The 144179-nt window shown below is 42.4% G+C and overlaps 1 protein-coding gene and 1 long non-coding RNA gene across 3 annotated transcripts; one reads left to right on the forward strand and one right to left on the reverse strand.

Annotated features, from left to right (window-relative positions):
- The first annotated feature begins 22007 nt into the window (after positions 1 to 22007).
- On the forward strand, positions 22008 to 72077 carry LOC137282475 (uncharacterized). 2 transcript variants are annotated; one of them, XM_067814230.1, is made up of 6 exons: positions 48260 to 48289; positions 67553 to 68097; positions 68356 to 68414; positions 68599 to 68647; positions 69132 to 69191; positions 71378 to 72077. In XM_067814230.1, exons 2-6 carry the CDS (start codon positions 67854 to 67856, stop codon positions 71611 to 71613), a joined length of 648 nt encoding a protein of 215 aa, XP_067670331.1. In that variant the 5' UTR covers positions 48260 to 48289; positions 67553 to 67853; the 3' UTR covers positions 71614 to 72077. The 2 variants fall into 2 exon arrangements, 1 of the variants encoding a protein (XP_067670331.1); XR_010956818.1 differs by lacking the exons at positions 48260 to 48289; positions 67553 to 68097; positions 68356 to 68414; ... (1 more) ...; positions 69132 to 69191; positions 71378 to 72077 and adding exons at positions 22008 to 22068; positions 70503 to 70573.
- A 34057-nt stretch (positions 72078 to 106134) lies between these two features.
- LOC137282001 (uncharacterized) lies at positions 106135 to 107005 on the reverse strand. The gene is made up of 3 exons (XR_010956780.1): positions 106959 to 107005; positions 106726 to 106774; positions 106135 to 106240 (listed from the first exon to the last, which is right to left on the reverse strand). It is a non-coding gene; the product is annotated as an uncharacterized lncRNA (long non-coding RNA).
- Positions 107006 to 144179: the final 37174 nt, after the last annotated feature.

Genomic DNA, 144179 nt, shown 5'->3' on the forward strand with positions numbered 1-144179 from the left:
AAGTGTAAAGATAATAAAGAGTTTAGTGTTTCAAAGAGTTGATGTTAATAGGTATATACTTGCCTTTATGGGCTTCTGTCGGTATGGTGGCAGTCGTCCATCGTCCCTCCCGTCCATGCAGCGTCTTCGTGGCAGTCGTCACTGCCTCTGGGGGACTTCACGGTCCATTTCTGCCCCCAGGATGATGGTGTCTAGGGTCCTAAGTGTAAAGATAATAAAGAGTTTAGTGTTTGAAAGAGTTGATGTTAATAGATATATACTTGCCTTTATGGGCTTCTGTCGGTATGGTGGCAGTCGTCCATCGTCCCTCCCGTCCATGCAGCGTCTTCGTGGCAGTCGTCACTGCCTCTGGGGGACTTCACGCTCCATTTCTGCCCCCAGGATGATGATGTCCAGGGTCCTAAGTGTAAAGATAATAAAGAGTTTAGTGTTTGAAAGAGTTGATGTTAATAGATATATACTTGCCTTTATGGGCTTCTGTCGGCATTGTGGCAGTCGTCCATCGTCCCTCCCGTCCATGCAGCGTCTTCGTGGCAGTCGTCACTGCCTCTGGGGGACTTCACGGTCCATTTCTTCCCCTCAGGATGATGATGTCCAGGGTCCTGAGAGTAAAGATAATAAAGAGTTTAGTGTTTGAAAGAGTTGATGTTAAAAGATATATACTTGCCTTTATGGGCTTCTGTCGGTATGGTGGCAGTCGTTCATCGTCCCTCCCGTCCATGCAGCGTCTTCGTGGCAGTCGTCACTGCCTCTGGGGGACTTCACGCTCCATTTCTGCCCCCAGGATGATGATGTCAAGGGTCCTGAGAGTAAAGATAATAAAGAGTTTAGTGTTTGAAAGAGTTGATGTTAATAGATATATACTTGCCTTTATGGGCTTCTGTCGGTATGGTGGCAGTCGTCCATCGTCCCTCCCGTCCATGCAGCGTCTTCGTGGCAGTCGTCACTTCCTCTGGGGGACTTCACGGTCCATTTCTGCCCCCAGGATGATGATGTCAAGGGTCCTGAGAGTAAAGATAATAAAGAGTTTAGTGTTTGAAAGAGTTGATGTTAATAGATATATACTTGCCTTTATGGGCTTCTGTCGGTATGGTGGCAGTCGTCCATCGTCCCTCCCGTCCATGCAGCGTCTTCGTGGCAGTCGTCACTGCCTCTGGGGGACTTCACGGTCCATTTCTGCCCCCAGGAGGATGATGTCCAGGGTCCTGAGAGTAAAGATAATAAAGAGTTTAGTGTTTGAAAGAGTTGATGTTAAAAGATATATACTTGCCTTTATGGGCTTCTGTCGGTATGGTGGCAGTCGTCCATCGTCCCTCCCGTCCATGCAGCGTCTTCGTGGCAGTCGTCACTGCCTCTGGGGGACTTCACGCTCCATTTCTGCCCCCAGGATGATGATGTCTAGGGTCCTAAGTGTAAAGATAATAAAGAGTTTAGTGTTTCAAAGAGTTGATGTTAATAGGTATATACTTGCCTTTATGGGCTTCTGTCGGTATGGTGGCAGTCGTCCATCGTCCCTCCCGTCCATGCAGCGTCTTCGTGGCAGTCGTCACTGCCTCTGGGGGACTTCACGGTCCATTTCTGCCCCCAGGATGATGGTGTCCAGGGTCCTAAGTGTAAAGATAATAAAGAGTTTAGTGTTTGAAAGAGTTGATGTTAATAGATATATACTTGCCTTTATGGGCTTCTGTCGGTATGGTGGCAGTCGTCCATCGTCCCTCCCGTCGATGCAGCGTCTTCGTGGCAGTCGTCCCTGCCTCTGGGGGACTTCACGCTCCATTTCTGCCCCCAGGATGATGATGTCCAGGGTCCTAAGTGTAAAGATAATAAAGAGTTTAGTGTTTGAAAGAGTTGATGTTAATAGATATATACTTGCCTTTATGGGCTTCTGTCGGTATGGTGGCAGTCGTCCATCGTCCCTCCCGTCCATGCAGCGTTTTCGTGGCAGTCGTCACTGCCTCTGGGGGACTTCACGGTCCATTTCTGCCCCCAGGATGATGATGTCCAGGGTCCTAAGTGTAAAGATAATAAAGAGTTTAGTGTTTGAAAGAGTTGATGTTAATAAGTATATACTTGCCTTTATGGGCTTCTGTCGGTATGGTGGCAGTCGTCCATCGTCCCTCCCGTCCATGCAGCGTCTTCGTGGCAGTCGTCACTGCCTCTGGGGGACTTCACGGTCCATTTCTGCCCCCAGGATGATGATGTCCAGGGTAGTAAGTGTAAAGATAATAAAGAGTTTAGTGTTTGAAAGAGTTGATGTTAATAGATATATACTTGCCTTTATGGGCCTCTGTCGGTATGGTGGCAGTCGTCCATCGTCTCTCCCGTCTATGCAGCGTCTTCGTGGCAGTCGTCACTGCCTCTGGGGGACTTCACGGTCCATTTCTGCCCCCAGGATGATGATGTCCAGGGTCCTGAGAGTAAAGATAATAACGAGTTTAGTGTTTGAAAGAGTTGATGTTAATAGATATATACTTGCCTTTATGGGCTTCTGTCGGTATGGTGGCAGTCGTCCATCGTCCCTCCCGTCCATGCAGCGTCTTCGTGGCAGTCGTCCCTGCCTCTGGGGGACTTCACGGTCCATTTCTGCCCCCAAGATGATGATGTCCAGGGTCCTAAGTGTAAAGATAATAAAGAGTTTAGTGTTTGAAAGAGTTGATGTTAATAGATATATACTTGCCTTTATGGGCTTCTGTCGGTATGGTGGCAGTCGTCCATCGTCCCTCCCGTCCATGCAGCGTCTTCGTGGCAGTTGTCACTGCCTCTGGGGGACTTCACGGTCCATTTCTGGCCCCAGGACGATGATGTCCAGGGTCCTAAGTGTAAAGATAATAAAGAGTTTAGTGTTTGAAAGAGTTGATGTTAATAGATATATACTTGCCTTTATTGGCTTCTGTCGGTATGGTGGCAGTCGTCCATCGTCCCTCCCGTCCATGCAGCGTCTTCGTGGCTGCCGTCACTGCCTCTTTGGGACTTCACGCTCCATTTCTGCCCCCAGGATGATGATGTCCAGGGTCCTGAGAGTAAAGATAATGAAGAGTTTAGTGTTTGAAAGAGTTGATGTTAATAGATATATACTTGCCTTTATGGGCTTCTGTCGGTATGGTGGCAGTCGTCCATCGTCCCTCCCGTCCATGCAGCGTCTTCGTGGCAGTCGTCACTGCCTCTGGGGGACTTCACGGTCCATTTCTGCCCCCAGGAGGATGATGTCCAGGGTCCTGAGAGTAAAGATAATAAAGAGTTTAGTGTTTGAAAGAGTTGATGTCAATAGATATATACTTGCCTTTATGGGCTTCTGTCGGTATGGTGGCAGTCGTCCATCGTCCCTCCCGTCCATGCAGCGTCTTCGTGGCAGTCGTCACTGCCTCTGGGGGACTTCACGGTCCATTTCTGCCCCCAGGATGATGATGTCCAGGGTCCTGAGAGTAAAGATAATAAAGAGTTTAGTGTTTGAAAGAGTTGATGTTAAAAGATATATACTTGCCTTTATGGGCTTCTGTCGGTATGGTGGCCGTCGTCCATCGTCCCTCCCGTCCATGCAGCGTCTTCGTGGCAGTCGTCACTGCCTCTGGGGGACTTCACGGTCCATTTCTGCCCCCAGGATGATGATGTCTAGGGTCCTAAGTGTAAAGATAATAAAGAGTTTAGTGTTTCAAAGCGTTGATGTTAACAGGTATATACTTGCCTTTATGGGCTTCTGTCGGTATGGTGGCAGTCGTCCATCGTCCCTCCCGTCCATGCAGCGTCTTCGTGGCAGTCGTCACTGCCTCTGGGGGACTTCACGCTCCATTTCTGCCCCCAGGATGATGGTGTCCAGGGTCCTAAGTGTAAAGATAATAAAGAGTTTAGTGTTTGAAAGAGTTGATGTTAATAGATATATACTTGCCTTTATGGGCTTCTGTCGGTATGGTGGCAGTCGTCCATCGTCCCTCCCGTCCATGCAGCGTCTTCGTGGCAGTCGTCCCCGCCTCTGGGGGACTTCACGGTCCATTTCTGCCCCCAGGATGATGATGTCCAGGGTCCTAAGTGTAAAGATAATAAAGAGTTTAGTGTTTGAAAGAGTTGATGTTAATAGATATATACTTGCCTTTATGGGCTTCTGTCGGTATGGTGGCAGTCGTCCATCGTCCCTCCCGTCCATGCAGCGTCTTCGTGGCAGCCGTCACTGCCTCTGGGGGACTTCACGCTCCATTTCTGCCCCCAGGATGATGATGTCCAGGGTCCTGAGAGTAAAGATAATGAAGAGTTTAGTGTTTGAGAGAGTTGATGTTAATAGATATATACTTGCCTTTATGGGCTTCTGTCGGTATGGTGGCAGTCGTCCATCGTCCCTCCCGTCCATGCAGCGTCTTCGTGGCAGTCGTCACTGCCTCTGGGGGACTTCACGGTCCATTTCTGCCCCCAGGAGGATGATGTCCAGGGTCCTGAGAGTAAAGATAATAACGAGTTTAGTGTTTGAAAGAGTTGATGTTAATAGATATATACTTGCCTTTATGGGCTTCTGTCGGTATGGTGGCAGTCGTCCATCGTCCCTCCCGTCCATGCAGCGTCTTCGTGGCAGTCGTCACTGCCTCTGGGGGACTTCACGGTCCATTTCTGCCCCCAGGATGATGATGTCCAGGGTCCTGAGAGTAAAGATAATAAAGAGTTTAGTGTTTGAAAGAGTTGATGTTAAAAGATATATACTTGCCTTTATGGGCTTCTGTCGGTATGGTGGCCGTCGTCCATCGTCCCTCCCGTCCATGCAGCGTCTTCGTGGCAGTCGTCACTGCCTGTGGGGGACTTCACGCTCCATTTCTGCCCCCAGGATGATGATGTCTAGAGTCCTAAGTGTAAAGATAATAAAGAGTTTAGTGTTTCAAAGAGTTGATGTTAATAGGTATATACTTGCCTTTATGGGCTTCTGTCGGTATGGTGGCAGTCGTCCATCGTCCCTCCCGTCCATGCAGCGTCTTCGTGGCAGTCGTCACTGCCTCTGGGGGACTTCACGGTCCATTTCTGCCTCCAGGATGATGGTGTCTAGGGTCCTAAGTGTAAAGATAATAAAGAGTTTAGTGTTTGAAAGAGTTGATGTTAATAGATATATACTTGCCTCTATGGGCTTCTGTCGGTATGGTGGCAGTCGTCCATCGTCCCTCCCGTCCATGCAGCGTCTTCGTGGCAGTCGTCACTGCCTGTGGGGGACTTCACGCTCCATTTCTGCCCCCAGGATGATGATGTCTAGAGTCCTAAGTGTAAAGATAATAAAGAGTTTAGTGTTTCAAAGAGTTGATGTTAATAGGTATATACTTGCCTTTATGGGCTTCTGTCGGTATGGTGGCAGTCGTCCATCGTCCCTCCCGTCCATGCAGCGTCTTCGTGGCAGTCGTCACTGCCTCTGGGGGACTTCACGGTCCATTTCTGCCTCCAGGATGATGGTGTCTAGGGTCCTAAGTGTAAAGATAATAAAGAGTTTAGTGTTTGAAAGAGTTGATGTTAATAGATATATACTTGCCTCTATGGGCTTCTGTCGGTATGGTGGCAGTCGTCCATCGTCCCTCCCGTCCATGCAGCGTCTTCGTGGCAGTCGTCACTGCCTCTGGGGGACTTCACGCTCCATTTCTGCCCCCAGGATGATGGTGTCCAGGGTCCTAAGTGTAAAGATAATAAAGAGTTTAGTGTTTGAAAGAGTTGATGTTAATAGATATATACTTGCCTTTATGGGCTTCTGTCGGTATGGTGGCAGTCGTCCATCGTCCCTCCCGTCCATGCAGCGTCTTCGTGGCAGTCGTCCCCGCCTCTGGGGGACTTCACGGTCCATTTCTGCCCCCAGGATGATGATGTCCAGGGTCCTAAGTGTAAAGATAATAAAGAGTTTAGTGTTTGAAAGAGTTGATGTTAATAGATATATACTTGCCTTTATGGGCTTCTGTCGGTATGGTGGCAGTCGTCCATCGTCCCTCCCGTCCATGCAGCGTCTTCGTGGCAGCCGTCACTGCCTCTGGGGGACTTCACGCTCCATTTCTGCCCCCAGGATGATGATGTCCAGGGTCCTGAGAGTAAAGATAATGAAGAGTTTAGTGTTTGAGAGAGTTGATGTTAATAGATATATACTTGCCTTTATGGGCTTCTGTCGGTATGGTGGCAGTCGTCCATCGTCCCTCCCGTCCATGCAGCGTCTTCGTGGCAGTCGTCACTGCCTCTGGGGGACTTCACGGTCCATTTCTGCCCCCAGGAGGATGATGTCCAGGGTCCTGAGAGTAAAGATAATAACGAGTTTAGTGTTTGAAAGAGTTGATGTTAATAGATATATACTTGCCTTTATGGGCTTCTGTCGGTATGGTGGCAGTCGTCCATCGTCCCTCCCGTCCATGCAGCGTCTTCGTGGCAGTCGTCACTGCCTCTGGGGGACTTCACGGTCCATTTCTGCCCCCAGGATGATGATGTCCAGGGTCCTGAGAGTAAAGATAATAAAGAGTTTAGTGTTTGAAAGAGTTGATGTTAAAAGATATATACTTGCCTTTATGGGCTTCTGTCGGTATGGTGGCCGTCGTCCATCGTCCCTCCCGTCCATGCAGCGTCTTCGTGGCAGTCGTCACTGCCTGTGGGGGACTTCACGCTCCATTTCTGCCCCCAGGATGATGATGTCTAGAGTCCTAAGTGTAAAGATAATAAAGAGTTTAGTGTTTCAAAGAGTTGATGTTAATAGGTATATACTTGCCTTTATGGGCTTCTGTCGGTATGGTGGCAGTCGTCCATCGTCCCTCCCGTCCATGCAGCGTCTTCGTGGCAGTCGTCACTGCCTCTGGGGGACTTCACGGTCCATTTCTGCCTCCAGGATGATGGTGTCTAGGGTCCTAAGTGTAAAGATAATAAAGAGTTTAGTGTTTGAAAGAGTTGATGTTAATAGATATATACTTGCCTCTATGGGCTTCTGTCGGTATGGTGGCAGTCGTCCATCGTCCCTCCCGTCCATGCAGCGTCTTCGTGGCAGTCGTCACTGCCTCTGGGGGACTTCACGCTCCATTTCTGCCCCCAGGATGATGATGTCCAGGGTCCTAAGTGTAAAGATAATAAAGAGTTTAGTGTTTGAAAGAGTTGATGTTAATAGATATATACTTGCCTTTATGGGCTTCTGTCGGCATTGTGGCAGTCGTCCATCGTCCTTCCCGTCCATGCAGCGTCTTCGTGGCAGTCGTCACTGCCTCTGGGGGACTTCACGGTCCATTTCTGCCCCCAGGATGATGATGTCCAGGGTCCTAAGTGTAAAGATAATAAAGAGTTTAGTGTTTGAAAGAGTTGATGTTAAAAGATATATACTTGCCTTTATGGGCTTCTGTCGGTATGGTGGCAGTCGTTCATCGTCCCTCCCGTCCATGCAGCGTCTTCGTGGCAGTCGTCACTGCCTCTGGGGGACTTCACGCTCCATTTCTGCCCCCAGGATGATGATGTCAAGGGTCCTGAGAGTAAAGATAATAAAGAGTTTAGTGTTTGAAAGAGTTGATGTTAATAGATATATACTTGCCTTTATGGGCTTCTGTCGGTATGGTGGCAGTCGTCCATCGTCCCTCCCGTCCATGCAGCGTCTTCGTGGCAGTCGTCACTTCCTCTGGGGGACTTCACGGTCCATTTCTGCCCCCAGGATGATGATGTCAAGGGTCCTGAGAGTAAAGATAATAAAGAGTTTAGTGTTTGAAAGAGTTGATGTTAATAGATATATACTTGCCTTTATGGGCTTCTGTCGGTATGGTGGCAGTCGTCCATCGTCCCTCCCGTCCATGCAGCGTCTTCGTGGCAGTCGTCACTGCCTCTGGGGGACTTCACGGTCCATTTCTGCCCCCAGGAGGATGATGTCCAGGGTCCTGAGAGTAAAGATAATAAAGAGTTTAGTGTTTGAAAGAGTTGATGTTAAAAGATATATACTTGCCTTTATGGGCTTCTGTCGGTATGGTGGCAGTCGTCCATCGTCCCTCCCGTCCATGCAGCGTCTTCGTGGCAGTCGTCACTGCCTCTGGGGGACTTCACGCTCCATTTCTGCCCCCAGGATGATGATGTCTAGGGTCCTAAGTGTAAAGATAATAAAGAGTTTAGTGTTTCAAAGAGTTGATGTTAATAGGTATATACTTGCCTTTATGGGCTTCTGTCGGTATGGTGGCAGTCGTCCATCGTCCCTCCCGTCCATGCAGCGTCTTCGTGGCAGTCGTCACTGCCTCTGGGGGACTTCACGGTCCATTTCTGCCCCCAGGATGATGGTGTCCAGGGTCCTAAGTGTAAAGATAATAAAGAGTTTAGTGTTTGAAAGAGTTGATGTTAATAGATATATACTTGCCTTTATGGGCTTCTGTCGGTATGGTGGCAGTCGTCCATCGTCCCTCCCGTCGATGCAGCGTCTTCGTGGCAGTCGTAACTGCCTCTGGGGGACTTCACGCTCCATTTCTGCCCCCAGGATGATGATGTCCAGGGTCCTAAGTGTAAAGATAATAAAGAGTTTAGTGTTTGAAAGAGTTGATGTTAATAGATATATACTTGCCTTTATGGGCTTCTGTCGGCATTGTGGCAGTCGTCCATCGTCCCTCCCGTCCATGCAGCGTCTTCGTGGCAGTCGTCACTGCCTCTGGGGGACTTCACGGTCCATTTCTGCCCCCAGGATGATGATGTCCAGGGTCCTGAGAATAAAGATAATAAAGAGTTTAGTGTTTGAAAGAGTTAATGTTAATAGATATATACTTGCCTTTATGGGCTTCTGTCGGTATGGTGGCAGTCGTTCATCGTCCCTCCCGTCCATGCAGCGTCTTCGTGGCAGTCGTCACTGCCTCTGGGGGACTTCACGCTCCATTTCTGCCCCCAGGATGATGATGTCTAGGGTCCTAAGTGTAAAGATAATAAAGAGTTTAGTGTTTCAAAGAGTTGATGTTAATAGGTATATACTTGCCTTTATGGGCTTCTGTCGGTATGGTGGCAGTCGTCCATCGTCCCTCCCGTCCATGCAGCGTCTTCGTGGCAGTCGTCACTGCCTCTGGGGGACTTCACGGTCCATTTCTGCCCCCAGGATGATGGTGTCCAGGGTCCTAAGTGTAAAGATAATAAAGAGTTTAGTGTTTGAAAGAGTTGATGTTAATAGATATATACTTGCCTTTATGGGCTTCTGTCGGTATGGTGGCAGTCGTCCATCGTCCCTCCCGTCGATGCAGCGTCTTCGTGGCAGTCGTCCCTGCCTCTGGGGGACTTCACGCTCCATTTCTGCCCCCAGGATGATGATGTCCAGGGTCCTAAGTGTAAAGATAATAAAGAGTTTAGTGTTTGAAAGAGTTGATGTTAATAGATATATACTTGCCTTTATGGGCTTCTGTCGGCATTGTGGCAGTCGTCCATCGTCCCTCCCGTCCATGCAGCGTCTTCGTGGCAGTCGTCACTGCCTCTGGGGGACTTCACGGTCCATTTCTGCCCCCAGGATGATGATGTCCAGGGTCCTGAGAATAAAGATAATAAAGAGTTTAGTGTTTGAAAGAGTTAATGTTAATAGATATATACTTGCCTTTATGGGCTTCTGTCGGTATGGTGGCAGTCGTTCATCGTCCCTCCCGTCCATGCAGCGTCTTCGTGGCAGTCGTCACTGCCTCTGGGGGACTTCACGCTCCATTTCTGCCCGCAGGATGATGATGTCAAGGGTCCTGAGAGTAAAGATAATAAAGAGTTTAGTGTTTGAAAGAGTTGATGTTAATAGATATATACTTGCCTTTATGGGCTTCTGTCGGTATGGTGGCAGTCGTCCATCGTCCCTCCCGTCCATGCAGCGTCTTCGTGGCAGTCGTCACTTCCTCTGGGGGACTTCACGGTCCATTTCTGCCCCCAGGATGATGATGTCAAGGGTCCTGAGAGTAAAGATAATAAAGAGTTTAGTGTTTGAAAGAGTTGATGTTAATAGATATATACTTGCCTTTATGGGCTTCTGTCGGTATGGTGGCAGTCGTCCATCGTCCCTCCCGTCCATGCAGCGTCTTCGTGGCAGTCGTCACTGCCTCTGGGGGACTTCACGCTCCATTTCTGCCCGCAGGATGATGATGTCCAGGGTCCTAAGTGTAAAGATAATAAAGAGTTTAGTGTTTGAAAGAGTTGATGTTAATAGATATATACTTGCCTTTATGGGCTTCTGTCGGTATGGTGGCAGTCGTCCATCGTCCCTCCCGTCCATGCAGCGTCTTCGTGGCAGTCGTCACTGCCTCTGGGGGACTTCACGCTTCATTTCTACCCCCAGGATGATGATGTCCAGGGTCCTAAGTGTAAAGATAATGAAAAGTTTAGTGTTTGAAAGAGTTGATGTTAATAGATATATACTTGCCTTTATGGGCCTCTGTCGGTATGGTGGCTGTCACACATCGTCCCTCCCGTCCATACAGTGTCCTCGTTTCAGTTGTCACTGCCTTTGGGGGACTTCACGATCCATTTCTGCCCCCAGGATGATGATGTCCAGGGTCCTGAGAATAAAGATAATGAAAAGTTTAGTGTTTGAAAGAGTTGATGTTAATAGATATATACTTGCCTTTATGAACTTTTGTCGGTATGGTGGCAGTCGCCTATTGTCCCTCCCGTATCTCGGAGAAGCAGTGTACTGAAGTTCGAGGAGAAATGGGTGTGGACTGATCAAAACCAAATCCAAAATGTGTCAGAGTTCCTGCGTCTGAAAGAAACGGGTAATGGAATCACATTTTGAACGTATGTAGATTTGTTTAATAACAGTGTGTAAGTGTGGTTTCTGCCGTTTTAAGCAATTTTTTCAACGGGTCGTCATTGACACTCTTTAGGAATGTAAACAAAGTACTCATGTTCCCTCAATCACAAGCGAGTACTTGCGCGGGTTCGAGGAATATATTTGTGTAAATGGTACACATACATAATTCAATCATAAATACCATGGCACTGCACAGACACAATGTAACCATGTTATTTATAACACTTTCAGGATTTACAACTCATTTGTATATGATTTACAAATCCCTTTAGATAAATCATATTACCCTTTATAAAAAGATCATGCACATAGATGCATTACCTCCTCAAAGGGACGCAGGCTGGATTAACATACTATATAAATTTATGATATAACTTATGGAACACTAGCATGTACAGATTATGTTATACACTTCCAGAAATAATATGCATACATGATATATAAGATGCTTCTAACCCCTGTTTACACATACAAAATGTACATTTATATCCTGTGCAATACACTTTGTCTATACCTCTATGAAGCACACAGGTAAGTTGAATAAACACTACCATACAACATAATGCATTACTTACTAAAATACTACATTTATAACAAGGCTTAAAATGAAGGTAAGAGTTCCGCCCGTACCCCAGCCCACCCCCACACCCCTTCCAAAACATGTAAATTATACACCTCTAGTGTCCTCCAGAGTAAATGGAGCCAGTGCCCTCTAGGATTTGAATAAAAATGTCTCTCTCGGCAATACAGTGATACATATATTCGGCTAGATGTAGAGCAAAGTATTGTCGCCGAGTGTGTGATGTCGGTAGTTGCCTTTTGATGCACCACCGCCGGTTTTCGATCAGGTTTGTACAGGCACCGGTGGTGGGGTTTGGTACTAAATACAAACAAGTATTACTGGAAATGGCGGATCATTTGCAAATTATTCGCACGCATATACTCTACTGCATACACTAACCTTAAAATATTGAATATTACCCCCAAACTTCTAAATTCCCATTAAACGCTTTAACCCCCCAAACATTTATACCATCGCCCCTTTTTAGAATATTAGATCGGGGAATAAATCCCCGGGACCGCAGTTCTTACTAAAAACAGAGGAGGGTACGGGTGGAACTCTTTCCAAAATGCATAATGTTCAATCTTAGATTCCAGATAAAGTAATACATGAACTTACCCTATGTTCCCTGGCGCAGAACATGTGCTCACTGACAGAAGGGAGAAATAGTCTGCTGATGAGCCAAACGTTTGAAGTTTGACCTCACATGACTGAAACGATCACGTGACCCCCGAGAACAATAAAACCCCAATCACAGGCCAAGCCCATGACTGCCCAAGTAACAATACCCAGGAACCTATATACAATAAAGAGGCTAAACTAACCAAGTGCTGGAGTTAACACAGGTATTTAAGGAAATTAAATGTTACATGCTTAGGTTTAAGTCATGAAATATTTAGGTTTAGGTTATTAATTTACTTCATACAAGTTTAATATGATGATGATTTAAAATCTAACAATATACTACTTACAAACATACTGCTACACGAATGCGAAAAGCCTACGCTGGATTGTAAAAATAAACCTGTAACAGGATGTCTTGGTCGTCCGTTGCCCTCGGAATTCGTCACGTAGCCCTTGAAACCTGGTTGAGAAAGTAAGTGCATGATTTGGAAAGCTATGGGTAGTTTTATGCTGTTTGTGTTTCTCTGTGATCTCTAATGCCTTGCTAATCAGTATCCATGCTCTGATAGTAAGACAAGAGCGCGAGGGGAGTGGAACAATGGTGACCAATCAGTCCCCCGTGTACTCCTGAGACATGCTATTGTCAATCAGACAATCAGTGCACCAACTTCATTGTCCGCCAGTCAATATGAACACACTATATGTGAAGAGGAAAATAAGAAAAGGACGTTGTAGATTTGGACGGAAAGTGAACAGTCTATGTACCGTCCATGCGACTAACCACGAACGCTTACAAAACAAAACCAGTAATAGTTCCAACTGTTTACTCAATGCTGTCTTCTGGAATGTTTTCAAAACAAAAATCAACAGATATAGCTGACTTGCTTATGGAATATGACATTGATGTTTTATTCTTAACTGAAACTTAGGTCCAAGAGGCAGGGAATGAAGCAATATATAGCTGAAATGACACCACCAGGATTCCCTCATGTGCATGTCCCTGGAGAAGGAAGAGGAGATTGAGTCACAAGGACTGTCTTGTTGAGCGAATCGAACCAAAGGCATCCTTTTCCTCATTTGAAAACTTGGAAGCAACGTTTCATCCTTTGATTATAAGACTTAAGGTTGTCTATATACAGGCCGATACCTTCATCTAAAAATACACTTTGTGTTTTGATGCTGCATCCCACACAAGAACTGTAGATGTTTTACTTGTTTATGTTGCCATATCGTTGATTGATGTTTATGTTTGTGATAACAAAGCAAACGAACCGGACAGGTAACTCTATAAACTTTACGAATCATTTGTCTTGTGGGCTGTGTGGCCCATTCTACAAATAATCACCTTATAATACATACCTAGATATCAGAACTGCTCTTGTTATGTTGAAGTGATTCTTTAACGTTCGGTTAAAAATAATAAGGAATCAGCACAGATATGGGATCGTTTTCCGGAAATTCAATATAAAAGGAAATCGCCTTAACTGATTTATACCATGTTTACACATCGGAGAGTAACGCAGTTTATGTCACGTGACTACTGACTAACCCTCCAAACTCTGTTTCTACATTTTGGGAGATAGCCTAGTGGTTGGTATAGCGTGTAAAGCCCATTTCTGATGATATTTCTGAATTTGCTTAAAACCCCTGTAAATCCATACTCACCTACTTCCATCTGTTCAATCATACTGTACGTTTTAAATAACTGGTGATGTTTTTCTAGTCAATACCTTAGTCAGTATTCCTTAGTCAAGTTTAAAGTTTGAAGGCCGAAAGTTGAGGTTAACACTATTTCTGGTGTGTTTCGGCATTTGAATCCCGAATCTGAGCATTCTGTTCAGAATCCCGACTCTGAAATTTATTTTTAGATTCGAAATTCGAATCTGAAGTCAAAGTTGAGGATGAAACATGGAAAAATGTATGTTTCGGTGTTCACGTTCTTACGGTACCCAGGTTTACTAGTGTCATAGAAATAAATATACATACATGCATGCATACATACATACATACATACATACATACATACATACATACATACATACATACATACATACATACATACATACATACATACATACATACATACATACATACATACATACATACATACATACATACATACATACATACATACATACATACATACATACATACATACATACATACATACATACATACATACATACATACATACATACATACATACATACATACATACATACATACATACATACATACATACATACATACATACATACATACATACCAATATGCTGGTGTGTCTGTTGTTGACCATATTGTATCCTATTTCTAATGCCATTGTATCATTTGAGTGTGTATCAAATACATTTAGTGTTTGTAATGTTCTACCAATTTACAAGGAAAATTGTAAGAGCAAACATGAACCGCGCAGCTACAAGGGTGTCACTTTTACCCCTGTTCTCTCAAAACCTTTTGTAAGACTACTGCTTAAAAGAATGGAAACATGGACGAAAGCTGAAACGGCAGCGCTTACGCTAACTGAGAGTATTGCCAACTATGTCACCACTTTATTGTGCCTTCCTTGATAATGAGACAGCGTTTGACAAAGTCTGGGTAAATGGACTTCTCTATAAGCTTTACAATTTCGGAATTTGAGGAAAACTCCTACTCCTGTCACTCCTGTCACTCCTACCTGTATCCACCGTAACTCTCACTACAAACCTCTCATTCCTACCTCTGTCCACCTTTCCTCCCACTACACACCTGTCACTCATACCTGTATCCAGCGTACCTCCCACTACACACCTGTCACTCCTACCTATATCCACCTCTCCTTCTACAACACACTCTGTAACTTCTACCTGTGTCTCCCTCTCCTCCTACCACACAGTCACTCCAACCTGTATCTACCTCCCCTCCCGCCACACACCTATCACTTCTACCTGTATCCACCTCTCCTCGTACTACACAATCTCTTAGTCCTACCTGTGTTGACCTCTCCTCCCGCCACACACCGTCGACATTACCTGTATCCTCCTCTTCTCCAACTACACACCGGTGACTCCCACCTGTATCCACCTCTCCTCCTACTACACACTTGTAAATTGCAAATGTATCCTCCTCTCCTCCTACTACACTCTGTGTCACTGCTACCTGTGTCTACCTCTCCTCCTGCTACACACCTGCCTTTCACACCTGTATATACCTCTTCTTCCCGCCACACGACTCTCACTTCTACCTGTATCCACTACTCCTCCCTCTACACAGTTGTCACTCCAACCTGTATCCACCTCTCCTCCCACTACACATCGGTGACTACTACCTGTATCCACCTCTCTTCCTACTCCACACTTGTCACTTGCACCTGTATCCACCTCTCCTCCTACTACACTCTCTGTCCCTCCTACCAGTGTCTACCTCTCATCCTGCCACACACCTGTCTCTCCTACCTGCATCTACCTCTTATCCCGCCACACGATTGTCACTTCCATCTTTACATACCTCTCCTCTCTCTACACAGTTATCATCCCTAGCTGTATCCACCTCTCCTCCTAATATACACTTTGTCACTCCTACCTGTGTCTAAATTCTAATCCTACCACACAGTGACTCCATCCTGTAACTACCTCCCCTCCCGCCACACACCTATCACTTCTACCTGTATCCTCCTCTCCTAACCCTACACAGCGGTGACTCCCACCTGTATCCACCTCTCTCCTACTACACACTTGTCACATGCACCTGTATCCACCTCTCCTCCTACTACACACTCTGTCACTGCTACCTGTGTCTACCTTTCCTCCTGCTACACACCTGCCTTTCACACCTGTATATACCTCTTCTTCCTGCCACACGACTCTCACTTCTACCTGTATCAACAACACCTCCCTCTCCACAGTTGTCACTCCAAACTGTATCCACCTCTCCTCCCAGTACACACCGGTGATTCCTACCGGTATACACCTCTCCTCCTACTACACACTTGTCACTTCCACCTGTATTCACCTCTCCTCCTAATAAACAATCTGTCACTCCTGCCTGTGTCTACCTCTCCTTCCGCCACACGATTGTCACTTCCACCTGTACCCACCTCTGATCCCTCTACACAGTTGTCAGTCCAACCTGACTCCTATCTGTATCCACCTATCCTCCACCTACACACCAGCCAATCCTACCTGTATCTACCTCTCCTCCCAGCACACTACTGTCACTTCTACCTGTATCCACCTCTCCCCGCTCTACATACCTGTCACTACTTTTCCTCACACTACGCACCTGTCACTCATATCTGTATATAGCGTACCTCCCACTACACACCTTTCACTCCTACCTATACCCACCTCTCCTCTTACTACACACTCTGTCACTCCTACCTGTATCCAACACTTCTCACACTACACACTTGTCACTCCTATCTGTATTCACCTCTGCTCCCACTACACACTCTGTCACTCCTATCTTTATCAACCTCTCCTCCCACTTCATACCTGTCACTCATACCTGTATCTACGTCTAGTCCTTCTACAAACTCTCACTCCTACCTGTATCCAAGTCTCCTCCCACTACACAGCTGTCTGTATACACCTCTCCTCCCACTACACAGTTGTCATTCCTACAATTATCCATCTCTCCTCCTGCCACACGATTGTCACTTCCATCTGTATCCACCTCTCCTCGCTTTACACAGTTGTCACTGCAACCTGTATCCACCTCTCCTCATGCTACACCCTGGTGACTTTTACCTGTAATAACCTCTCCTCCCACTACACACCTCTCCTTCCTACCTGTATCCACCTCCCCTCCTACTACATACTTGTCATTTGCACCTGTATCCACCTCTCCTTCTACTACACATTTTCTTACTCCTACCTGTGTCTACCTCTCCCCTCACCACACACCTATCACTTCTACCTGTCTCCACCTCTCCTGACACTACACATCTTTCACTTCTAAGTGTATCCGCCTCTCTTCCCACTACAAACTTGTCATTTCTACCTGTACCCACCTCTTCTCCTACTACACAATCTGCCACTCCTACCTGTGTCTACCTCTTCTTCCGCCACACACGTGTCATTTCTACTAGTATCCATCTCTAATCCCACTACACACCGGTGACTCCTACCTGTATCCTCCTCTCCTCCCACTACACACCGGTGATTCCTACCTGTATTAACCTCTCCTCCCACTACACACCGGTGACTTCAACCTGTATCCACCTCTCCTCCTACTACACACTCTGTCACTCCTACCTGCATTTACCTCTGCACACAACACAAAGTCACTCCAACCTGAATCTACCTCTCCTCCTGCCACACACCTATCACTTCTACCTGTATCCACCTTTCCTCCCAGTACATACCTGTCACTTCTAAACGTATCCACCTCTCCTCCCACTACACACCTGTCACTCCTACTTGTATCTACCTCTCCTCCCGCCACACGTTTGTCACTTCTACCTGTATCCACCTCTCCTTTCTCTACACAGTTGTCACTCCTACTTGTATCCACCTCTAATCCTACTATACACTTGTCACTTGCACCTGTATCCACCTCTCCTCCTTCTACACAATCTGTCACTCCTACCTGCGTCTACCTCTCCTCCCACCACACACCTATCACTTCTACCTGTCTCCACCTCTCCTGACACTACACATCTTTCACTTCTAAGTGTATCCGCCTCTCTTCCCACTACAAACTTGTCATTTCTACCTGTACTCACCTCTTATCCTACTACACATTCTGTCACTCCTACCTGTGTCTACCTCTCCTCCTGCCACACACCTGTCATTTCTACCAGTATCCACCTCTCCTCCCACTACACACTGGAGACTCCTACCTGTATCCTCCTCTCCTTCCACTACACACCGGTGACTCCTACCTGTATCCACCTCTCCTCCTAATACACACTCTGTCACTTCTACCTGTGTCTCCCTCTCCTCCTACCACACAGTCACTCCAACCTGTATCTACCTCCAGTCCCGCCACACACCTATCACTTCTACCTGTATCCACCTCTCCTCGTACTACACAATCTGTTAATCCTACCTGTGTCGACCTCTCCTCCCGCCACACACCGGTGACATTACCTGTATCCTCCTCTTCTCCCACTGCACACCGGTGACTCCCACCTGTAACCACCTCTCCTCCTACTACACACTTGTCAATTGCAAATGTATCCACCTCTCCTCCTACTACACTCTCTGTCCCTCCTACCAGTGTCTACCTCTCATCCTGCCACACACCTGCCTTTCACACCTGTATATACCTCTTCTTCCCACCACACGACTCTCACTTCTACCTGTATCCACTACTCCTCCCTCTACACAGTTGTCACTCCTACATCTATCCACTTCTCCTCCCACTACACAGTTGTCATTCCTACAATTATCCATCTATCCTCCTGCCACACCATTGTCACTTCCATCTGTATCCACCTCTCCTCGCTCTACACAGTTGTCACTTCAACCTGGATCCACCTCTCCTCATGCTACACCCTGGTGACTCCTACCTGTAATAACCTCTCCTCCCACTACACACCTGTCACTCCTACCTGTATCCACCTCCCCTCCAGCCACACACCTATCACTTCAATCTGTATCCACCTTTCTTTCTACTACACACCGTTGACTCCTACCTGTATCCTCCTCTCCTCCCACTACACAACGTTGACTCCTACCTGTGTCAACCTCCACTCCCATTACACACAGGTAACTCCTACCTGTATCCACCTCTAATTCTACTACACACTTGTCACTTGCACCTGTATCCCCCCCTCCTTCTACTACACAATTTGTTTCTGCTACCTGTATCTACCTCTCCTCCCGCCACACACGTCTCATTTGTACTAGTATCCATCTCTAATCCCACTACACACCGGTCACTCCTACCTGTATCCTCCTCTCCTCCCACTACACACCGGAGACTCCTACCTGTATCCACGTCTCCTCCCACTACACACCGGTGATTCCTACATGTATCCACCTCTCCTCCTACTATACACTCTGTCACTCCTTCCTGCATCTACCTCTCCTCCCAACACACAGTCACTCCAACCTGTATCTACCTCTCCTCCCGCCACACACCTATCACTTCTTCCTGTATCTACCCCTCCTCCTAATACACACCTGTCACTTCTAAATGTATCCACCTCTCCTCCCACTACACACCTGTCACTCCTACCTGTATCTACCTCTCCTCCCACCACACGTTTGTCACTCCTACCTGTATCCACCTCTCCTCCTACTACACACTTGTCACTTGCTCCTGTATCCACCTCTCCTCCTTCTACACAATCTGTCACCCCTACCTGCGTCTACCTCTCCTCCCACCACACACATATCACTTCTACCTGTCTCTACCTCTACTCCCACTACACACCTTTCACTTCTAAGTGTATCCGCCTCTCCTCCCACTACAAACTTGTCACTTCTACCTGTATCCAACTCTCCTCCTACTACACAATCTGTCACTCCTACCTGTGTCTACCTCTCCTCCCGCCACACACCTGTCATTTCTACCAGTATCCACCTCTCCTCCCACTACACACCGGAGACTCCTACCTGTATCCTCCTCTCCTCCCACTACACATCGGTGACTCCTACTTGTATCCACCTCTCCTCCTACTACACACTCTGTCACTCCTTCCTGCATCTACCTCTCCTCCCAACACACAGTCACTTCAACCTGCATCTACCTCTGCTCCCACCACACACCTATCACTTCTACCTGTATCCACCTCTCCTCCTAGTACACACCTGTCACTTCTAAATGTATCCACCTCTCCCCCAACTACACACCTGTCACTCCTACCTGTATCTACCTCTTCTCCCACTACACACCTGTCACTCCTACCTGTATCCACCTCTCATTCCACTACACACGTGACTTCCACCTGTATCTACCTCTCCACCCGCAACACATCTGTCATTCCTACCTGTGTCTACCTCTCTTTCTACTGCATACCGAACCTCCTACCTTTATCTACGTGTCGTCCTTCTTAAAACCTGTCACTCCTACCTTTATCCATCTCTCAACCCACTACACACTTGTCTTTCCTACCTGTACCTACCTCTCCTCCACCTACACACCTGTCACTCCTACCTCTACATACCTCTCCTGCAACTACGCACCTGTAACGTCTACCTGTGTGCACCTTACCTCCCACTAGACACATATCATTCCTATCTGTGTACACCGTACCGTACACCGTACGGTGTCAGATCATGCTCCACATGTCAGAGACAGGTCAACCTCATAGACACAAACCTCCAGAAGAATGTAGTGAGACAGAGGGAAATACTTCACCTGACAGCCAAACATTGCCCTACAGAGCTTCTCTGTACACATGAAGATGACGGCAACCAGGCTGTGTGTTGGTGTCAGGGGTGTGAGGAGTTACTCTGTGAATACTGCCAGAACATGCGTAATAGTTTTAAAGCTACCAGACGACATGTGGAAACCATCGTGGACGCAGCACCGGGAATACTAAACCCATCTGCAAACTTCACAATCCTTATCCTCTCGATTATTTTAACAAAACTTGCAACATTTTAATCTGTTACAAATGAAGACTTGCCGACCATGCTGAGCACAACGTTGGTGATGTAGGTGTGGCTGATAGAGGACGGATAGAACAGCATGAGAAGAGTATGTGTGCATATCATACTTCTCACAAGGCACTTGTGAAGAATATCAGCAAGGTCATAAATGACACCAAGAAGACCAGCAGTGATCTGAAAGAGGCCATCCACCACGCTTTCCATTCTCTGAGGACACAAAGAGAAGGAACTGATCATAGAGCTTGAGAATCAGACGAAGCAGGCACTGTCAAATCTGCACACCGAGCAGGATACCTCTGAAGGCGAGAGTGAACGATGCAAGTGGATCTCAGACTATATCAAGACCGTTCTCAGATATGCTTCAAACTTGGACTTTCTCACACTGGAGAGTTCAATACAAGGCACAACGAAGATGCAACTCGGATCACTTCCGCCAGAGAGGCACAGGACACCTGCAGCCAAATTCAACACGAGGGGACTGGATAAATTGAAATCCGACATCTCTATCTTCAGGTCTGTCAGTGGACATGGCTCAGCATCTGATAAACCGACACTTACAGGTGGTTACTTCTTACTTTAACAATGGGTGTTAATATTTACTGTAATAGCAATATAGCTTTGTCAAAAATGAACAAAGTTTGAAACATTGTTTTACATTTTCCTATTACATAATGCCACCTTAAGATGGCATATGGACGCTGTATTTCGACATTTCCAACAATAATTCGGTGAAACATTAAATCAGTTGAGGAAACATTTGCTAGTTGTCATGACATAGAAAGCTTGAATAATGAACAGCTGTGGGTTATCTTACAGACAATTGTACACAGACCCCAGAGGTCCATATAATTGACACGAAGAAAGCACACAAGCAGGTAAGTACTTGTTAGTCTGTAGGCATGCGTATATACGTCGCGTTGTTGATTAGGTAAGTACCATCAACACTTTACGATGTACGTATAATGTTCGCATGTTCGCAATGTCTGTAAACTGTGCTTGTATATTAGAGCTGAAACATACCAACTGTAAATCTAAGATCGCGACATTGAATTCTCTCGTTTCAAGGTGAAGCCCCCGGAGGCTGCCAACGATTCAACACCACTACCACAGTTTGGTATGGTTATTTTTCATTACCTTGAAAACAATTATGAAATTGAAAAGAACAAGACTGTTTACATCTCTCTCTTCTCATGCTATGTTATCACAATAGATACATAGCTATTCTGATATATATCAGAAACACATTCCCAAACATCCTTATGAATCCAAATATTAACGAATGGTCACAGGTTAACAACATTAGCAAATACATATCCAGGAAATCAGCATTTGGATTTTGTACAACATGTTATCCTGGTATTGTGATATGTGTACACATAATGGACAAGGATTATTAATACCCGACAGCAGTTACATTTTGTGTTTAATCTTCACTATGAAATAGACCCTGATGTGTCGTGTAAATGGTGTGCTAAGATGGAGTACCTCCCAAGTCCTGAACATCGAAGATGCTCTTTATTTCTTCATGTCTGTAAGCAGTGTTGGTTTTGTTCTTTAATCCTGGAAATAGTTTACAGATGCGGAGAGCAAAACCTACAGTCTGGAAACAGGACCAGGGACCACGTTGACATTGCTATGTGAGTAAAGTCAGTTTCGCCATTGGTGACGTTACACTACTGAAACAGGGTAGGTTACTGGCTCTGCCCTAGCGTGCAACCACGGGGATGTTATACAGGACGCGGATGAAATATTTTCACACTGAGTGCTTTCAGTGTCACTGAAATCCATTATGGGTCCTGTTTTAGTGCCGGACATTTTCTTATCAAAGACATGGGACTGCTTATAATGTATGTATGTCTACCATCTTCTGACCGCACGATAAGGAATTAAATTTAGACTCATCAAAGCATGGGCTCCTGTGGGATGGGGGGGAGGGGGGGGGGAGTGGGGGCAGCGAGGAGAGTCATGTCCAAGGCTAAAGATCCAGCGTGCTTGTGGTGTCAGGAAGGTGTCCACCTGTGATCGGCTGTATACACCTTGTGCGCAGACTCTTCCAGTTTTCTCACAACCCCTAGTGTACAATACACAACAATGTGCACTTAAAAGGACCCACCAATACGTTGGTATATGACCAGATGGTGGACACATGAAAACGTGCAGGTAGAGCAACGTGCAGTAAATTTATACAAAGTACTGTTACTATGTGTCCCAATCCACCCAGCTGTAAATGGGTACCTCATATGGATGGGAAAGCCACAATAACTTGGTGTGGTTAATAGCCGCAAGAATGGTAGGGTCCCCAGGGAGCTGAGACTGATGATCAATTCATGGTCGAAGTTAACTTTTCTTAATAAGGGAGGAACTATCAAACTTAAAGGAATTTCATGTCAGTACTTGGATGCATAAAAATAAATCGGGGGTGGGGTGGGGGGTGCAACTGAAAAACGCATGTACCAGTTGCATGAATATGTGAGTTATATTACTAATAAATAATACTTTGTTTCATTATTTCTGTTAACAGTATTAACGGATTGTTATCTTATTATGTGTATTTATATTGTGTGATTTTGTGAGTTTTTCCATATATCAAGCAGAGAGACATGATGTTTAGTGAGACATGATCTTCAATTACTTGAATGTCTAATATGTTAAAATGGCTGGCGACATTGAGAGTCCTCCCGGCAAAATTGTATATTTTTGAGAAACTTTGTAATAAACTTTGTAAATATATACGAATATGATCAATTTGAAAACTGTCAACTGTTAAAATATTTAGTGTTGGAATTATCAATAGTGTTGGAATGAGAAATAACCATATTCACTAGTCAATACACATAACGCGACAACCTGTCCCGCCCAGTGAGTGTGTTCAGACTGTGGTCAGTGATTGAAGCGGACGTAGAAGTTACCTGTTGATACAGTGTCTGTTGAACACTCAGATGTAAAAATATCCTCAAACAACTACCTTGTCGGTCTTATTGTTCACTAAATTGTATAAGATGAGTTTAGAATACAAACAAAGATAGTTTTATCATGATATGAAGTTTATACAAATGTGTTTTCAGTCGGCAAGCGTCTATTTCTGACTACAGACAGCGAACCAGCTCAACCAACAATTTCTGACAAAATGTTTTATACAGTGTTTATTTCATAGCCAGTCAGTGTAAAATTGCATGAAAAACATTTAGAATACCCACACAAATATTTTCACAACATTGTAATATCTATTTATATTGCAGTTATGACACAGTTCTCACTCAGGTGAAAATTGCAGCCGATATTCAGTGCACTGTTTTGTAAACATTGAAACGAGGTTGACAATAAAATGTCTAATTTGTTGTCTGAAGTCGGGAAATTTGTTAAACTGTAAACAAAATGTATATTTCCAGGTACTCAACTACAAATGGAAGCTGCTCGAGCCAACAGAGACTGGTGCCACGTAACTACAGACGGTCAACTGGTCAACTCGCCGCCCGCCACACAACACAGACACAGCGGCAGGTTACGGAAATATCTGGGTACATGTGCCTCCACCTCCATCCCCCTTCCTCCATTCCCCTCTACTGCCACCCCTGCCCCGCACACAGTACTGCGAGACACACTCTAGGGTTGGTGTGGTGGATAGAGGATTGTGGCCTCTTGTCCTGGAGGTGGGTGTGGTGGGGGAGAGTCAGGTGGACAGTGAGAGGTATGTTTGTCTACAGCACCGCTCCTGGTGTGTCGGTGTATGGAGATGTGACACACACCGTGGGAGTCTCTGTACCAGGGTGTGGCAGCTGGGGGAGGAGGGGAAGTGTTACAGTAACACAATGTCTGACACACTCGGCACACAGGCCACTCTCCACTATGGCGTTGTGCTGGATGATGGGAGGGGGAGACTCTCCTTCATCGACATGGACAGAGAGGTTGTTTTAGCCAAAGTGGATGTTGAGTGGAGGGAGTCTCTTCTTCCCGTGTTTCTTGCTGGGCTGCCAGATGACTACACAGTCAACATGAAGGTGATAAGTGGGGCAGATATCACCATGACTGACACCAAGAAGTCACTTATCTATGACGCCTTGAATTAGACAATAAAATAAATATGACATTGTGTAAACATGTTAGTGTGATTTATTTATTTAAACTGTCAAATGTAATTGTAGTGATTAAGGCTGACGTATAAGTTGTCTGTGTATGTGTTGTTGTAACGAGGTCAGCTAAATCTGTTGTTTTTCTACTTGACTGGATTCTGTGGGATGTTACAAACATTTTGCATCCACACATGACTATTGTTATGATTATTATTCTGCAGTAGTTGACCAGTTTATCATACATTTCATACATGTCTGGGAAATGGCACAACAAATAACTGATTCCACAAGTTCATCAAAAGCTTTTCAAATCATGAATTTATTACCATATTTAGTTTCTACTCTGTAATGTAAATGTTTTAAATCCCCACATGAACTGTTGTGGTGAAATTATTGTAGTTGTGAATCCACACACGTCACATTTGATGTCAGTGAAGAGATGTGGTGAAAGTGATTGAAGCGGACACAGAATGTCCTCGTGTACGTGGCGAGACGCATATTCAGAAACACAATCCAGTTCACAGAATCTTTTGTTTCTCTAATTAGCTGGGTTTTGTTGTTAGTAAGAAGTGTTTTAAATCCACACGTGACTAGTTTACAGATTAAATAAGTTAGAAATCTCAGACTTCAAGGGGCACAAATCACTGTTTTCTGACCAGATATCTCGCCGTTTGCGGACAAGGGAACAGAAGGAGACAAGAGATTGTGCTACCATCTGCGAAAACAGCAGAATAAGCTTGTAGCATTATTTTTCAGCATTTCTGAACACTTGATAGTTCTGAACTAGTGGTAAAATCAAAATTATGTTTTATCTGGGGTACATTGTATCAGTACTATAATTATTCCTTTCTGGGATTCGAACACACACTCTCAGAGATAGAGTCATCCATAAAGAGCGCATGTTAACTCATTTCTTTTACTTACACAGATGTGAAGGTCAATGGTGAGTGAGTGAGTATGGTTTTACGGCGCTTTTATCTAAATTCCAGCACTATCATCTCGGGGGACACAAGAATTGGCTTTCGCATGTTGCATCCATATGGGGAATCTAACCAAGGTCTTCGGCGTGACGAACGAATGCCTTAACCAATAGGCTACCCAAAAGATCACTGGGGGCTCATGAATTACGTGTGTTCTGAAATAATAAGGTTGTAGCTGGACACAGCTGAAAACAACAGAAACTGACTTTAAGTGTTTTACCGTGTAATAATGATCGATGTGTAACAGTAATATACAGCAAATATCCACATTTGGAACTGCATAGCGTTATTGTATACTGTTTCTATTAACTGTAACTGAAGAAGATGCAGTCTTCAATGTTCCCTGCCCTGTTACATTTGTGTAGAAATTTTCAGTGCATATATCCATTTATAACTATGCAGGGTTGGTGCGTAATCCGACATTATATCAGACGATAAAAAACTAGAGTGAGTTAGTGAGTCAGTGAGTTTAGTTTTGCTCCCTTTTCGCAATATACCAACAATTTCACGGTGGGGCACACCAGATGCTGGTCTCCCACATTGTACCCATATAGGGAATCCAGCCTAGTTCTAGATAAGTGACCTAGTTCGCGTGACGAGCGAACACAATAGTCAGTAAACTACCCCACCTTCCCTAAAACTAGAAACATATAAAACATATTTCAACTTGTTAAAGCACAACCTAAAACAACCTACCTCAATAACAACATCTCGCCTACTCACCCTAATTCACACCTAAACACGTAAATGAAATGTTGAAGTTATAACTGCTCACGAAGTTATACACTGCTGTCAGAAATAATACCTAGTTCTATGTAAATGGTCACACCCATCAAACTGTGTTATATGGAAGACCTCCAGCTACCAACATTTTCAATAACAACATAGTAGAATCCATGCATGTCTGAGGCTAAACGAGCTGATAATTCTTTCTACACCCACACATGTATACAATTAAGAAAATGCATCTGTAAGCTCACAGATCGTGTTCATAGCCACGCCGCCCAACAAACATAAAAAGAAACCCATAGGCGATTTGTATTGTTATAAATGTATGAATTAACTATTGTGTTCAGACAATTGTCAAAATATGTAACACAAGTGGTGATGACATGATTTTACACAACTGCACAAGTAAAAAGTCGATTTTACATGAAAATGTTGATTTTGAAGTAATTTCTTTCAAGGATCAGAAAGGCATCATAAATCACCTTCCAGATGAAACTGTGCATCAAGGAATATTTACTGTCTGACAATAAAAATCCTGATCATTTACAGAAATTGGCATTCGTATTGAAGGAGTTTCAAGAGATTAAATCACTACGTCACGTCTTGACGCCATTGTTAAAATGCATGATTAAGATTACCAGTCTTTTGTTGCCAGGCGTCTGAATGTTAGTCTAAACAAGATATCATGGCTTGCAGCCCGTTGCAACCAAGCAGGTATAACAAATGACCGTCCCCATACAGGCAGACCTCGAGTTACCACTGCAGCCCAAGATCGGCACATCCGGGCACTACAGTTGCGCGGTCGTACTGCCACGGGTGACAGTACAGCAGCCAGGGTATGTGGACTTCAGTGGATATCAGGTCAAACTGTATGGAACACGTTGAAAGAGATTGATCTGAGAGCCAGGAACCCCGACGTAGGGGTCGTGCTACGTCGTCACCATCGCGCTCAGTGTCTCCTTTCTCTGACAGTATTCACTTGGCTGTATAAACATTACCTGTCTTTAAGTAGATGTTATATTCGATACACTAAAGTCTTTTTGTGGACGAGTTATACATCTTTGAAAGTACAACGTTTCAGCAACAGATTTAGGGTTATGAGTTTCGGTTTTTTCCTGGATTGTGTATGTACTGGTGAGGTATTAATAAGAGCAAAGTGTTACTTGTTTACCAAATTCTTTGGAAAGCAAATACCCCCTAAAACCCTGACCCATCAACAACTCAACTTCATACAGTACAGCTATTATGATGTCAGCCATGTTCTAGGATATAACCCTACTCTAGTGTATACGGCTTGCATTTGATGCTCAATTAACTCATTACAGGTGCAGGTAGTTGTAGCATCATGACATTTCTCGTGACAAGGTTAAGTATTTAATCCAAGATTGGTTTACAATTCTAGAGCGTATGTTGTGAATTCGTGTCATGTTTCATAATGGCCACACGGTGGCCAATTGAAAGCAAGTATGGTCTGTTCATCTGTCAACAAACCAGACAGAGATAAAAGGATCTGCCAATAATATATTGAGCCAAACTAGAAACTTCTCAATCATATATCAAATAATATACTATCCATCAAAACTTCAGACTCACTTACAGAACTGACTATATGTCGTGTATATACATTTGGTTACATCCAAGACGAATTTCTCCCAAAAATTGGGGGAACCAACTGCAAACCATATAGATGTAAAATGCATTAGGATCATGCATCAAATTGCTGAAAGGCATGTGCAAAATATCTTGGATGTGAACAGCTGTCTTTTGATGTAAAGGTTTGGCTACTGGACAGTCAGCATTAAAGCAAATTATCACTGCTATAGGATATCAGTCTTGAAAAGTGTGTATCACAACAGAACTGATTTCATTACAGTGAGAAGCAACCAAATCATCCTCTAAATTATAATACATATTTTAATATTATAATTGTCACTGTAATGACACTGTGTTTGGGTATATACAACAAGATCTAATGTACATGTATGCTTACACTAGTCATCATGAGCTTTAAAACTGTATCAGAAATAATTCTGTTACATATAAATACGTTAGGCTACTATATTTTCTTATGCTACTATTTTCGCTCATTCTCAGTAAACAGTTCTTGAGAACATGATTGTAATATATCAAAATCACAAGATTATTAGAACTATGACACACCGATTCATTGCAATCAAATAGGTCACATAAGTAGGTCGTTGATTACATAGTATTGTGATCGTTGCATTATGTCTGTTGTCATAGTAACAGGCTGTCACCAATACAATTTTTACACAGTTGACATTTCTACTCAGTTTCATGATTTATTTAACTCATGACAATAATCGTTTCAACGGTACGAATTTGTTTAACAGTACATCAGCTCATGTGCAAACATTGCTTTAAACAGTGTGGACTATTTTACAAAATCTAATTTAGAACAGTTGACTGAGTTAAGTGGTTACATTAACACTTGTGGGTCTGAACCTTTGATGGGTTGTACATCAAACTGAGAATAATCACAATACCAACAATCGGTTCCATGTGATTACACAATTCATCAAAGAAGAGGCGGAATTAAAATGTCAAGTTACAGGAACTTAAATCTGATGTGATGTTCAGTAAATGGCCACCCCGTGCGTTCACAACTGCCAAGTACCGCCTCCTGATGCGTGTGAAAAACATTGCTTGGGAGTCAGCAAAGCAGCACCAACATCCATCAAATTCCCGGGATGGTTCGGGAGAGTACACGGACATGTACTATGAGTATCCCAGTTGTGCCCGATTGTATTGAGATCAGGTGACCTTGACGGCCAGTCAAGAACGTTGATTCCTGCTTTCTCCAGGTAACTGCAGCATTATGATTCCCATACATAACCAAAAGCTGGGAATAGGCAATCCCACAGAAAGCACCCTTAACCATGGCACTCCACCCCCAAATCTGTCACCTTCCTGTATAACGTTCATGGCGTCGAAACAGCACTCTCAACCTACCATCAGCGAATCTGAGGGTATATCTTGATTTAGCACTAATGACAACTCGATTCCTGTCTGTCTGAGACCATCGGATGTGTCGACGGACCCACTGCAAAAGCTGACGTCGACATAATAGCGTCAAAATGGTCATCGAACACGAGGGTGAGCTGTCGGTTTCAGATGTTTTGTGCCGACAATCGACCACTAAGCAGCCCATTTCTGTAGCTAAGTTTGGGTATTGCCGCAATTTGCACATTCCTATATATTGTCATATGTGTTGGCCTGTGGAAGTGTAACAGATGGTTTAAGGTAATTAAATTACTGTTTCCTTTCTTTCGAAACAATGCCATGCAATGACCACTGCAAGGAGTCAGATGTGATTGTACATGAGATCAACTGAAAATGCTCCCAAACTCTCTCTCTGAAGATTTGAACGCGAGAATATATACACAGAGAAAAACGTTAAGCACCCCCATAATTAAATAGTTATGACCATGCATTGAATAGCCCAAATGAATATGACATTTGTTGACACCAATCAACATTATGTTTGCAACATATGGTCAGTGTTTTAGTGAAACCAGAGCGCCAGAACACAACAAACATTGCACGTGCAACAAACTACCCATGATTTTTCCGAAATGCAGTATGTTCGTGCATGCGAAATTCACTATTTAATGGGCTTTTTCCAGACGGTTTGTCATTACCATAAACAATGGCACGTAGGAGGTTGTTTGAACGCCAAAGATGGCAGATTATTGGTCTTCATGCTGCAGGAATGTCCTTTAAGGCGATTGGAAGACAAACAGGGTACCATTACACTGTGATCAGCAGACTCATTAGAAAGCATGCCCAGACTAATCAAGTTAAGGATCGTCAACGTTCTTGACGTCCCCCTGTGACGTCACATCGTGAAAACAGAGCACTGATATGGCTGGCGAGACGTTTGCCCTTTGCGACCAGTACAGTCCTGAAACGTCTTTGGCTTCCAAATCGCCAATTGAGCTCTAAGACTGTTAAGAACCGTTTGAGGACTGTTGGATTGGCTTCGAGGAGGGTAATTGACCAATGACCACAAACGCGGCGACTGATGTGGTGTCGAGCGAGGGAGAACTGGACCTTGAGGTCTTGGAGAAGTATCCATTGGTCTGATGAAAGTCGTTTCATGCTGCATCCCAAAGACGGTCGAATGCGGGTCTGGAGGCGTGGAAATACAGCCTATGCTCCTAGGGACATCCTACCAAATGTTCCTTTTAGGGGAGGCTCTGTGATGGTTTGGGGATGCTTGTCACATGATTGCAAGTTGGACCTGCTGACTATACGGGGCAATTTGACAGGTGCGCAATACATCCAGGAACTGCTGCAGCCACATGTCGCTCCTCATTTTGACAATCATACTCTTGCTTCTCGACCTGTATTTATGGACGACCACGCCAGACCCCATCGTTCCATCGCAGTGAACCTTTTTATCCAACAGAATGCTGTGGATAGGTGTGACTGGCCCGCCATGAGTCCTGATCTCAACCTTATAGAGCACATCTGGGATATCATTGGTCGTCGTGTGCAAGCAAGAGAACTTCCGCCACAGAACTTGAATGAATTGGAGGCAGCACTTCATGAGGAATGGCAGAGAATACCCATGAATCACTTTCAGCGTCTTGTTAGGGGTATGCGACGGAGGGTTGGCGCTGTGATCCAGGCAATTGGAGGAAGTACCCGTTACTGACTGTAAATTGTTTTGGCCCCATCTTGTGAGCTCATGGACAAATGCCATCAGCACATGTTCACCCCATAGCTTTACCAGCTCAATAGTGTCACAGTATTTCATATGTATGCAAACCTACCCCCTTTAATGGTCAGCTTGTAACACAATACATGGAACTGTAAATCAGACACTTGTGGAGTTCTTGTGTTCCCAAGAATGTGTTCATTGATAACTTATCTTAATTACTCATGTTTATTTCACCATGGTCTGTAAATTTGTGTGTGTTCAACTCAATGACCAAAAACACCGGGGGTGGGGAGGGGGGTGCTTAACTTTTTTCTCTGTGTATACTTCCGCAGAGGCGTCCGTCAATTTGGTTCCTTTATCCTACAACGACTGTCAGTAACAATCTGTCTTTTCATTTATATGGTTTAAAAGTCACACAAGTACAATTATATGACAAAAATGTTTTTTAAAAACTATTGACGTATAATATTATAAAGGAAATACAAACGTTCTCGGTATTTTTTTTTGAAATCACGAAAATTACGCATCGGGTGAACAGTTTCAGGAAAAGTGTACCGCAATATATCGTATTGTGAAGTTGAAAGTGCAATATACCCGTTAACTGGTATATTGACACCTACTCCTACATGTAGCCGTCAAAAACAACTTTTACAAAAATGACGTAAAACAATTTGACGACCCTACACCTGTGATGTCACACGTGCTCGACCTGACCTTGACCGATCAGCAGTGGTGCCTGTTTGTTGCAGTTTGTTCACTCACTAGACAACTTGTTTAATGTCTTTATACGCTGTCCAGAGATCATCCGCCAATGGTTTCACATTTACCTGTATTAGTAGCAGATCACCAACTTCTGTTGTGTTTTGGAAAGCATTCGTAAATTCAGTTTTGGTAAGATAAAATACGGCAACAGACAAATTACCTTTGTATCTGTAAAAAGGGACTTTTTAAGAAAAATGCCCATAAAAAACTGAAAGGGCGAACAGCAGTAAAGATAAGGGGGAACATATTTGTTGAGAATAGTGAGCAGAATAAATCACAGCGTACAACCTTCTTCAAAATAGAGGAGCGGTGTAGCCCTATGGGTAAATCATCAGCGGAGACCCGGTTTTGAATCCCCACATGGATACAATGTGTGACGCCCATTTCTGGTGTTCCCTGATATTGCTGGAATATTGATAAAATCACGAAATTGATTCGATATTGTTTCTATTCAAATGACACTTGAATTTTGTGCAATCACTACACAGAGTCAATATGGAAATACTGGGAGAATACATCAACAGAAAGTGTTCAGCTGTGGAAACCATGCATAAAGTTATTCAAATAGGACATGGAACTGTGCTGGTGTCTTAATAATAAAACGCAACATGTCATGATGTCAAAATAGTAAAACACAATATGTGCTGATATCATAGAAGCAAATCATAATGTCCTGGTGTCACTGCTGCCTCCTTCAGTCCCCGGCCAGAGAGGATGATCTTGGTGATGTCATGGAAGCCTCCGGTAGCATAGGCGGAGAATGCAGAGTCAGGCAGAGGGTGGCCCGACCAGTTCAAGTGAATGGTATGATTGCCTGGATTTTCACATATTCACTGGAAAGTGTTCACTAATATTTCGTATTCGATAAAATGAACACCTGCAGTGTTGCAATGATTACAAGAAGACATATACTCTTTAAAAATGTAGGGGAACTGTACATCATACATTTCTTTGTATGATTGTCAAAAGTGTGAGATTTGTGGGACTGAATGAATTTTGATAGATTAATAATGGCTGTATTGTGAATGCATCACAACATGGATTTCATTCAAAAGACAGCTGTTCTTTCAGTTATCCTCCTTGTTAGGTGACTTGAGTATGACATGAAAATTCCAGGTTTACAATTTTCAGTCAGTAGTGTGTGATTGAACCCTAAAAACCCTGACCCAGCACAGATGCAAGAAAATTATCGGAAGAAATTATCTACAGTGATTTATCGACCTTCCTGAAAAACGTCAACCTTCAAGATGACACAACATGCACATGTCGAAGTCTGCTGCATTGTGCACGTGCTTGCCATGCATTGTGTTTGCATGTGGTGATAACGTGAGATGAGATGATGCTGCATACACAAGGTCAGCGTCATTGTAACGTTCCTCAATGGGTTTTCTTTCTACCAGATTTCAGTGTCCAGGTTCCCCTGCTTTTATGAAGAGTATATGATAATTTGTAGCACACACCTGGAAACACATATCCATTAGATGCTAACATACACCTACTCCTCATGGCGTCAGAAACATATCCCCATCAGATGTTAACATACAGCTACACCTCATGATATCCAGAAACATTACAGGCAGAGATGTGAAGTATACATGTGTCGTGGATCTGTTGTACATTACAAACGTAAACATGTGTCGCGTTCTTACTGTGCATTACATACAGAAATGTAAAGTAAATATGCGTCATGGATCTACTGCACACTGTAGACAGAGATCAAAGGAAATTGTGTCATGGATCTACTGTTCCCTACAGACATGGACCTAAGGAAACATGTTTTATGGATCTATTATACACTGTAGACAGAGATCTAAGGAAAACACGTCTTATGAATTTATTGTACATCATAGAGAGGAAGAGAGAGAGAGAGAGAGAGAGATCTAATGAAAACATGTATCATGGATCTGTCGTGCACTGTAAAGAGAGAGATTTAAGGAAAATATATATCACGGGTTGTATTGTACACTTTAGACAGAGATCTGAAGTAAGTAAGCGTCATGGATCTATTGTAAGCAGTTTAGAGAGAACATAAATCACTGATGTATTATACACCTTCAGTAGAAGACTACGGCTGATAACTTCCCGATCTGATATCAAATTTTATCTCATTTAAACAGATGAGAACTTTACAGGAACATGTGTCATGAATCTATTGCCCATTGTAGATAGATATGAAAGGAAAGCAAGACCTTTACATTGTACACTTAATACCGATTAATTACTTCTCATACCAGACAGAGATTTAAGAGTTGTACTCTTGTAGATATAGGAAACCACAGCGGATATTTCGGGTTACAATAGATAGACCTTCCCACATAACATGGACCCGTCACTTAACAGATTTAATATACACTGCTTCTATAGATCGCAGTGTCCAGACAACACATTGATCTACCATGATATTGCTGTGATACTGCTAAATGTAGATCTCAGCGTAACGGACAACACATGGACCCGTCATGATACAGCTGTGATACAGTTAAATGTAGATGTCAGTGTAATGGATAACACGTTCCCCAGTCATCACACAAAGCTGTACGTGTAACGGACAACACATGGACCCGTCATGATACAGCTGTGATACAGTTAAATGTAGATCTCAGTGTAATGGATAACACGTTCCCCAGTCATCACACAGCTGTACGTGTAACGGACAACACATGGACCAGTTGTGATGCAGCTGTAATACAGCTGAGTGTAGATGTCAGTGTCACGTAAAACACATGGACCCGTCATCACAAAGCTGTAATACAGCTCAGCGTATATCTCAGTTCAATGGACAACACATACACCAGTCATGAGATAATTGTGATACTGCTAAATGTAGATCTGAGTGTAACACACTCTACAGCATTGTTTCCTGCCTGTACGCAGTGCTATGTGTAATGTGAGAGGCTGATTGTCGTACAACGTGCCTTTGAACCTGTGACCCGGAAATGGCATAATAACAAGGAAGCCAAACCTCCAGGTAAGTGGGCCCTGTACCATCTCGATATATGTGAGTAAGTCGTCTTGATAGAGATGGTTACACTTGTAAGTGTGAGAAGTACGTACGAGGACATGGTACACCATGCATACAAGTTGGTTATTGTTTAAGTTTCCACAGTCAAACGTTGAGGAAGCATTTAAACCTTATACTTTTACGCCTACTTCGGACCCATTTACTTAGTGAGTGTACACAACATATCAAACTTTCAAAACAAGAATAACAATGCATAACTGAGTGAGAGTGCAACATCACATCAACTCGCACATATTATGTTTAGAAAGATTCCATATCTTTAAAGATCAATCAAGAAGATACTTGTCATGACGAGACCTCAGTCGACCTTGAAATATATAAAGCTATCGATAACAATTCTTGAAAGTGGGCGTTACCATAGCCATATACCCGACATTTAGGACAGGCTATGCTTAGAGATCTAACTATGCTAGGAATCAGTGGGAGAAACAAACGTTAAGCGACGGTCTGTAGTCGGGTAGAGAAATCAACAAACTGGTGTTGTTAGTGGTGAAAGTGGTATGTGAGGCAAAGAAAGGTAGAGATAGTAGTAGCGGTAGTAGGGGAGGGGTGGGGAAGGGGGGATAACTAGTGTGTGGGGTCAGAATCAGTGAAAGTAGAAGGAGACACAGTGGACATATAATTTGTGCTGTTTGGTTACTCTCGGAGTTGGAGTAGTGTATGGTGGGGTTGAGCGTATAGAGACAGATAATGGTGGATAAATTAGTTAGGAAGTACTAATTAAGGAGGTTCAGAGTGTACATTACGCAAGTAGGGTAAGCACTGCACAATTGGTTAAAATAGGAATACGGGTAGGTGAATTGTTTAGGAAGTTGAGGGTGTGGGAGATGCAGATCGAGTAAGTCGTGTATGGTCGGGGTAAAACAATCAGGAGATGGGGTTAATTATTTTGGCAACTCTGGGTGAGGGAGACGTGGGTAAGGTAAGTAGAACGTAGTGGGGTAGAACAAACGGAATAAGAATCGGGTGGATAAGTGATTTAGGAAACTCAGGGTGTGGGACAAATAAGATATACGGGTGGATAAATTAGTTAGGAAGCTCAGGGTGTAAGCGTTGCTGATGGGGTAGGTAATGCATGGTGTTGAGCAGAATAAGGAGATTCGGGTGGATGGCGGACATTGGACATTTCCTTAAAGGTCACATGCAACAAAAAACATCAAACATAATCAAAACACGTTTATCACTTATTCATGACATATAATATACATTGCTGCTTTTAAAGAAAAAACTAATAAATAAAATTATAAGCGTACAATAGCGATTCAAAAGTGCAATAATTTGTACTTGGGCTTACTTTCCCTGAAACGAGACCGAAACCAGTCATAGCGGGTGCCAGTGCACTCAAGTGTAACGACGGCTTCCGATTGGTTGTTTCGTTTGCTGATATGCTGAGGGTTCAGTGTATGTACAGAAAGATGATCTGTTTGATGGGCATTTTAGAAGTATAGCGAGTCACAAGAAAGTAACATTCTTTATGGATAACAACTTCTTTTTTGTGTACTTGATGCGTCGTTTCAGTATGGATTCATATACTGTTGTCAAACAAAATCATATACACTAAAAGAAGTCGTTATCCATGAAGAATATATATAGTGATGTTGGGTTTGGAAAATACATGTTCTCTGAATTTGCGCTCGATCCAATAAAAAATCATGTCAGTAGAGATGGGAAACTACTGCGTGGCTGGAATCTGTCATTCGTCCAAGTACAAAGCAGGACTTGAAACTGACAAGAGTTTGCACCAGTTTCCATCAGATCCAGTCATCCGAAAAAAATGAATGTAGTTTGTTTGCAACCCACACATGTCATGTGTATCACACGTGCCTAATTCCATGATGTGGCAGAGACTGGACTCGGGTGCACGAGTCATAAATAAACTTATTTTCTTTATGTCGTATAGTCTGGTAGGGGTTACGTTCAGATTGCACGTGGTCATTGATTGAAGCTGTGTACTGCATGTTGTCTTTAGCAGACAGGAAGGCAGACATATAGGTGTCAATAAACCAGACACTGAGCATTCTGAGACAGACACTGCTTACCACAATCAAACCTTATTTTATCGTCACTTCAGAATTCATTCGTTCTAGCCTTTTTGTGCTGAAACACAAGTCCATTTTGCATCGTGAGAGCTAAATAAATATGCTAAGTGACACATATCATAAATGCGTTTCTTCAGGGAGATCAACCAGGGACATATTATTTGTGACGTGACTGCAGTCTGCCCTGTCGTCGACTGCATGAACGATATGTAGGACAGGCTGTTGTAAAGAGTTAACGACCCACTACCCACTACCCACTACACACCTGTCCCTCCTACATGTATCCAGCTCTCCTCCTACTACACACCTGTCACTTCTACCTTTATCTACCTCTCCACCCACTACACACCTGTCAATCCTACATGTATCCAGTTCTCCTCCTACTACACACCTGTCACTCCTACCTGTATCCACCTCTCTTACTACATAAACGTCCTTCTTATCTGTAATTCCCTCTCCTGTTACACCTTTCTTCCTGTCACCCTTCCCTTTACCTGCACTCCCTGCTACTTCCCAACCCTCCCTCTTATCTAGATCCGACCTATGACAGTTTGACTATCCTTCCCCATCATCTTCACCCCTAATGATACAGCGTATCATCCTGGTGTATGTCCTTTTAATATCTGCATTCAAACTGTAAAATATTTGTTTCAAATTCAGTGTTGTTTCCTGCACGTTGTCACAAAGATTGGTCACTCGTTATAATGTGATACAATGGGACTTGCGGTGTTTTAATGCATTTTTTCTGTTCGAGGAGTCAGTGTACCATTCTTGGTAAACCCTTCCTATTATTTTCTCTGTTCAAGTTCCGCTGCAGAATTAGAGACCACGTAATTCGTGTAGTCAGTATACCATTCTTGATAAACTGTTCCTATTATTGAATTGAAGATATGTTATAGACTGCACTATTCTCCCTGGAACAGAGAGTGACATTATCTCTTTCAGAATGGACGCCTTCCCCAAGTGTTCTGTCTGCCAGCAGCAGTTTACCTTGAAAGGTCCAGCTCCCGACCTACTGCCCTGTCTACACGCCGTGTGCAAGACGTGTCTGACATCTGCAGCTGCTGGTGTCATATCATGTTCTACATGTCAGAGGGAAGTCCACCTCACAGACATAACCCTCCAGAAGGATGTAGTGAGACAGAAGGAGATATTCCATCTAACAGCCAAACATCGCCCTACAGAGCTTCTCTGTACATGAAAATGACGGCAACCAGGCTGTGTGTTGGTGTCAGGAGTGTGAGGAGTTACTCTGCGAAAACTCCCAGAACATGCACAACAGTTTTAAAGCTACCCGGCGACATGTTGTGGAAACCATTGTGGACGCAGCACCGGGAAGCATAAATACTAAACAAATCTGCAAACTTCACAATCCTTATCCTCTCGAATATGTTGACAACAACTGCAACATTTTAATCCCTGCCAAATGCAGACTTGGTGACCATGCTGAGCACAACGTTGGTGATGTAGATGTGGCTGCTGATGCTGCTAGAGGACGAATAGAAGAACATGAGAAAAGCATGTCTGCACATCATACTTCTCACAAAGCACACGTGAAGAATATCAGCAATGTTATAAATGACACAAAGAAGACAGGCAGTGCTCTGAAGGAGGCCATCCACCACGCTTTCAGAAGGAACTGATCATCGAACTTGAGAATCAGACGAAGCAGGAACTGTCAAATCTGCACACCAAACAAGTTACCTCTGAAGGTGAGAGTACACGATGCAAGTGGATCTCAGACTACATCAACACCGTTCTCAAATATGCTTCAAACTCGGACTTTCTCACACTGGAGAGTTCAATACAAGACAAAACGAAGACGCAACTTCCACCAGTGAGGCACAGGACACCTGCAGCCAAATTCAACACGAGGGGGGTAGATAAACTGACATCCGACATTTCTGCTTTTGGATCTGTCAATGGACATGTTTCAACATCTGATAAGCACACACTTACAGGTGCTTACTTCTTACTTTAAGAAAACGTCTTAATAATTACAGTAACACCGATAAAACTTTGTCAAAAATGAACAAAGTTTGAAACATTGTTTTACATTTTCCTATTACATAATGCCACCTTAAGATGGCATATGGACGCTGTATTTAGATATTTCCAATAACAATAATTCAGTGAAACATTTAAATCAGTTGAGGAAGCATTAGCTGGTTATCATGACATAAAAGGCTGGATTAATGAACAGCTGTAGGTTATCTTACAGACAGAGGTACACAGATCGCCGAGTTCCATTTAACTGACCCGAAGGACGCACGCAAGCAGGTAAGTACTTATTAGTCTGTAGGCATGCGTTGTTGATTAGGTGAGTAACATCAACATTTCACGATGTACATATTATAATGTTCGCATTGTCTGTAAACTGAGCCTGTATATTAGAGCTGAAACATGCCAATGTGAATCTAAGAACACGACACTGAATTATTTCATCTCGTTTCAAGGTGAAGTCCCCGGAGGCTGTCAACGTTTCAACACCACTGCCACAGTTTGGTAAGGTTATTTTTCATTACCTTGAAAACATTTATAAAATAGAAAATAACAAAATTAAAAACACTACTGTTTACATCTATTTTTCTCCTGCTATGTTATCAGAATGGATACATAGTTATTCTGATATATATCAGAAACACATTCCCAAACATCCTTATGATTTAAATAGAAAATATTAACGAATGGTCACAAGTTAACGACCTTAGCAAATACATAGCTTGGTAATCAACATTCGGGTTTTGTACAATATGTTATCCTGGTATTGTGATATGTGTACACATTATGGACAGGGATCCTTCATACTATCATTACAAGACAGCTGTCACATTTTGTGTAAATCTTCACTATTAAATAGACCCAGATGTGTCGTGGAAATGGTATGCTAAGATGGAATACCCCCAAGTCCTGAACATGTAACTTGCTCTTTATTTGTTCATGTCTGTAAGTAGTGTTGGTTTTGTTCTTTATTCCTGAAATACTTACAGATGCGGGGAGTAAAACCTACTGGAAGCAGGAACAGGCACCACGTTGACACTGCTATGTGGGATGTTGTACAGGACGCTGCTGAAATACTTTCAAACTGAACGCTTTCTGTATCACTGAAATCCATTGGGAGCCCAATTTTAGTGTCGGACATTTTCTTATCAAAGACATGGGAATGGTTATAATGCGTGTGTGTTTACCATCTTCTGATTGCATGGTAAGGCATTGGATTTAGACTCATTAAAGCATTGGACCCTGGGGTTTGAGGGTGCGAGGTGTACCATCTCCAAGGTTAAAGATCCAGAGGAGCTTGAGGTGTCAGGAGGTATGGGGTTGGAGGGTGCGAGGTATACCATGTCCAAGGATAAAGGTACAGAGAGCTTGAGGTGTCAGGAAGTAATGGGTGTGAGGGTACGTGGGGTACAATCTCCAAGGATAAAGATCCAGAGAGCTTGAGGTGTCACGAAGGAGTCCACTTGTGACCGGCTGTAACAACCTTGTTTGCAGACTCTTCCAGTGTTGTCACAACCCCTAGTGTAGAGTACAAAAACCTGTGCACTTAAAAGAACCCACCAATGCGTCAGTAAATGACAAGATGGTGGCCACATGAAAACGTCTACTTGCGGGGTACAGCAACGGCAGTATATTTGTACAAAGTACTGTGACTATGTACCCCAATCCACCCAGCTGTAAATGGGTACCTGATGTGGATGTGAAAACCGCAGTAACTTGGTGCACCTAATAACTGCAAAAAGTTGTATAATCCCCTGGGATTTGAGATTGAGAATCAATTCAGGGCCGTAGTTGCCTTTCCTTAATAAGGTGGCCGCTATCGACGTTAAAAGAATCTTATGTCAATACTTTGATGCATGAAAAAGTAACTTGTAAAATATTGCCCCTTGGAGACTATACTTAAAGAGCATTTATGCATAATAAGTTAAAATGCCTAAATAATGAGTTTTCCCATATATAATAAGGAGATAATACAATTTTGTGTTTTTAACGGAAAATATCAGGGTACATGTGTCACCATCCCCATCCCGATTCCTCCATCCCCCACTACTGTCACCCCTGCCTCACACACCCCACAGTACTGGGAGACACACTCTAGAGTGGGTGTGGTGAGTGGAGGGTGGCTCCTTGTCCTGTGGTGGGCGTGGTGGAGGAGAGGCAGGTGGACAGTAAGATGAATGTTTATCTACAGCGCCGCTCCTGGTGTGTCAGTGTAGGGAGTCACACATCGGAGTCCAGGGTGTGGCCGTAGGGGGAGGAGGGGAAGTGTTACAGTAACAATGTAACAATGTCTAACACACTCGACACACAGGCCACCCTCCAGTATGGCGTTGTGCTGGATGTGGGGAGGGAGAGACTCTCCTTCATCGACATGGACAGAGAGGTTGTTTTAGCCAAGTTGGATGTTGAGTGGAGGGAGTCTCTTCTTCCCGTGTTTCTTGCTGGGCTGCCAGATGACTACACAGTCAACATGAAGGTGATAAGTGGGGCAGATATCACCATGACTGACACCAAGAAGTCACTTATCTATGACGCCTTGAATTAGACAATAAAATAAATATGACATTGTGTAAACATGTTAGTGTGATTTATTTATTTAAACTGTCAAATGTATTTGTAGTGATTGAGGCGTACGTATAAGTTGTCTGTGTATGTGTTGTTGTAACGAGGTCAGCTAAATGTGTTGTTTTTCTACTTGACTGGATTCTGTGGGATGTTACAAACATTTTCCATGCACACATGACTATTGTTATGATTATTATTCTGCAGTAGTTGACCAGTTTATCATACATTTCATACATGTCGGGGAAATGGCACAACAAATAACTGAATCCACACATTTATCAAAAGTTGTTTCAAATCATGAGTTTATTCCCGCATTTGGTTTCCACTCTGCAATATAAATGATTTAAATCCCCACATGAACAGTTGTAATGAAATTATTGTAGTTGTGAATCCACACACGCCACATTTGATGTTAGTGAAGACATGTGGTGAAAGTGATTGAAGCGGACACAGAATGTCCTCATGTACTTGGTGAGACACATGTTCCGAAACACAATCAAGTTCACGGAATCCTTTGTTTCTCTAATTAACTGGGTTTTGTTGTTAGTAAGAAGTGTTTCAAATCCACACAGATTAAATAAGTTAGAAATCTCAGACTTCGAGGGTCACAAATCACTTTTTTCTGACCAGATATCTCGCCGTTTGCGGACAAGGGAACAGAAGGTGAAATAAGCTTGTAGCATTGTTTTTAAGCATTTCTGAGCACTTGATAGTTCTGAACTAGTGGTAAAATCAAAATTATGGTATATTTGGGGGTACATTTTATGAGTAGCAAACCTATTCCTTTCCAGGATTCGAACCCACACTCTCAGAGGGAGTCATCTATAAAGAGCATATGTTAAATCATTTCTTTTACTTAAACAGATTTGAAGGTCGATGCTGAGCGAGTGGGTGTGGTTTTAAGCCGCTTTTAACTAAATTCTAACACTATCACCTCGGGGGACACAAGATTTGGCTTTCGCATATTGTATCCATGTGGGGAATCGAACCAGGGTTTTCGGTGTGACGAAAGAACGCCTTAACCATTAGGCCACCCAAAAGATCACTGGAGGCTGATGAACTACGTGTGTTCTGAAATAATAAGTTTGTAGCTGGACTTGAAAAACATACAGCTGAAAACAACAGAAGCTGACGTTAAGGTTCTTTACCATGTAATAATAATCGACGTGTAACAGTAATATTCAAGCATAAACCTACAGCAAATATCCACATTTGGAACTGCATAGCGGTATTGTATACTGTTTCTTTTAGCTGTAACTGAACAAGATGCAGTCTTCAATGTTCCCTGCCCTGTTACATGTGTGTATAAACTTCCAATGCATATATCCATTTTTAACTATGCACGGTTGGTGCGTAGTCTGACAGTATATCAGACGGTCACAAACTAGAGTGAGTTAGTGAGTCAGTGAGTTTAGTTTTGCTCCACTTTCGACAATATTCCAGCAATATCACGGTGGGGCACACCAGAAGCGTGTTTCAAGCATCGTACCCATGTAGGGAATCCAGTTTAGTTCTGCTGCGTGACGAGCGAACGCAGTAACCAGTATATTACCCCACCTTCCCTAAAACTAAAAAGTGTATAAAATATATTTCAACTTGTTAAAGCACAACCTAAAACATGTATGTAAATGGTCACACCCTCCAAACTGTGTTATATGGAAGACCCCCAGCGACCAACATTGTCAATAACAACATATTAGGATCCATTCATCTCTGAGACATGACTTGATATTTTTTCTACACCCACACATGTATACAATTAAGGAAACGTATCTGTAAGCTCACAGATCGTGTCCAGGTACAATGCACACATATAATTTAATTTTTTGTTTTGCATTAAGTGTTTGGACTTTCACAGCCACGCCACCCAACGATTTTATTGTTATAAATCTATGAATAGTGTTCAGACAATTACATATAGTGTTCAGACAATTGTCAAAATAGGTAACACAAGTGGTGATAACATGATTTTACACAAATGCACAAGTAAAAAGTCGATTTTGCATGAAAATGTTGATTTTGATGTGATTTCTTTTAGGGATGAGAAGTTCATCGCTACAAAGCAGCAGAAATAACCTTCCAGTTGAAATTGTGCATCAAAGAATATTCACTGTCTGGCAATAAACCTCTTGAGTTTCAAGAGATTAAATCACTACGTCACGTCTTGACTCTGTGACACGGAACATCGCCATTGTAAACATACATGATTAAGATTACCAGTATTTTGTTGCCAGGCGTCTGAATGTTAGTCTAAGCAAGATATCATGGCTTGCAGCTCGTTGCAACCAAACAGGCATAACAAATGACCGTCCTCATACAGGCAGACCTCGAGTTACCACTGCAGCTCAAGATCGGCACATCCGGGTACTACAGTTGCGCGGTCGTACTGCCACGGGACAGCAAAAGAGATTGGTCTGAGAGCCAGGAACCCCGACGTCGGGGTCGTGCTACGTCGTCACCATCGCGCTCAAAGTCCCTTTTATATGACTGTATCCACTTGCTTGTGTAAACATTACCTTCCTTTAAACTGATGTTGTATTCGATGCACTAAAGTCTATTTGTGGACGAGTTATACATCTTTGAAAGTACAACGTTTCAGCAACAGATTTAGGGTTATGAGTTTCGTTTTTTTTCCTAGATTGTGAGGTATTAATAGAAGCAAAGTGTTGCTTGTTTACCAAATTCTTTGGAAAGCAAGTACCACCTAAAACCCGGACCCATCAACAACTAAACTTTATACAGTACAACTATTACTACTCTTACAATGTCAGCCATGTTCTAGGATACAACCCTACTCTAGTATATACGGCGTGCATTTGATGCTCAATTAACTCATTACAGGTGCAGTTAGTTGTAGCATCATGGCATTTGTCCTGACAAATGTAAGCATTTAATCCAAGAGTGGTTTACAATTGTAGAGCGTATGTTGTGAATTCGTGTCATGTTTCATAATGGCCACAAGGTGGACAATTCAAAGCAATTAAGGAATGTTCATTTGTCAACAAACCAAACACAGATTAAAAGATCTGCCAATAATATAATGAGCCAATAATAAAACTTCACAATCATATGTTAAATAATATACTATTCATCAAAACTTCAGACTGACTTACAGAACTGACTATATGTCGTGTATATACATTTGGTTACATCCAAGACGAATTTCTCCACAAACGTGGGCGAACCAACTGCAAAACATATAGAATGTGAAATGCATTAGGATCATGCATCGAATTGTGCAAATATTTTGGATATGAACAGCTGTCTTTTGATGTAAAGGTTTGGCTACTGGACAGTCAGCATTAAAGTTATAGGTTATCAGTCTTGAAAAGTGTGTATCACAACAGAACTGATTTCTTTACAGTGAATCTGAGGGTATATCTTGATTCGCCACTGATGACAACTCGATTCCCCTCTGCCTGAGATCATCGGAGGTGTCGTCGGACCCACTGCAAAAGCTGACGTCGATGAAATGGCGTCAAAATGATTCCAGTGTGGTCGTCGAACACGAGGGTGAGCTGTCGGTTTCAGATGTGTTGTGCCGACGATCGACCACTAAGCAGCCCATTTCTTGTTCCTGTAGCTAAGGTTGGGTATTGCCACAATTTGCATATTCCGATATATTGTCATATGTGTTGGCATGTGGAAGTGTAACAAATGGTTTAAGGTAATTAAAGTACTGTTTCCTTTCTTTCGAAACAATGCCATGCAATGGCCACTGCAAGGAGTCAGATGTGATGGTACTGAAAATGCTCCCAAACTCACTCTGAAGATTTGAACGCGAGAATATTCTTCCGCAGAGGCGTCCGTCAATTTGGTCTCTTTAATCTACGACGACTGTCAGTAACAATCTATCTTTTCATTTACATGGTTTAAAAGTCACACAAGTACAATTATATGACGGAAAAACATTCTAAAAACTATTGACTTGTAATGACCCTACACCTGTGACATTACACGTGCTCGACCTGACCTTGACCGATCAGCAGTGGTGCCTGTTTGTTGCAGTTTGTTCACTCACTAGGCAACTTGTTTAATGTCTTTATATCTGAATATGTCTTTGATGTTCTGTCCAGAGATCATCCGCCAATGGTTTCACATTTTCCTGTACTAGCATTCGTACATTCAGTTTTGGTAAGATAAAATACGGCAACAGATAAAGTACTTTAGGTATCTGTAAAAAGGGACTTATTTAAGAAGCATGCCCATAAAAAACTGAAAGGACGAACAGCAGTAAAGACAAGGGGGAACATATTTGTTGAGAATAGTGAGCAGAATAAATCACAGCGTACAACCTTCTTCAAAATAGAGGAGCGGTGTAGCCCTATGGGTAAATCATCGGCGGAGACCCGGGTTTGAATCCCCACATGGACACAATGTGTGACGCCCATTTCTGGTGTTCCCTGATATTGCTGGAATATTGATAAAATAACGAAATTGATTCGATATTGTTTCCATTCAAATGGCACTTTACTTTTGTGCAAACACTACACAGAGTCAATATGTTGGATGGAAATACTGGGAGAACATCAACAGAAAGTATTCAGCTGTGGAAACCATGCATAAAGTTATTCAAATAGGACATGGAACTGTGCTGATATCTTAATAATAAAATGCACCATGTCATGATGTCAAAATAGTATAACACAATATGTGCTGATACCATAGAAGCAAATCATAATGTCCTGATGTCACTGTTGCCTCCTTCAGTCCCCGGCCAGAGAGGATGATCTTGGTGATGTCATGGAAGCCTCCGGTAGCGTAGGCACAGAATGCAGAGTCAGACAGAGGGTGGCCCGACCAGTTCAAGTGATTGGTGTGATTGCCTGGATTTCACATGTTCATACTAAAGGATTTTTTTGTGTTCACTAATATTTCGTATTCGATAAAATGAACACCTGCAGTGTTGCAATGATTGCAAGAAGACATATACTTTTCAAAAATGTAGGGGAACTGTACTTTCATTGTACGATTTTCAAAAGTGGGAGATTTGTTGGACTGAATCAATTTGGATAGATTAATAATGGATGTTTTGTGAACTGTGACTGATTTTCAGTCAGTAGTGTGTGAGTGAACCCTAAAAACCCTGACCCAGCACAGATGCAAGAAAAATATCGGAAGAAATGATCTACAGTGATTTATCGACCTCCCTGAAAAACGTCAAGATTCATGATGACACCCCATGCACAAGTCGAAGGCTGCTGCATTGTGCACGTGCTTACCATGCATTGTGTTTGCATGTGGTGATAACGTGAGATGATGCTGCATACACAAGGTCAACGTCATTGTAACGTTCCTCAATGGGTTTTCTTTCTACCAGACTTCAGTGTCCAGGTTCCCCTGCTTTTATGAAGAGTATATGATAATTTGTAGCACACACCTGGAAACACATATCCATTAGATGCTAACATACACCTACTCCTTATGGCCTCAGAAACATATCCCCATCAGATGCTAACATACAGCTACACCTCATGATACCCAGAAACATTACAGGCAGAGATGTGAAGTATACATGTGTCGTGGATCTGTTGTACATTACAAAAGTAAACGTGTGTCGCGTTCTTACTGTGCATTACATACAGAAATGTAGAGTAAATATGCGTCATGGATCTACTGCACACTGTAGACAGAGATCAAAGGAAATTGTGTCATGGATCTACTGTACCCTATAGACATGGATCTAAGGAAACATATTTTATGGATCTATTATACACTGTAGACAAAGATCTAAGGAAAAGAGTCTCATGAATTTATTGTACATCATAGGGAGAGAGAAATCTAATGAAAACATGTATCATGGATCTGTCGTGCACTGTAGAGAGAGAGATTTAAGGAAAATATATATCATGGTTGTATTGTACACTTTAGACAGAGATCTGAAGTAAGTAAGCTTCATGGATCTATTGTAAGCAGTTTAGAGAGAACATAAATCACTGATGTATTATACACCTTCAATAGAAGACTATGGCTCAAAACTTCCCGATGTGATGTCAAATTTTATCTCATTTACACAGATGAGAACTTTACAAGAACACGTGTCATGAATCTATTGCCCATTGTAGATAGATATTAAAGGAAAGCAAGGCTTTTACACTGTACACTTAATACCAGTTGCTAACGACAACATGTCATGGAATTACTTCTCATACCAGACAGAGATTTAAGGAAAATGTATGCCATGAATCTTTGCACACTGTCAATAAAATTCAACAAAAAACATTTTTTCAGCACACGTTTAGACATTTGTTTATGAAAGGAAATTATGCAATAGACTTTGTATATAGATAAAGGAAATCACAGTGGGTATTTCGGGTTAGAATAGATAGACCTTTCCACATAACATCACTTTACAGATTTAATATACACTGCTTCTATAAATCGCAGTGTACAGACAACACATTGATCTACCATGATATTGCTGTGATACTGCTAAATGTAGATCTCCTTGGACCAGTCATCGCAGAGCTGTGACACTGCTAAATGCAGATCTCAGCGTAACGGACAACACATGGACCAGTGATTATACAGCTGTAATACAGCTAAATGTAGATCTCACGTAGTGTAACGGACAATACATGGTCCCGTCACGACACAGCTGTAATACAGTTAAATGTAGGTCTCAGGGTAATGGATAACACGACCCCCAGTCATCACACAGCTGTACGTGTAACGGGCAACACATGGACCAGTTGTGATGCAGCTGTAATACAGCTGAATGTAGATCGCAGTGTCACATTTAAGACATGGACCCGTCATTACACAGCTGTAATACAGCTCAGCGTATACCTCAGTTCAATGGACAACACAAACACCAGTCATGAGATAATTGTGATACTGCTAAATGTACATCTCAGTGTAACACACTCTACAGCATTGTTTCCTACCTGTACGCAGTGCTATGTGTAATGTGAGAGACGTTTTAACAGTCCGACTGTCGTACAACGTGCCTTTGAACCTGTGACCCGGAAATGACATAATAACAAGGAAGCCAAACCTCCAGGTAAGTGGGCCCTGCACCATCTGAGTAAGTTGTCTTGATAGAGATGGTTTAACTTGTAAGTGTGAGAAGTACCTACGAGGACATGGTACAGCATATATACAAATTGGTTATTGTTTAAGTTTCCACAATCAAACTTCGAGGAAGCATTTAAACCTTATACTTTTACGCCTACTTCGGACCCATTTACTTACTGAGTGTTCACAATACGAACATATCAAATTTTCAAAACATGAATAACAATGCTTAACTGAGTCAGAGTGCAACATGACATCAACTAGCACATATTATGTTTAGGCAGATTCCATATCTTTAAAGATCAACCAGGAACATACTTGTCATGACGAGACCTCAGTCGACCTTGAAATATACAAAGTTATCCATAACAATTCTTGAAGGTGGGCGTTACTATAACCATGTACCCGACATGTAGGACAGGCTATGCTTAGAGGTCTATCTATGCTAGAAATCAGTGAGAGAAACAAACGTTAAGCGACGGTCTGTAGTCGAGTATAGAAATCAACAAACGGGTGTTGTTAGTGGTGAAAGTGGTGTGTCAGGAAGAGAAAGGCCGAGATAATTCCGTGCTGTTCATAGCCTCGTGTGTAGTAGTAGTAGTAGTAGTAGTAGTAGTAGTAGTAGTGGTAGTAGTAGTAGTAGTGGTAGTAGTAGTAGGGGTGGGGGGATAACTAGTGTGTGGGGTTTAATCAGAATCAGTGAAAGAAGAAGGAGACGCGGCAGACATATAATTTGTGCTATTTGGTTACACTCGGAGTGGGAAACGCAAGTAGAAAGAGTAGTGTATGGTGGGGTTGAGCGTATAGAGACAGATAATGGTGGATAAATTAGTCAGGAAGTACTAATTTAGAGTGTACGTTACGCAGGTAGTGTAAGTACTGCATAATAGATTAAAACAAATAGGACATACGGGTAGGTCAGTTATTTAGGAAGTTGAGGGTGTGCGAGACGCAGATCGAGTAAGTCGTGTATGGTGGGGTAAAACAATCAGGAGATAGGATTAAGTATTTTGGCAACTCTTGGTGTGGGAGACGTAGGTAAGGTAAGTAGAGCCTAGTGGGTTAGAACAAACGGAATCAGATTCGGGTGGATAAGTGATTTAGGAAACTCAGGGTGTGGAAGAAATAGGAGATACAGGTGGATAGATTAGTTAGGAAGCTCAGGGTGTGAGAGGCGCTGATGGGGTAAGTAGTGTATGGTTTGGGGCAGAATAAGGGGAGTCGGGAGGATAGCGGACATTGGACATATCATTAAATAGTTCACTTTGAACTGGTAATGTTTAGTATCGTGGCAGAATTTTCTGCAATTAAGATGACTCTCCTGTTTTTATTACAAGGAAGCCAAACCTCCACATAGGTGTGTTCTGCTTTGTCTCGACAAATGTGAATAAAGCTGAAATATCCTAAAAACAAAACTCAAATAAGTACATACGCAAGCGTAGTGGATCAGATGATACCTACGTTGACCATGAGTGAAGTTTTCACAATCGAACGAAAAGCAAACACTTAAACCTTATTTTATCGTCACTTCAGAATTCATTCGTTCTACCCTTTTTGTGCTTAAACACAAGTTCATCTTGCATCGTTAGAGCTAAGAAATATGCAAACTGACACATAGCATAGTCCAACAGAATGCGTTTCTTCAGGGAGATCAACCAGGAACATATTATTTGTGACGTGACTGCAGTCTGCCTTGAAGTGTGCACTGTCGTCGATTGTTGTGCACAAACGAGGCGTTGTCGATATGTAGGACTGGCTATTGTAAAGAGTTAATTATACTTGGGATCACTGAGACAGGCCTATGCATTCGGGGACTGGATATTCAGGTGTGTATATCACTGGAAGGTAGCTCAGGGTGTGGGAGACGCAGATCAAGTAGACGTGTGTTATGCAGTTTATGAAGTAGGTGAAGTGGGTGAAGTACAAGCGACATGAGATCCTGTGTCTCTTTTTATCTCTCCATCCGTCCCTCTCCTCGTCGCCCACCTTAACCACAGCGGTTTCTCCTACATGTACCCATCCTTCCTGTTGAGATACAAATCTCTCCCTTCTATAACCCATCTTTCTCTCATTCAGGTACGCGCTTCTCCACCTATAATCCCAACACAAACAAAGTCACTCCTGCCTGTATCCACTTCACCTCCTATTAAACACTTATCACATCTACCTGGAAACGTATTTTCCCACTACACGTTGGTAACTCCTACCTGTAGCCACCCGTCCTCCCAATGCACACCTTACCTGTGTTATCTCTCCTACAATTACACAGCTGTCACTCCTACCAGTATCCAGCTCTCCTCCCAGAACACACCTCTCACATATCTACATCTCCTCTCACTGCATACCTGCCACTTCTACCTTTATATACCTCTCCTCCAACTATAACACCTCTCACTCCACCTGTATCTACCTCTCCTCCCACTGCACCCCGTCACTTCTGCTTTTATATACCTCTCCTCCAACTACATACCTGTCACTTCTACCTGTATCTACCTCTCCTCCCACTGCATACCTGTCACTTCTACCTCCAGCTCATGTTTCTGCCACTACACACTTGTCACTCCTACCTGTATCCAGCTCTATTCCCACTACACACCTGTCTCATATCTACCTCTCCTGCCACTGCATACCTGTCACTTCTACCTTTATATACCTCTCCTACCACTATAACATCACTCACTTCTATCTGTATCTACCTCTCTTCCCAATCCAACCCGTCACGTCTGCTTTTATATACCTCTCCTCCAACTACACACCTGTCACTTCTACCTATATCTACCTCTCCTCCCACCGCATACCTGTCACTCCTACCTTTAAATACCTCTCCTACAACTACACACCTGTCACTTCTACTTTTACATACCTCTCCTCCCACAATAACACCTCTCACTCCTACATGTATCTACCTCTCCTCCCACTGCACCCCTGTCAATTCTGCTTTTATATACCTCTTCCAACTACAAACCTGCCATTTCTACCTGTATCTACCTCTCCTCCCACTGCATATCTGTCACTTCTACCTTCATCTACTGTTAATGCCACTACACACCTCTCACTCCTACCTGTATTCAGCTCTCCTCCCACTATAACACCTCTCACTTCTACCTGTATCTACCTCTCCTCCCCCAACATACCTGTCACTTCTACCTTCATCTACTCATCCATCCACTACACACCTCTCACTCCTACCTGTATCCATCTCTCCTCCCACTACAAACCTGTCACATATCCACCTTTCCTACCACTGCATACCTGTCACTCCTACTTTTATATACCTCTCCTCCAACTACATACCTGTCACTTCTACCTGTATCTCCCTCTCCTCCCACTGCATACCTGTCACTTTTACCTGCATCTACTGTTTCTGCCACTACATACCTGTCACTCCTACCTGTGTCAAGCTCTCCTACCACTACACACCCATAACACATCTACCTCTCCTACCACTGCATACCTGCCACTCCTACCTTTATATACCTCTCCTCCCACTATGATACCATTCACTTCCACCTGTATCTTCCTCTCCTCCCGCTGTACACCTCAAACTTCTGCTTTCATATACCTCTTCCAACTACACACCTGTCATTTCTACCTGTATCTACCTCTCCTACCAATGCAAATCTGTCACTTCTACCTACATCTACTGTACCTGCCACTACAAGCCTGTCACTCCTACCTGTATCCAGCTCTATTCCTACTACACACCTATCACATATCTATCTCTACTTCAACTGCATATTTGTCACTCCTACCTTTATATACCTCTCATACAACTGCACACCTGTCACTTCTACCTTTATATACCTCACCTCCAACTACAAACCTGTCACTTCTACCTCTATCTACCTCTCCTCCCACCGCATACCTGTCACTTCTACCTTCATCTACTGTTTCTGCCACTACACACCTGTCACTCCTACCTGTAATTAGATATACACCCACTACACATCTGTCACATATCTACCTCTCCTCCCACTGCATATCTGTCACTCCTACCTTTAAATACCTCTCCTACAACAACACACCTGTAACTTCTACCTTTATATACCTCTCCTCCCACTATAACACTTCTCACTCCTACCTGTATCTACCTCTCCTCCCACTGTACCCCGTCAGTTCTACTTTTATATACCTCTCCTCCAACTACACACCTGTCACTTCTACCTGTATCTCCCTCTCATCCCACTGTATACCTGTCACTTCTACCTGCATCTACTGTTCCTGCAACTACACACCTGTCACTCCTACCTCTATCCAGCTCTCCTCCAACTACACACCTGTCACTTCTACCTGTGTCTCCCTCTCATCCCACTGTATACCTGTCACTTCTACCTGCATCTACTGTTCCTGCAACTACACACCTGTCACTCCTACCTGTATCCAGCTTTCCTCCCACTACAATCCTATCACATATCTACCTCTCCTTCCACTGCATACCTGCCACTCCTACCTTTATATACCTCTCCTCCCACTATAACACCATTCACTTCTACCTGTATACTCCTCTCCTCCTACTGAACACCTGTCACTTCTGCTTTTATATACCTCTTCCAACTACACACCTGCCATTTCTACCTGTTTCTACCTCTCCTCCCACTGCACACCTGTCACTTCTACCTTCATCTACTGTTAATGCCACTACACACCTGTCACTCCTACCTTTATCCAGCTCTCCACCCACTATAACACCTCTCACTTCTGCTTGTATCTACCTCTCCTCCCACTGGACACCTGTCACTTCTGATTTTATATACCTCTCCTCCAACGACACACCAATCACTTCTACCTATATCTACCTCTCCTCCTGATGCAGACCTGTCACTTTTACCTATTTCCAGCTCTCCTCTCACTATACACATGTCACATATCTACCTCTCTTCCCACAGCATACCTGTCACTCCTACCTTTATATACCTCTCATCCAAACGAAACACCTGTCACTTCTACCTCTATCTACCTCTAGTCAAACTGCATACCTCTCACTTCTACCTGCATCTACTGTACCTGCCACTACACATCTGTCACATATCTTCCTCTTCTCCCACTCCATACCTGTCACTCCTACCTTTATATACCTCTCCTGCAACTACACACCTGTCACTTCTACATCTATCTCCCTCTCCTCCCACTGCATACCTGTCACTTTTACCCGCATCTACTGTCCCTGCCACTACACACCTGTCACTCCTACCTGTATCCAGCTCTCCTCCCACTACACACCTGTCATATCTCTACCTCTCCTCCCACTGCATACCTGTCACTCCTACCTTTATATACCTCTCCTACAATTACACACCTGTCACTTCTACCTTGATATAAATCTCCTCCCACTATAACACTTCTCACTTCTACCTGCATCTTTCTCTCCTCCCACTGCACACCTGTCACTTCTGCTTTTATATACCTCTTCCAAGTACACACCTGTCATTTCTACCTGTATCTACCTCTGCTCCCACGCCATATCTCTAACATCTACCTCCATCTACTGTTGCTGCCACTACACACCTTTCACTGCTTCCTCCATCCAGCTTTCCTCCCACTATCACACCTCTCACTTCTACTTGTATCTACCTCTCCTCCCACTGCACACCTGTCACTTCTGCTTTTATATACCTATTGTCCCACTATAACACCATTCAATTCTACCTGTCTCTTCCTCTCCTCCCACTGCACACCTGTCCCTTCTGTTTTTATATACCTCTTCCAACTACACACCTGTCATTTCTACCTGTATCTACCTCTCCTCTCACTGCATATCTGTAACTTCTACCTTCATCCACTGTTTCTGCCACTACACACCTGTCACTTCTACCTGTATCCAGCTGTCCTCCCACTACACACCTATCACATATGTACCTCTTCTCCCACTGCATACCTGCCACTCTTACCTTTATATACCTCTCCTCCCACTATAACACCATTCACTTCTACATGTATCTTCCTCTCCTCCCGCTGCACACCTGTCACTTCTGCTTTTATATACCTCTTCCAACTACACACCTGTCATTTCTACCTGTATCTACCTCTCCTCCCACTGCACATCTGTTTCTTCTACCTGCATCTACTGTTCCTGCCACTACACACCTGTCACTCCTACCTTTATCCATCTCTCCAACCACTATAACACCTCTCACTTCTACTTGTATCTACCTCTCCTCCCACTGCATACCTGTCACTTCTACCTCTATCTGCCTCTAGTCAAACTGCATACCTGTCACTTCTACCTGCATCTATTTTACCTGCCACTACACATCTGTCAGATATCTACCTTTCCTCCCACTGCATACCTGTCACTTCTGCTTTTATATACCTCTCTTCCCACTATAGCACCATTAACGTCTAAATTCATCTATTTCTCCTCCCACTGCACACCTGTCACTTCTGCTTTTATATACCTCTTCCAACTACACACCTGTCACTTTTACCTGTATCTACCTCTCCTCCCACCGCATACCTCTCACTTCTACCTCCATCTACTGTTTCTGTCACTCCTACCTGTATCCAGCTCTCCTACCACTACACACCTGTCACATAACTACCTCTCCTCCCACTGCATACCTGCCACTCCTACCTTTATATACCTCTCCTCCCACAATAACAGACTTCACATCTACCTGTATCTTCCTCTCCTCCCGCTGCACACCTGACACTTCTGCTTTTATATACCTCTACCAAGTACACACCTGTCACACCTACCTTTATATACCTCTCCTGCAAATACACACCTGTCACTTCTACGTGCATCTCCCTCTCCTCCCACTGCATACCTGTCACTTTTATCTGCATCTACTGTTCCTGCCACTACACACTTTTCACTCCTACCTGTATTCAGTTCTCCTCCCACTATAACACCTCTCACTTCTACCTGTATCTCCCTCTCCTCCAACTGCATACCTGTCACTTTTACCTGCATCTTTTGTTCCTGCCACTACACATCTCTCACTCCTCCTGTATTCAGCTCTTCTCCCACTATAACACCTCTCACATCTACTTGTATCCATCTCTCCTCCCACTACACACCTGTCACATATCTACCTCTCCTCCCACTGCACACCTGTCACTTCTGCTTTTAATTACCTCTCCTTTCACTATAACACCTCTCACTCCTACCTTTATATACCTCTCCTGCAACTACACACCTGTCACTTCTACCTGTATCCCCCTCTCCTTCCACTGCATACCTGTCACTTTAACTGCATCTACTGTTAATGCCACATAACACCTGTCACTCCTACCTGCATCCAGCTCTCCTCCCACTACACGCCTGTCATATATCTACCTCTCCTCCCACTGCATACCTGTCACTCCTACCTTTATATACCTCTCCTACAATTACACACCTGTCACTTCTACCTTTATGTACCTCTAATCCCACTAAAACAGCTCTTACTTCCACCTGTATCTTTCTCTCCTCCCACTACACAGCTGTCACTCCTTCCTTTATATACCTCTCCTGCAACTACACATCTGTCACTTTTACCTGTATCTACCTCTTCTCAAGCTGCATATCTGTCACTTCTACCTCCATCTACTGTTCCTGCCACTATACAACTGTCACTCCTACCTGCATCCAGTCCTCCACCCACTATAACATCTCTCACTTCTTCTTGTATCTACCTCTCCTCCCACTGAATACCTGTCACTTCTGATTTTATATACCTCTGCTCCAACTACACACCAATCACTTCTACCTGCATCTACCTCTCCTCCCACTGCATACCTGTCACTTCTACCTGTTTCCAGCTCTCCTCCCACTACACATCTGTCACATATCTACCTCTCCTCAAACTACACACCTGTCACTTCTACCTTTTCATACCTCTCCTCGTACTATAACATCTCTCACTTCTACCTGTATGTTCCTCTCCTCCCGCTGCACACACGTCACTTCTGCTTTTATATACCTCTACTCCAACTACACACCTATCACTTTTACCTATATCTACCTCTCCTCCCACTGCATACCTGTCACTTCTACCTTTCTCCAGCTCTCCTCCCACTGTACCCCGTCACTTCTACTTTTATATACCTCTCCTCCAACTACACACCTGTCACTTCTACCTGTATCTAAATCTCCTCCCACTACACACCTGTCCCTTCTGCTTTATATACCTCTTTCAACTTCACACCTGTCATTTCTACCTGTACCTAAACCTCCTTCCACTGCATATCTGTCACTTCTACCTCCATCTACTGTTTCTGCCACTACACACCTGTCACTCCTACCTGTATCCAGCTCTCCTCCCACTATTACACCTCTCACTTCTGCTTGTATCTACCTCTCCTCCCACTGCATACCTGTCACTTCTACCTGCATCTACTCTTCCTGCCACTACACACCTGTCACTCCAACCTGTATCCAGCTCTCCTCCCACTACACACCTGTCACATATCTACCTCTCTTCCCACTGTATACCTGTCACTCCTACCTTTATATACCTCTCCTTCCACTATAACACCATTCATTTCTACCTGTATCTACTTCAACTCCCACTGCATACCTATCACTTCTACCTGCATCTACCTCCAGTCCCACTGGATACCTGTCACTTCTACCTGCAGCTACTGTACCGGCCACTACAAATCTGTCACATATCTACCTCTCCTCAAACTACACACCTGTCACTTCTACCTTTACATACCTCTTCTCCCACTATAACACCTCTCACTGCTACCTGTATCTAAATCTAATCCCATTGCACCCGTGTCACTTCTGCTTTTGTATACCTCTTCCAACTACACACCTATCACTTTTACCTGTATCTAAATCTCCTCCCACTGCATACCTGTCACGTTTACCTGTTTCCAGCTCTTCTAGCACTAAACCTCTGTCACATATCTACCTCTCCTACCACTGCATACCTGTCACTATGTACCTCCATCTACTGTTCCTGCCACTACACACCTGTCACTTCTAGGTCTAACCAGCTCTCCTCCCACTATAACACCTCTCACTTCTACCTGTATCTACCTCTCCTCCCACTGCACCTCGTCACTATACCTCTTCTCCATTTACACACCTATCCCTTGTACCTGTATCTACCTCTCCTCCCACTGCACACCTGTCACTTCTACCTGTATCCAGCTCTCATCCCACCTGTCACTTCTGATTTTATATACCTCGAATCCAACTACACACCTATCACTTCTACCTATACCTCCCACTGCACGCCTGTCACTTCTACCTGTTTGCAGCTCTAATCCCACTACACACCTGTCACATATCTCCCTTTCCTACCACTGCATACCTGTCACTTCTACCTTTATATACTTCTCCTCCAACTGAAACACCTCTCACTCCTACCTGTATCTAAATCTCCTCCCACTCTACCCCGTCACTTCTACTTTTATATACCTCTTCCAACTACACACTTGTCACATCTACCTGTATCTAAATCTCCTCCCACCGCACATCTGTCACTTTTACCTGCATTTACTGTTCCTGTCACTACACACCTGTCACATCTACCTGTATCCAGCTCTCCTACCACTACAACGCCTCTCACTTCTACCTGTATCTACCTCTCCTCCCACTGTATGCCTGTCACTTTTACCTGCATCTACTGTTAATGCCACATAACACCTGTCACTCCTACCTGTATCCAGCTCTCCTCCCACTACACACCTGTCACATATCTACCTCTCTTCCCACTGCATACCTGTCACTTCTACCTTTATATACCTCTCCTACAACTAAACACCTGTCACTTCTGCCTCTATCTACCTCTAGTCCCACTGCATAAACATCACTTCTACCTGCATCTACTGTACCTACCACTACAGATTTGTCAGATATCTACCTCTCCTCCCATTGCATACCTGTCACTCCTACCTTTATATACCTCTCCTGCAACTACACACCTGTCACTTCTACCTGTATCTACCTCTTCTCAAACTGCATACCTGTCACTTTTATCTACATCTACTGTTTCTGTCACTACACATCTGTCACTCCTACCTGTATCCAGCTATCCTCCCAGTACACACCTATCACATATCTACCTCTCCTCCCACTGCATACCTGCCACTCCTCCCTTTATATACCTGTCATCCAACTACACACCTGACACTTCTACCTTTATATACCTCTCCTCCCATTATAACATCACTTACTTCTATCTGTATCTACCTCTCCTCCCACTGCATACGTGTCACTTCTACCTGCATCTACTCTTCCTCCCACTACACACCTGGCACATATCTACCTCTCTTCCCACTGCATACCTGTCACTAGTACCTTTATATACCTCTCCTCCAACTACACACCTGTCACTTCTACCTGTATCTACCTCTCCTACCACTGCATACCTATCACTTCTACCTGTATCTTCCTTTCCTCCCACTCTCCCCCGTGACTTCTACTTCTGCACTTCTGCTTCTATATACCTCTTTCAACTACACACCTGTCATTTCTACCTGTATCTACCTCTCCTCCCACTGCATATCTGTCACTTCTACCTCCATCTACTGTTCCTGTCACTACACACCTGTCACTTCTAGCTCTATCCAGCTCTCCTTCCACTATAACACCTCTCACTTCTACCTGTATCTACCTCTCCTCCCACTGCACCTCGTCACTTCTACCTTTATATACCTCTTCTTCAACTACACACCTATCACTTGTACCTGTATCTACCTCTCCTCCCACTACACACCTGTCACTCGTACCTGTATCCAGCTCTCCTCCCACTATAACACCTGTCACTTCTACCTGTATTTACCTCTCCTCCCACTGCATATCTGTCACTTCTACCTCCATCTACTGTTCCTGTCACTACACACCTGTCACTTCTAGCTCTATCCAGCTCTCCTTCCACTATAACACCTCTCACTTCTACCTGTATCTACCTCTCCTCCCACTGCACCTCGTCACTTCTACCTTTATATACCTCTTCTTCAACTACACACCTATCACTTGTACCTGTATCTACCTCTCCTCCCACTACACACCTGTCACTTCTACCTGTATTTACCTCTCCTCCCACTGCATATCTGTCAGTTCTACCTGTATCTACTCATCCATCCACTAAACACCTCTCACTCCTACCTGTTTCCAGCTCTCCTCCCACTACACACCTATCACATATGTACCTCTTCTCGCACTGCATACCTGCCAGTCTTACCTTTATATACCTCTCCTCCCACTATAACACCATTCACTTCTACCTGTATGTTCCTCTCCTCCCGCTGCACACCTGTCACTTCTGCTTTTATATACCTCTACTCCAACTACACACCTATCACTTTTACCTATATCTACCTCTCCTCCCACTGCATACCTGTCACTTCTACCTTTCTCCAGCTCTCCTCCCACTGTACCCCGTCACTTCTACTTTTATATACCTCTCCTCCAACTACACACCTGTCACTTCTACCTGTATCTAAATCTCCTCCCACTGCACACCTGTCACTTCTGCTTTATATACCTCTTCCAACTTCACACCTGTCATTTCTACCTGTATCTAAACCTCCTCCCACTGCATATCTGTCACTTCTACCTCCATCTACTGTTTCTGCCACTACACACCTGTCACTCCTACCTGTATCCAGCTCTCCTCCCACTATTACACCTCTCACTTCTGCTTGTATCTACCTCTCCTCCCACTGCATACCTGTCACTTCTACCTGCATCTACTCTTCCTGCCACTACACACCTGTCACTCCAACCTGTATCCAGCTCTCCTCCCACTACACACCTGTCACATATCTACCTCTCTTCCCACTGTATACCTGTCACTCCTACCTTTATATACCTCTCCTTCCACTATAACACCATTCATTTCTACCTGTATCTACTTCAACTCCCACTGCATACCTGTCACTTCTACCTGCATCTACCTCCAGTCCCACTGGATAAATGTCACTTCTACCTGCATCTACTGTACCGGCCACTACACATCTGTCACATATCTACCTCTCCTCCCATTGCATACCTGTTACTCCTACCTTTATATACCTCTCCTACAACTACACACCTGTCACTTCTACCTGTATCTATCTCTTCTCAAACTGCATACCTGTCACTTTTACCTCAGTGTACAGTTTCTGCTACTACACTCCTGTCACTCCTACCTGTATCCAGCTCTCCTCCCAGTACACACCTATGACATATTTACCTCTCCTCCCACTGCATACCTGCCACTACTACCTTTATATACCTCTCCTACAACAGCATACCTGTCACTTCTCCCTTTATATACCTCTCCTCCCACTATAACATCACTCACTTCTACCTGTTTCTACCTCTCCTCCCACTGCATACCTGTCACTTCTACCTGCATCTACTCTTCCTGCCACTTCACAATTGTCACTCCTACCTGTACCCAGCTCTCCTCCCACTACACACCTGTCACCTATCCAAATCTCTTCCCACTGCATACCTGTCACTAGTACCTTTATATACCTATCCTCCAACTACACAGTTGTCACTTCTACCTGTATCTACCTCTCCTACCACTGCATACCTGTCACTTCTTCATTGAATATACCTCTCCTCCCACTATAACACCTCTCACTTCTACCTGTATCTCCCTCTCCTCCAACTGCATACCTGTCACTTTTACCTGCATCTTTTGTTCCTGCCACTACACATCTCTCACTCCTCCTGTATTCAGCTCTTCTCCCACTATAACACCTCTCACATCTACTTGTATCCATCTCTCCTCCCACTACACACCTGTCACATATCTACCTCTCCTCCCACTGCACACCTGTCACTTCTGCTTTTAATTACCTCTCCTTTCACTATAACACCTCTCACTCCTACCTTTATATACCTCTCCTGCAACTACACACCTGTCACTTCTACCTGTATCCCCCTCTCCTTCCACTGCATACCTGTCACTTTAACTGCATCTACTGTTAATGCCACATAACACCTGTCACTCCTACCTGCATCCAGCTCTCCTCCCACTACACGCCTGTCATATATCTACCTCTCCTCCCACTGCATACCTGTCACTCCTACCTTTATATACCTCTCCTACAATTACACACCTGTCACTTCTACCTTTATGTACCTCTAATCCCACTAAAACAGCTCTTACTTCCACCTGTATCTTTCTCTCCTCCCACTACACAGCTGTCACTCCTTCCTTTATATACCTCTCCTGCAACTACACATCTGTCACTTTTACCTGTATCTACCTCTTCTCAAGCTGCATATCTGTCACTTCTACCTCCATCTACTGTTCCTGCCACTATACACCTGTCACTCCTACCTGCATCCAGTCCTCCACCCACTATAACATCTCTCACTTCTTCTTGTATCTACCTCTCCTACCACTGAATACCTGTCACTTCTGATTTTATATACCTCTGCTCCAACTACACACCAATCACTTCTACCTGCATCTACCTCTCCTCCCACTGCATACCTGTCACTTCTACCTGTTTCCAGCTCTCCTCCCACTACACATCTGTCACATATCTACCTCTCCTCAAACTACACACCTGTCACTTCTACCTTTTCATACCTCTCCTCGTACTATAACATCTCTCACTTCTACCTGTATGTTCCTCTCCTCCCGCTGCACACACGTCACTTCTGCTTTTATATACCTCTACTCCAACTACACACCTATCACTTTTACCTATATCTACCTCTCCTCCCACTGCATACCTGTCACTTCTACCTTTCTCCAGCTCTCCTCCCACTGTACCCCGTCACTTCTACTTTTATATACCTCTCCTCCAACTACACACCTGTCACTTCTACCTGTATCTAAATCTCCTCCCACTACACACCTGTCCCTTCTGCTTTATATACCTCTTTCAACTTCACACCTGTCATTTCTACCTGTATCTAAACCTCCTCCCACTGCATATCTGTCACTTCTACCTCCATCTACTGTTTCTGCCACTACACACCTGTCACTCCTACCTGTATCCAGCTCTCCTCCCACTATTACACCTCTCACTTCTGCTTGTATCTACCTCTCCTCCCACTGCATACCTGTCACTTCTACCTGCATCTACTCTTCCTGCCACTACACACCTGTCACTCCAACCTGTATCCAGCTCTCCTCCCACTACACACCTGTCACATATCTACCTCTCTTCCCACTGTATACCTGTCACTCCTACCTTTATATACCTCTCCTTCCACTATAACACCATTCATTTCTACCTGTATCTACTTCAACTCCCACTGCATACCTATCACTTCTACCTGCATCTACCTCCAGTCCCACTGGATACCTGTCACTTCTACCTGCAGCTACTGTACCGGCCACTACAAATCTGTCACATATCTACCTCTCCTCAAACTACACACCTGTCACTTCTACCTTTACATACCTCTTCTCCCACTATAACACCTCTCACTGCTACCTGTATCTAAATCTAATCCCATTGCACCCGTGTCACTTCTGCTTTTGTATACCTCTTCCAACTACACACCTATCACTTTTACCTGTATCTAAATCTCCTCCCACTGCATACCTGTCACGTTTACCTGTTTCCAGCTCTTCTAGCACTAAACCTCTGTCACATATCTACCTCTCCTACCACTGCATACCTGTCACTATGTACCTCCATCTACTGTTCCTGCCACTACACACCTGTCACTTCTAGGTCTAACCAGCTCTCCTCCCACTATAACACCTCTCACTTCTACCTGTATCTACCTCTCCTCCCACTGCACCTCGTCACTATACCTCTTCTCCATTTACACACCTATCCCTTGTACCTGTATCTACCTCTCCTCCCACTGCACACCTGTCACTTCTACCTGTATCCAGCTCTCATCCCACCTGTCACTTCTGATTTTATATACCTCGAATCCAACTACACACCTATCACTTCTACCTATACCTCCCACTGCACACCTGTCACTTCTACCTGTTTGCAGCTCTAATCCCACTACACACCTGTCACATATCTCCCTTTCCTACCACTGCATACCTGTCACTTCTACCTTTATATACTTCTCCTCCAACTGAAACACCTCTCACTCCTACCTGTATCTAAATCTCCTCCCACTCTACCCCGTCACTTCTACTTTTATATACCTCTTCCAACTACACACTTGTCACATCTACCTGTATCTAAATCTCCTCCCACCGCACATCTGTCACTTTTACCTGCATTTACTGTTCCTGTCACTACACACCTGTCACATCTACCTGTATCCAGCTCTCCTACCACTACAACGCCTCTCACTTCTACCTGTATCTACCTCTCCTCCCACTGTATGCCTGTCACTTTTACCTGCATCTACTGTTAATGCCACATAACACCTGTCACTCCTACCTGTATCCAGCTCTCCTCCCACTACACACCTGTCACATATCTACCTCTCTTCCCACTGCATACCTGTCACTTCTACCTTTATATACCTCTCCTACAACTAAACACCTGTCACTTCTGCCTCTATCTACCTCTAGTCCCACTGCATAAACATCACTTCTACCTGCATCTACTGTACCTACCACTACAGATTTGTCAGATATCTACCTCTCCTCCCATTGCATACCTGTCACTCCTACCTTTATATACCTCTCCTGCAACTACACACCTGTCACTTCTACCTGTATCTACCTCTTCTCAAACTGCATACCTGTCACTTTTATCTACATCTACTGTTTCTGTCACTACACATCTGTCACTCCTACCTGTATCCAGCTATCCTCCCAGTACACACCTATCACATATCTACCTCTCCTCCCACTGCATACCTGCCACTCCTCCCTTTATATACCTGTCATCCAACTACACACCTGACACTTCTACCTTTATATACCTCTCCTCCCATTATAACATCACTTACTTCTATCTGTATCTACCTCTCCTCCCACTGCATACGTGTCACTTCTACCTGCATCTACTCTTCCTCCCACTACACACCTGGCACATATCTACCTCTCTTCCCACTGCATACCTGTCACTAGTACCTTTATATACCTCTCCTCCAACTACACACCTGTCACTTCTACCTGTATCTACCTCTCCTACCACTGCATACCTATCACTTCTACCTGTATCTTCCTTTCCTCCCACTCTCCCCCGTGACTTCTACTTCTGCACTTCTGCTTCTATATACCTCTTTCAACTACACACCTGTCATTTCTACCTGTATCTACCTCTCCTCCCACTGCATATCTGTCACTTCTACCTCCATCTACTGTTCCTGTCACTACACACCTGTCACTTCTAGCTCTATCCAGCTCTCCTTCCACTATAACACCTCTCACTTCTACCTGTATCTACCTCTCCTCCCACTGCACCTCGTCACTTCTACCTTTATATACCTCTTCTTCAACTACACACCTATCACTTGTACCTGTATCTACCTCTCCTCCCACTACACACCTGTCACTCGTACCTGTATCCAGCTCTCCTCCCACTATAACACCTGTCACTTCTACCTGTATTTACCTCTCCTCCCACTGCATATCTGTCACTTCTACCTCCATCTACTGTTCCTGTCACTACACACCTGTCACTTCTAGCTCTATCCAGCTCTCCTTCCACTATAACACCTCTCACTTCTACCTGTATCTACCTCTCCTCCCACTGCACCTCGTCACTTCTACCTTTATATACCTCTTCTTCAACTACACACCTATCACTTGTACCTGTATCTACCTCTCCTCCCACTACACACCTGTCACTTCTACCTGTATTTACCTCTCCTCCCACTGCATATCTGTCAGTTCTACCTGTATCTACTCATCCATCCACTAAACACCTCTCACTCCTACCTGTTTCCAGCTCTCCTCCCACTACACACCTATCACATATGTACCTCTTCTCGCACTGCATACCTGCCAGTCTTACCTTTATATACCTCTCCTCCCACTATAACACCATTCACTTCTACCTGTATGTTCCTCTCCTCCCGCTGCACACCCGTCACTTCTGCTTTTATATACCTCTACTCCAACTACACACCTATCACTTTTACCTATATCTACCTCTCCTCCCACTGCATACCTGTCACTTCTACCTTTCTCCAGCTCTCCTCCCACTGTACCCCGTCACTTCTACTTTTATATACCTCTCCTCCAACTACACACCTGTCACTTCTACCTGTATCTAAATCTCCTCCCACTGCACACCTGTCACTTCTGCTTTATATACCTCTTCCAACTTCACACCTGTCATTTCTACCTGTATCTAAACCTCCTCCCACTGCATATCTGTCACTTCTACCTCCATCTACTGTTTCTGCCACTACACACCTGTCACTCCTACCTGTATCCAGCTCTCCTCCCACTATTACACCTCTCACTTCTGCTTGTATCTACCTCTCCTCCCACTGCATACCTGTCACTTCTACCTGCATCTACTCTTCCTGCCACTACACACCTGTCACTCCAACCTGTATCCAGCTCTCTTCCCACTACACACCTGTCACATATCTACCTCTCTTCCCACTGTATACCTGTCACTCCTACCTTTATATACCTCTCCTTCCACTATAACACCATTCATTTCTACCTGTATCTACTTCAACTCCCACTGCATACCTGTCACTTCTACCTGCATCTACCTCCAGTCCCACTGGATAAATGTCACTTCTACCTGCATCTACTGTACCGGCCACTACACATCTGTCACATATCTACCTCTCCTCCCATTGCATACCTGTTACTCCTACCTTTATATACCTCTCCTACAACTACACACCTGTCACTTCTACCTGTATCTATCTCTTCTCAAACTGCATACCTGTCACTTTTACCTCAGTGTACAGTTTCTGCTACTACACTCCTGTCACTCCTACCTGTATCCAGCTCTCCTCCCAGTACACACCTATGACATATTTACCTCTCCTCCCACTGCATACCTGCCACTACTACCTTTATATACCTCTCCTACAACAGCATACCTGTCACTTCTCCCTTTATATACCTCTCCTCCCACTATAACATCACTCACTTCTAAATGTTTCTACCTCTCCTCCCACTGCATACCTGTCACTTCTACCTGCATCTACTCTTCCTGCCACTTCACAATTGTCACTCCTACCTGTACCCAGCTCTCCTCCCACTACACACCTGTCACCTATCCAAATCTCTTCCCACTGCATACCTGTCACTAGTACCTTTATATACCTATCCTCCAACTACACAGTTGTCACTTCTACCTGTATCTACCTCTCCTACCACTGCATACCTGTCACTTCTTCATTGAATATACCTCTCCTCCCACTATAACACCTCTCACTTCTACCTGTATCTACCTCTCCTTCCACTGTACCCCGTCACTTCTACTTTTATATACCTCTCCTCCAACTACACACCTGTCACTTCTACTTGTATCTAAGTCTCCTCCCACTGCACACCTGTCATTTCTGCTTTTATATACCTCTCTTCCAACTACACACCTGTCAGTTCTACCTTTATCTACCTCTCCTCCCACTGCACACCTGTCACTTCTACCTGCATGTACGCTTCCTGCCACTACACACCTGTCACTCCTACCTGTATCCACCTCTCCTCCCACTACACACTTGTCACATATCTACCTCTCCTCCCACTGCATACTTGTCACTCCTTCCTTTATATACCTCTCCTCCAACTACACACCTGTCAGTTCTACCTTTATCTATCTCTCCTCCCACTGCATACCTGTCACTTCTACCTACATGTACTCTTCCTGCCACTACACACCTGTCACTCCTACCTGTATCCAGCTCTCCTCCCACTACACACCTGTCACATATCTACCTCTCCTCCCACTGCATACCTGTCACTCCTACCTTTTTATACCTCTCCTTCAACTACACACCTGCCACTTCTTCCTGTATCCACCTATCCTCTCACTACACACCTGTCACTCCTACCTGTATCCACCTCTCTTACTACATAAACGTCCTTCTTCTCTGTATTTCCCTCTCCTGTTACACCCTTCTTTCTGTCACCGTTCCCATTACCTGCACACCCTGCAATTACCCACCCTCCCTCTTATCGAGACCCGACCCATGACCAATTTCTCTCCCTGATGTATGCCCTTTTAATATCTGTATTCAAAGAGTAACATATTGTCTGAGATATTTTTTTTCTAATTTAGTGTTGTTTTTGGAAGTAGTCACAAATAGTGGTCAATCGTTATAATGTGATACAATGGGATTGGCCATGTTTTAATGCATTTTTTCTTTTTCTGTTGAAGCGGAATTAGAGAGCAGGCATTTCGAGGAGTCAGTGTACCATTCTTGATAATTCCTTCCTATTATTGAATTGAAGATATCTTGTAGACTGCACTATTCTTAGTGGAATAGAGACAGTGACATTTTCCGTTTCAGAATGGACGCCTTCCCCAAAAGTTCTATCTGCCAACAGCAGTTTACCTTGAAAAGTCCAGCTCCCTTCCTACTGCCCTGTCTACACGATGTATGTGAGATATGAGAGTATCAACAAAGATATAAATGACACAGAGAATGCAAGCAGCGCTCTGAAGGAGGCCATCCACCACACTTTCCATTCTCTGAGGACACAACTCGACCAAAGAGAGAAGGAACTGATCATCGAGCTTGAGAATCAGACGAAGCAGGAACTGTCAAATCTGCACACCGAAAAAGTTACCTCTGAAGGCGAGAGTGCACGATGCAAGTGGATCTCAGACTATATCAAGACCGTTCTCAGATATCTTCAAACTTGGACTTTCTCACACTGGAGAGTTCAATACAAGACACAACGAAGACGCACCTCGTATCACTTCCACCAGAGAGGCACAGGACACCTGCAGCCAAATTCAACACGAGGGGGCTGGATAAATTGAAATCCGACATCTCTGCCTTCAGATCTGTCAATGGACATGTTTCACCATCTGATAAGCACACACTTACATGTGCTTACTTCTTACTTTATGAATACGTCTTAATGTTTACAGTAATACTGATAGAACTTTATCAATAGTGAAAAGTTTGAAACCTTTTTTTATATCTTGCAATTATATAAAGCCCCCGTAAAATGGCTTATCGACGCTGTTTTTAGACATTTCCAATAACAATAATTCAGTGAAACATTTAAATCAGTTGAAGAAGCATTAGCTGGTTATCATGACATAAAAGGCTTGAATAGTGAACAGCTGTAGCTTATCTTACAGACAAAGGTACACAGACCGCCGAGTTCCATTTAATTGACACGAAGAACGTACGCAGGCAGGTAAGTACTTCTTAATCTGTAGGCAAGCGTATATACGTCGCTTATTATGTAACTAACATCAACATTTCACGATGTACATATTATAATGTTCACCTTGTCTGTAAACTGAGCTCGTATATTAGAGCTGAAACATGCCAATGTGAATCTAAGATCGCGACATTGAATTATTTTATCTCGTTTCAAGGTGAAGTCCCCGGAGGCTGTCAACGTTTCAACGCCACTGCCACAGTTTGGTAGGGTTGTTTTTCATTACCTTGAAAACATTTATAAAATAGAAAATAACAAAATTAAAAACACTACTGTTTACATCTTTTTTCCTCCTGCTATGTTATCAGAATGGATACATAGTTATTCTGATATATATCAGAAACACATTCCCAAACATCCTTAAGATTTGAATAAAAATATTAACGAATCTTCACAACTTAACGATATTAGAAAATACATAGCTTGGTAATCAACATTCGGGTTTTGTACAATATGTTATCCTGGTAGTGCGATATGTGTACACATAATGGACAAGGATCCTTCATATTATCATTACCCGACAGCAGTCACATTTTGTGTAAATCTTCAGTGTTAGACGGATCCAGATGCGTCGTGGAAATGGTATGCTAAGATGGAGAACCCCGAAGTCCTGAAAATCGAACTTGCTCTTTATTTGTTCATGTCTGTGAGTAGTGATGGTTTTGTTCTTTAATCCTGAAATATTTACAGATGCGGGGAGTAACACCTACAGTCTGCAAACAGAAACAAGGACCACGTTGACATTACTATGTGAGTCAAATCAGTCTAGTAGTTGTTGACGTTACACTACTGATGTGCGTGCTTCTCAAACAGGATATGTTACTGACTCTGCCCTAACGTGCAACCACTGGGATGTTGTACAGGACGCTGCTGAAATACTTTCACACTGAGCGCTTTCAGATAATATCACTGAAATCCATTGGGAGCCCAATTTTAGTCTCAGACATTTTCTTAGCAAAGACATGGGAATGGTTATAATGCGTGAATGTTTTCCATCTTCTGATTGCATGGTAAGGCATTGGATTTAGACTCATTAAAGCATGGGCTCCTGGGGTTTGAGGGTGCAAGGTGTACCATCTCCAAGGTTAAAGATCCAGAGGAGCTTGAGGTGTCAGGAGGTATGGGGTTGGAGGGTGCGAGGTATACCATGTCCAAGGATAAAGGTACAGAGAGCTTGAGGTGTCAGGAAGTAATGGGTGTGAGGGTACGTGGGGTACAATCTCCAAGGATAAAGATCCAGAGAGCTTGAGGTGTCAGGAAGGAGTCCACTTGTGACCGGCTGCAACAACCTTGTTTGCAGACTGTTTCAGTGTTGTCACCACCCTTAGTGTACAGTACACAAACATGTGCACTTAAAAGAACCCACCGATACGTCAGTAAGTGACCAGGTGGTGGCCACATGAAAACGTGAAAACATCTACTTGCGGGTACAGCAACGGCAGTACATTTGTACAAAGTACTGTGACTCTGTGTCCCAATTCACCCAGCTGTAAATGGGTACCTCATATGGATGTGAAAACCGCAATGACTTGGTGCACCTAATAACTGCAAGACTGGTATGGTCCCTAGGGAGTTGAAATTCATAATCAATTCAGGGCCGTAGGTAACTTTCCTTACTAAGGTGGTCACTATATAACGTTAAAAGAATCATATGTCAATATATACTCTGATGCATGAAAAAGTAACCTGTAAAATATTCCCCCTTGGAGACTATACTTAAAGAGCATATATGCATAGTAAGTTAACATGCCTAAATAATGAATACGATCAAATATATTAAGCAGATTATACAATTTTGTGTTTCTAAGCCGGAGTAAACGTTGAAACTGCAAGCTTAGTATTCAATGGAGTTTATAGCCAACATTTAGATTACCGACACAAATATTTTCACAGCGTTAAAATGTCTATTTATATCAGAATTCTAACACAATTCACACAGACGAAAATGGCAGCCGATATTCAGTGCGGTGTTTCACTGAAACGAGGTTGACAATAAAATGTCTAATTTGTTGTCTAAAGTCGGGAAATGCATTAAATTGTAAACAAAATGTATATTTCCAGGTCCTCAACTACAACTGGACGCTGCTCGAGCCAACACAGACATGTGCCACGTAACTACAGACGGTCAGCTGGTCAACTCCCACTTGTGACCGGCTGCAACAACCTTGTTTGCAGACTGTTTCAGTGTTGTCACCACCCTTAGTGTACAGTACACAAACATGTGCACTTAAAAGAACCCACCGATACGTCAGTAAGTGACCAGGTGGTGGCCACATGAAAACGTGAAAACATCTACTTGCGGGTACAGCAACGGCAGTACATTTGTACAAAGTACTGTGACTCTGTGTCCCAATTCACCCAGCTGTAAATGGGTACCTCATATGGATGTGAAAACCGCAATGACTTGGTGCACCTAATAACTGCAAGACTGGTATGGTCCCTAGGGAGTTGAAATTCATAATCAATTCAGGGCCGTAGGTAACTTTCCTTACTAAGGTGGTCACTATATAACGTTAAAAGAATCATATGTCAATATATACTCTGATGCATGAAAAAGTAACCTGTAAAATATTCCCCCTTGGAGACTATACTTAAAGAGCATATATGCATAGTAAGTTAACATGCCTAAATAATGAATACGATCAAATATATTAAGCAGATTATACAATTTTGTGTTTCTAAGCCGGAGTAAACGTTGAAACTGCAAGCTTAGTATTCAATGGAGTTTATAGCCAACATTTAGATTACCGACACAAATATTTTCACAGCGTTAAAATGTCTATTTATATCAGAATTCTAACACAATTCACACAGACGAAAATGGCAGCCGATATTCAGTGCGGTGTTTCACTGAAACGAGGTTGACAATAAAATGTCTAATTTGTTGTCTAAAGTCGGGAAATGCATTAAATTGTAAACAAAATGTATATTTCCAGGTCCTCAACTACAACTGGACGCTGCTCGAGCCAACACAGACATGTGCCACGTAACTACAGACGGTCAGCTGGTCAACTCACAGCCCGCCAGACAACACAGACACAGCGGCAGGTTGCGGAAATATCTGGGTACATGTGCCTCCATCTCCATCCCCCTTCCTCCATCCCCTCTACTGTCACCCCTGCCCCACACACCCCATAGTACTGGGAGACACACTCTAGGGTGGGTGTGGTGAGTAGAGGGTGGTGGCTTGTCCTGGAGGTGGGTGTGGTGGAGGAAAGCCAGGTGGACAGTGAGATGTATGTTTGTTGACAGTGCCTCTCCTGGTGTGTCATTGTAGGGAGATGTGGCACACACCGGGGGTTCTCTGTACCAGGGTGTGGCAGCAGGGGGAGGTGGGGAAGTGTTACAGTAACACAATATCTAACACACACGGCACACAGGCCACCCTCCAGTATGGCGTTGTGCTGGATGTGGGGAGGGGGAGACTCTCCTTCATCGACCTCGACAGAGAGGTTGTTTTAGCCAAGGTGGATGTTGAGTGGAGGGAGTCTCTTCTTCCCGTGTTTGGTGCTGGGCCACCAGGTCTCTACACAGTCAACATGAAGGTGATAAGTGGGGCAGATATCACCATGACTGACGCCAAAACGTCACTTATCTATGACGCCTTGAATTGGACAATAAAATAATCACGGCATTGTGTAAACATGTAAGTGTGGTTTATTTATTTAAAATGTCAAATGTAATTGTAGTGATTGAGGCGGACGTATAAGGTGTTTGTCTATGTGTACAAGAATGTAACGTGGTCAACTAAATGTCGAGATGTTCAGATTCGATTCTGAAGTCAAAATTGAAACTGAAACATGGAAAAATGTAAGTTTGGGTGTCCACGTTTTCACGATACCCCGCTTTACTAGCGTCATAGAGATAAACATACATACATACATACATACATACATACATACATACATACATACATACATACATACATACATACATACATACATACATACATACATACATACATACATACATACATACATACATACATACATACATACATACATACATACATACATACATACATACAAAGTGAAAGTAGTGTAGTAATGATCACTGTAGAAGGTTCCTACGATGTTGGAACGGCCTGCAGGCCCAGCGCCGATTGGTATTGCATCTTGCCGGCAGTTTGAAATATGTTCACGCCCTTGTAGCCCTCAGTATATTTTCTCCAAAAAGAGCCTTTCTCACTGACTTTGAGAATTATCCATGAGTGAGTGACGAGAACGATTAATTATAAAAATACAAATAAATTGATAGCACATACATTGTAAAAACCTGTCAACGAAGGACAGTAAAACTAACTGGAATACCACAGAGTAAAGCGTAAAACTAGTGATTAGACCTAAAACAATGTATCTATAGAGGACAATACAATATAAACATGAACTATAGGTTGCCAAGAACTGAAGATAGAACACTATATTAAGGACCATGGAGACTTACAGTACATTTGCTTCCTGCATGGACTCTAGCTAGATTTACATCGTCCCTTCAGCTGTTAGCAGTTTAGACAATAACGGAATATCTATTCCACGATTAAAAACCTGGAAAACTTTAATTTACATCAAATGTTTTGGGACTTAAGTACCCTCTCAGAAAGACAATGTTTTTTCAGTACTTCAACCCCCTTTGAGGGTACAGCCACTAACGACTTGAGTTACTAATTTTATCTTCCAATCATAAAATATTTTATGTATTTACAATTCATTCAACAAATCTAATTCCTTTAAAATGCAATAATTAAAGGAGGACTAACATTGCTGAAAAGATCCTTCATACTTCGTGAATTAAAAGACTGATCCCTTGTGATGGAATACTCATCACAGTCAAGCAGGACATGCTTGACTGTGATTCTTTCATCACAAGGGATGCAGAACGGAGGATCCTTGCTTTTCAAAAGGTATTCATGAGTATATCTCGTATGGCCAATATGACATCGCCGCAAAATGATCTCTTCAAATCTGGACTGACAACGCAAGTGGGTATACCCAATATAAGGTTTTATTGCATGTAATTTATTTACGCCCACTTGGGTGTCCCATTTCTTTTGCATCAGATTACGGATATACGATCTAATTGTAGCTTTATAATCAGAGTATGGAATAAGTGGTGTCACAGATTTGTTGAGTGCTGCCTTGGCTGCAAGATCAGCCATTGTGTTATCAGCAATGCCTACATGGCTTGGTAACCAACAAAACATGATGTCGTACTGGCCAGTAGCAAGATCATTATACAATTCTATAATTTCTATTAAAAGTGGATCTTTACATAACAAGTTTTTAATTGCCTGGAGGCAAGAAAGAGAGTCTGAATAGGTTATATACTGTTTATGTCTAGGATGTCTTTCAATATATTTAAGAGCCGTTAATATAGCGTTTGCTTCTGCTGTGAAAATAGCACTGTTATCCGGTAATCTGAAAGGTATTGTTCTGGGTCCAATGACAGTGGCACAAGCAACTGAGCCACCATCCTTGGACCCATCTGTAAATAAAGATTTGTATGTACTATATATATTTATATTTGAATTGATTATATTCTTGTTTCTTTAAACTGCGTCAGTTTTAGGGCAACTTCGGGTCTAATTAGCTGCCAAGGAGGAGACGAAAGAAGACGGGAAGGAGATATTTTGGCTAACTTAATGCCGCCAGCAGAAAAAAATGGCTCAGCGGTCTCGACGTAAAGACTGCCAATAGGAGAAGTTCTAAATGACCCAAGACAAATCCTTAGACCTTGATGGTGGATAAAATCAAGTATTTTGATGGTGCTTTTACAGGCTTCCCCATACACGATGGAGCTATAATCAAGCTTCGAACGGATGAGAAATCTGTATAGGTGGAATAGGGCACTTTGGTCTCCTCCCCACTTAGAACTGGAAACAATTTTTAACAGATCAAGTGCTTTAAGGGGTTTAATGTGGGGTAGAAAAGTTAAGTATGAGTCGAAAATAAGACCCAAGAACTTGGCCTCCTTTACTACTTTATGCGGTTTATACTTTCTGCAGAAATGTAAACAATTTGTTTTTGTTATAGAAAATTTAAATTCGTTTCCAAGTGACCATTTTTCAATTATATTGAGACAGATCTGTAATTGCCAATCTATTGTATGCATATTTCTGCCTGTAGAAGAAACTTTAAAATCATCCAAGACTATTGGTGTTTATACTAAATAAAGACACAGACAAAATACTGCCTTGCGGAACACCCTCATGTTGATGAAAGTAGTCTGAGAGGGTTGATCCCACACGTACCTGAAACTGTCTGTCAGTTAAAAAATTAGATATGAATTGAGGCAAGCGACCTCTCAACCCAAAAGAGTGTAAATCTTCAAAAATATCATGCTTCCAAGTAGTACCATATGCTTTTACAAATTCAAAAAGTTTGATACTGCATGTTGTTTTTTTTTAATGAAAGAATTTTTAACAAATGATTCAAAACGACCCAAGTGGTCAATTGTGCTTCGGTCTTTACGCAAACTAGGTTGTATATCAGTGATGAGAGTGTTGGTTTCCAAAAACCAAACTAAGCGATTACTTACCATTCGCTCCATGGTTTTGCAAACGCAGCTAGTTAAGGAAATAGGTCAATAATTTGATGGATCTCTATAACCCCTGCCAGGCTTTGAAATAAGAACAACTATGGCTTTCCATCTTGTTACAGGCGGATCATCGGAAGGGTTAAGTGCTGTAAGTACTGTTGGAAAATGGTCACAACCACAAAGATCATTATGAACTGAGCATTCAAATTCAATATAAACGTTTGAATCAGTGAGAGACAGGTCTAAAGAAGTACATGTTCCCGTTGCTGGATGTAAATATATGTCAGAGCCATCATTGAATGTACATACGTTATTATTAGATATAAACGCTTCAAGAACTTTCCCTTTATTGTTAGTATCAGGACTTCCCCATAATGGGTTATGTCCATTGAGTTCACCCATTATGATACAAGAGTTTGGTAATTGGCCAAAAAAATCTTGAAGATCAGCCTGGCGAAGAAAGGAAGAAGGAGAGATATACAAGGAACAAAAACAAAAAGTTATATGTAAAGTAAGACAAACAGCAACAACCTGAAGAGTGGTTTTAAGAGGAACAGGGCTATGAATAATGCCTTGTATCACCAATATGGAATATCCACTAGTAGTTTTGTCACCAGGGTGTGCAAAAGAATGATAAGAATGGTGTTTACGCAACTCAAACTTCTCATTTTGTTTGAAGTACGTTTGTTGACAACTAAATGCTGATATTTTAAAGTCCTGTGCTAGTAATTGTACTTCATTAAAATTGGTCCTAAGTCCTCTGCAATTCCAATGGATTAAGGAGTTATTGTTCATTTAATAGCAGGGTGTAGTACTGGGGACAGACTTTTCCCCTTCCGAGGCGAACTGCTTCTATTTCGCGCATGGGAATGAAAAAGTCTTCTAAAAGTCGAAACTTCCTATGTGTTTGTACAGGATCACGTTTTGTCTGTAATCTACTTTTTGGCATTTTTTCACAACAGGAGATATTGTTTGCAAGCAACAACTGCAGAATATGGTACACCTGATGGCTGAGGGGAGGCTACATTTATTAAACGTTTTGCCTCATGATACCCGACATTCTTTTGGATTTGGATTTTGAATTTCATATTCACGTTTCCAGTCATGACATGACTTTGACGAAGACATGTGATCTCCAAGACAATTGACACATTTTGGAGAAGACAAACAGTCAGAGCCTTCATGATCATCTTTACCACATCTATAGCGTGTTGCACGATTCCCGCGGGATTGGACACCGTGATCAAACTTTTGACACTGGTAACAACGAAGTGGGTTTGGAATATACTGTTCCACTTCGATGTTGCAATATCCAGCTTTTATGTACTCTGGGTGTTGGAGTTGTGAAAAAGAAATTAAGTATGCGTTGGTATTTAAAGTTTCTCCATTTTTCTTAAACGTGAATCGTTTAACACGAGTGACTCCTTGATTTTGATGTGGGCAAACGAGCGATCTCTGTCTCTCAAAATGCCTTTGCTATTGTTCAGAGACGTGCGGAGAACTGAAACTGAAACTTCATTATTGATAAGCTGTTCTGTGGCAATGAGGGTAGCAAATTGTTTTGTCATTTGACACTCTATGAGGAGAAACCGTGATCTATTTTTTCTAACAGCTAACATCATCAACAAGTCAATAAATTGCTTTGGATGTCGCAAATGGATTTAGTTTTGGCGGTTCACCGTCAGTAGAATCCACTCCATGTATTTGGATATGTGTTTGTGGTGCTGTCCTCAAACACTCACGTAGTGCTCGTTTATGTTTTTGAGGTTGAGCCATGGTTAATAATAGAAAGTTCACGATCATCTATTTTTTCTAACAGCTAACATCATCAACAAGTCAATAAATTGCTTTGGATGTCGCAAATGGATTTAGTTTTGGCGGTTCACCGTCAGTAGAATCCACTCCATGTATTTGGATATGTGTTTGTGGTGCTGTCCTCAAACACTCACGTAGTGCTCGTTTATGTTTTTGAGGTTGAGCCATGGTTAATAATAGAAAGTTCACGATCCCAGCTCCCCACCCTCCACCGAGTGTCACATATACACCAGTCGGTCTCCGACAGGCAGCACCAAGAATACTGAAATCGTATACTCCAGCAGAAGATTAATAAGAAATTAATCGATCCATTAGATTGGCCCATGAGCCACCGCCTTCTGGGCATAAATCTCTAGGCAAAGTTCATAACATCAGTTTTCAAATCCAAAAGTGTTATGTGAGTAAAAAGCCAAGACCAAAATTGAAACAATACAAAGTCAATCAATCAATCAAACTTTATTTCTGTACAAAGGTCATCGGTCCACAAAGTCAAATGTGTGCAATTACATGGCCCCTATTGCCCTCAACCACAAGGATCCCTTCCTCCACCGACACAGGGCCGCAACCCTGGGCAAAAGGGTTGGTGGACCAAATATCCCCCCGGGTCCACAACGGGGGTGAACGGCTCTCAGCGTTACCAAACACCCACCACGAGGAGGTGGCCGTTCACGGGTGCTGAACCATCTATGAATCATCAAGTTCCGGTACCTAACAGTTCTACTTTCTGGTATTTCAGCGCTATGCGGAGAGGAATGACAAAACCAGTCTTTGCTAAAAATACAAATTTCTGTTTGCCCGATAGTGTTCGTTTATTAATTTCGTGGAAACAGTGTGGAACAAGGCACAATGTAGTTTATTTTGCTTTTATTGGGTTGACTTAAACAAACTGGGCCTGCAGATTTCAGATCCTGTAGATTAGAGACATAGGGATTGAATACATTCGGTAGCACCTCCATTAGTGATCATTCGAAATGTTCCCTTGGAGTAAAAGTTCATAGGGACTTGTTGAAAGATATCGACTGACTGACATGTAAAGGAAATACGCGTGTGTCATTGAAACGTGTCTGTATTAAGCAAGAGTTGCCCAATCCAACAGAAAAAGGTGAAAGGTTTCTCAGATAGCACGTTCATGGGTCATGTAACCTTCAGATACAGATTCACTTTGTCACCTTTCATAAAATACATTTCTTCGTGTAATTTACCTTACATACATACCAGCGTTACTCAAGCCCCATCCATTGAATGTGCATATTTGAAAAAAGAAACAACCATGAAATAATTATCTGAAATTTATATTTGGTAACATTTACTTCTAATCTGAAATTAATGCACCGATAAGGGTATATAAGCAATTTTGTAAATATGGTCATACGACCTATAGAGTCGGCTATTGACATCGTGGTTAGTGTCCAAGCTAGTATCAATTTTGCGTCAGGACGACCTTGAGACATGCATGCCAATAACTTACCATTGTTCATTTTTAAACGCCTATGTCTTGTAATGTCAAAAATATTAAAGCAACAACAAGCCTTGCTCATAAATATTTTCATCTGATTTCAAACACAAAATAATGAACTATTCCGGGGATCACATTCATGTCCACAAGAAATATTTCCAAATTTCACTTCAACACTATCACTTGATATTCCCTCAACAGACAAATAGATGGTTCGCTATATTACATGAAAGGTATTATAATTAGGCATTCGTTTTTGGTGTTATGAGAGACTGAAAATGTACAAAGTAAATTTACTAAAATAGAATTGAAAAAAAAACACATTAAATGGATAATATGCACAGGTAAAAGTACTTTATGGTATATAATATCCTTACGTAAATTTAGATGGCTTTGCAGGTTTTGGCACTTACATGTACAACATTAAGGCCGGCCAGGATAAAACCTAACATCACCATCTTGTAGATTGCCATCAGGCCACTTATCATTACATTTAGTGGAAACATTGTTAATAAAAGATCATTATAAACAGGGCATTAAAGTAGTACATGTATATCATCTTCTACACAGTCGGTAAATTAAAACACATGACTCATTGACGATCACGTTCGTGTAGCACCCAGTTTAAAGTCTAATCGGTGCAACCCCACATCTGAATACTTCATGAGATCTTCAGTTTGGTCTCACGATTCACGACTGACTCATCGGCATATATGTCGCTGGCGACAAGAACGGCAGCGTTGGACCAATCATAGTTGGACAGACGTTGTGTATTCGGATGTTTCAGGGTTTACCTAGGACTGTTGCAGTGCAGGGTAGAAGGAATGTTGTTATCATAACACAGAAGAACGTTTCGCTAATAGCTCAGTAATGGAGAAGGATTGGATCACTGTGGTTAGCAGAACATCTATGATTTACGCGGTTGGCACAACAACATCCTGGAGGCGCACGTGGTGCAATTTACACGTCCACATAGACGTCGGTTTCTCTTTTTGGACCACAATGGAAGAGTGAGTAAGCATGGTTTAAAATAAACTAAGTTGACATGATACTTTTGATTTGGAGTATGTCTCTGCATTGTCTTGAGAAAAGAAGCGCATTCAGGCGATATTAGTTTTTTGGACCACGCCCTAAAATTAAAAACGGGTGCAATCATATTGTGGAGTGTTTGATTTCAGTCCTTACCCCTGGATATGTAACTGCTGTTGACCATTATTTCCTAAATTGACTTCATTCATTTAGGGCATAGATGCAGTCTGCGAATACATTTCTCACCCATCGAATGGATACCTTCACACAATAACTTTCAATCTGCAAAACCTAAGGGTGATCTTGGACTTGTAGCTTCATTGGTTCAAAGGGGGCACCAGCCACTGAATATACCTTTTCGACTGGAATTTTCAGAGGGTTCTTTGAGTACAGCAAAGTAAACGTATGCCCATAGGTAAATCCAGTTTCTCTATATAAGACAATCGCCGCGTGATTCCCTGGGTATGGATACACAACCATGTCGTCTCCATCATAAAGCGTTCTGAAAGGTTCGTATCCCACCTCATCATTATCAGCGTACGTTGGTCCCAGTTTCCATCCCTCATTGGTTTTCTGAAGAACACCATAACAGATGACGTCACTGAACTTTTATCTAAGGCTACAAAGACAGTCGCCGCTCTTGCAATGGTGCACCTGTAGAAGTAAGTAGTTCTCTTCTCTGTAGGTATCTTTGCATTGTATTCCTCGACACCATTCAGGGATATATCAGTTAATGGAGGTATGTAAATCCGAGTTTTCAGTGCAGGAGGAAACATCATACTGCTTTTTTCTTGTTCTCAACATCAGAATTTCAAAAAAAAAAGGTCTGAAAAGTTTAAAGTTATTGTGAATAGTAAGTATTAAAACGTTTCTCCGTTGAGGCTTTGATAATGCTGTTCCCACCAACGTCATGACTATCCTCCGGTGGTAATGCATCTTCTCTACCACGCCTAACCCAACTTGAGAAGTCTCGTTGTCGATGACTTCAAAATTGGCAAAATAACCTAGATATGCAAAAATGTCAACAGATTACTTCGTGTAATAGTATGTCATTGTTTGTACAAACGAATAATACATAACATGATAGGTATAACAGGGGTTTTAACGTCACGTCAAGTTAATTCATTATTAGTGACGTGAATGCACACGTGAGTGGCTTCTTGCTGTCACATGAACTTAAACCGGTTTCATTGTGCTCGTCCAGGATAACATTCAGATGAGCATCTAATCTAATCGAGTCAGTAAGGAATTGAGTCAGGGATGTTACTGTAGGTGTTTACACCAGATATTGACATTATGGTCGGTTATTGATACCAATATGATTTCTTGTGACGTGTACGCCAGAATGTTGCATATAACGTCGTAACGGATACGTCACTTTGATATGGGTGACCGGAAGCTTAACGCCTGAGAATGTCTAGGAATTCTATCCTGCCCCACAGCAAAGCACATGACGCATGTGGTCTCACCTTAGGCAAGTGAGTTTGTTCAAATTTGCCTCTGTTCACCCAGCAGAAAATGGTTATGATATGCCTGCTTTGTTAGCGCTATAGGCATTCACCTCGTGAGTGGAGTTTGGCGCAATAGAAATGCACTTAATATTATTATTATTCATGATAACAGTGACACTATGAAAAATACCAGGTGTGTATACCTTTAATCTGATCTTTGATCTATTAAAATATTTTGCTCACAAATAATCCTGCCGTCGGCTCCCTCAGCTGCCCACCGGCATCAAAGGCTTTATTGAGATATTCGAGGGATAGGTTCCACCCTTCTTTGTTGACCAGCTCAGCCACACGTTTCACGTCAGACCGAAGTGCCAACCACCTGATGAGATAGCCAGCGATCATCAGTGAGCAGTACATCAGAAAACGTTAGGACTAGCTCTCTTGTTGACAGATAACAGGTGTAACAGTTTTACACTTGGGCGGCATATATATTCAAACAGTTGCTACGTTTAGCAATACACATAAATATGTAGACACTATGATCTCATAGCTATGGCAAGAACTATAGATTCAGCTATAAAATGCCTAAAGACTGAAATCTTAACTCCAAACAGCTTACCACTGCTATTGTATGACTGTTATATGACAATAAAGGTAGGATGCACACATATATTTCTTGCGACTCAGTTGAACGTCGGGTTAACTAGCTCTTTAAAAAATCAGTTACATTTGATAAAACACATTGCTGCATATGATTTGTTTGTTGTGTGATGGTGCCCTCAGTAACCTTCTAGCTATATGGCGGTGGGTGTCGTATGTTAAAGTATCAAACATTTGAATATACAGTTAACAAGTACATCATGCTACCTTTACTTCGTGAGCAGGTTTAACCTTACTATCAAGGTTTGTCTCTTTGGATTTGGTGATTAGAAATTATCCGTGTCAATTAAGGTCACAATATTGATTTCGATTTGAAAAATATATTTTGAATCAAATTTAAGCATGTGGCATATTTATTCGTGATAAGTGCAGGAATAAGCTATATTTTGTATTGTCCATTTGTGCTTTATATCAATGCAACTGCTTCTGGTGCATGGAGAGATGAAAGTTGATCATGTGTAGTGTGTTTTCTTTTCACTGACCTGTGTCCAGTGTCCTATATCCAACTAGGAACCAATCCCGTATAGAGCTTCACTCACCTGCATCCTCCTTGTTCTAGGAGTCACGAATTTATATTGACTGTTCTTTTTACTGCTAGTATGGCAAGCATTTCAAAATGCATGTACATGTATAAGTTCTATCCACAAAAGCACAACTATGTTTCACTTCTCCCCTCTCACTGTTCAAGTAATTAAAAGTAACCCACGGTATGAACTAAACAAGAATGTAAGAGACCCATTGACTGACTGAACAGGTTGTATTACATGTGTTAAAACTGATCCTGTGCCATGACGTAATGGTCGTGAAGCCGAATTTTGTTATTACAGAAAGGAGAATAAGAAAGGTATTTTAAGCAAGTCTCACACACTTCATTAATGTATGCGGCTTGCATTGACCTATATACCTATATATTTGTGCCATTAAAACAGACGTCTTGCCTTTGTTCTAGATCATCAACACAAGCTCATTCCGGTGATATTATCCCATGAGGATACAAATACAATTCATTTCAACATAAAATTTGACAAAATGAAATTGTATACGACCAATCTTGTATTAGATGTATAAGAGACACAAAACTATACACGCAAAAAAATAAACAAAAAAAGTCTACAATAAATATTAAAATGCATATATACAATACAATACAATATGAAAAGGTAAAGGTTAATTATACAAAATGATCCTTTTAAGAAGAATGATATTACAGGTTCTGGCCGTTTCAAACATCACAATTGGACTTGATAATATATAATGAAATTTACCACAGTCAGATAACATGTTAAAAGTAGGACAGACAGTCATTAAGCAGTCTCTCTTTCACTCTTATACAGTGGACAGTTTAGTAGGGTGTGGATCTCATCTTCAATCTCATCAGGGCAATTAAAACAACGTCTTCCACACAGTGGGGTGTTTTCATAGCGTCCCAGTCTCAATCTTAAGTGGGACCACTCCAGTCCGGAACTTAGCAAGGGCACTCCAGTGGCACGAGGCATTTAAGATATTCCTCAGTAGAACATTCAGATTTAGATATTCAGATACGCAACTTATTCCTTCCATTTTGTGTGAAGTCAGATTTAACCCGATTGTTCCACGTCATTACATAGTCGTCAAATACAATTCTTTGCACAGCTCTAGAATTCTTTTTGCAAGAATCTCTATATCACCGTGAAGATTATAAATATAAGATAAATTATTCCTTGTCATAAAATCTCCAATTCCGTTGGTCCAGTTCCGTTTCCATGTATGGTGAGTCTAAATAAGAACGCGTCTGTTAATGTCGTCTGGGTGCATATTACCACTCTAATTCTCTACATTCTCCGAATAACACCTGTCACAAGACGATTTGTGTTGGTGCTCATTAACAATGTTATGCCATTGAAGCTCATAAACGTATCAGTAGATTGGCTGTGTTGTCAATACGTGTGGATTGGAGCAAATACTCAAACGAATTGATAAATATTAAAAGATTAATATAATCATATTCAAGACGTATGTTAAATGTTTAAATGGTGTGCGCGCGCACGCGCGCGTGTGTGTGTGTGTGTGAGAGAGAGAGAGTGAGTGAGTGAGTGAGTGAGTGAGTTAACATTTAACGTCACATCGGCAGTATTGCAGCCATATCGTGACGAGAGCATTCTTAAAAAAGGAATCTATGTATATGATAAAACCTGTAGACGAAGGACAATACAACAACTAGAATATCACAATAAGAAATAAAACTAGCGTGAAAAGTTAAAACTAATATTCCTATTCAGACAATACAATATAAAAACAGGCTATATAGATCACCAACAACTGAAGGTAGATCACCATACTTGGGGCCATGGGAACTTACAGTACTTCTGCTACCTGCATGGTCCCTAGCTGGATTTACATCATCCCCTCAGCTGCTGGTGATTGTATGCAAGATTAGCCACAAATTAAAATGACACATATTCTACGGCTAAGACAAAATGGAAGATCAAATTTGACTTCAAATATTTTGGGTCTTACGTACCCTCTCAGGAGGACAATAATTTTACAGTGCTTTAACCCCCCTCGAGGATACAGCCACTAACACTCTAAGTTACTAATTCAAACTCCCAAGCATAAAATATTTATCTATTTACAATTCATTTAGCAAATCTAATTCTTTTAAAAATGCAATAATTAAATGAAAGCTAACAGAATTAAAAAGATCCTTCAAAGTTCGTGAATTAAAATATTTATCCCTTGTGATGGAATATTCAACACAGTCAAGCAGGACATGCCGGCAGCAGCAAGAAATGGTTTAATTCTTAAACCAAGAGGCGGTACAAGCGAAGATTTCATATTGTATAAGTCCTCACACAGAGGACTGAAAACACAGTTATATGCAGGGTTTGACTCACTGGAATATAATTTTGCTACAAACTGTAAAACTAATTTGATGCGTCGCTGCTCAAGAGATGGCTCATCGGCCTCAACGTACAGGCTGTCAACAGGTGAAGTCCGAAAGGAGCCAAGACAAAGTCTTAGACCTTGATGGTGAACAGAATCTAAAAGTTTCAGGTTGCTTTTACAGGCTCCACCATATACAATGGAGCCATAATCAAGTTTTGACCGGATCAGTGATCGATAGAGTTGCAGGAGGGTAGCTTGGTCCCCTCCCCATTTAGAATTTGAAACGACTTTCAACAAGTCAAGTGCCTTCAGGCATTTAGTTTTGAGGGATTTGATATGTGGTAGAAACGTTAAATGTGAGTCAAAAATTTATCCCAAGAACTTAGCCTCCTTTACAACTTTGATGGGAGTGCCATCTAGAGATAGTTCAGGGTCCTTATGTGGCTTATATGTTCTGCAAAAATGTATACAATAAGTTTTGGACTTCGAAAATTTGAAGCCGTTTTCAAGACACCATTTATTTATTTTGTTTAAACACAACTGCCGTTGCCGTTCAATAGTATGCATATTTTTACCTCGGCAAGAAATATTAAAATCATCCACGAAAAGCGATCCATCAATTGAATCGTTTAAGACTTTTGATAAACTGTTGATCTTGATGCTAAAAAGAGTGACAGATAAAATACTGCCTTGTGGAACACCCTGATCCTGATTGTAATGATCAGACAGGGTAGAACCCACACGGACCTGGAATTGTCTGTCATTTAAAGAGTTGGCAATAAATTGAGGCAAACGACCTCGCAAACCAAAGTCATGTAAATCCCTCAAAATACCATGTTTCCAGGTTGTGTCATATGCTTTTTCAAGATCAAAAAAGAAAGACACAGCATGTTGTTTATTAATTAGTGCGTTTTTAACAAATGATTCCAGTCGCACTCAGTGATCGACAGTACTTCTGTTTTTACGGAAACCACACTGTATATCTGTGATAAGATTATTTGTTTCCAAGTACCAAACAAGTCGATTATTTATCATGCGTTCCATGGTCTTGCAAACACAGCTAGTTAGTGAAATAGGTCGATAATTGGACGGATCCGTATGATCACGTCCAGGTTTAGGTATTGGTACTACTATGGCGTCACGCCATGACGGAGGAAAGTTACCCGATGTCCAAATATCGTCAAAAATATTGAGAAGAGTTTCTAGGCAGGATTCCGGTAAGTGCTTTAGGAGTTGATAATGTATGTTATCAGCTCCTGTAGCAGTGTCATGAGCTTGATCAAGAGCAGTATGGAGTTCATAAATAGAAAACGTTTCATTATAATCATCACCATTATCAGAATTGAAATTAATAGTTTTCTTTTCTTCTTGTTTTTGATATTGCTGGAATTTTGGTACATAATTTGAAGAGGAAGAGTGTTTAGCAAGGGTTTCACCTAGTTTATCAGCAATATCTGATTTATCAGTAAGCAATTGATCTCCATGTTTAAGATGATGGACAGTAGATTTAGTACCTTTACCTTTGATTTTCTGGACCATGTTCCATACCTTGGACATAGGTGTCCGAGAATTTATTTTGGATACATAATTTTGCCAAGATTGGCGTTTGTTTTGTTTAAAAGTACGCCGTGCTTTAGCATTTAAAATTTTAAATTTATTTAAATTATGCACCATAGGATGCCGACGGAAATAATGTTCTGCTTTCTTCCTTGCCTTCCTAGCTTGTTTGCACTCATCGTTGAACCATGGTTTTCTTATGTGTGGAACTACAGAGGAATTTGGTATACACTCATCAGCTATGGAATTCAATTCATCAGAAAAAGATTTAATAGCATCAGGAACGTCAATAAAACTTTCAGGTTTAAGTTTTTCAGCACACAGTGTTTCATATAAAGCCCAGTTAGCCTTTTTAAAGTTTCGTCTTGATGATGGAGGAACATCGGATGGAGTTACAGCTTTTAACATAGTAGGAAAATGGTCACTTCCACAGAGGTCATCGTGGACTGGCCATTCGAATTCATTAAGTAGTTCTGAATTTGTCAATGACAAGTCAAGAGCAGAATAAGTCCCTGTACCAGGGTGTAATTATGTGTTGGAACCATCATTATAAATACATAAATCATTGTCAGAACAAAAGTCCTCCAACAATTTCCCTTTAGTGTTTGTAGTTACACTACCCCAGAGTGGGTTGTGCCCATTTAAATCTCCCATTATAATACAGGGCTTCGGGAGCTGATCATATACAGCTTGAATATCAGTTCTGGCAAACGTCGAAGACGGAGAAATATAAAGAGAGCATAGCGTAAACGCTACATGTAACGTAATTCTCACTGCAACAGCCTGCATATTAGTATTAAGTGAAACAGGGCTTTGAATAACGTTTTGTTTGACTAGAATGGATGATCCGTCAGTGGCCCGATCACCCGGAGGTGCAAAACAATGATATGCATTAAACTGACGAAAATTAAATGTATCTGTTTGTTTTAAATATGTCTCTTGGAGACATATCGCTGAAGGTATAAAATCTTGGACTAATAGCTGTAATTCATGTAAATTAGTCCTGAATCCTCTGCAGTTCCACTGTACAATATTATTGGAATAAACTATCTTTTGGGGGGGATTTATTGGGGATCTACCCCGCACTCTTTTGGAGGGCGACAAGCTATGTGCCATAGAATGGACGTTTTCAGAAACGTCCATATCTTCAAGAGACCCATATTTATTGTACAATTGAATTTTATTTTGTGACCCCTTAGGAGCTCTGCTACTGTGTTGTTTTAAAGCATCAGGCTTTGGCTTTGGGACCCGTGAAGGTCCCGCTGTAGAATAGGCCTTCAGCAACCCATGCTTGCCATAAAAGGCGACTCAGCTTGTCGTAAGAGGTGACTAACGGGATCGGGTGGTCAGGCTTGCTGACTTGGTTGACGCATGTCATCGGTTCCCAATTGCGCAGATCGATGCTCATGTTGTTGATCACTGGATTGTCTGGTCCAGACTCGATTATTTACAGACCGCCGCCATATAGCTGGAATATTGCTGAGTGCGGCGTAAAACTAAACTCACTCACTCACTTTGGCTTTGGTTTACTTTTCACCGTTTGCTGACTATCAGATGTTGATTGAGACCTTGAATGTGACTGAGATGATGATGATTTGTAATCAGAAGACGACTTTGAGCTACTAGGGAGTGGTTCCTCAGTCTGTGATGATATAGCAGGGTACAAAAGCTGTGGAGAATCGCAATTTACCCAAGTCAAGGTAGTTTGGCAGCCTGTGGATGATTTTGTTATTTTAGAGCGTGACTCCAATGTTGTTTTTGCTACTGCAGCATAGCTTTCTGGAAGATCAGATCTTTTTACTATATTTTTGGCCTCGGAAAAAGAGATATTTTGAGTGAATTTGATTCTATTTATTTCCATTTGTTCTTTCCAAACAGGACATTGTTTAGAAAATGAGGAATGGTCGCCTGAGCAGTTGGTGCATTTTTTAAAATCACTGGTACAGTCTTCTGTTGTGTGTGTCTTCTCACCACAGTGGGCACACACAACGGACAATGTACAAGTATTTACACCATGGCCGTACTTCTGACATTTAAAACACCTGAGCGGGTTCGGAATGTACACGTCAACCTTGATGTTGCAGTAACCAGCCTTCAGTGATTTTGGAGCTGTTTGAGATGAAAAGGAGAACAGATAAGTATTGGTTGGAACACTTTCATTGTTTTTGCAGACTGAAAAGCGTTTGACATCGAGCACACCTTGATCTTTCATTTCAGTCATGATGTCAAGTTCTGTCATGTCAGAAAACAACCGATCACGGTCTCTGATGATTCCTTTGCTCGTGTTTAACGTCTTATGAGCAGATACAGTAACCGGAATTCCAACAAACGATTCTATGCTCATCAAATTGACTGACTGCTGCCGTTTCCCACACTCAACCTGCAGTGCACCTGAACGTAGCCGTTTAATGTTCTTAACTTCCCCGGCAATACCTTGAATACCTTTGGCAACTGCGAACGGGTTCAATTTTATAGGCGTTTTATCAGCAGATTCAATAACAAGAAAGCGTGGCCAAAACTCAATTGATCTGGACGGTCGAAGGTCATTATCATCAACATCATTTTCAAGAGGACGTTTGGTTTTTTTTGTGGGGATTTCATAAACCATATTTAGGGTTGAGATTTCATCATCCGAGCTCCCCACCCACCACGGAGTATCACAAGGACAATGCTAAAAACAAGCGGATCTCCAGCTTGCAGCACCAAGGATACCCGGATGACATACTCCAGCAGAAAAATTAAAAGATTAATAGTTCCACCAGATTGGCCCATGAGCCACCGCCTTCTGGCATACGACTCTATGCAAAAACAAACAACATTAAGATCAAAACATTCGCCAAATCTTTAGACATGTTATAATTTCGTAATTTTCTCACAACAGTAAACAAATGTAGCACAGGGCTTGGCGTGACCAGCCGATTGGTCGAACCGGGCCTATTCGACCACCCGTCTAGGCGAAGTCAGGGCCAAAGTGGTGTATTGAGCAACAGGAACACGATTGCAGGCCCCTATTGCCCTCAACCACCAGGATCCCCTCCTCCGCCGACACAGGCCGCAACCCACGGCAAACGGGTTGGTGGACCAAATATCCCCCCGGGTCCACTACGGGGGTGTCGGCGAGCTCTTAGCGTGACCCAGCACCCACCACGAGGAGGTGGCTCGCCACGGGTGTCAGAGAGAGAGAGAGAGAGCGTTTGGTAACTGCGTAAATGTAAGAAATTCATAAAGTGCTACACAATCATACATCATCAGTGTCCACAATAATAGTTCATTTCATACATAAATTGACTTTAAAGTCAAACAAGATGGGGAAAAGCTTTTCCATACTCTGTCACGGTCTTCCTCTCTGCTTGAAGATGTTGTCTCTTGTCTTTAGTCTATGGTGACTTCGGTGAGCATCCACAATTTTACCATCAAGACACCAAAAATAATTAACTTAACAGTAACATCTTCATAAATGTTCCATATTGCTACATTTAGTTTGTTACCTCTTTGTATGGAATATTTAGAAGGGTGAAGTTAGATGTAATATGTATATAAATGGTTGAAACATATTTAATCGTGAAGACGAATGTATTGGTAAACAAGCTAGAAGGTTATGTTTTGATACCTAAATAAATATATAAATAAATAAATATATGAACACCCGATGGGAAAATGCAGTTGATCATTGCACTCCAACATCCAGACCTTTTTGCTATCGTGAATTTGAGACTTTACATCTATAAAGCCGTCCAGAATGTCTGTCAGCGATATTTCTTAAGAGGGCACATTCAGCTCAGGTGAGTGTATCACAGCTAACGCAAGTATATCATTTGTAAAATCAGCAAGGCAATCCTGATGATGCCATGCGTTCCTTCAGCAGCAAGGTTGTTGAGAAATCTTACACTCAAGACTACCATATCATTTATATTATAATTAGCAGGAGCTCAATACACAGAGATGTAGAGTATCCCTGCATTTAGTAAGTGTTCAGTATATTGAATTCACGACGTGAGAACAACAGCCCGGCTAATTCGATGATCAATGGTTTATTACATGTCATCCGTCCTAAGTCTTAATCAGGCTATTGGGTGGAATATATTCCCCAAGCTGTGGTTGCGCTGAAGAATGACATGTTGCGTGTAATTTCACGAAGCAAGTTAACATTCAAATTTTGTGTTTTTGATTGTTTTGATGTATCTCTGATAATAACGTGTAAGATATTTTCCGCAAATTTGTAAATGCAATGTTTTTGCATGAACTGCAAGTTGAACATAGGCCATCCTGTGTTTTAAGCGGCACAAGGTGGATAATAACTGATCAGTATTTGGTGTTACCACTATTGATCACGATATAAAAAAAACATTATATGAGCTACCAATATGCCAAATATTCCACCACTATCATTACTAAAAACATATATTCCATTACATTCCATTCACTTCTGATTGTTAAGTAATTTCTTTCTCAATATCACTACAGAGTCACCATTCATATTACACATATTACATTATTTTAAGAGAGTTTCGTTCCACGAGATACCCGAAGTAATACAACATATCAATAATGCCCTATGTTCCAGGGTGGGCAGTTCTCTCTGGAGGTCTTGGTATTTCTTTTTCGTTGGGAGCAGTGTCTGGCCAGCACTATATTGCACCATGTTCAGTTTATTGATTTGCGTCTCCAGATCAAAATGAAATTTATCATCTCGAAAGCGTTGGGGTGGGCCTTTCCAACAAGTTACTCTAACCTCCCATGCCAACCTTCCAAACTGTTATTTGTCCTGTGCACATGTTGTTCCATTCATGAAGGTTATTGTTTAGTTATGTTAAATATAGCAGTACGTGTTAACTGCAACTAGCCCATGTACAACAGGTGTAGTCCCACGAAACCTAAAAATATTACGTTAGGTAGGTACAGTTCATTAGGCTGCATGGGACTTCACGCCTTAATAATTTTATGGGATTATGATTATTGTCAAAAGAAACAGTAAAAATCAAATATAATTGTGAAATATACTAAAAGGTGACCTATCCCATCTGTATGACTGGTTTTATTAGTAACGGTTGGATCGACCACAAGATCTACTGCAACATATATTTCCTGGTGTTATGTGATCACAACACAATCTTTTCTTAACAGCTTGTGCATAGTGAAAGGAACACCCATGCATCTTCACTTCACCGAGCACAGTAGTAAGAGCATCAGCATCCAGTATCCTACCCCCAACAGAGTGATCCTGTCCACTGAACGGTGATCTGTCCCACTCGTGTTTCACGCCCCAATTACCTCGTTAATTAGGTCATGTGGGCAAACTGTAATTAGCCTTTGGGGTTTACTAGGTGTGAATTTGAGGCCCCGTGAACCGTTTTACCATCACCCACCAGTTATCTCTCCTTTCCTGTGACAAGCATATATTCATTAAACATATTGGTGCTTCCAAATTGCGCAACCGCCAGATAAGACTTCTGAGACCGGGCCCCACTTCCTCTGAACAGGCTTAAGTCTGAGTTTTGACTTTAGAGCTTTAGCTTAAATTGAGAAAACGCATGAACTGAAACAGGTATTAATCTAAAATATAATAGACAATTGAGCTTGGTGAATTGAATGCCTAAGTTGTTTGGACGTATATATTATAAAATGCATCTGAGTTACATATTCCACTGTTTGAAATTGTCTCTGTTTCAGACTGAGTAAAAACTGAAGATCGTTTCGAGAATTCGGGGCCTGACAAAGAGTCACCAGTCTCGCAACGTGCTGCGACCTACTTATGAGCCCTACAGCGACAGGTTTTTCACTGCAACGGGTATGAGGCGTACTCTCTTTGATCGCGATTTAGAGATTTGTTTCAAAGTTGGCATTCAGATAAAATGTATGGAATAGGCATTTGATTGGTCAAACTGTATCCATTAACGAGCATCTTCCAAACTGAAATATAAGAGTCCTCTGACTGGTCAAAGTTGTGATAATTAGCCATACTCAACAACTGACCAGCGCAAACCCATGATGTCCATGTTGCTCTTGAATTCCCCAAGAGCAAAGTCCAGTGTAAACATGTGCGACGTCGTCATTGAAACAGGTTATGCATCAATCATTAGGTAGACTTGAGAGTGAGTGAGTGAGTGGGTGGGTGAGTTAAGATTTAAGATCAGCTATATTGTGACTAAAACAGAGTATAGATTTATGATGATTTATTGGTAAAGATAATGATAATGATAACGAGCAGATATTTAACTGAACGATTCAGCACGGCGTAGACAAAATTCGAGGAAGACACATCAGAGAGAAATGTATATTTTGATGATATAATATACAATTATGAAATACACATATCATAATAGTCCGCTTTCGAATTCTAAATTTAATTTCCTGAATCCCAGCAGATGACTAATGATTTGATGCTAGCATATTTGTGAAACATATTACTAAAAGTACTGTAGTGTTCAGCCGTGGATCATTGCATTTTTTGGAGAAATAACATTCAGTTACAATGTGTTTGTGCATAATTAATGACTCAGTTATTTGTCCTTGACCATCAACTCCTACAAATGTAAATAATGTGAACTAGAGTTGAGGTGAGGTAACATCTTTTCCCTCTTCTGTCAACCAGATATTCCTTTCCCCTCCTTGAGCATTCATGTAGACATGCAGGAACGTTACATGAAGACATTCTCGAATGGTACATGTAGACATGCAGGAACGTTACATGTAGACATACTGGCGCGTTCATGTAGGCATGCTCGAACGTTACATGTAGACATGTTAGAATGTATATGTAAACAAGCTGGAACGTTCATGTATACATGCTGGAACATTTATGTAGATATACCGGAACATTCATGTCGACATACTAGAACGTTACATGTAGGCATGGTGGAATGTCCATGCAGACAAGCTGGAATGTACATGTAGACATGCTGGATAATTTATGTAAGCATGCTGGACCGTACATATAGACATGCTGGAACGTTAGAGGTAGACACACTGGAACGTACATGTAGACATGCTGGATCATTACATGTAGAAAAGCTGGAACGTTACATGTAGACATGATGGCACATCCATGTAGACATGCTGGAACATTATATCTAAAGTACACAAGTACACATGCTGGAGCGTTCATATGTACATTCTGGAATGTACTTGTAGACATGCTGGAAGATTCATGTTGATATGCTTCAAAGTACATATAGGTATACTTGAACGTTACATGTAGACATGTTGGAACGTTGCATGTAGACATGCTGGAATGTACACCTAGACATACTGAAGCGTTCAAGTAGACACCCTGGAACGTTAGATGTAGACAGGCTGGAACGTACATTCTGGATCATTACATCTACACATGCTCTAGCATTCATTTAAATATACAGGAATGTACAGATAGAGCTGCTGCAGCTTTCATGTAGATATGCCGGAATTTATATGTAGACTGCATTTTCCCATCGGGTGTTCATATATTTATTTATTTATATATTTATTTAGGTATCAAAACATAACCTTCTAGCTTGTTTACCAATACATTCGTCTTCACGATTAAATATGTTTCAACCATTTATATACATATTACATCTAACTTCACCCTTCTAAATATTCCATACAAAGAGGTAACAAACTAAATGTAGCAATATGGAACATTTATGAAGATGTTACTGTTAATTATTTTTGGTGTCTTGATGGTAAAATTGTGGATGCTCACCGAAGTCACCATAGACTAAAGACAAGAGACAACATCTTCAAGCAGAGAGGAAGACCGTGACAGAGTATGGAAAAGCGTTTCCCCATCTTGTTTGAAGTCAATTTATGTATGAAATGAACTATTATTGTGGACACTGATGATGTATGATTGTGTAGCACTTTATGAATTTCTTACATTTACGCAGTTACCAAACGCTCTCTCTCTCACTCACTCTCTCTCTCTCACACACACACACACACGCGCGCGTGCGCGCGCACACCATTTAAACATTTAACATACGTCTTGAATATGATTATATTAATCTTTTAATATTTATCAATTCGTTTGAGTATTTGCTCCAATCCACACGTATTGACAACACAGCCAATCTACTGATACGTTTATGAGCTTCAATGGCATAACATTGTTAATGAGCACCAACACAAATCGTCTTGTGACAGGTGTTATTCGGAGAATGTAGAGAATTAGAGTGGTAATATGCACCCAGACGACATTAACAGACGCGTTCTTATTTAGACTCACCATACATGGAAACGGAACTGGACCAACGGAATTGGAGATTTTATGACAAGGAATAATTTATCTTATATTTATAATCTTCACGGTGATATAGAGATTCTTGCAAAAAGAATTCTAGAGCTGTGCAAAGAATTGTATTTGACGACTATGTAATGACGTGGAACAATCGGGTTAAATCTGACTTCACACAAAATGGAAGGAATAAGTTGCGTATCTGAATATCTAAATCTGAATGTTCTACTGAGGAATATCTTAAATGCCTCGTGCCACTGGAGTGCCCTTGCTAAGTTCCGGACTGGAGTGGTCCCACTTAAGATTGAGACTGGGACGCTATGAAAACACCCCACTGTGTGGAAGACGTTGTTTTAATTGCCCTGATGAGATTGAAGATGAGATCCACACCCTACTAAACTGTCCACTGTATAAGAGTGAAAGAGAGACTGCTTAATGACTGTCTGTCCTACTTTTAACATGTTATCTGACTGTGGTAAATTTCATTATATATTATCAAGTCCAATTGTGATGTTTGAAACGGCCAGAACCTGTAATATCATTCTTTTTAAAAGGATCATTTTGTATAATTAACCTTTACCTTTTCATATTGTATTGTATTGTATTGTATATATGCATTTTAATATTTATTGTAGACTTTTTTTGTTTATTTTTTTGCGTGTATAGTTTTGTGTCTCTTATACATCTAATACAAGATTGGTCGTATACAATTTCATTTTGTCAAATTTTATGTTGAAATGAATTGTATTTGTATACGAGTGAGACGTTAAAAAACATTTCTTCCTCATGGGATAATATCACCGGAATGAGCTTGTGTTGATGATCTAGAACAAAGGCAAGACGTCTGTTTTAATGGCACAAATATATAGGTATATAGGTCAATGCAAGCCGCATACATTAATGAAGTGTGTGAGACTTGCTTAAAATACCTTTCTTATTCTCCTTTCTGTAATAACAAAATTCGGCTTCACGACCATTACGTCATGGCACAGGATCAGTTTTAACACATGTAATACAACCTGTTCAGTCAGTCAATGGGTCTCTTACATTCTTGTTTAGTTCATACCGTGGGTTACTTTTAATTACTTGAACAGTGAGAGGGGAGAAGTGAAACATAGTTGTGCTTTTGTGGATAGAACTTATACATGTACATGCATTTTGAAATGCTTGCCATACTAGCAGTAAAAAGAACAGTCAATATAAATTCGTGACTCCTAGAACAAGGAGGATGCAGGTGAGTGAAGCTCTATGCATGATTGGTTCCTAGTTGGATATAGGACACTGGACACAGGACAGTGAAAAGAAAACACACTACACATGATCAACTTTCATCTCTCCATGCACCAGAAGCAGTTGCATTGATATAAAGCACAAATGGACAATACAAAATATAGCTTATTCCTGCACCTATCACGAATAAATATGCCACATGCTTAAATTTGATTCAAAATATATTTTTCAAATCGAAATCAATATTGTGACCTTAATTGACACGGATAATTTCTAATCACCAAATCCAAAGAGACAAACCTTGATAGTAAGGTTAAACCTGCTCACGAAGTAAAGGTAGCATGATGTACTTGTTAACTGTATATTCAAATGCCTGATACTTTAACATACGACACCCACCGCCATATAGCTAGAAGGTTACTGAGGGCACCATCACACAACAAACAAATCATATGCAGCAATGTGTTTTATCAAATGTAACTGATTTTTTAAAGAGCTAGTTAACCCGACGTTCAACTGAGTTGCAAGAAATATATGTGTGCATCCTACCTTTATTATCATATAAAAGTCATACAAGAGCAGTGGTAAGCTGTCTGGAGTTAAGATTTCAGTCTTTAGGCATTTTATAGCTGAATCTATAGTTCTTGCCATAGCTATGAGATCATAGTGTCTACATATTTATGTGTATTGCTAAACGTAGCAACTGTTTGAATATATATGCCACCCAAGTGTAAAACTGTTACACCTGTTATCTGTCAACAAGAGAGCTAGTCCTAACGTTTTCTGATGTACTGCTCACTGATGATCACTGGCTATCTCATCAGGCGGTTGGCACTTCGGTCTGACGTGAAACGTGTGGCTGAGCTGGTCAACAAAGAAGGGTGGAACCTATCCCTCGAATATCTCAATAAAGCCTTTGATGCCGGTGGGCAGCTGAGGGAGCCGACGGTAGGATTATTTGTGAGCAAAATATTTTAATAGATCAAAGATCAGATTAAAGGTATACACACCTGGTATTTTTCATAGTGTCACTGTTATCATGAATAATAATAATATCAAGTGCATTTCTATTGCGCCAAACTCCACTCACGAGGTGAATGCCTATAGCGCTAACAAAGCAGGCATATCATAACCATTTTCTGCTGGGTGAACAGAGGCAAATTTGAACAAACTCACTTGCCTAAGGTGAGACCACATGCGTCATGTGCTTTGCTGTGGGGCAGGATAGAATTCCTAGACATTCTCAGGCGTTAAGCTTCCGGTCACCCATATCAAAGTGACGTATCCGTTACGACGTTATATGCAACATTCTGGCGTACACGTCACAAGAAATCATATTGGTATCAATAACTGACCATAATGTCAATATCTGGTGTAAACACCTACAGTAACATCCCTGACTCAATTCCTTACTGACTCGATTAGATTAGATGCTCATCTGAATGTTATCCTGGACGAGCACAATGAAACCGGTTTAAGTTCATGTGACAGCAAGAAGCCACTCGCGTGTGCATTCACGTCACTAATAATGAATTAACTTGACGTGACGTTAAAACCCCTGTTACACCTATCATGTTATGTATTATTCGTTTGTACAAACAATGACATACTATTACACGAAGTAATCTGTTGACATTTCTGCATATCTAGGTTGTTTTGCCGATTTTGAAGTCATCGACAACGAGACTTCTCAAGTTGGGTTAGGCGTGGTAGAGAAGATGCATTACCACCGGAGGATAGTCATGACGTTGGTGGGAACAGCATTATCAAAGCCTCAACGGAGAAACGTTTTAATACTTACTATTCACAATAACTTTAAACTTTTCAGACCTTTTTTTTTGAAATTCTGATGTTGAGAACAAGAAAAAAGCAGTATGATGTTTCCTCCTGCACTGAAAACTCGGATTTACATACCTCCATTAACTGATATATCCCTGAATGGTGTCGAGGAATACAATGCAGAGATACCTACAGAGAAGAGAACTACTTACTTCTACAGGTGCACCATTGCAAGAGCGGCGACTGTCTTTGTAGCCTTAGATAAAAGTTCTGGTGACGTCATATGTTATGGTGTTCTTCAGAAAACCAATGAGGGATGGAAACTGGGACCAACGTACGCCGATAATGATGAGGTGGGATACGAACCTTTCAGAACGCTTTATTATGGAGACGACATGGTTGTGTATCCATACCCAGGGAATCACGAGGCGATTGTCTTATATAGAGAAACTGGACTTACCTATGGGCATACGTTTACTTTGCTGTACTCAAAGAACCCTCTGAAAATTCCAGTCGAAAAGGTATGTTCAGTGGCTGGTGCCCCCTTTGAACCAATGAAGCTACAAGTCCAAGATCACCCTTAGGTTTTGCAGATTGAAAGTTATTGTGTGAAGGTATCCATTCGATGGGTGAGAAATGTATTTGCAGACTGCATCTATGCCCTGAATGAATGAAGTCTATTTAGGAAATAATGGTCAACAGCAGTTACATATCCAGGGGTAAGAACTGAAATCAAACACTCCACAATATGATTGCACCCGTTTTTAATTTTAGGGCGTGGTCCAAAAAACTAATATCGCCTGAATGCGCTTCTTTTCTCAAGACAATGCAGTGACATACTCCAAATCAAAAGTATCATGTCAACTTAGTTTATTTTAAACCATGCTTACTCACTCTTCCATTGTGGTCCAAAAAGAGAAACCGACGTCTATGTGGACGTGTAAATTGCACCACCTGTGCCTCCAGGATGTTGTCATCGTGGCAGTGCCAACCGCGTAAATCATAGATGTTCTGCTAACCACAGTGATCCAATCCTTCTCCATTACTGAGCTATTAGCGAAAAGTTCTTCTGTGTTATGATAACAACATTCCTTCTACCCTGCACTGCAACAGTCCTAGGTAAACCCTGAAACATCCGAATACACAACGTCTGTCCAACTATGATTGGTCCAACGCTGCCGTTCTTGTCGCCAGCGACGTATATGCCGATGCGTCAGTCGTGAATCGTGAGACCAAACTGAAGATCTCATGGAGTATTCAGATGTGGGGTTGCACCGATTAGACTTTAAACTGGGTGCTACACGAACGTGATCGTCAATGAGTCATGTGTTTTAATTTACCGACTGTGTAGAAGATGATATACATGTACTACTTTAATGCCCTGTTTATAATGATCTTTTATTAACAATGTTTCCACTAAATGTAATGATAAGTGGCCTGATGGCAATCTACAAGATGGTGATGTTAAGTTTTATCCTGGCCGGCCTTAATGTTGTACATGTAAGTGCCAAAACCTGCAAAGCCATCTAAATTTACGTAAGGATATTATATACCATAAAGTACTTTTACCTGTGCATATTATCCATTTAATGTGTTTTTTTTCAATTGTATTTTAGTAAATTTACTTTGTACATTTTCAGTCTCTCATAACACCAAAAACGAATGCCTAATTATAATACCTTTCATGTAATATAGCGAACCATCTATTTGTCTGTTGAGGGAATATCAAGTAATAGTGTTGAAGTGAAATTTGGAAATATTTCTTGTGGACATGAATGTGATCCCCGGAATAGTTCATTATTTTGTGTTTGAAATCAGATGAAAATATTTATGAGCAAGGCTTGTTGTTGTTTTAATATTTTTGACATTACAAGACATAGGCGTTTAAAAATGAACAATGGTAAGTTATTGGCATGCATGTCTCAAGGTCGTCCTGACGCAAAATTGATACTAGCTTGGACACTAACCACGATGTCAATAGCCGACTCTATAGGTCGTATGACCATATTTACAAAATTGCTTATATACCCTTATCGGTGCATTAATTTCAGATTAGAAGTAAATGTTACCAAATATAAATTTCAGATAATTATTTCATGGTTGTTTCTTTTTTCAAATATGCACATTCAATGGATGGGGCTTGAGTAACGCTGGTATGTATATAAGGTAAATTACACGAAGAAATGTATTTTATGAAAGGTGACAAAGTGAATCTGTATCTGAAGGTTACATGACCCATGAACGTGCTATCTGAGAAACCTTTCACCTTTTTCTGTTGGATTGGGCAACTCTTGCTTAATACAGGCACGTTTCAATGACACACGCGTATTTCCTTTACATGTCAGTCAGTCGATATCTTTCAACAAGTCGCTATGAACTTTTACTCCAAGGGAACATTTCGAATGATCACTAATGGAGGTGCTACCGAATGTATTCAATCCCTATGTCTCTAATCTACAGGATCTGAAATCTGCAGGCACAGTTTGTTTAAGTCAACCCAATAAAAGCAAAATAAACTACATTGTGCCTTGTTCCACACTGTTTCCACGAAATTAATAAACGAACACTATCGGGCAAACAGAAATTTGTATTTTTAGCAAAGACTGGTTTTGTCATTCCTCTGCGCATAGCGCTGAAATACCAGAAAGTAGAACTGTTAGGTACCGGAACTTGGTGGGTGTTTGGTAACGCTGAGAGCCGTTCACCCCCGTTGTGGACCCGGGGGGATATTTGGTCCACCAACCCTTTTGCCCAGGGTTGCGGCCCTGTGTCGGTGGAGGAAGGGATCCTTGTGGTTGAGGGCAATAGGGGCCTGCAACTGTGTTCCTGTTGTTCTACACACCACTTTGGCCCTGACTTCGCCTAGACGGGTGGTCGAATGGGCCCGCCTCGACCAATCGGCTGGACATGCCAAGCCCTCTGCGTGGATTATTCATGTAATTGCACACATTTGACTTTGTGGACCGATGACCTTTGTACAGAAATAAAGTTTGATTGATTGATTGACTTTGTATTGTTTCAATTTTGGTCTTGGCTTTTTACTCACATAACACTTTTGGATTTGAAAACTGATGTTATGAACTTTGCCTAGAGATTTATGCCCAGAAGGCGGTGGCTCATGGGCCAATCTAATGGATCGATTAATTTCTTATTAATCTTCTGCTGGAGTATACGATTTCAGTATTCTTGGTGCTGCCTGTCGGAGACCGACTGGTGTATATGTGACACTCGGTGGAGGGTGGGGAGCTGGGATCGTGAACTTTCTATTATTAACCATGGCTCAACCTCAAAAACATAAACGAGCACTACGTGAGTGTTTGAGGACAGCACCACAAACAGATATCCAAATACATGGAGTGGATTCTACTGACGGTGAACCGCCAAAACTAAATCCATTTGCGACATCCAAAGCAATTTATTGACTTGTTGATGATGTTAGCTGTTAGAAAAAATAGATCACGGTTTCTCCTCATAGAGTGTCAAATGACAAAACAATCTGCTACCCTCATTGCCACAGAACAGCTTATCAATAATGAAGTTTCAGTTCTCCGCACGTCTCTGAACAGTAGCAAAGGCATTTTGAGAGACAGAGATCGCTCGTTTGCCTACATCAAAATCAAGGAGTCACTCGTGTTAAACGATTCACGTTTAAGAAAAATGGAGAAACTTTAAATACCAACACATACTTAATTTCTTTTTCACAACTCCAACACCCAGAGTACATAAAAGCTGGATATTGCAACATCGAAGTGGAACAGTATATTCCAAACCCACTTCGTTGTTACCCGTGTCAAAAGTTTGATCACGGTGCCCAATCCTGCGGGAATCGTGCAACACGCTATAGATGTGGTAAAGATGATCATGAAGGCTCTGACTGTTTGTCTTCTCCAAAATGTGTCAAATGTCTGGGAGATCACATGTCTTCGTCAAAGTCATGTCATGACTGAAAACGTGAATATGAAATTCAAAATCCAAATCCAAAAGAATGTCAGGTATCATGAGGCAAAACGTTTAATAAATGTAGCCTCCCCTCAGCCATCAGGTGTACCATATTCTGCAGTTGTTGCTTGCAAACAATATCTCCTGTTGTGAAAAAATGCCAAAAAGTAGATTACGGACAAAACTCTGATCGAGTACAAAAGGGATCACGTGATCCTGTACAAACACATAGGAAGTTTCGACTTTTAGAAGACTTTTTCATTCCCATGCGCGAAATAGAAGCAGTTCGCCTCGGAAGGTGAAAAGTCTGTCCCCAGTACTACACCCTGCTATTAAATGAACAATAACTCCTTAATCCATTGGAATTGCAGAGGACTTAGGACCAATTTTAATGAAGTACAATTACTAGCACAGGACTTTAAAATATCAGCATTTAGTTGTCAACAAACGTACTTCAAACAAAATGAGAAGTTTGAGTTGCGTAAACACCATTCTTATCATTCTTTTGCTCACCCTGGTGACAAAACTACTAGTGGATCTTCCATATTGGTGATACAAGGCATTATTCATAGCCCTGTTCCTCTTAAAACCACTCTTCAGGTTGTTGCTGTTTGTCTTACTTTACATATAACTTTTTGTTTTTGTTCCTTGTATATCTCTCCTTCTTCCTTTCTTCGCCAGGCTGATCTTCAAGATTTTTTTGGCCAGTTACCAAACTCTTGTATCATAATGGGTGAACTCAATGGACATAACCCATTACGGGGAAGTCCTGATACTAACAATAAAGGGAAAGTTCTTGAAGCGTTTATATCTAATAATAACGTATGTACATTCAATGATGGCTCTGACATATATTTACATCCAGCAACGGGAACATGTACTTCTTTAGACCTGTCACTCACTGATTCAAACGTTTATATTGAACTTGAATGCTCAGTTCATAATGATCTCTATGGTTGTGACCATTTTCCAACAGTACTTACAGCACTTAACCCTTCCGATGATCCGCCTGTAACAAGATGGAAAGCCATGATGGTTGTTCTTATTTCAAAGCCTGGCAGGGGTTATAGAGATCCATCAAATTATTGACCTATTTCCTTAACTAGCTGCGTTTGCAAAACCATGGAGCGAATGGTAAGTAATTGCTTAGTTTGGTTTTTGGAAACCAACACTCTCATCACTGATATACAACGTAGTTTGCGTAAAGACCGAAGCACAATTGACCACTTGGGTCGTTTTGAATCATTTGTTAAAAATTCTTTCATTAAAAAAAAACAACATGCAGTATCAAACTTTTTGAATTTGTAAAAGCATATGGTACTACTTGGAAGCATGCTATTTTTAAAGATTTACACTCTTTTGGGTTGAGAGGTCGCTTGCCTCAATTCATATCTAATTTTTTAACTGACAGACAGTTTCAAGTACGTGTGGGATCAACCCTCTCAGACTACTTTCATCAACATGAGGGTGTTCCACAAGGCAGTATTTTGTCTGTGTCTTTATTTAGTATAAAAACCAATAGTCTTGGATGATTTTAAAGTTTCTTCTACAGGCAGAAATATGCATACAATAGATTGGCAATTACAGATCTGTCTCAATATAATTGAAAAATGGTCACCTGGAAACGAATTTAAATTTTCTATAACAAAAACAAATTGTTTACATTTCTGCAGAAAGTATAAACCGCATAAAGTAGTAAAGGAGGCCAAGTTCTTGGGTCTTATTTTCGACTCATACTTAACTTTTCTACCCCACATTAAACCCCTTAAAGCACTTGATCTGTTAAAAATTGTTTCCAGTTCTAAGTGGGGAGGAGACCAAAGTGCCCTATTCCACCTATACAGATTTCTCATCCGTTCGAAGCTTGATTATAGCTCCATCGTGTATGGGGAAGCCTGTAAAAGCACCATCAAAATACTTGATTTTATCCACCATCAAGGTCTAAGGATTTGTCTTGGGTCATTTAGAACTTCTCCTATTGGCAGTCTTTACGTCGAGACCGCTGAGCCATCTCTTACTCAACGACGTATAAAACTCTCCTTACAATACATAACAAAACTATATTCTAAGGAGGATAATCCTGCATTTCAGATTACCGGATAACAGTGCTATTTTCACAGCAGAAGCAAACGCTATATTAACGGCTCTTAAATATATTGAAAGACATCCTAGACATAAACAGTATATAACCTATTCAGACTCTCTTTCTTGCCTCCAGGCAATTAAAAACCTGTTATGTAAACATCGACTTTTAATAGAAATTATAGAATTGTATAATGATCTTGCTACTGGCCAGTACGACATCATGTTTTGTTGGTTACCAAGCCATGTAGGCATAGGCAGGAAGCAAATGTACTGTAAGTCTCCATGGTCCTTAATATAGTGTTCTATCTTCAGTTCTTGGCAACCTATAGTTCATGTTTATATTGTATTGTCCTCTATAGATACATTGTTGTAGGTCTAATCACTAGTTTTACGCTTTACTCTGTGGTATTCCAGTTAGTTTTACTGTCCTTCGTTGACAGGTTTTTACAATGTATGTGCTATCAATTTATTTGTATTTTTATAATTAATCGTTCTCGTCACTCACTCATGGATGATTCTCAAAGTCAGTGAGAAAGGCTCTTTTTGGAGAAAATATACTGAGGGCTACAAGGGCGTGAACATACTTCAAACTGCCGGCAAGATGCAATACCAATCGGCGCTGGGCCTGCAGGCCGTTCCAACATCGTAGGAACCTTCTACAGTGATCATTACTACACTACTGTCTGTCTCTTTGTATGTATGTATGTATGTATGTATGTATGTATGTATGTATGTATGTATTTATGTATGTATGTATGTATGTATGTATGTATGTATGTATGTATGTATGTATGTATGTATGTATGTATGTATGTATGTATGTATGTATGTATGTATGTATGTATGTATGTATGTATGTATGTATGTATGTATGTATGTATGTATGTATGTTTATCTCTATGACGCTAGTAAAGTGGGGTATCGTGAAAACGTGGACACCCAAACTTACATTTTTCCATGTTTCAGTTTCAATTTTGACTTCAGAATCGAATCTGAACATCTCGACATTTAGTTGACCACGTTACATTCTTGTACACATAGACAAACACCTTATACGTCCGCCTCAATCACTACATTTACATTTGACATTTTAAATAAATAAACCACACTTACATGTTTACACAATGCCGTGATTATTTTATTGTCCAATTCAAGGCGTCATAGATAAGTGACGTTTTGGCGTCAGTCATGGTGATATCTGCCCCACTTATCACCTTCATGTTGACTGTGTAGAGACCTGGTGGCCCAGCACCAAACACGGGAAGAAGAGACTCCCTCCACTCAACATCCAACTTGGCTAAAAAACCTCTCTGTCGAGGTCGATGAAGGAGAGTCTCCCCCTCCCCACATCCAGCACAACGCCATAGTGGAGGGTGGCCTGTGTGCCGAGTGTGTTAGATATTGTGTTACTGTAACACTTCCCCATCTCCCCCTGCTGCCACACCCTGGTACAGAGAACCCCCGGTGTGTGCCACATCTCCCTACAATGACACACCAGGAGAGGCACTGTCAACAAACATACATCTCACTGTCCACCTGGCTTTCCTCCACCACACCCACCTCCAGGACAAGCCACCACCCTCTACTCACCACACCCACCCTAGAGTGTGTCTTCCAGTACTATGGGGTGTGTGGGGCAGGGGTGACAGTAGAGGGGATGGAGGAAAGGGGATAGAGATGGAGGCACATGTACCCAGATATTTCCGCAACCTGCCGCTGTGTCTGTGTTGTCTGGCGGGCTGTGAGTTGACCAGCTGACCGTCTGTAGTTACGTGGCACATGTCTGTGTTGGCTCGAGCAGCGTCCAGTTGTAGTTGAGGACATGAAAATATACATTTTGTTTACAATTTAATGCATTTCCCGACTTTAGACAACAAATTAGACATTTTATTGTCAACCTCGTTTCAGTGAAACACCGCACTGAATATCGGCTGCCATTTTCGTCTGTGTGAATTGTGTTAGAATTCTGATATAAATAGACATTTTAACGCTGTGAAAATATTTGTGTCGGTAATCTAAATGTTGGCTATAAACTCCATTGAATACTAAGCTTGCAGTTTCAACGTTTACTCCGGCTTAGAAACACAAAATTGTATCATCTGCTGAATATATTTGATCGTATTCATTGTTTAGGCATGCTAACTTACTATGCATAAATGCTCTTTAAGTATAGTCTCCAAGGGGGAATATTTTACAGGTTACTTTTTCATGCATCAGAGTATATATTGACATATGATTCTTTTAACGTTATATAGTGACCACCTTATTAAAGAAAGTTACCTACGGCCCTGAATTGATTATGAATTTCAACTTCCTAGGGACCATACCAGTCTTGCAGTTATTAGGTGCACCAAGTCATTGCGGTTTTCACATCCATATGAGGTACCCATTTACAGCTGGGTGAATTGGGACACAGAGTCACAGTACTTTGTACAAATGTACTGCCGTTGCTGTACCCGCAAGTAGATGTTTTCACGTTTTCACGTTTTGGCCACCACCTGGTCACTTACTGACGTATCTTTTAAGTGCACAGGTTTGTGTACTGTACACTAAGGGTGGTGACACCACTGAAAGAGTCTGCAAACAAGGTTGTTGCAGCCGGTCACAAGTGGACTCCTTCGTGACACCTCAAGCTCTCTGGATCTTTATCCTTGGAGAGGATACACCTCGCACCCTCACACCCATTACTTCATGACACCTCGAGCTCTCTGTATCTTTTTCCTTGGAGATGGTAAACCTCGCACCCTCAAACCCCATACTTCCCAACACCTCAAGTCCCTCTGGATCTTTATCCTTGGAGATGGTACACCTCGCACCCTCAAACCCCAGGAGCCCATGCTTTAATGAGTCTAAATCCAATGCCTTACCATGCAATCAGAAGATGGAAAACATACACGCATTATAACCATTCCCATGTCTTTGATAAGAAAATGTCTGAGACTAAAATTGGGCTCCCAATGGATTTCAGTGATATTATCTGAAAGCGCTCAGTGTGAAAGTATTTCCGCAGCGTCCTGTACAACATCCCAGTGGTTGCACGTTAGGGCAGAGTCAGTAACATATCCTGTTTGAGAAGCGCGCACATCAGTAGTGTAACGTCAACAACTACTAGACTGATTTGACTCACATAGTAATGTCAACGTGGTCCTTGTTTCTGTTTGCAGACTGTAGGTGTTACTCCCCGCATCTGTAAAATATTTCAGGATTAAAGAACAAAACCATCACTACTTACAGACATGAACAAATAAAGAGCAAGTTCGATTTTCAGGACTTGGGGGTTCTCCATCTTAGCATACCATATCCACGACGCATCTGGATCCGTCTAACACTGAAGATTTACACAAAATGTGACTGCTGTCGGGTAATGATAATATGAAGGATCCTTGTCCATTATGTGTACACATATCGCACTACCAGGATAACATATTGTACAAAACCCGAATGTTGATTACCAAGCTATGTATTTGCTAATGTCGTTAACTTGTGACCATTCGTTAATATTTCTATTCAAATCATAAGGATGTTTGGGAATGTGTTTCTGATATATATCAGAATAACTATGTATCCATTCTGATAACATAGCAGGAGGAAAAAAGATGTAAACAGTAGTGTTTTTAATTTTGTTATTTTCTATTTTATAAATGTTTTCAAGGTAATGAAAAATAACCTTACCAAACTGTGGCAGTGGTGTTGAAACGTTGACAGCTTCCGGGGACTTCACCTTGAAACGAGATAAAATAATTCAATGTCGCGATCTTAGATTCACATTGGCATGTTTCAGCTCTAATATACGAGCTCAGTTTACAGACAAGGTGAACATTATAATATGTACATTGTGAAATGTTGATGTTAGTTACCTAATAAGCGACGTATATACGCTTGTCTGCAGATTAAGAAGTACTTACCTGCCTGCGTGCGTTCTTCGTGTCAATTAAATGGAACTCGGCGGTCTATGTACCTTTGTCTGTAAGATAAGCTACAGCTGTTCACTATTCAAGCCTTTTATATCATGATAACCAGCTAATGCTTCCTCAACTGATTTAAATGTTTCACTGAATTATTGTTATTGGAAATGTCTAAAAACAGCGTCGATAAGCCATTTTACGGGCTCTTTATATAATTGCAAGATATAAAAAAAGGTTTCAAACTTTTCACTATTGATAAAGTTCTATCAGTATTACTGTAAACATTAAGACGTATTCATAAAGTAAGAAGTAAGCACATGTAAGTGTGTGCTTATCAGATGGTGAAACATGTCCATTGACAGATCTGAAGGCAGAGATGTCGGATTTCAAGTTATCCAGCCCCCTCGTGTTGAATTTGGCTGCAGGTGTCCTGTGCCTCTCTGGTGGAAGTGATACGAGGTGCGTCTTCGTTGTGTCTTGTATTGAAGTCTCCAGTGTGAGAAAGTCCGAGTTTGAAGATATCTGAGAACGGTCTTGATATAGTCTGAGATCCACTTGCATCGTTCACTCTCGCCTTCAGAGGTAACCTTTTCGGTGTGCAGATTTGACAGTTCCTGCTTCGTCTTATTCTCAAGCTCGATGATCAGTTCCTTCTCTCTTTGGTCGAGTTATGTCCTCAGAGAATGGAAAGTGTGGTGGATGGCCTCCTTCAGAGCGCTGCTTGCATTCTCTGTGTCATTTATAACTTTGTTGATACTCTCATGTCTCACATACATCGTGTAGACAGGGCAGTAGGAAGGGAGCTGGACTTTTCAAGGTAAACTGCTGTTGGCAGATAGAACTTTTGGGGAAGGCGTCCATTCTGAAAAGGAAAATGTCACTGCCTCTATTCCACTAAAATAGTGCAGTCTACAACATATCTTCAATTCAATAATAGGAAGGGATTATCAAGAATGGTACACTGACTCCTCGAAATACCTGCTCTCTAATTCCGCTTCAACAGAAAAAGAAAAAATGCATTAAAACAAAGCCAATCCCATTGTATCACATTATAACGATTGACCACTATTTGTGACTACTTCCAAAAACAACAGTGAATTATGAAAAAAATATCTCAGACAATATGTTCCTCTTTGAATACAGATATTAAAAGGGCATACATCAGGGAGAGAAATTGGTCATGGGTCGGGTCTCGATAAGAGGGAGGGTGGGTAATTGCAGGGTGTGCAGGTAATGGGAACGGTGACAGAAAGAAGGGTGTAACAGGAGAGGGAATTACAGATAAGAAGGACGTTTATGTAGTAAGAAAGGTGGATACAGGTAGGAGTGACAGGTGTGTAGTGAGAGGAGAGGTGGATACAGGTATGCTTGACAGGTGTGTAGTTGGAGGAGAGGTATAAAAAGGTAGGAGTGACAGCTATGCAGTAAGAGGAGAGGTAGATACGTGACAGGTGTGTAGTGGGAGGAGAGCTGGATACAGGTAGGAGTGACAGGTGTGTCGTGGCAGGAAGCGTACATGCAGGTAGAAGTGACAAGTATGCAGTGGGAGGAGAGGTAGATAAAGGTAGAAGTGACAACTGTGTAGTTGGAGGATAGGTATATAAAGGTACTAGTGACAGGTATGCAGTGGGAAGAGATCTGGATAGGTGACAAGTGTGTAGTGGGAGGAGAGCTGGGTACAGGTAGGAGTGACAATTGTGAAGTGGCAGGAAGAGTAGATGCAGGTTAAAGTGACAGGTATGCAGTGGGAGGAGAGGTAGAAACAGGTAGAAGTGAGTGATGTTATAGTGGGAGGAGAGGTATATAAAGGGAGAAGTGACAGGTATGCAGTTGTAGGAGAGGTATATAAAGGTAGTAGTGGCAGGTATGCAGTGGGAAGAGAGGTAGATATGTGATAGGTGTGTACTGGGGGGAGAGCTGGATACAGCTAGGAGTGACAGGAGTGTAGTGGCAGAAACTGTAGATGGAGGTAAAAGTGACAGGTATGCAGTTTGAGAAGAGGCAGATACAGGTAGAAGTGACAGGTGTGTAGTTGTAGGAGAGGTATATAAAGGTAGGAGTTACAGGTATGCAATGGGAGGAGAGGTAGATATGTGACAGATGTGTAGTGGCCGGTACAGTAGATGCAGGTAGAAGTGACAGGTATCCAGTGGGACTAGAGGTAGATGCAGGTAGAAGTGACAGGTATGCAGTGGGAGTTGAAGTAGATACAGGTAGAAATGAATGGTGTTACTGTGGAAGGAGAGGTGTATAAAGGTAGAAGTGACAGGTATACATTGGGAAGAGAGGTAGATATGTGACAGGTGTGTAGTGGGAGGAGAGCTGGATACAGGTTGGAGTGACAGGTGTGTAGTGGCAGGAAGAGTAGATGAAGGTATAAGTGACAGGTATGCAGTGGGAGGAGAGGTAGATACAAGTAGAAGTAAGAGGTGTTATAGTGGGGGGAGAGCTGGATACAGGTAGGGGTGACAGGTGTGTAGAGGCAGAAACAGTAGATGGAGGTAGAAGTGACAGATATGTAGTGGGAGGAGGTTTAGATACATGTAGAAATGACAGGTGTGAAGTTGGAAGAGGTATATAAAAGTAGGAGTGACGGGGTACAGTGAGAGGAGAGGTAGATACAGGTAGGATTGAGAGGTGTTATAGTTGAAGGAGAGGTATATAAAGGTAGAAGTGACAGGTGTTTAGTTGTAGAAGAAGTATATAAATTTAGGAGTGACAGGTATGCAGTAGTAGGAGAGGTAGATGTGTGACAGGTATGGAGTGGGAGGAGAGGCAGATATAGGTAGAAATGATAGGTGTGTAGTTGGAGGAGAGGTAGATGCAAGTAGAAGTGAATGGTGTTATAGTGGGAGGAGAGGTATATAAAGGTAGGAGTGAGAGGTATGCAGTGGGAGGAAAGGTAGATATATCACAGGTGTGTAATGGGAGGAGAGCTGGAAACAGGTAGGAGTGAGAGGTGTTTAGTGGATGGATGAGTAGATACAGGTAGAAGGGACAGGTATGCAGTGGGAGGAGAGGTAGATACAGGTAGAAGTGACAGGTGTCCAGTTGGATGAGAGGTATATAAAGGTAGGAGTGACAGGTATGCAGTGGGAGGAAAGGTAGATATGTGACAGGTATGTAATGGAATTAGAGAAGGAAAAAGGTAGGAGTGAGAGTCGTGTAGTGGATGGATGAGTAGATACAGGTAGAAGTGACAGGTATGCAGTGGGAGGAGAGGTAAATACAGGTAGAAGTGAGAGGTGTTATAGTGGGAGGAGAGATGGATACAGGTACGAGTGACAGGTGTGTAGTGGGAGGAGAGGTAGATACAAGTACAAGTGATGGGTGTGTAGTTGGAGAAGAGGTATATAAAGGTTGAAGTGACGAGGTGAGGTGGGAGGAGAGGTAGATACAGGTAGATGTGAGAGGTGTTATAGTGGGAGGAGAGCTGGAGAGAACTAGAAGTGACAGGTGTGTAGTGACAGGAACAGTACATGGAGGTAGAAGTGACAGATGTGCAGTGGTAGGAGAGGTAGATACAGATAGAAGTGACAACTGTGTAGTTGAAGGAGAGGTATGTAAAAGAAGAAGTCACGGGGGACAGTGGGAGGAGAGGAAGATACAACTAGAAGTGATAGGTATGCAGTGGTAGGAGAGGTGGATACAGGTAGAAGTGGCAGGTGTGTAGTTCGAGGAGAGGTATATAAAGGTACTAGTGACAGGTATGCAGTGGGAAGAGTTGTAGATATGTGCCAGGTGTGTAGTGGGAAGAGAGGTAGATATGTGACAGGTGTGTAGTGGGAGGAGAGCTGGATACAGGTATGAGTGACAGGTGTCATGTGGCATTAACAGTAGATGCAGGTAGAAGTGACAGACAAGCAGTGGGAGGAGAGGTAGATACAGGTAGAAGTGAGAGGCGTTATAGTGGGTGGAGAGCTGGATACAGGTAGATGTGACAGGTGTGTAGTGACAGGAACACTAAATGGAGGTAAAAGTGACAGATGTGCAGTGGGAGAAGATTTAGATACAGGTAGAAGGGACAGGTGTGTAGTTGGAAGAGGTATATAAAAGTAGAAGTGACTGGGTACAGTGGGAGGAGATTTAGATACAGGTAGGAGTGAAAGGTGTTAAAGTTGGAGGAGAGGTATATAAAGGTAGAAGTGACAGGTGTGTAGTTGGATTAGAGGTATATAAAATCAGAAGTGACAGGTGGGATGAGAGCTAATACAGGTATTAGTGACAGGTGTGCAGTGGGAGGAGAGGTAGATACAGGTAGAAGTGAGTGGTGTTATAGTGGGAGGAGAGCTGGATAGAGGTAGAAGTGACAGGTTTGCAGTGGCAGGAACAGTAAATGGAGGTAGAAGTGACAGATATGCCGTGGGAGGAGAGGTAGATACAGGTTGAAATGACAGGTGTGTAATTGGATGAGAGGTATGTAAAAGTAGAAGTCACGGGGTACAGTCGGACTAGAGGTAGAGACAGGTAGAAGTGACAGGTGTGTAGTTGGAGGAGAGGTATATAAAGGTACTAGTGACAGGTATGCAGTGGGAAGAGAGGTAGATATGTGCCAGGTGTGTAGTGGGAGGACAGCAGGATACAGGTAGGAGTGACAGGTGTGTAGTGGCAGAAACAGTAGATAGAGGTAAAAGTGACAGGTATGCAGTTTGAGAAGAGGTAGATACCCGTAAAAGTGACAGGTGTGTAGTTGCATGAGAGGTATATAAAGGTAGGAGTGACAGGTATGCAGTGGGAAGAGAGGTAGATATGTGACAAATGTGTAGTGGCAGAAACAGTAGATACAGGTAGAAGTGACAGGTATCCAGTGGGACTACACTTAGAGAGAGGTAGAAGTGACAGGTGTTTAGCTGGAGGAGAGGTATATAAAGGTAGGAGTGACAGGTATGCGGTGTAAAGAGCGGTAGATATGGGACAGGTGTGTAGTGGGAGGAGAGCTGGATACAGGTAGGAGTGACAGGTGTGTAGTTGGAGGAGAAGTATATAAAGGTTCTAGTGACAGGTATGCAGTGGGAAGAGAGGTAGATATGTGCCAGGTGTGTAGTGGGAGGACAGCAGGATACAGGTAGGAGTGACAGGTGTGTAGTGGCAGAAACAGTAGATAAAGGTAAAAGTGACAGGTATGCAGTTTGAGAAGAGGTAGATACAGGTAAATGTGACAGGTGTGTAGTTGCATGAGAGGTATATAAAGGTAGGAGTGACAGGTATGCAGTGGGAAGAGAGGTAGATATGTGACAGGTGTGTAGTGGGAGGAGAGCTGGATACAGGTTGGAGTGACAGGTGTGTAGTGGCAGGAACAGTAGATGCAGGTAAAAGTGACAGGTATGCAGTGGGAGGTGAGGGAGATACAGGTAGAAGTGACAGGTGTGTAGTTGCAGGAGAGGTATATAAAGGTAAGAGTGACAGGTATGCATTGGGAGGAGAGGTAGATATATGTGGCAGATGTGTAGTGGCAGAAACAGTAGATGCAGGTAGAAGTGACAGGTATCCAGTGGGACTAGACTTAGATAGAGGTAGAAGTGACAGGTGTTTAGTTGGATGAGAGGTATACAAAGGTAGGAGTGACAGGTATCCGGTGTAAAGAGCGGTAGATATTTGACAGGTGTGTAGTGGGAGGAGAGCTGGATACAGGTAGGAGTGACAGGTGTGTAGTTGGAGGAGAGGTATATAAAGGTACTAGTGACAGGTATGCAGTGGGAAGAGAGGTAGATATGTGCCAGGTGTGTAGTGGGAGGACAGCAGGATGCAGGTAGGAGTGACAGGTGTGTAGTGGCAGAAACAGTAGATGGAGGTAAAAGTGACAGGTATGCAGTTTAAGAAGAGGTAGATACAGGTAAAAGTGACAGGTGTGTAGTTGCATGAGAGGTATATAAAGGTAGGAGTGACAGGTATGCAGTGGGAAGAGAGGTAGATATGTGACAGGTGTGTAGTGGGATTAGAGCTGGATACAGGTAGGAGTGACAGGTGTGTAGTGGCAGGAACAGTAGATGGAGGTAAAAGTGACAGGTATGCAGTGGGAGGTGAGGGAGATACAGGTAGAAGTGACAGGTGTGTAGTTGCAGGAGAGGTATATAAAGATAGGAGTGACAGGTATGCATTGGGAGGAGAGGTAGATATATGTGGCAGATGTGTACTGACAGAAACAGTAGATGCAGGTAGAAGTGACAGGTATCCAGTGGGACTAGACTTAGATAGAGGTAGAAGTGACAGGTGTTTAGTTGGAGGAGAGGTATATAAAGGTAGGAGTGACAGGTGTGCGGTGTAAAGAGCGGTAGATATGGGACAGGTGTGTAGTGGGAGGAGAGCTGGATACAGGTAGGAGTGACAGGTGTCATGTGGCATTAACAGTAGATGCAGGTAGAAGTAACAGGCATGCAGTCGGAGTAGATGTAGATACAGGTAGGATTGAGAGGTGTTATATTTGGAGGATAGGTATATAAAGGTAGCAGTGACAGGTGTGTAGTTGTAGTAGTGGTAGATGAAGGTAGGAGTGACAGGTATGCAGTGGTAGGAGAGGTAGATATGTGACAGGTGTGTAGTGGGAGGAGAGCTGGAAACAGGTAGAAGTGACAGGTATGCAGTGGGAGGAGAGGTAGATATAGGTAGAAATGATATTTGTGTAGTTGGAGGAGAGGTATATAAAAGAAGACGTGACAGGTGTGCATTGGGAGGAGAGGTAGAATCATGTAGAAGTGAGAAGTGTTATAGTTTGAGGAGAGCTGGTTGGAGCTAGAAGTGACAGGTGTGTAGTGGCAGGAAAAGTAAATGAAAGTGAAAGTGACAGAGATGCAGTGGGAGGAGCTTTAGATACATGTAGAAGTGACAGGTGTGTAGTTGGAGAAGAGGTATATAAAAGTAGAAGTGACTGGGTACAGTTGAAGTAGAGGTAGATACAGATAGGAGTGAGAGTTGTTATAGTTGGAGGAGAGGTATATAAAGGTAGAAGTGACAGGTGTGTAGTTGGAGGAGAGGTATATAAAGGTAGGAGTGACAGGTATGCATACTTCTAAATGCATCTACTGTTAATGCCACTACACACCTGTCACTCCTACCTTTATCCAGCTCTCCACCCACTATAACACCTCTCACTTCTACTTGTATCTACCTCTTCTCCCACTGGACACCTGTCACTTCTGATTTTATATACCTCTCCTCCTACCTCACAACAATCACTTCTACCTATATGTGCCTGTGCACACCTGTCACTTCTACCAGTTTCCAGCTTTCCTCCCACTACACACCTGTCACATATCAACCTCTCTTCCCACTGCATACCTGTCACTCCTACCTTTATATACATCTCCTCCAACTACACACCTGTCACTTCTACATGTATCTCCCTCTCCTCCCAATGCATACCAGCCACTTTTACCTGCATCTACTGTTCCTGCCACTACACACCTGTCACTCCTACCTGTATCCAGCTCTCCTCCCAGGAGAGCTATATAAAATCAGAAGTGACAGGTGTCGAGTGGGAGGAGAGGTAGATACGCTTAGAAGTGAGAGGTGTTATAGTGGGTGGAGACCTGGATGCAGGTAGGAGTGACAGGTGTGTAGTGGCAGGAACAGTAGATGCAGGTAGAAGTGACAGATATGCAGTGGGAGGAGAGGTAGATACAGGTGGAAGTGACTGGTGTGTAGTTGTAGGAGAGGTAAATAAAAGTAGAAGTGACGGGTGTGTAGTTGGAGGAGAGGTATATAAAGGTAGGAGTGACACGTATGCAGTGGGAGAAGAGGTAGATATGTGACAGGTGTATAGTGGAAGGAGAGCTGGAAACAGGTAGAAATGATATTTGTGTAGTTGGAGGAGAGGTATATAAAAGCAGAAGTGACAGGTGTGCAGTGGGATTAGAGGTAGATACAAGTAGAAGTGAGAGATGTTATAGTGGGTGGAGATCTGGATGCAGGTAGAAGTGACAGGTGTGTAGTGGCAGGAACAGTAGATGTAGGTAGAACTGACGGATATGCAGTGGGAGGAGAGGTAGATACAGGTAGAAATGACAGGTGTGTAGTTGGAAGAGGTATATAATAGCGGAAGTGACAGGTGTGCAGTGGGAGGAGAGAAAAAATCAGGTAGAAGTGAGAGGTGTTATAGTGGGAGGAGAGGTATATAAAGGTAGAAGTGACAGGTGTGTAATTGTAGGAGAGGTATATAATGGTAGGAGTGACAGGTATGCAGTGGGAGGAGAGGTAGATATATGACATTTGTGTAGTGGGAGGAGAGCTGGAAACAGGTAGGAGTGACAGGTGTGTAGTAGCAGGAACAGTAGATGGAGGTAAAAGTGACAGGTATGCAGTGGGAGGTGAGGCAGATACAGGTAGAAGTGACAGGTGTGCAGTTGCAGGAAAGGTATATAAAGGTAGGAGTGACAGGTATGCAGTGGGAAGAGAGGTAGATATGTGACAGGTGTGTAGTGGGAGGAGAGCTGGATACAGGTTTGAGTGACAGGTGTGTAGTGGCAGGAACAGTAGATGCAGGTAAAAGTGACAGGTTTGCGGTGGGAGGAGAGGGAGATACAAGTAGAACTGACAGGTGTGTAGTTGCAGGAGAGGTATATAAAGGTAGGAGTGACAGGTATGCATTGGGAGGAGAGATAGATATATGTGGCAGATGTGTAGTGGCAGAAACAGTAGATGCAGGTAGAAGTGACAGGTATGCAGTTTGACTAGAGATAGATAGAGGTAGAAGTGACAGGTGTTTCGTTTGGATGAGAGGTATATAAAGGTAGGAGTGACAGGTAGGCAGTGGGAGGAGAGGTAGATGTGTGACAGGTGTGTAGTGGGAGGAATGCTGGAAACACGTAAAAGTGACAGGTCTGCAGTGGGAGGAGAGGTAGATATAGGTAGAAGTGATTGGTGTGTAGTTGGAGGAGAGGTATATAAAGGTAGGAGTGACAGGTGTCCAGTGGGAGGAGAGGTAGATACAGGTAGAAGTGAGAGGTGTTATAGTGGGAGGAGAGGTATATAAATGTAGAAGTGACAGGTGTGTAATTGTAGGAGATTTATATAAAGGTAGGAGTGACAGGTATGTAGTGGGAGTAGAGGTAGATATATGGCAGGTTTGTAGTGGGAGGAGAGCTGGATACAGGTAGGAGTGACAGGTGTGTAGTGGCAGAAACAGTAGATGGAAGTGGAAGTGACAGGTATGCGGTGGGAGGAGATGTAGATACAGATAGAAGAGAGTGATGTTATAGTGGGAGGAGAGGTATATAAAGGTAGAAGTGACAGGTGTGTAATAGGAGTGAGACGTAGATATGTGATAGGTGTGTAGTGGGAGGAAAGCTGGATACAGGTAGGAGTGACATTTGTGTAGTGGCAGAAACAGTAGATGGAAGTGGAAGTGACAGGTATGCAGTGGGAGGAGATGTAGATACAGGTAGAAGTGACAGGTGTGTAGATGGAAGAGGTATATAAAAGCAGAATTGACAGGGGTGCAGTGGGAGTTGATGTAGATAGAGGTAGAAGTAAATGGTGTTATAGTAGGATTAGAGGTATATAAAGGTAGGAGTGAGAGGTATGCAGTGGTATTAGAGGTAGTTATGTGACAGGTGTGTAGTGGTAGGAGAGCTGGATACAGGTAGGAGTGACAGGTCTGTAGTGGCAGGAACGGTAGATGCAGGTAAAAGTGACATGTATACAGTGGGAGGAGAGGGAGATACAGATAGAAGTGACAGGTGTGTAGTTGGAGGAGAGGTATATATAGGTAGGAGTGACAGGTATGCAGTTGGAGGAAAGGTGGATATGTGACAAGTGTGTAGTGGGAGGAGAGATGGATACAGGTAGGAGTGAGAGGTGTGTAGTGGATGGATGAGTACATGAACGTAGAAGTGACAGGTATGTAGTGGGAGGAGAGGTAGATACAGGTAGAAGTGACAGGTGTTATAGTGGAAGGAGAGCTCTATACAGGTAGGAGTGAGAGGTGTGTAGTGGCAGGAACAGTAGATGCAGTTAGAAGTGACAGGTGTGCAGTGGGAGGTGAGGTATATAAAAGTAGAACTGACGGGGTACAGTTGGAGGAGAGGTAGATACAGGTAGGAGTGGCAGGTATGCAGTGGGAGAAGAGGTAGATATGTGATTGGTGTGTAGTGGGAGGACAGCTGGATACACGTAGAAGTGACAGGTGTGTAGTGGCAGACACAGTAGATGCAGGTAAAAGTGACAGGTATGCAGTTTGAGAAGAGGTAGATACAAGTAGAAGTGAGATGTGTTATACTGGGTGGAGAGCTGGATAAAGGTAGAAGTGACAGGTGTGTAGTGGCAGGAACAGTAGATACGGGTAAAAGTGACAGGTATGCGGTGGGAGGAGAAGGAGATACATGTAGAAGTGACAGGTGTGTAGTTGCAGGAGAGGTATATAAAGGTAGGAGTGACAGGTATGCAGTGGGAGGAGAGGTAGATATATGTGGCAGATGTGTAGTGGCAGAAACAGTAGATGCAGGTAGAAGTGACAGGTATCCAGTGGGACTAGACTTAGATAGAGGTAGAAGTGACAGGTGTTTCGTTTGGATGAGAGGTATATACAGGTAGGAGTGACAGGTATGCAGTGGGAAGAGAGGTAGATGTGTGACAGGTGTGTAGTGGGAGGAGAGCTGGAAACAGGTAGAAGTGACAGGTCTGCAGTGGGAGGAGAGGTAGATATAGGTAGAAGTGATTGGTGTGTAGTTGGAGGAGAGGTATATACAATCAGAAGTGACAGATGTCCAGTGGGAGGAGAGGTAGATACAAATAGAAGTGAGAGGTGTTATTGTGGGTGGAGAGCTGGATAGAGGTAGGAGTGACAGGTGTGTATTGGCAGGAACAGTAGATGCTTTTACATGTGACAGATATGCAGTGGGAGGAGAGGTAGATAGAGGTAGAAATGACAGGTGTGTAGTTGGAAGAGGTATATAAAAACAGAAGTGACAGGTGTGCAGTGGGAGGAGAGAAAGATACAGGTAGAAGTGAGAGGTGTGTAGTTGTAGGAGAGGTATATAAAAGTAGAAGTGACAGGTGTGTAATTGTAGGAGATTTATATAAAGGTAGGAGTGACAGGTAGGCAGTGGGAGGAGAGTTAGATATGTGACAGGTGTGTAGTGGGAGGAATGCTGGAAAGAGGTAAAAGTGACAGATCTGCAGTGGGAGGAGAGGTAGATATAGGTAGAAGTGATTGGTGTGTAGTTGGAGGAGAGGTATATAAAGGTAGGAGTGACAGGTGTCCAGTGGGAGGAGAGGTAGATACAAGTAGGAGTGAGAGGTGTTATAGTGGGTGGAGAGCTGGATAAAGGTAGGAGTGACAGGTGTGTAGTGGCATTAACAGTAGATGCAGGTAGAAGTTGCAGATATGCAGTGGGAGGAGAGGTAGATACAGGTAGAAATGACAGGTGTGTAGTTGGAAGAGGTATATAAAAACAGAAGTGACAGGTGTGCAGCGGAAGGAGAGGAAGATACGGGTAGAAGTGAATGGTGTTATAGTTTGAGGAGAGGTATATAAAGGTAGAAGTGGCAGGTATGCAGTGGGAGAAGAGGTAGATATGTGATAGGTGTGTAGTGGGAGGACAGCTGGATACACGTAGAAGTGACAGGTGTGTAGTGGCAGACACAGTAGATGCAGGTAAAAGTGACAGGTATGCAGTTTGAGAAGAGGTAGATACAAGTAGAAGTGAGATGTGTTATAGTGGGTGGAGAGTTGGATAAAGGTAGAAGTGACAGGTGTGTAGTGGCAGGAACAGTAGATGCGGGAAAAAGTGACAGGTATGCGGTGGGAGGAGAGGGAGATACATGTAGAAGTGACAGGTGTGTAGTTGCAGGAGAGGTATATAAAGGTAGGAGTGACAGGTATGCAGTGGGAGGAGAGGTAGCAGATGTGTAGTGGCAGAAACAGTAGATGCAGGTAGAAGTGACAGGTATCCAGTGGGACTAGACTTAGATAGAGGTAGAAGTGACAGGTGTTTCGTTTGGATGAGAGGTATATACAGGTAGGAGTGACAGGTATGCAGTGGGAAGAGAGGTAGATATGTGACAGGTGTGTAGTGGGAGGAGAGCTGGAAACAGGTAGAAGTGACAGGTCTGCAGTGGGAGGAGAGGTAGATATAGGTAGAAGTGATTGGTGTGTAGTTTTAGGAGAGGTATATACAATCAGAAGTGACAGATGTCCAGTGGGAGGAGAGGTAGATACAAATAGAAGTGAGAGGTGTTATTGTGGGTGGAGAGCTGGATAGAGGTAGGAGTGACAGGTGTGTATTGGCAGGAACAGTAGATGCTTTTACATGTGACAGATATGCAGTGGGAGGAGAGGTAGATAGAGGTAGAAATGACAGGTGTGTAGTTGGAAGAGGTATATAAAAACAGAAGTGACAGGTGTGCAGTGGGAGGAGAGAAAGATACAGGTAGAAGTGAGAGGTGTGTAGTTGTAGGAGAGGTATATAAAAGTAGAAGTGACAGGTGTGTAATTGTAGGAGATTTATATAAAGGTAGGAGTGACAGGTAGGCAGTGGGAGGAGAGTTAGATATGTGACAGGTGTGTAGTGGGAGGAATGCTGGAAACAGGTAAAAGTGACAGATCTGCAGTGGGAGGAGAGGTAGATATAGGTAGAAGTGATTGGTGTGTAGTTGGAGGAGAGGTATATAAAGGTAGGAGTGACAGGTGTCCAGTGGGAGGAGAGGTAGATACAAGTAGGAGTGAGAGGTGTTATAGTGGGTGGAGAGCTGGATAAAGGTAGGAGTGACAGGTGTGTAGTGGCATTAACAGTAGATGCAGGTAGAAGTTGCAGATATGCAGTGGGAGGAGAGGTAGATACAGGTAGAAATGACAGGTGTGTAGTTGGAAGAGGTATATAAAAACAGAAGTGACAGGTGTGCAGCGGAAGGAGAGGAAGATACGGGTAGAAGTGAATGGTGTTATAGTTTTAGGAGAGGTATATAAAGGTAGAAGTGGCAGGTATGCAGTGGGAGAAGAGGTAGATATGTGATAGGTGTGTAGTGGGAGGACAGCTGGATACACGTAGAAGTGACAGGTGTGTAGTGGCAGACACAGTAGATGCAGGTAAAAGTGACAGGTATGCAGTTTGAGAAGAGGTAGATACAAGTAGAAGTGAGATGTGTTATAGTGGGTGGAGAGTTGGATAAAGGTAGAAGTGACAGGTGTGTAGTGGCAGGAACAGTAGATGCGGGAAAAAGTGACAGGTATGCGGTGGGAGGAGAGGGAGATACATGTAGAAGTGACAGGTGTGTAGTTGCAGGAGAGGTATATAAAGGTAGGAGTGACAGGTATGCAGTGGGAGGAGAGGTAGCAGATGTGTAGTGGCAGAAACAGTAGATGCAGGTAGAAGTGACAGGTATCCAGTGGGACTAGACTTAGATAGAGGTAGAAGTGACAGGTGTTTCGTTTGGATGAGAGGTATATACAGGTAGGAGTGACAGGTATGCAGTGGGAAGAGAGGTAGATATGTGACAGGTGTGTAGTGGGAGGAGAGCTGGAAACAGGTAGAAGTGACAGGTCTGCAGTGGGAGGAGAGGTAGATATAGGTAGAAGTGATTGGTGAGTAGTTGGAGGAGAGGTATATACAATCAGAATTGACAGATGTCCAGTGGGAGGAGATGTAGATACAAATAGAAGTGAGAGGTGTTATTGTGGGTGGAGAGCTGGATAGAGGTAGGAGTGACAGGTGTGTATTGGCAGGAACAGTAGATGCTTTTACATGTGACAGTGGGAGGAGAGGTAGATAGAGGTAGAAATGACAGGTGTGTAGTTGGAAGAGGTATATAAAAACAGAAGTGACAGGTGTGCAGTGGGAGGAGAGAAAGATACAGGTAGAAGTGAGAGGTGTTATAGTGGGAGGAGAGGTATATAAAGTTAGAAGTGACAGGTGTGTAATTGTAGGAGATTTATATAAAGGTAGGAGTGACAGGTATGCAGTGGGAGTAGAGGTAGATATATGGCAGGTTTGTAGTGGGAGGAGAGCTGGATACAGGTAGGAGTGACAGGTGTGTAGTGGCAGAAACAGTAGATGGAAGTTGAAGTGACAGGTATGCGGTGGGAGGAGATGTAGATACAGATAGAAGAGAGTGATGTTATAGTGGGAGGAGAGGTATAGTCTGGTTCATAATTATTGAGAATTTTTCTTCTTACTTTGAGCTATCCTAACACCTCAACTGATTCACTGATACTTAAAACTAAGTAATGGTATAAGGGAGGTAACTCATCTTGGCCTACTGAGTATAGTACAATTAGAGTTACCTCCCCTGAATTTGTAGCAGACGTCATTTTCCTCAGCACTGTCAACAATGTCTGCTGAAGATAAAAGAAGGTTGATTTTTGAGTTGTGTAATCAAGGAATTGATGATGTAAATACATTGGCAGAGAGAACAGGAACTCCTCTTTCTACTGTGTATAGGATTAGGAAGAATTTTAAAGAGGGAAAGGATTTTGGGCACCGGAAAGGAGCAGGGAGACCCAGAAAATTGGACTTCTCAGATCGCGTCCGGCTGGGAATTTTAGCGTCTAAAAAGCAAAGGCCAAGCATCTCCAACATCAGGTATGAAATGATAGAAAGGGGATCAACAGTTGTATCAAAATCTACAGTTAGAAGAAATTTGATTGATCTTGGATGGGAGAAAAAGACTGGAATTCCTTCTCCTCTCATGAAACAAGAACATAAAGACAGGCGTGTTAAGTGGTGTTTGGCACATGAAAACTTTGACTGGGAAAATGTGATTTTTACTGATGAAAGCTCAATATGGGTATATCCCAATAATGTGAAAATATGGACAAAGTCTGCGTCAGCACCGTTGTATCGACGACCTAAATACAGCCCAAAGTTTCATGTATGGGGAGGGATATCCTTACTAGGAACGACCCCGCTGTGTGTGTTTGAGGGAAATCCGACAAATCAACGCTACAGTAACATATTAGATATATTCTCCTTCCAAGTGCACATGTGTTTTATGGAAATGACTGGATTTTGCAGCAAGATAATGATCCTAAACACACCGCAAAACATGCCAAGCAGTGGTTTCAGGAGAAAAATGTGACTGCATTACCATTTCCTGCATATAGTCCTGACTTAAATCCCATTGAGAACATTTGGGGGATGATGAAGGAATGTGTGAATCAAAAGGGGTTGACAAAAATTGAAGACATGAAGAGAGAAGTGGTCCGATACTGGGACAGCATAACTCACGAGACACTAACCTCTCTGATAGGAAGTATGCCTACCCGTCTTAGACTGTGCCGTGAAGCTCAAGGAGACTTGATAAAATATTAAATTGTTACCTACAAAACATGAAAAGGTCAGTTCACTTTCACAATACATTCAATCTTATCTGATTTGTTCTCGTTTAATAATATGAAATGCTTTAGCTATTCTCAATAATTTTGAACCATACTGTATATAAAGGTAGAAGTGACAGGTGTGTAATAGGAGTGAGAGGTAGATATGTGATAGGTGTGTAGTGGGAGGAAAGCTGGATACAGGTAGGAGTGACATTTGTGTAGTGGCAGAAACAGTAGATGGATGTGGAAGTGACAGGTATGCAGTGGGAGGAGATGTAGATACAGGTAGAAGTGACAGGTGTGTAGATGGAAGAGGTATATAAAAGCAGAATTGACAGGGGTGCAGTGGGAGTTGATGTAGATAGAGGTAGAAGTGAATGGTGTTATAGTGGGATTAGAGGTATATAAAGGTAGGAGTGAGAGGTATGCAGTGGTATTAGAGGTAGTTATGTGACAGGTGTGTAGTGGTAGGAGAGCTGGATACAGGTAGGAGTGACAGGTCTGTAGTGGCAGGAACGGTAGATGCAGGTAAAAGTGACATGTACACAGTGGGAGGAGAGGGAGATACAGATAGAAGTGACAGGTGTGTAGTTGGAGGAGAGGTGTATATAGGTAGGAGTGACAGGTATGCAGTTGGAGGAAAGGTGGATATGTGACAAGTGTGTAGTGGGAGGAGAGATGGATACAGGTAGGAGTGAGAGGTGTGTAGTGGATGGATGAGTACATGAACGTAGAAGTGACAGGTATGTAGTGGGAGGAGAGGTAGATACAGGTAGAAGTGACAGGTGTTATAGTGGAAGGAGAGCTCTATACAGGTAGGAGTGAGAGGTGTGTAGTGGCAGGAACAGTAGATGCAGTTAGAAGTGACAGGTGTGCAGTGGGAGGTGAGGTATATAAAAGTAGAACTGACGGGGTACAGTTGGAGGAGAGGTAGATACAGGTAGGAGTGGCAGGTATGCAGTGGGAGAAGAGGTAGATATGTGATTGGTGTGTAGTGGGAGGACAGCTGGATACACGTAGAAGTGACAGGTGTGTAGTGGCAGACACAGTAGATGCAGGTAAAAGTGACAGGTATGCAGTTTGAGAAGAGGTAGATACAAGTAGAAGTGAGATGTGTTATAGTGGGTGGAGAGCTGGATAAAGGTAGAAGTGACAGGTATGTAGTGGCAGGAACAGTAGATACGGGTAAAAGTGACAGGTATGCGGTGAGAGGAGAAGGAGATACATGTAGAAGTGACAGGTGTGTAGTTGGAGGAGAGGTATATAAAGGTAGGAGTGACAGGTATGCAGTGGGAGGAGAGGTAGATATATGTGGCAGATGTGTAGTGGCAGAAACAGTAGATGCAGGTAGAAGTGACAGGTATCCAGTGGGACTAGACTTAGATAGAGGTAGAAGTGACAGGTGTTTCGTTTGGATGAGAGGTATATACAGGTAGGAGTGACAGGTATGCAGTGGGAAGAGAGGTAGATATGTGACAGGTGTGTAGTGGGAGGAGAGCTGGAAACAGGTAGAAGTGACATGTCTGCAGTGGGAGGAGAGGTAGATATTGGTAGAAGTGATTGGTGTGTAGTTGGAGGAGAGGTATATACAATCAGAAGTGACAGATGTCCAGTGGGAGGAGAGGTAGATACAAATAGAAGTGAGAGGTGTTATTGTGGGTGGAGAGCTGGATAGAGGTAGGAGTGACAGGTGTGTATTGGCAGGAACAGTAGATGCTTTTACATGTGACAGATATGCAGTGGGAGGAGAGGTAGATAGAGGTAGAAATGACAGGTGTGTAGTTGGAAGAGGTATATAAAAACAGAAGTGACAGGTGTGCAGTAGCAGGAGAGAAAGATACAGGTAGAAGTGAGAGGTGTGTAGTTGTAGGAGAGGTATATAAAAGTAGAAGTGACAGGTGTGTAATTGTAGGAGATTTATATAAAGGTAGGAGTGACAGGTAGGCAGTGGGAGGAGAGGTAGATATGTGACAGGTGTGTAGTGGGAGGAATGCTGGAAACAGGTAAAAGTGACAGATCTGCAGTGGGAGGAGAGGTAGATATAGGTAGAAGTGATTGGTGTGTAGTTGGAGGAGAGGTATATAAAGGTAGGAGTGACAGGTGTCCAGTGGGAGGAGAGGTAGATACAAGTAGGAGTGAGAGGTGTTATAGTGGGTGGAGAGCTGGATAAAGGTAGGAGTGACAGGTGTGTATTGGCATTAACAGTAGATGCAGGTAGAAGTTGCAGATATGCAGTGGGAGGAGAGGTAGATACAGGTAGAAATGACAGGTGTGTAGTTGGAAGAGGTATATAAAAACAGAAGTGACAGGTGTGCAGCGGAAGGAGAGGAAGATACAGGTAGAAGTGAATGGTGTTATAGTTTTAGGAGAGGTATATAAAGGTAGAAGTGGCAGGTATGCAGTGGGAGAAGAGGTAGATATGTGATAGGTGTGTAGTGGGAGGACAGCTGGATACACGTAGAAGTGACAGGTGTGTAGTGGCAGACACAGTAGATGCAGGTAAAAGTGACAGGTATGCAGTTTGAGAAGAGGTAGATACAAGTAGAAGTGAGATGTGTTATAGTGGGTGGAGAGCTGGATAAAGGTAGAAGTGACAGGTGTGTAGTGGCAGGAACAGTAGATGCGGGTAAAAGTGACAGGTATGCGGTGGGAGGAGAGGGAGATACATGTAGAAGTGACAGGTGTGTAGTTGCAGGAGAGGTATATAAAGGTAGGAGTGACAGGTATGCAGTGGGAGGAGAGGTAGCAGATGTGTAGTGGCAGAAACAGTAGATGCAGGTAGAAGTGACAGGTATCCAGTGGGACTAGACTTAGATAGAGGTAGAAGTGACAGGTGTTTCGTTTGGATGAGAGGTATATAAAGGTAGGAGTGACAGGTATGCAGTGGGAAGAGAGGTAGATATGTGACAGGTGTGTAGTGGGAGGAGAGCTGGAAACAGGTAGAAGTGACAGGTCTGCAGTGGGAGGAGAGGTAGATATAGGTAGAAGTGATTGGTGAGTAGTTGGAGGAGAGGTATATACAATCAGAATTGACAGATGTCCAGTGGGAGGATACAAATAGAAGTGAGAGGTGTTATTGTGGGTGGAGAGCTGGATAGAGGTAGGAGTGACAGGTGTGTATTGGCAGGAACAGTAGATGCTTTTACATGTGACAGTGGGAGGAGAGGTAGATAGAGGTAGAAATGACAGGTGTGTAGTTGGAAGAGGTATATAAAAACAAAAGTGACAGGTATGCAGTTTGAGAAGAGGTAGATACAAGTAGAAGTGAGATGTGTTATTGTGGGTGGAGAGCTGGATAGAGGTAGGAGTGACAGGTGTGTATTGGCAGGAACAGTAGATGCTTTTACATGTGACAGATATGCAGTGGGAGGAGAGGTAGATAGAGGTAGAAATGACAGGTGTGTAGTTGGAAGAGAGAAAGATACAGGTAGAAGTGAGAGGTGTTATAGTGGGAGGAGAGGTATATAAAGGTAGAAGTGACAGGTGTGTAATTGTAGGAGATTTATATAAAGGTAGGAGTGACGGGTATGGAGTGGGAGGAGAGGTAGATATATGGCAGGTTTGTAGTGGGAGGAGAGCTGGATACAGGTAGGAGTGACAGGTGTGTAGTGGCAGAAACAGTAGATGGAAGTGGAAGTGACAGATATGCAGTGGGAGGAGATTTAGATACATTTTTAAGTGACAGGTGTGTAGTTGGAAGAGGTATATAAAAGCAGAAGTGACAGGGGTGCAGTGGGAGGAGATTTAGATACAGGTGGAAGTGACTGGTGTGTAGTTTTAGGAGAGGTATATAAAAGAGGTATGCGGGTAAAAGTGACAGGTATGCGTTGGGAGGAAAGGGAGATACATGTAGAAGTGACAGGTGTGTAGTTGCAGGAGAGGTATATAAAGGTAGGAGTGACAGGTATACAGTGGGAGGAGAGGTAGATATATGTGGCAGATGTGTAGTGGCAGAAACAGTAGATGCAGGTAGAAGTGACAGGTAAGAGGTGTTATAGTGGGAGGAGAGGTATATAAAAGTAGAAGTGACAGGTATGCAGTGGGAGGAAAGGGTAGACATGTGACAGATGTGTAGTGGGAGTGTATCTGGATACAGGTAGGAGTGACAGGTGTCTAGTGGCAAAAACAGTAGATGGAGGTAGAAGTGACAGGTATGCGGTGGGAGGAGAGGTAGATACAGGTAGAAGTGACAGGTGTGTAGTTGGAGGAGAGGTATATAAAAGCAGACGTGACGGGTTGGAATGGGAAGAGAGGTAGATACAGATAGAAGTGAGTGATGTTATAGTTTGAGGAGAGGTATATAAAGATAGAAGTGACAGGTATGCAGTGGGGGGAGAAGTAGATATGTGACAGGTGTGTAGTGGAAATAGAGCTGGATACAGGTAGGAGTGACAAGTGTGTAGTGGCAGGAACAGTAGATGGAGGTAGAAGTGACATGTATGCAGTGGGAGGAGAGGTAGATACAAGTAGGAGTGAGAGGTGTTATAGTGGGTGGAGAGCTGGATAAAGGTAGGAGTGACAGGTGTGTAGTGGCATTAACAGTAGATGCAGGTAGAAGTTGCAGATATGCAGTGGGAGGAGAGGTAGATACAGGTTGAAATGACAGGTGTGTAGTTGGAAGAGGTATAGAAAAACAGAAGTGACAGGTGTGCAGCGGAAGGAGAGGAAGATACAGGTAGAACTGAATGGTGTTATAGTTTGAGGAGAGGTATATAAAGGTAGAAGTGGCAGGTATGCAGTGGGAGAAGAGGTAGATATGTGATAGGTGTGTAGTGGGAGGACAGCTGAATACACGTAGAAGTGACAGGTGTGTAGTGGCAGAAACAGTAGATGCAGGCAAAAGTGACAGGTATGCAGTTTGAGAAGAGGTAGATACAAGTAGAAGTAAGATGTGTTATAGTGGGTGGAGAGCTGGATAAAGGTAGAAGTGACAGGTGTGTAGTGGCAGCAACAGTAGATGCGGGTAAAAGTGACAGGTATGCGGTGGGACGAGAGGGAGATACATGTAGAAGTGACATGTGTGTAGTTGCAGGAGAGGTATATAAAGGTAGAAGTGACAGGTATGCAGTGGGAGGAGAGGTAGATATATGTGGAAGATGTGTAGTGGCAGAAACAGTAGATGCAGGTAGAAGTGACAGGTATGCAGTTTGACTAGAGATAGATAGAGGTAGAAGTGACAGGTGTTTCGTTTGGATGAGAGGTATATAAAGGTAGGAGTGACAGGTAGGCAGTGGGAGGAGAGGTAGATATGTGACAGGTGTGTAGTGGGAGGAATGCTGGAAACAGGTAAAAGTGACATGTCTGCAGTGGGAGGAGAGGTAGAAATAGGTAGAAGTGATTGGTGTGTAGTTGGAGGAGAGGTATATAAATGTAGGAGTGACAGGTGTCCAGTGGGAGGAGAGGTAGATACAAGTAGGAGTGAGAGGTGTTATAGTGGGTGGAGAGCTGGATAAAGGTAGGAGTGACAGGTGTGTAGTGGCATTAACAGTAGATGCAGGTAGAAGTTGCAGATATGCAGTGGGAGGAGAGGTAGATACAGGTAGAAATAACAGGTGTGTAGTTGGAAGAGATATATAAAAACAGAAGTGACAGGTGTGCAGCGGAAGGAGAGGAAGATACAGGTAGAAGTGAATGGTGTTATAGTTTGAGGAGAGGTATATAAAGGTAGAAGTGGCAGGTATGCAGTGGGAGAAGAGGTAGATATGTGATAGGTGTGTAGTGGGAGGACAGCTGGATACACGTAGAAGTGACAGGTGTGTAGTGGCAAAAACAGTAGATGCAGGCAGAAGTGACAGATATGCAGTGGGAGGAGAGGTAGATACAGGTAGAAATGACAGGTGTGTAGTTGGAAGAGATATATAAAAACAGAAGTGACAGGTGTGCAGCGGAATCAGAGGAAGATACAGGTAGCAGTGAATGGTGTTATAGTTTGAGGAGAGGTATATAAAGGTAGAAGTGGCAGGTATGCAGTGGGAGAAGAGGTAGATATGTGATAGGTGTCTAGTGGGAGGACAGCTGGATACACGTAGAAGTGACAGGTGTGTAGTGGCAGAAACAGTAGATGGAGGCAGAAGTGACAGATATGCAGTGGGAGGAGAGGTAGATACAGGTAGAAATGACAGGTGTGTAGTTGGAAGAGGTATATGAAAGCAGAAGTGACAGGTGTGCAGTGGGAGGAGAGGTAGATACAGATAGAAGTGAGTGATGTTATAGTGGGAGGAGAGGTATATAAAGGTAGAAGTGACAGGTGTGTAGTTGGATGAGAGGTATATAAAGGAAGGAGTGGTAGGTATTCAGTGGGTGGAGAGGTAGATATGTGATAGGTGTGTACTAGAAGGACAGCTGGATACAGGTAAAAGTGACAGGTGTGTAGTGGCAGGAACAGTAAATGGAGGTAAAAGTGACAGGTATGCAGTGGGAGGAGAATTATAAACATTTAGAAGTGACAGGTCTGTAGTTGGAAGAGGTATATAAAAGCAGAAGTGACAGGGGTGCAGTGGGAGGAGAGAAAGATACAGGTAGAAGTGAGAGGTGTTATAGTGGGAGGAGGGGTATATAAAGGTAGAAGTGACAGGTGTGTAATTGTAGGAGATTTATATAAAGGTAGGAGTGACAGGTAGGCAGTGGGAGGAGAGGTAGATATGTGACAGGTGTGTAGTGGGAGGAATGCTGGAAACAGGTAAAAGTGACAGGTCTGCAGTGGGAGGAGAGGTAGATATAGGTAGAAGTGATTGGTGTGTAGTTGGAGGAGAGGTGTATAAAGGTAGGAGTGACAGGTGTCCAGTGGGAGGAGAGGTAGATACAAGTAGGAGTGAGAGGTGTTATAGTGGGTGGAGAGCTGGATAAAGGTAGGAGTGACAGGTGTGTAGTGGCATTAACAGTAGATACAGGTAGAAGTTGCAAATATGCAGTGGGAGGAGAGGTAGATACAGGTAGAAATGACAGGTCTGTAGTTGGAAGAGATGTATAAAAACAGAAGTGACAGGTGTGCAGCGGAAGGAGAGGAAGATACAGGTAGAAGTGAATGGTGTTATAGTTTGAGGAGAGGTATATAAAGGTAGAAGTGGCAGGTATGGAGTGGGAGAAGAGGTAGATATGTGAAAGGTGTGTAGTGGGAGGACAGCTGGATACACGTAGAAGTGACAGGTGTGTAGTGGCAGAAACAGTAGATGCAGGCAGAAGTGACAGATATGCAGTGGGAGGAGAGGTAGATACAGGTAGAAATGACAGGTGTGTAGTTGGAAGAGATATATAAAAACAGAAGTGACAGGTGTGCAGCGGAAGGAGAGGAAGATACAGGTAGAAGTGAATGGTGTTATAGTTTGAGGAGAGGTATATAAAGGTAGAAGTGGCAGGTATGCAGTGGGAGAAGAGGTAGATATGTGATAGGTGTGTAGTGGGAGGACAGCTGGATACACGTAGAAGTGACAGGTGTGTAGTGGCAGACACAGTAGATGCAGGTAAAAGTGACAGGTATGCAGTTTGAGAAGAGGTAGATACAAGTAGAAGTGAGATGTGTTATAGTGGTTGGAGAGCTGGATAAAGGTAGAAGTGACAGGTGTGTAGTGGCAGGAACAGTAGATGCGGGTAAAAGTGACAGGTATGCGGTGGAAGGAGAGGTAGATACATGTAGAAGTGACAGGTGTGTAGTTGCAGGAGAGGTATATAAAGGTAGGAGTGACAGGTATGCAGTGGGAGGAGAGGTAGATATATGTGGCAGATGTGTAGTGGCAGAAACAGTAGATGCAGGTAGAAGTGACAGGTATCCAGTGGGACTAGACTTAGATAGAGGTAGAAGTGACAGGTGTTTCGTTTGGATGAGAGGTATATACAGGTAGGAGTGACAGGTATGCAGTGGGAAGAGAGGTAGATATGTGACAGGTGTGTAGTGGGAGGAGAGCTGGAAACAGGTAGAAGTGACAGGTCTGCAGTGGGAGGAGAGGTAGATATAGGTAGAAGTGATTGGTGAGTAGTTGGAGGAGAGGTATATACAATCAGAAGTGACAGATGTCTAGTGGGAGGAGAGGTAGATACAAATAGAAGTGAGAGGTGTTATTGTGGGTGGAGAGCTGGATAGAGGTAGGAGTGACAGGTGTGTATTGGCAGGAACAGTAGATGCTTTTACATGTGACAGTGGGAGGAGAGGTAGATAGAGGTTGAAATGACAGGTGTGTAGTTGGAAGAGGTATATAAAAACAGAAGTGACAGGTGTGCAGTGGGAGGAGAGAAAGATACAGGTAGAAGTGAGAGGTGTTATAGTGGGAGGAGAGGTATGTAAAGGTAGAAGTGACAGGTGTGTAATTGTAGGAGATTTATATAAAGGTAGGAGTGACAGGTATGCAGTGGGAGTAGAGGTAGATATATGGCAGGTTTGTAGTGGGAGGAGAGCTGGATACAGGTAGGAGTGACAGGTGTGTAGTGGCAGAAACAGTAGATGGAAGTGGAAGTGACAGGTATGCGGTGGGAGGAGATGTAGATACAGATAGAAGTGAGTGATGTTATAGTGGGAGGAGAGGTATATAAAGGTAGAAGTGACAGGTGTGTAATAGGAGTGAGAGGTAGATATGTGATAGGTGTGTAGTGGGAGGAAAGCTGGATACAGGTAGGAGTGACAGGTGTGTAGTGGCAGAAACAGTAGATGGAAGTGGAAGTGACAGGTATGCGGTGGGAGGAGATGTAGATACAGGTGGAAGTGACAGGTGTGTAGATGGAAGAGGTATATAAAAGCAGAATTGACAGGGGTGCAGTGGGAGTTGATGTAGATAGAGGTAGAAGTGAATGGTGTTATAGTGGGATTAGAGGTATATAAAGGTAGGAGTGAGAGGTATGCAGTGGTATTAGAGGTAGTTATGTGACAGGTGTGTAGTGGTAGGAGAGCTGGATACAGGTAGGAGTGACAGGTCTGTAGTGGCAGGAACGGTAGATGCAGGTAAAAGTGGCATGTATAGAGTGGGAGGAGAGGGAGATACAGATAGAAGTGACAGGTGTGTAGTTGGGGGAGAGGTATATATAGGTAGGAGTGACAGGTATGCAGTTGGAGGAAAGGTGGATATGTGACAAGTGTGTAGTGGGTGGAGAGATGGATACAGGTAGGAGTGAGAGGTGTGTAGTGGATGGATGAGTACATGAACGTAGAAGTGACAGGTATGTAGTGGGAGGATAGGTAGATACAGGTAGAAGTGACAGGTGTTATAGTGGAAGGAGAGCTCTATACAGGTAGGAGTGAGAGGTGTGTAGTGGCAGGAACAGTAGATGCAGTTAGAAGTGACAGGTGTGCAGTGGGAGGTGAGGTATATAAAAGTAGAACTGACGGGGTACAGTGGGAGGAGAGGTAGATACAGGTAGGAGTGGCAGGTATGCAGTGGGAGAAGAGGTAGATATGTGATTGGTGTGTAGTGGAAGGACAGCTGGATACACGTAGAAGTGACAGGTGTGTAGTGGCAGAAACAGTAGATGCAGGTAAAAGTGACAGGTATGCAGTTTGAGAAGAGGTAGATACAAGTAGAAGTGAGATGTGTTATAGTGGGTGGAGAGCTGGATAAAGGTAGAAGTGACAGGTGTGTAGTGGCAGGAACAGTAGATGCGGGTAAAAGTGACAGGTATGCGGTGGGAGGAGAAGGAGATACATGTAGAAGTGACAGGTGTGTAGTTGCAGGAGAGGTATATAAAGGTAGGAGTGACAGGTATGCAGTGGGAGGAGAGGTAGATATATGTGGCAGATGTGTAGTGGCAGAAACAGTAGATGCAGGTAGAAGTGACAGGTATCCAGTGGGACTAGACTTAGATAGAGGTAGAAGTGACAGGTGTTTCGTTTGGATGAGAGGTATATACAGGTAGGAGTGACAGGTATGCAGTGGGAAGAGAGGTAGATATGTGACAGGTGTGTAGTGGGAGGAGAGCTGGAAACAGGTAGAAGTGACAGGTCTGCAGTGGGAGGAGAGGTAGATATAGGTAGAAGTGATTGGTGTGTAGTTGGAGGAGAGGTATATACAATCAGAAGTGACAGATGTCCAGTGGGAGGAGAGGTAGATACAAATAGAAGTGCGAGGTGTTATTGTTGGTGGAGAGCTGGATAGAGGTAGGAGTGACAGGTGTGTATTGGCAGGAACAGTAGATGCTTTTACATGTGACAGATATGCAGTGGGAGGAGAGGTAGATAGAGGTTGAAATGACAGGTGTGTAGTTGGAAGAGGTATATAAAAACAGAAGTGACAGGTGTGCAGTGGGAGTAGAGAAAGATACAGGTAGAAGTGAGAGGTGTTATAGTGGGAGGAGAGGTATATAAAGGTAGAAGTGACAGGTGTGTAACTGTAGGAGATTTATATAAAGGTAGGAGTGACAGGTATGCAGTGGGAGGAGAGGTAGATATATGGCAGGTTTGTAGTGGGAGGAGAGCTGGATACAGGTAGGAGTGACAGGTGTGTAGTGGCAGAAACAGTAGATGGAAGTGGAAGTGACAGATATGCAGTGGGAGGAGTTTTAGATACAGGTGGAAGTGACTGGTGTGTAGTTTTAGGAGAGGTATATAAAAGAGGTATGCGGGTAAAAGTGACAGGTATGCGTTGGGAGGAGAGGGAGATACATGTAGAAGTGACAGGTGTGTAGTTGCAGGAGAGGTATATAAAGGTAGGAGTGACAGGTATACAGTGGGAGGAGAGGTAGATATATGTGGCAGATGTGTAGTGGCAGAAACAGTAGATGCAGGTAGAAGTGACAGGTAAGAGGTGTTATAGTGGGAGGAGAGGTATATAAAAGTAGAAGTGACAGGTATGCAGTGGGAGGAAAGGGTAGATATGTGACAGATGTGTAGTGGGAGTGTATCTGGATACAGGTAGGTGTGACAGGTGTGTAGTGGCAAAAACAGTAGATGGAGGTAGAAGTGACATGTATGCGGTGGGAGGAGAGGTAGATACAGGTAGAAGTGACAGGTGTGTAGTTGGAGGAGAGGTATATAAAAGCAGACGTGACGGGTTGGAATGGGAAGAGAGGTAGATACAGATAGAAGTGAGTGATGTTATAGTTTGAGGAGAGGTATATAAAGATAGAAGTGACAGGTATGCAGTGGGGGGAGAAGTAGATATGTGACATTTGTGTAGTGGAAATAGAGCTGGATACAGGTAGGAGTGACAAGTGTGTAGTGGCAGGAACAGTAGATGGAGGTAGAAGTGACATGGATGCAGTGGGAGGAGAGGTAGATACAGGTAGAAGTGACAGGTATGTAGTTGGATGAGTGTTAAAATACAGCTAGAAGTTAGAGGTGTTATAGTGAAATGAGAGGTATATAAATGTAGGAGTGACAGGTGTGTTGTGGGAGGAGAGGTTTATAAAGGTAGGAGTGACAGGTATGCAGTGGGAGGAGAGGTAGATATGTGACAGGTGTGTAGTGGGAGGAGAGCTGGATACAGGTAGGAGTGACAAGTGTGTAGTGGCAGAAAGAGTAGATACAGGTAGAAGTGACATGTATGCAGTGGGAGGAGAGGTAGATACAGGTAGAAGTGACAGGTGTGTATTTAGAGGAGAGGTATATAAAAGCAGAAGTGACGGGGTGCAGTGGGATTAGAGGTAGATGCAGGTAGAGTGAGAGGTGTTATAGTTGGAGGAGAGGTATATAAAGGTAGAAGTGACAGGTATGCAGTGAGAGGAGATGTAGATATGTGACAGGTGTGTTCTGGGAGGAGAGCTGGATACTGGTAGGAGTGACAGCTGTGTAATTGGAGGAGAGGTAACACAGGTAAGGTGTGCATTGGGAGGACGGGTGGCTACAGGTAGAAGTTACCGACGTGTAGTGGGAAAATACGTTTGCAGGTAGATGTGATAAGTGTTTAATGGGAGGTGAAGTGGATACAGGCAGGAGTGACTTTGTTTGTGTTGGGATTATATGTGGAGAAGCGCGTACCTGAATGAGAGAAAGATGGGTAATAGAAGGGAGAGATTTGTATCTCAACAGGGCCACGAGGAGAGGGACGGATGGAGAGATAAAAAGAGACACAGGATCTCATGTCGCTTGTACTTCACCCACTTCACCTGCTTCATAAACTGCATAACACACGTCTACTTGATCTGCGTCTCCCACACCCTGAGCGACCTTCCAGTGATATACACACCTGAATATCCAGTCCCCGAATGCATAGGCCTGTCTCAGTGATCCCAAGTATAATTAACTCTTTACAATAGCCAGTCCTACATATCGACAACGCCTCGTTGGTGCACAGCAATCAGCGACAGTGCACACTTCAAGGCAGACTGCAGTCACGTCACAAATAATATGTTCCTGGTTGACGCATTCTGTTGGACTATGCTATGTGTCAGTTTGCATATTTCTTAGCTCTAACGATGCAAGATGAACTTGTGTTTAAGCACAAAAAGGGTAGAACGAATGAATTCTGAAGTGACGATAAAATAAGGTTTAAGTGTTTGCTTTTCGTTCGATTGTGAAAACTTACGATGTTAAAAAGTACACATGGTGGAAAAAAAACCCGAAACAACAGTCCAGACTTGATTTCTTTTTAGTTTCACAAGATTTAGCAAACATGACAAGTGACTGTTCCATACTTCCAGGATATAAATCTGATCATTCGGCAATTACTATGTCCTTTTCCAGTGAACTTCATAAGGAACGGGGTGGTGGATACTGGAAATTAAATACATCATTACTATATAATCAAGACTATGTAAATATGGTCAAGGACATGCTTCTTGAAACAAAATTAGAACACTGTAGCTGCACTGAGGATGAACTAGGTCATACTGAGGACTCAAAATTACAACTTAAAATAAGTGACACATTGTTTTTAGAAACATTTTTGATGAAAGTGTGGGGGAAAACAATATCATAAAAAACAATCTCTGCAATGGAAGAAGAAATCAGAGAAAATTTCCAAACAGTGTGTGAAACTAAACTTGCTGAACTATCCAAATGTAAACTAGAATTTGAAAAATTAAAAGAAGCTGAAATAAGAGGTATACAAATAAGAAATAGAATTCAGTGGTACGAGGAAGGAGAAAAAACAACCAAATATTTCTGTCATCTCGAAAACAGAAATTATACCAGTGAGCTTATGAATAGTGTCATTAATGATAAAGGAGAAGTAATATCAGATGGTAAGGCTATTTTATATGAGCAGAGAAAATTTTATGAAAATTTATATGCATCAGGTGGTACAATAGCAAGTAAATATATTGAGATATTCAATGATATTATTACACCAAAACTAACAACTGTTGAAGCTGAAACTCTTGAGGGTGACATTACAATAGATGAGATAACACAAGCTGTTAAATCAATGAAAAATAACAAAAGCCCAGGAATAGATGGTTTCCCAATAGAATTCTTTAAATTTTTCTGGAAAGCTCTCCATATTTGGGTTTGTAGATATATATCAGAAACATTCAGGCAAAATATGTTAAGTCCAACAATCAAAAGAGGCGTCATCACATGCATTCCAAAAGCTAACAAAAATAGACAGTTGTTAAAAAACTGGCGCCCAATTTCCCTTCTAAATTCTGTGTATAAAATACTCAGTACATGTATAGCCAATAGAATTAAAAAAACTTTGAATACACTAATTCATGAAACTCAGACAGGGTTTATCCCTGGAAGATGTATTAGTGAGAACATTAGACTGGTATATGATATTATGTTTGAAGCAAAATTACAGGGTAAAAAGGGACTGTTGTTACTTATTGACTTTGAAAAAGCTTTCGACACTGTCTCTAAAGAATTTATAATTCTAACCATAGGAAAATTTGGCTTTGGACCTAATATGGAAAAATGGATCACAATATTAATCAATGATCCTACATCTTGTGTTATACAAAATGGTCATCTATCTCAGTTTTTTCACAATGAAAGGGGCTGTAGACAAGGCGACCCGGTCTCTCCCTACATATTCCTTTTAGTGGCAGAAATTTTAGGAACAATGATCCGTAACAACAGTGCAATAAAAGGAATGACGTTGAATAATACTGAACATAAAATTGGACAATATGCAGATGATACTGAATTATTTCTTGATGGATGTGAAGAAAGCTTAAGCATAGCAATTGACACCCTAAATAATTTCTACAAAATGTCTGGTTTAAGAATAAACGTAGAGAAGACTAAAGCAATATGGATAGGCTCAATGGCAGGTAGTAACATGATGTTATGTCAGGATCTTAAGCTTGATTGGCACAGTGGGGATTTTGATGTACTAGGAATAAAGCTTAATCCTAAGTTGAATAACCTTTGGGTAATTAATACAAGAAAAAGACTAGAAATTATTAATAGAACTCTTGGGAATTGGAGAAAAAGAAATTTGACATTAATAGGGAAAATAACGGTTATTAAAACTTTAGCACTCTCATCATTAGTGCATATATTCACTTCACTCCCAAATCCTCCAAAGGAATTCATTGATAAATTAAACAATATATTTTATAAATTCATCTGGAATGATAAGCGCGATAAGATAAAGCGAACAACACTATTAGAAAATATGAAGAAGGGGGACTAAGAATGGTTAATGTAGAGGTATTCATTAACTCATTAAAACTGTCAGTATTAAATAAATATCTCCAAAATAAAAACACTAGCCCTAGTACCTTTCCATTCAAGGATATATTTCTGCTTGGAGCCAACATTGAAAATTATGTGAAAATAATTAATCCCTATTGGAAAGATGTGTTGGCAGCATGGGGAATATTTTATAGAACACATAAAACTGATTTTACAGATATTAATCAAATCTTATCTGAACCCCTTTGGTTCAACCATCAATTCCAAAATAGTAATTTTATTATAAGACATTGGTATTTTAAGGGTATTCACTCTATAAGAGACTTGTGTAATGATCAAGGTATTTTGTCATTTAATGAACTTAAGAAAACTTACAAAATCAAAGGCACAGTTCTTGATTACTACCAGGTTCTTTCAAATATACCAAGAAAATGGAAAGATACTATTAGAAATAATCTATTGATTGTTCATAATCACTATCTCAGCACACCACTGATATGTTTACTTTCAGCACCAAAGAGGTCAAGATATTTCTATGATAAGCTTATAAGTACTGAAACTTTCCCTTCTACATGTGAAAAATGGCAACAACTCTTTGACACTGTAATCCCATGGGAATATATCTTTAAAGATTATAGAAGATGCACAAAAGATACTAAATTGATTGACTTTCAATTTAAATTTATTCATAATATTATATACACAAAAAAAGAATTACTGAAAATGAAATTAGTTGATGATGAACTTTGCTCTTTTTGTAACTTAGTGTCTGAAAATTTGATACATATTTATTGGGAATGTGAATGTGTGAAAACATTCTGGTTGAAACTGAAAGAATATATTGACAATAAGACAACAGAAACATTTACCCTGACAAAATATACAGTCTTAATTGGTGGAAATAATACTGACTTAATGAACCATATACTTCTTGCTGGTAAAAAATACATTCATGTATCAAGTATTAAAAACACCAAGTTATCACTGGATGCATTTCTAAAAATACTGGGTGATATTTTCAAAACTGAAAAGTTTATTGCTACTAAGAATAATAAAATGTTACCATTTGACAGAAAATGGTCACCACTGCTGCCATATATCCAGTATGTATAACTTTTATCCATATGAACTTTTGTCTTATTATGTACTTGTGCTGTTGCATCATTTATTTGTGTATCTGTCTACTGAGTTGAATGGATAATAAAAAAAAAAAAAAAAAAAAAAAAAAATACATAATCCTGTCTCCTGATTGTTTTACCCCACCATACACGACTTACTCGATCTGCGTCTCGCACACCCTCAACTTCCTAAATAACTGACCTACCCGTATGTCCTATTTGTTTTAATCTATTATGCAGTACTTACACTACCTGCGTAACGTACACTCTAAATTAGTACTTCCTGACTAATTTATCCACCATTATCTGTCTCTATACGCTCAACCCCACCATACACTACTCTTTCTACTTGCGTTTCCCACTCCGAGTGTAACCAAATAGCACAAATTATATGTCTGCCGCGTCTCCTTCTTCTTTCACTGATTCTGATTAAACCCCACACACTAGTTATCCCCCCACCCCTACTACTACTACCACTACTACTACTACTACCACTACTACTACTACTACTACTACTACTACTACTACTACTACACACGAGGCTATGAACAGCACGGAATTATCTCGGCCTTTCTCTTCCTGACACACCACTTTCACCACTAACAACACCCGTTTGTTGATTTCTATACTCGACTACAGACCGTCGCTTAACGTTTGTTTCTCTCACTGATTTCTAGCATAGATAGACCTCTAAGCATAGCCTGTCCTACATGTCGGGTACATGGTTATAGTAACGCCCACCTTCAAGAATTGTTATCGATAGCTTTGTATATTTCAAGGTCGACTGAGGTCTCGTCATGACAAGTATATTCCTGGTTGATCTTTAAAGATATGGAATCTGCCTAAACATCATATGTGCTAGTTGATGTCATGTTGCACTCTCACTCAGTTAAGCATTGTTATTCTTGTTTTGAAAGTTTGATATGTTCGTATTGTGAACACTCAGTAAGTAAATGGGTCCGAAGTAGGCGTGAAAGTATAAGGTTTAAATGCTTCCTCGAAGTTTGATTGTGGAAACTTAAACAATAACCAATTTGTATATATGCTGTACCATGTCCTCGTACGTACTTCTCACACTTACAAGTTAAACCATCTCTATCAAGACAACTTACTCAGATGGTGCAGGGCCCACTTACCTGGAGGTTTGGCTTCCTTGTTATTATGTCATTTCCGGGTCACAGGTTCAAAGGCACGTTGTACGACAGTCGGACTGTTAAAACGTCTCTCACATTACACATAGCACTGCGTACAGGTAGGAAACAATGCTGTAGAGTGTGTTACACTGAGATGTACATTTAGCAGTATCACAATTGTATCATGACTGGTGTATGTGTTGTCCATTGAACTGAGATATACGCTGAGCTGTATTACAGCTGTGTAATGACGGGTCCATGTCTTAAATGTGACACTGAGATCTACATTCAGCTGTATTACAGCTGCATCATAACTGATCCATGTGTTGCCCGTTACACGTACAGCTGTGTGATGACTTGGGGTCGTGTTATCCATTACCCTGAGACCTACATTTAACTGTATTACAGCTGTGTCGTGACGGGACCATGTATTGTCCGTTACACTACGTGAGATCTACATTTAGCTGTATTACAGCTGTATGATCACTGGTCCATGTGTTGTTCGTTACACTGAGATCTACATTCAGCAGAATAACAGTTGTATCATAATGGATCTATGTGTTGTCAGTTACACCGAGACCTACATCTAGTTGTATCACAGTTGTATCATGACGGGTCCATGTGTTGTCCATTACGCTGAGATCTGCATTTAGCACTGTCACAGCTCTGCGATGACTGGTCCATGTATTTTTCGTGAAACTGAGATCTACATTTAGCAGTATCACAGCAATATCATGGTAGATCAATGTGTTGTCTGTACACTGCGAATTATAGAAGCAGTGTATATTAAATCTGTAAAGTGATGTTATGTGGAAAGGTCTATCTATTCTAACCCGAAATACCCACTGTGATTTCCTTTATCTATATACAAAGTCTATTGCATAATTTCCTTTCATAAACAAATGTCTAAACGTGTGCTGAAAAAATGGTTTTTGTTGAATTTCATTGACAGTGTGCAAAGATTCATGGCATACATTTTCCTTAAATCTCTGTCTGGTATGAGAAGTAATTCCATGACATGTTGTCGTTAGCAATTGGTATTAAGTGTACAGTGTAAAAGCCTTGCTTTCCTTTAATATCTATCTACAATGGGCAATAGATTCATGACACGTGTTCTTGTAAAGTTCTCATCTGTGTAAATGAGATAAAATTTGACATCACATCGGGAAGTTTTGAGCCATAGTCTTCTATTGAAGGTGTATAATACATCAGTGATTTATGTTCTCTCTAAACTGCTTACAAAAGATCTATGACGCTTACTTACTTCAGATCTCTGTCTAAAGTGTACAATACAACCATGAATATATTTTCCTTAACACTCTCTCTACAGTGCACGACAGATCCATGATACATGTTCTCCCTATGATGTACAATAAATTCATGAGACACTTTTCCTTAGATCTTTGTCTACAGTGTATAATAGATCCATAAAATATGTTTCCTTAGATTCATGTCTATAGGGTACAGTAGATCCATTACACAATTTCCTTTGATCTCTGTCTACAGTGTGCAGTAGATCCATGACGCATATTTACTCTACATTTCTATATGTAATGCACAGTAAGAACGCGACACACGTTTACTTTTGTAATGTACAACAGATCCACGACACATGTATACTTCACATCTCTGCCTGTAATGTTTCTGGGTATCATGAGGTGTAGCTGTATGTTAGCATCTGATGGGGATATGTTTCTGAGGCCATAAGGAGTAGGTGTATGTTAGCATCTAATGGATATGTGTTTCCAGGTGTGTGCTACAAATTATCATATACTCTTCATAAAAGCAGGGGAACCTGGACACTGAAGTCTGGTAGAAAGAAAACCCATTGAGGAACGTTACAATGACGTTGACCTTGTGTATGCAGCATCATCTCATCTCACGTTATCACCACATGCAAACACAATGCATGGCAAGCACGTGCACAATGCGGCAGACTTCGACATGTGCATGGGGTGTCATCTTGAAGGTTGACGTTTTTCAGGAAGGTCGATAAATCACTGTAGATAATTTCTTCCGATATTTTTCTTGCATCTGTGCTGGGTCAGGGTTTTTAGGGTTCACTCACACACTACTGACTGAAAAGCAGTCACAGTTCACAAGACATCCATTATTAATCTATCCAAATTGATTCAGTCCAACAAATCTCCCACTTTTGAAAATCGTACAATGAAAGTACAGTTCCCCTACATTTTTGAAAAGTATGTGTCTTCTTGTAATCATTGCAACACTGCAGGTGTTCATTTTATCGAATGCGAAATATTAGTGAACACAAAAAAAATCCTTCAGTATGAACATGTGAAATCCAGGCAATCACACCAATCACTTGAACTGGTCGGGCCACCCTCTGTCTGACTCTGCATTCTGTGCCTACGCTACCGGAGGCTTCCATGACATCACCAAGATCATCCTCTCTGGCCGGGGACTGAAGGAGGCAGCAGTGACATCAGGACATTATGATTTGCTTCTATGGTGTCAGCACATATTGTGTTATACTATTTTGACATCATGACATGGTGCATTTTATTATTTAGATATCAGCACAGTTCCATGTCCTATTTGAATAACTTTATGCATGGTTTCCACAGCTGAATATTTTCTGTTGATGTTCTCCCAGTATTTCCATCCAACATATTGACTCTGTGTAGTGTTTGCACAAAATTAAAGTGCCATTTGAATGGAAACAATATCGAATCAATTTCGTGATTTTATCAATATTCCAGCAATATCAGGGAACACCAGAAATGGGCGTCACACATTGTGTCCATGTGGGGATTCAAACCCGGGTCTCCGCCGATGATTTACCCATAGGGCTACACCGCTCCTCTATTTTGAAGAAGGTTGTACGCTGTGATTTATTCTGCTCACTATTCTCAACAAATATGTCCCCCCTTGTCTTTACTGCTTTCAGTTTTTTATGGGCATGCTTCTTAAATAAGTCCCTTTTTACAGATACCTAAGGTACTTTATCTGTTGCCGTATTTTATCTTACCAAAACTGAATGTACGAATGCTAGTACAGGAAAATGTGAAACCATTGGCGGATGATCTCTGGACAGAACATCAAAGACATATTCAGATATAAAGACATTAAACAAGTTGCCTAGTGAGTGAACAAACTGCAACAAACAGGCACCACTGCTGATCGGCCAAGATCAGGTCGAGCACGTGTAATGTCACAGGTGTAGGGTCGTCAAATTGTTTTACGTCATTTTTGTAAAAGTTGTTTTTGACGGCTACGTGCAGGGGTAGGTGGTGATATACCAGTTAACGGGTATATTGCAATTTCAACTTCACAATACGATATATTGCGGTACACTTTTCCTGAAACTGTTCACCCGGTGCGTAATTTTCGTGATGTCATAAAAAATACCGAGAACGTTTGTATTTCCTGTATGCTATTACAAGTCAATAGTTTTTAGAATGTTTTTCATATAATTGTACTCGTGTGACTTTTAAACCATATAAATGAAAAGATAGATTGTTACTGACAGCCGTCGTAGATTAAAGAAACCAAATTGACGGACGCCTCTGCAGGAAGAATATTCTCGCGTTCAAATCTTCAGAGTGAGTTTGGGAGCATTTTCAGTACCTTCACATCTGACTCCTTGCAGTGGCCATTGCATGGCATTGTTTCGAAAGAAAGGAAACAGTACTTTAATTACCTTAAACCATTTGTTACACTTCCACTTGCCAACACATATGACAATATATCGGAATGTGCAAATTGTGGCAATACCCAACCTTAGCTACAGGAACAAGAAATGGGCTGCTTAGTGGTCGATCGTCGGCACAACACATCTGAAACCGACAGCTCACCCTCGTGTTCGACGACCACACTGGAATCATTTTGACGCCATTTCATCGACGTCAGCTTTTGCAGTGGGTCCGACGACACCTCCGATGGTCTCAGGCAGAGGGGAATCGAGTTGTCATCAGTGGCGAATCAAGATATACCCTCAGATTCACTGTAAAGAAATCAGTTCTGTTGTGATACACACTTTTCAAGACTGATAACCTATAGCTTTTTTAATGCTGACTGTCCAGTAGCCAAACCTTTACATCAAAAGACAGCTGTTCATATCCAAAATATTTGCACAGTTCGATGCATGATCCTAATGCATTTCACATTCTATATGTTTTGCAGTTGGTTCGCCCACGTTTGTGGAGAAATTCGTCTTGGATGTAACCAAATGTATATACACGACATATAGTCAGTTCTGTAAGTCAGTCTGAAGTTTTGATGAATAGTATATTATTTAACATATGATTGTGAAGTTTTATTATTGGCTCATTATATTATTGGCAGATCTTTTAATCTGTGTTTGGTTTGTTGACAAATGAACATTCCTTAATTGCTTTGAATTGTCCACCTTGTGGCCATTATGAAACATGACAAGAATTCACAACATACGCTCTACAATTGTAAACCACTCTTGGATTAAATGCTTACATTTGTCAGGACAAATGCCATGATGCTACAACTAACTGCACCTGTAATGAGTTAATTGAGCATCAAATGCACGCCGTAGATACTAGAGTAGGGTTGTATCCTAGAACATGGCTGACATTGTAAGAGTTGTAATAGTTGTACTGTATAAAGTTTAGTTGTTGATGGGTCCGGGTTTTAGGTGGTACTTGCTTTCCAAAGAATTTGGTAAACAAGCAACACTTTGCTTCTATTAATACCTCACAATCTAGGAAAAAACCGAAACTCATAACCCTAAATCTGTTGCTGAAACGTTGTACTTTCAAAGATGTATAACTCGTCCACAAATAGACTTTAGTGCATCGAATACAACATCAGTTTAAAGGAAGGTAATGTTTACACAAGCAAGTGGATACAGTCATATCAAAGGGACTTTGAGCGCGATGGTGACGACGTAGCACGACCCCGACGTCGGGGTTCCTGGCTCTCAGACCAATCTCTTTTGCTGTCCCGTGGCAGTACGACCGCGCAACTGTAGTACCCGGATGTGCCGATCTTGAGCTGCAGTGGTAACTCGAGGTCTGCCTGTATGAGGACGGTCATTTGTTATGCCTGTTTGGTTGCAACGAGCTGCAAGCCATGATATCTTGCTTAGACTAACATTCAGACGCCTGGCAACAAGATACTGGTAATCTTAATCATGTATGTTTACAATGGCGATGTTCCGTGTCACAGAGTCAAGACGTGACGTAGTGATTTAATCTCTTGAAACTCCTTCAAAACGAATGTTCATTT

Source organism: Haliotis asinina, chromosome 4 (genome assembly GCF_037392515.1).
Source record: "Haliotis asinina isolate JCU_RB_2024 chromosome 4, JCU_Hal_asi_v2, whole genome shotgun sequence".
NCBI lineage: Eukaryota > Metazoa > Mollusca > Gastropoda > Lepetellida > Haliotidae > Haliotis > Haliotis asinina.

Coding starts and splice junctions, on each gene's coding strand:
- LOC137282475 (XM_067814230.1), top strand. CDS start 67,854: ATGCAAGTGGATCTCAGACTATATCAAGACCGTTCTCAGATATCTTCA. Junction 68,098..68,355: donor TGATAAGCACACACTTACAT/GTGCTTACTTCT, acceptor CTTATCTTACAG/ACAAAGGTACACAGACCGCC. Junction 68,648..69,131: donor AACGCCACTGCCACAGTTTG/GTAGGGTTGTTT, acceptor AAATATTTACAG/ATGCGGGGAGTAACACCTAC.